The sequence below is a fragment of the Misgurnus anguillicaudatus genome, chromosome 21 (assembly GCF_027580225.2).
Source record: "Misgurnus anguillicaudatus chromosome 21, ASM2758022v2, whole genome shotgun sequence".
NCBI classification, from domain to species: domain Eukaryota; kingdom Metazoa; phylum Chordata; class Actinopteri; order Cypriniformes; family Cobitidae; genus Misgurnus; species Misgurnus anguillicaudatus.
Genome location: NC_073357.2, coordinates 62,117,192 through 62,258,905, shown reverse-complemented (window position 1 = coordinate 62,258,905; position 141,714 = coordinate 62,117,192). Strand labels below are relative to the sequence as shown.

The 141,714-nt window shown below is 37.0% G+C and overlaps 14 protein-coding genes across 15 annotated transcripts; 1 reads left to right on the top strand and 13 right to left on the bottom strand.

Moving 5' to 3' along the window:
• Positions 1–951: 951 nt before the first annotated feature.
• Positions 952–7,622, bottom strand: LOC129453523 (fucolectin-4). The gene is made up of 7 exons (XM_055217794.2): positions 6,292–7,622; positions 3,451–3,492; positions 3,115–3,379; positions 2,894–3,033; positions 2,685–2,776; positions 1,235–1,331; positions 952–1,118 (listed from the first exon to the last, which is right to left on the bottom strand). Exons 1-7 carry the CDS (start codon positions 6,326–6,328, stop codon positions 1,099–1,101), a joined length of 693 nt encoding a protein of 230 aa, XP_055073769.2. The 5' UTR covers positions 6,329–7,622; the 3' UTR covers positions 952–1,098.
• Positions 7,623–9,119: 1,497 nt separating this feature from the next.
• On the bottom strand, positions 9,120–13,576 carry slc35c1 (solute carrier family 35 member C1). 2 transcript variants are annotated; one of them, XM_055217764.2, is made up of 3 exons: positions 13,420–13,576; positions 12,093–12,598; positions 9,120–9,828 (listed from the first exon to the last, which is right to left on the bottom strand). In XM_055217764.2, the coding sequence occupies exons 2-3, from the start codon at positions 12,565–12,567 to the stop codon at positions 9,257–9,259; spliced, it is 1,047 nt and encodes a 348-aa protein (XP_055073739.2). In that variant the 5' UTR covers positions 12,568–12,598; positions 13,420–13,576; the 3' UTR covers positions 9,120–9,256. The 2 variants fall into 2 exon arrangements, with proteins under 2 accessions (XP_055073739.2, XP_055073735.2); XM_055217760.2 differs by lacking the exon at positions 13,420–13,576 and having other exon boundaries at positions 12,093–12,701.
• A 1,189-nt stretch (positions 13,577–14,765) lies between these two features.
• Positions 14,766–20,029, top strand: tollip (toll interacting protein). Its single transcript, XM_055217774.2, has 6 exons — positions 14,766–14,944; positions 16,713–16,862; positions 17,371–17,553; positions 17,743–17,895; positions 18,109–18,199; positions 19,483–20,029. Exons 1-6 carry the CDS (start codon positions 14,912–14,914, stop codon positions 19,701–19,703), a joined length of 831 nt encoding a protein of 276 aa, XP_055073749.2. The 5' UTR covers positions 14,766–14,911; the 3' UTR covers positions 19,704–20,029.
• A 21,442-nt stretch (positions 20,030–41,471) lies between these two features.
• On the bottom strand, positions 41,472–49,239 carry LOC129439014 (mucin-2). The gene is made up of 22 exons (XM_073859594.1): positions 49,045–49,239; positions 47,729–47,854; positions 47,527–47,644; positions 47,297–47,435; positions 47,038–47,148; positions 46,857–46,926; positions 46,534–46,674; positions 46,218–46,382; positions 45,963–46,057; positions 45,750–45,876; positions 45,172–45,427; positions 44,913–44,962; positions 44,336–44,436; positions 43,914–44,065; positions 43,693–43,831; positions 43,434–43,544; positions 43,174–43,353; positions 42,834–43,070; positions 42,541–42,697; positions 42,331–42,459; positions 41,818–41,965; positions 41,472–41,645 (listed from the first exon to the last, which is right to left on the bottom strand). Exons 1-22 carry the CDS (start codon positions 49,169–49,171, stop codon positions 41,552–41,554), a joined length of 2,973 nt encoding a protein of 990 aa, XP_073715695.1. The 5' UTR covers positions 49,172–49,239; the 3' UTR covers positions 41,472–41,551.
• Positions 49,215–53,250, bottom strand: LOC141352841 (mucin-2-like). The gene is made up of 7 exons (XM_073858854.1): positions 53,127–53,250; positions 52,188–52,241; positions 51,846–52,107; positions 50,181–50,295; positions 49,995–50,085; positions 49,601–49,707; positions 49,215–49,229 (listed from the first exon to the last, which is right to left on the bottom strand). The coding sequence occupies exons 1-7, from the start codon at positions 53,248–53,250 to the stop codon at positions 49,215–49,217; spliced, it is 768 nt and encodes a 255-aa protein (XP_073714955.1).
• Positions 53,251–57,562: 4,312 nt separating this feature from the next.
• LOC141353119 (intestinal mucin-like protein) lies at positions 57,563–60,639 on the bottom strand. The gene is made up of 8 exons (XM_073859598.1): positions 60,546–60,639; positions 60,403–60,443; positions 59,913–60,035; positions 59,101–59,199; positions 58,872–59,000; positions 58,737–58,776; positions 58,003–58,126; positions 57,563–57,889 (listed from the first exon to the last, which is right to left on the bottom strand). Exons 1-8 carry the CDS (start codon positions 60,613–60,615, stop codon positions 57,685–57,687), a joined length of 831 nt encoding a protein of 276 aa, XP_073715699.1. The 5' UTR covers positions 60,616–60,639; the 3' UTR covers positions 57,563–57,684.
• Positions 60,640–62,410: 1,771 nt separating this feature from the next.
• Positions 62,411–69,119, bottom strand: muc5f (mucin 5f). Its single transcript, XM_055197853.2, has 11 exons — positions 67,488–69,119; positions 67,204–67,382; positions 66,896–67,067; positions 66,556–66,803; positions 64,684–64,867; positions 64,405–64,588; positions 64,132–64,307; positions 63,986–64,055; positions 63,762–63,892; positions 62,702–62,736; positions 62,411–62,584 (listed from the first exon to the last, which is right to left on the bottom strand). The coding sequence occupies exons 1-11, from the start codon at positions 69,073–69,075 to the stop codon at positions 62,411–62,413; spliced, it is 3,141 nt and encodes a 1,046-aa protein (XP_055053828.2). The 5' UTR covers positions 69,076–69,119.
• A 6,198-nt stretch (positions 69,120–75,317) lies between these two features.
• On the bottom strand, positions 75,318–78,329 carry LOC141352840 (mucin-5AC-like). Its single transcript, XM_073858853.1, has 2 exons — positions 76,387–78,329; positions 75,318–75,389 (listed from the first exon to the last, which is right to left on the bottom strand). The coding sequence occupies exons 1-2, from the start codon at positions 77,887–77,889 to the stop codon at positions 75,318–75,320; spliced, it is 1,575 nt and encodes a 524-aa protein (XP_073714954.1). The 5' UTR covers positions 77,890–78,329.
• LOC141352839 (mucin-5AC-like) lies at positions 77,918–79,923 on the bottom strand. Its single transcript, XM_073858852.1, has one exon. The coding sequence runs from the start codon at positions 79,667–79,669 to the stop codon at positions 77,918–77,920; it is 1,752 nt and encodes a 583-aa protein (XP_073714953.1). The 5' UTR covers positions 79,670–79,923.
• A 6-nt stretch (positions 79,924–79,929) lies between these two features.
• Positions 79,930–83,697, bottom strand: LOC141352837 (mucin-5AC). The gene has a single exon (XM_073858851.1). The coding sequence runs from the start codon at positions 83,695–83,697 to the stop codon at positions 79,930–79,932; it is 3,768 nt and encodes a 1,255-aa protein (XP_073714952.1).
• Positions 83,698–88,065: 4,368 nt separating this feature from the next.
• On the bottom strand, positions 88,066–98,804 carry LOC129438757 (mucin-2-like). The gene is made up of 18 exons (XM_073859595.1): positions 98,678–98,804; positions 98,327–98,428; positions 97,070–97,139; positions 96,844–96,981; positions 96,501–96,665; positions 96,302–96,396; positions 96,071–96,197; positions 95,649–95,904; positions 95,464–95,516; positions 94,411–94,511; positions 94,152–94,303; positions 93,023–93,161; positions 92,821–92,931; positions 92,563–92,742; positions 92,199–92,438; positions 91,959–92,115; positions 88,688–88,816; positions 88,066–88,325 (listed from the first exon to the last, which is right to left on the bottom strand). The coding sequence occupies exons 1-18, from the start codon at positions 98,786–98,788 to the stop codon at positions 88,159–88,161; spliced, it is 2,493 nt and encodes an 830-aa protein (XP_073715696.1). The 5' UTR covers positions 98,789–98,804; the 3' UTR covers positions 88,066–88,158.
• A 1,033-nt stretch (positions 98,805–99,837) lies between these two features.
• LOC141352836 (mucin-2-like) lies at positions 99,838–102,952 on the bottom strand. Its single transcript, XM_073858850.1, has 4 exons — positions 102,851–102,952; positions 102,484–102,700; positions 101,960–102,088; positions 99,838–99,959 (listed from the first exon to the last, which is right to left on the bottom strand). The coding sequence occupies exons 1-4, from the start codon at positions 102,947–102,949 to the stop codon at positions 99,838–99,840; spliced, it is 567 nt and encodes a 188-aa protein (XP_073714951.1). The 5' UTR covers positions 102,950–102,952.
• Positions 102,953–103,652: 700 nt separating this feature from the next.
• On the bottom strand, positions 103,653–104,492 carry LOC141352835 (mucin-2-like). The gene is made up of 3 exons (XM_073858849.1): positions 104,070–104,492; positions 103,880–103,994; positions 103,653–103,796 (listed from the first exon to the last, which is right to left on the bottom strand). Exons 1-3 carry the CDS (start codon positions 104,339–104,341, stop codon positions 103,653–103,655), a joined length of 531 nt encoding a protein of 176 aa, XP_073714950.1. The 5' UTR covers positions 104,342–104,492.
• Positions 104,493–121,699: 17,207 nt separating this feature from the next.
• rph3ab (rabphilin 3A homolog (mouse), b) lies at positions 121,700–141,440 on the bottom strand. Its single transcript, XM_055217749.2, has 17 exons — positions 141,261–141,440; positions 135,421–135,582; positions 134,999–135,128; positions 132,964–133,047; positions 132,048–132,198; positions 131,730–131,774; positions 130,804–130,986; positions 129,340–129,495; positions 127,843–127,922; positions 127,489–127,563; positions 126,936–127,045; positions 125,410–125,536; positions 125,261–125,317; positions 124,216–124,370; positions 123,699–123,780; positions 123,505–123,601; positions 121,700–122,512 (listed from the first exon to the last, which is right to left on the bottom strand). The coding sequence occupies exons 2-17, from the start codon at positions 135,567–135,569 to the stop codon at positions 122,382–122,384; spliced, it is 1,812 nt and encodes a 603-aa protein (XP_055073724.1). The 5' UTR covers positions 135,570–135,582; positions 141,261–141,440; the 3' UTR covers positions 121,700–122,381.
• Between the last annotated feature and the right edge of the window lie 274 nt (positions 141,441–141,714).

The window sequence follows — 141,714 nt, the reverse complement described above, 5'->3', positions numbered from 1 at the left end:
GTATGACACTTACGGTGTATGTACAATTTGTAATTACAGAATTGTTTGTTATTATCATATATTGTTACTAAAATGTTCCTACACATATCTGTCTGTTAAGTTGCATAATATAAAAGAATATTAAATAAATAAACATTACGTATTTAAACATTTTGTATAAAAAGGGTTTGGGTTTAGGGTAATACAGCAATCTTTTTGGTAGAAGATTTGTAAATGTTTTACGTTTTGTAGCTGTAAAAACGTAATAATGCTATGGTGCAAATACGTCTACATTGTACGTTTCAGCATCTATTAAACGTACAAAAATATGTTTCGTGTTTTTGAAAGTTATGTGTAAATACTACGTATTAACAGTGAGTTTGGGCTGGTAACATTTATGAATGATGAATGATTTACACTTTTGATTAGGATATGCAGAAAGCTTTGTTAATGATTTATTCATGCGTTTTTCCATTATCCATAAGAGGTGTTGAATAAAGCTTATAAGGGTAAGAGCTGACTGGATGTTATAGACAGCTGCCTTCTCTGATTTACATGGAGTCTCTAACCGATGTGAGCTTTAGTGAAAGGTAAAACCAGTTCACATTATTGCTAGACCTCACACATTTCATGCATATAAGTCTGTGTTGGTGAGTCAAAAGACATAACATAACAAAATGAATGTTTTAATAACTTAATAAGAACTTGCAACTCACAAATAGTAATTATTATTTATAAACGTTTGTCATTTTACAAATGATTTGTTGATCATTAACTTATAACTTATGAATTACTTACAACTGCAATAACAAAACATTAATAAAATATTAGCATATAATTTATTAACCATTTATGAACAAGTACTCATGATTTCTAAATGATTAGTTCATTATTAACTATTCATCTATAAATGACTTAAACTTCATTAACAAAACGTTCATGAAATATTAACATATCACTTACTAATCATTTATGAATGTAATGTTTTATAAAAATTAATTAGTTCATTATTAACTAATAACTTATAAATGTTTTACAACAGAACATTATTATAAAGTGTTACCAATTACAATAAAATGTACATTGAGTTTCTCAGAGATGGTATTAAACGCCAGATTATTAATTTTCTCCACTGCAAGCTGCAAATAAAACATTTTTGTTAATGATATCAAACTGTTTTTATCCAAAAACAGACTCAAATAGAGATGATTAACTTGAGTATTTTCACAGAATACAGTTATGAGAACAGACTCACGTTTCACAGTTTTCACCGTGATCACTTCCTTTTTGGGTACTTGAGACCACAGCACCGTCACATTTTTCAATCCTTTGTTATCCAGAGCAGTTTCCAACTAAAATTATCATCATATTATTATAGCATAAAAATAATAACTAAAAATCATTCATTAATAAAATGTATTATTAATATTAATAGATACCATAACTCTATCTAAAACACATCTGAGATCTATGTACATTGAAATTTGAAATTTGTATTGTTATTATCTAGCAGCACTGCCCTACAAAGGCAAAAACATTTAACTTAGAAAAAATACTTTTTTTAGTTTAAACTTTTTAGTGTCTATTAGTTGTCAGTTATTTTCTTTCTCTCGAAAAACAACGAAATTGACTCCAGATACTTTTCCCCATGATAAATGAGGTCTTGAATGCCCCCAAAATATCAATAACGAATTTTCTGCCTTTGATACATTTTGTTTTTGTAGGTCAGAGCAGCCTCATATTATTTCAAGGTATACTGTGTTTTTCTTTTATCAATCTGTATTTGTATTCCCAATCAAACCAGTAACCTTTGTGCTACTAATCCAATACTTTACCAACTGAGCTACAGGAACACTACCAACCTGATCATCACACAGGAGAACATAACTATTTAAATGGGAAATTTCATGAAAAAATGTTCATGTTTAAGTGCTATAATTGGGTTCCCAGTGCTTCTATAAACCTTAAAAAATGTGAAAAAGATCAACCCAGTAACTTGAAATGTGATGTCAGAAGGGGATCTTATTATAATAATACCGCCCCTTAATCTGCACTATTCAACACAATTGACAGCACAATTGAGCTTTAATTTCAACAAACCACCATTATGGTGATCAGTGTTTGCATTTCATCAGCTCATTTGCATTTTAAAGGACACACCCAAAACACCAAATTTTTTTGCTCACACTAAGCGTGCCGCACAAGCCCTGAAAAGTGAAGCCAAAACGTCTCGATCGCCCCCCAGTGACCGGTCCCAGTATAGGTCATAAAGCCTGCCTCCCCATGTTATTCAATGGGAATTGAGACCAACTAAAAAATTTAATTACACTACAATTATCTTTTTTTCCGAAGCTGGTTTCTGTCTTTTACTGTAGTTTTAATCACGCTGATGTAAATTCAAATGTTTGTTTTTAAAATAAGTTTGTGTTTAGTTATTTAATGATATAAAAACGGTGGTGTCACATCATGATTGACAGCTGTGATATCGTGTGATATGCGCATTCTGCGAACATGTTATAATAAATTATCTGTGGGGTATTTTGAGCTAAAACTTCACATATGTAGTGTGGGGAGACCAAAGTTTTATTTGACATCTTATTGACAATAATATGACCCCTTTAACAAAGTGATTATCACATCCCATATAGTGGTATTCATTCTTATCTGTAGTTGACAGGTTTCATGATCAGATTTCTTTCTCTCACCTGTTTCAGTAGATTGTTTTTCACTGTAGTGTCAGTCAGATCAGCACTGGAGCTAAACTTCATCTGTACCATAGACCTTTTAACACAGACATCTAACATACATGCAAATACTAGAGTAAAACTCATTCACATACTTCTACTCGCTTTACTACATTTATACACTGTACAAATAAAGATAAATCAAATATTTGAGTTTTTAAAGTATTTACCTGCTTTATAAACCTCCAACTCACACAGAGTAAGAATCTGTTCAAATCCAGGAAGAAAGACATTCACATAACGCCCCTCCAGTCCATTACATGAGTAACTGTAGGACTCACCTGCTGGAATACTAGAAATAACAGCACATCTAGAGAGAGAGAGAGAGAGAGATGAATGAGATGCTTGAATGTGTGATGATCAAAACCAAACAAAAAAAAAAGCTTCTCACAGTGGATTGTTGTTGCCGTTGTTCTCTAAAGAGTTTCCAATGCGAATCTCTGCACCGTTTATGAAATCTGAACAGCAGATAAATCTGTTTGTGATGATAACTTTGCTGACACAGTAAACATCACGCAGATCCAATCTCCACCATGGGTCACTCCCAACAATGGTTTCTATGCACGTTGTATCTGGACTGCCATCGACGGCATTTTCAGCAATATGTTCCAGATATGTCGATGACTGAATGACATCTCCTCCTCTTGCCAGGTTTACTGGAAATGCATAGAAATAAACATAAGTGATTGGTTTATAAAGACACGAGGATGAAGTTAAAGATTCTCACCTTCATATCCATTCACTGTTTCTGGAGTTGATGACAAAAACTCTGCCAGAAAAAGCACAGAATTAAAATGAGTTATAGGGGTTTATATTTAACATTCATTTGAATTATGAATACCTTACATTGAGTGACATCACACTGCTTGCCAATATTTACCTCATGTTAGAGTTATCTTATTTTTCCTTTAAAATTTGGTATCTGCAACATGTTTAACTTTGTTGTATTATGGAGATATGCTATATATATGAATGCCCAGCACATCCATTTGTTTCATTACTGGGTGTGGCTATCAAACACATTATTGCATTTTATATGAGAAGGCAGAGTTACTGTCCTTGTATACCTGAAGAAGTTTTAATTGGTATTGCTTTAATAAAATTAAATTTTTAACCCACATTATTTGTCTCTAAACTTCTCAAATTTAAACTAAAACTACAAACTCCGCTGAAATAATTTGATGCATCTTAAAGTTCCTAGGGTTCGTACAGAAAGGTTTTATATAATGCTGCGTCCTCTTGGAATTACCTACAAGATACCCTAAAGCTTCCAACGTTACCGTCACTAAAGGAGTTTTAGATATTTTAACAAACTTCATGTTTTATTCTTTGGTAAATTGTTGTTGTGATTTATGAGTGTGTTTTGTTGTATATTATATAATTGTATACGTTTACTATTGTTGCTGCCTTCTTGGCCATGGCACTCCAAACTGAACTGAAAACTTTCTCAGATTAAAAAAAACAGCAAAAATTAAACATTTCCTAATAAATGAAACATCTGCATTATAAGAAGTTAAATGCTCTCTTATTTGTAAGCTGTTTTGGTTAAAAGTGTCTGCTCAATAAATAAATCTGACCCTGGATCACAAAGCCAACCATAAGTCACACGGGGGTATGTAGCAATAGCCACAATACAGGTCAAAATGATCAGGTTTTGAAATCATGAGGATATTAAAAGATGATGTTACATAAAGATATTTTGTAAATGTCCTAAATATATTTTAAAATATATTTATTAATAATAATCATAATGTCTAATTGCCTTAAATATTTAAGATTGAACATCTGACAATCAAAAAGTTTCATATAAAAGTATTTAGACATTTGGGAAATTAAGTTATATAATGTCTATAATTATGTTAGATTCACATAATTAAATTATGCACTGTAAAAAATCTGTAGAAATTACAGTATTACTGGCAAAAATTTGTTCAAAGTTAAATAAACTTGAAATATTTTCAGTTTTTATCTTCTACAGTAAGTTACTGGCAGCTGCATAATTACAGCTAATTTGTTACAGTGTTTTTTACAACTGACTTCACTTTTCTAAGCCGTTTTGAAGAACTCGAATGCCATCAATGTGATTTTTAGTGGATGAATGAGAGGATTTGTTTGTTTAAATGTGAGTAATCTGATATAACACTTCTCAGAAAACCTCATTCGAAGAGTCTTAAAATTTGAATTATAAGTAAAGAAAAGGAAAAAGTAGGACTTTTAAAGCTTGTTAAGATTCTGAGACAAATTCACTGTAAAAAGTGAAAAGTTGGATCAACTGAAAAAAAAGACTTCAATGGGGAACACTGCAAAAAAATTCAAGTTTATATAACTTATATTTTCACTTTAGTTTCACTTTAGGTGAACAATTTGAGTTAAATAAACTTAATTTTTTAGGTATTACCAACTCAAGTATTTTTTTAAGTTGATCCAACTTTTTTCTTTTTACAGTGTTTTCAAAGTCAGGCAATAGATTTTAATTTGAAGAACCTTTAATATTTTTTTCTATTTTGCTAAAAGCATAAAGTACACTAAGTGTAAACTAAATAATAAACCATGCAAAATTGAAAAAGTATTGTGAACAAAGTGAAATGTTAAGAAATGCATTTGGGTGATTCTCACAAAAACTTGGTTTTAAAAATGTCAAGCATGAAAATGTAAAAATTACTTAAATGTACTTTTTTTCCCAACCAGCCATTGAAAAACAAAGTCTGGAGTAAATGGGAACATTAATTTAAAAACTTTTACTTATCATTTAAAAGTTTTTGTAACATAATAAAAAAAAATAGTCCAAAAAATCTCATAACCGCAACAGTCAGAAAACATCAACACTGACATATTTTCAAAATGACATTACAAACCTGAAAGAACATAATTTGGAGATTCTGCACATGCATTTAAAATCAAAGTATTATGCTTCTATTAATTAAATTAACATTTAATAAGCATCTGTTGCGGTAATGATAATCAAAATGTCGTGTAAGCATTCTGACAAAACAATATTTCAAATTAACTGTAAAAAAATGATCTTACCTGGTAGCCATCTTGAAGTAACTGGTCCATGTGCTTGCTCACTCAAAATCAAACTTTATTAAAATTCTGTATGTGTGCTTAAACTGTTCTCAAAAAGTGTTGCGGAGGATGAGAACATCAGGCATGGACACATAATTTTCCTAATTTTTCTTCATTATTATTATACATGAATATTCAGTAAATATTTTTTCTGTCATCTAAAGTAGTCTAGCAAAACATCCATTTATTTTAAAAAAAATATTTTTATGTTAATTTGATTAAATTACAACATAACGCATGTTCAAACACAGCCGGACACATTGCGGTAATGAGAATTTCAGCAGAAAATGAGATAAAATTTACAATTATAAATTTGTATGTTGAAATCACACATTGTGCAAGGTAGAACACAGTATTGTGTTAATTCTGATGCTTTTTAATGTTACTATATTACACATTTTAAAGCTAAAATCATTAGTGACGTGGTGTTTCAATGGTTTCGTGAGAATCACCCATTTAAAGATTAAAGTAAAATACAAAAGATGCTGATGTTATACTTTACCCAGAAAAATCAGCAGACAGCTGTAAAACTTCTTCATGTTTGATTAAAACTGTGTGTCTGTCTGTCTTTTACAATAACTGAGACTTATATCAGTCTCTCTCTCTCTCCACAGGTCTGCCTCTCTTTCTTTATGATCAAATAGAAAATCAATCACAGTTAGCTGAAGGGAAATTATAACTAATCTTTATATTTGGATAGTTCTCCTATCAGTTAAAATGCATGAGTAAGTGTAAAAGCAGTGAGAAGTCATTTACATTGTAAAGCTGATTTTTTTCTCTTCAGGTCAATCCTCGTTCAGATGTGATGTGATGATCATTTACTCCTCTCTCGATGTAACCTGGTGGACTTGAAACAGTAATTTAACACAATTTTTATCAAAAATAGATCATTTAGGGATTTTTTCATGCATTGGGGTTTTAAATATTAGTGATAAACAGCTCTACTCATTATAAAATCTCTGAAACTCTGAAAAAAATCTTAGTTTTAGTTTAGCTTGAATGTGTTTGACCACACAGTAAAAGTAAACTTTAAAGACGTTTTACTGATATAGGCTACTTCTGTGGTTTTTAGGTCAAGGAGCTTTTTAACCTTAAGTCAACTCATTTCGTTTTTTAGAGTCCATCAATCTCCTGCCTGCTTTGCTTAGCTTCTCACGTACGTAATGCAAATCAGTGTTTGTCATTCAAAGAGAATGAATACTAAAAAAATATTCAACAGGGGATCACTTTTATAAGCCAATGACAGATATTATAACCTGCTGGAAATAGTAAACATTTATACTACACATCAAAGCTTGCAGTGTTAAATTCACACTCTAAGGGCCAGTTTCCCAAACAGGGATTAAGTCTAGTCCCAGATTAAAATGCATGTTTGAGCTGTCTTATTTGAAAACAATTATACATCTTAACATATATCAGAGCCATTGTTTAGTCTCAATATGCACATTAGTAATTTTTTTGTAAGGTAGGTTTGTAAAAACTACTTAAATGTCCTAATATAAGGCTTAGTCCTGGCTTAATCTAAACCCTGTCCAGGAAATCGCCCTATATTTCAAACCCAGATGGTGTGCATATACAATAAAGATTAGTGTTAAAAACGTAGCACTGATTCAGTGTTGAAGGTAATGAGATAATGAAGTGCTGTTAACAAATACAATTACTGAAGAAAAGATTAATAACAAGAAGTCATGTATACAGCTCAGTGGCAGCGCAAAACATCATGGGTTCGAGCCCAGGGAAACACGTTGGTAAAATGTATACTTTGTAATGCACTGTAAATTCCTTTAGATAAAAGTGTTTGCCAAATGCACACATATAAAATATACATTGATGCTAATATTAGTACCATGATGTAATCATTTTTCTGATCGTAGGTGTGTTTGGTCATTTTTAGACTTCATTTTGCACTCTTAGAACTATGTCATGATGGTTTGTGAAGAAAACAAATTCACTGATTCAGTGTTTATTTTTAACACTTTTATATCACAGAGTTGTTGAATGCTTCATCTGATTGGTTGAGAAATGTGTATGCATTATTTTTTTTTTTTTCGATAAACGCACACCTGACCTGTCAAATTCTGCTTCGCGTCATGCCACATTACAACCTTGGGTGTGCATTATTTTCCAACAATTCAATGTGTTAATGTGTAAAGGTGAAACGTTCACTATGTCAGAGGTTTAAATGAACTGTAACACAATATTTCACTGTCCATTATATGTAAACTTTTCTACTACATTTACAGCAGAAATACTACGTCAACAAAATGCCCTTTTAATGTATTATGACATTTTAAACTTATATACATTTAAATCAGAATAATTTCCCAATAAAAAATCTCCTTTTTTTAGGGGTCTGATAGCCCAGGACTTATGTCAGTCTTTGTACTGCTAGTTAATTGTTTATTACCCTCATAAACTATTGCTAAACAGCAGAGTCAGTCAAAGACCCAGTGAAATGTACATAAGTTAAATGTTTACTCGGTGATGTTTTATTGGCAATGAATAATCTGTGGATAATGTTCATTGTCATGTGAGTACTTCTTCTTCAAAAAGCTTTAAACTTTATATCATGTTACTCATCTTAAGAGGTTTGTCTTCCTCACAGGTCTGTTCAGATATAAACTTCAATGACAGGTCTGACCTCATTCTCATAAATACATGCAGCTAAATGCAGACATATAAAACTCAAAACCCAACCCAAAGAATGAGGAAGACACATGAGAAAGGTGTAGTTCATTTTGTTCTTTACACCCAGACACACCCCGTTCAATTTATTATGGTTCCTCTCTTAACCCTCGACTTTGATTTTCTGTATATATGTATATGTATATGTATATAAAACACTGGATTGTTTTGACTTAACTTTTAGTCATGATGTGTTAATTTTTTACACATTGTGTGTGTCATGCCATTTAAGGCATCATTTCATGTTAAAATAAATGAAAGGGACAACACAAGTTGTGTGAAAAACAGTGATGGGAGTAACGCGTTACAATTAATTCTGTTACTGTAATTTCATGACTTTTAGCGGTAATAAACATGTAAATAATTTTTTTATTTTTTTAAATCAAGTAACGTAGTTACAATTAATGAAATTTAAATTAGTTGGTTATTCACGTTACTATATTTTGTGATAAATGAACACTAAATTAAATGTGTTGTCCCTATACTAACACACCTTCTGTGTTATTATTCATTGTGCTAAGCTTCAAAAAACATCTATTATATTTTAATAATATGATGATGGTATGTTCAGTATGATATGACCTCTTTACCATGTCAGGTTAATTTATGCTGGTAAACAGGTAATAATAGATATTGTAAAACATGTTGCTTTAGCCATTTTTATTTATACTACAATGCCATTGACAATAAAATAAATACATCAAATGATCATATAAAACAGACCGATATGCAAAACAAATAGTCTCTCTAATTAAGGCATTTTTAGCACTTAAAAAAAATCTCTACACCCCCAAGTCTTCTTTACTTTTCTGAGGAGTGTCGTTTTGTGTCTCCACCGGCACCTGAACTTTTTTCATCTCAAGTCCTTTGACCCAGGTGTAAGCGAAAGATCCACCCAGAACCATTATGTTGCTCGTCCACCACAGTACACTTTTACTGGACGCCCAGTATGCAACGGCCAACACGGTCTGAGCGCAGGATTTGGCTGTGCCAGATACATTGTGTGTCAACGGGCTGGTGAACTTAATCTGAAGTCCCGTTACGTAACCGATGGCAAAGCCAAAGATTCCGCCCACGGTCATCATGCCCCAAAAATGTACATCTGTCAGTCGACTAAATCGAAACAAACTTCCCAATTCGCCGAATACGATGACGAGGGGTATAAAAAGTATAGTGGCATTGAGGTTGTTGTAGTAGGAGAGCTTCCATATATTTCCATCCACCACTGGCAACACTTTCTTTGTGTAGATGGCATTAAGAGAAACACAGAGACTGGCCAGGACGCCAAAAATGACACCCGTATAGGACAGAGAGCCGGCCACCCCTTCCTGATCCACACCAAGCCAGAAGCCACCTAAAGGAAGAGGAGCAAAGCAAAAGCATATCTCTCATTAGGTTCATTTCTGATATGTTTTGTTGACAAACTGGATCATCTTTATAACAACTCTTGGAACAAAGCGGGTTGAGCAATAAGGTGTTGTGCCAAATTGAGAGAGTATGACTCCCTTCATTATGGGGCCGTGCATACCAAAGCGTTAAATGCCAGGTGGACTTGGCAGCTTATTTCAGCTGAGCACTTTGGTTGCGATGATATTTCTGCTGAGTGCAAGCGTTCAGCGCGGACAAAACCCACCAGCTGCTGGCATTTTTAAAAAAGCACAATGTTTCCATTGAAAACATAAGCCGGCTACTGACATAAACGCAATGGTATTCACACTACCTAAGACTAAATCTTAAACTCAGCTACACTGGTGAATGAAAGCAGTCATACTTTGGCAGAAATCTTTTTTTGTTGGCATCACACTTGGATCTGGCTTGTTCTGACACAAACCAAGTCATGGATATGCTAGTTTCTATTTTACGTATTGGAATATAACCATTTTAGTATCTTAATTCGTTAAATTTAGAGTCAAATAAAGTGACACTAAAACTCACTGGAGTTGCTTCTGGAAAATGTAAACATGTTTAAATTGAAAAGTCTGCTTGATGTTTGTGTGAATAATATTCTGTGTAAATGCAAAGTTTTGTCAGTCAGTCTTCATGAAAAAACATCTATTATGAGGAGCCTTGTGTTCTACAAAGGCAGGATAAAACCAGCCTAAGGGGGTGTGCACACCAAAGCTATTACGGCCGCGGTCCAATAGAAACTCAGCGTTTTTCAAATAAGCCAGCGGCTAGCGTTTTTTTCCGTGCTGAAAACCGGCACTCTCTGTGGTTTTTCCGCGCTCGGTGCTGAGCGTCGAGAGTTGAAAGTAGTGCTGGGCGGAAAACCGGTTTTGTTTTTCGTTACGATTTAAATTTTTAATATACCGCCATACCAGTGTATTTAATTACATGACATTCGGAACTAACGTTACGCTCCGCAGCGCGACACTGTTTCAGATGGACCCTTTACAATGTTGCACTTCCTTAGCAGCGACGAGTGGACAAGCAGTGCTCTGGTGTTACGTTAAAGGGAAGATGGACGCTGAAGAATTAGTAGAACTTGATACAGAAGAACAAAAAAAGGAGCCGGGTCTGATGTTTGGAGGTTTTTTGGTTTCCGAAAATCCGACGTCAACCAAACAACCATTTTATGCAAATGCTGTCGGGCTAAAATTCAAGCCAAAGGCGGCAACACGAGCAATTTGCCCCAGCATCTTAGCATGGGGAAAGCAAAAGAAAAGTCGAGCCAAATGTCACTTAAAGACACGTTCGCTAGAGGGCCTTGCTACGACAGAAAAAGCAAACAGTGGATCGAAATTACAAACTCTATCACTAACCACATTACAGTTGAAAAAGACCGAAAACCGGCATAATTTTGAAAAAAAAGCCTTCATTTTCATTTTTGGTCAAACCCCCAACACTAGTTGAAAAAGATTCAACTTTGGGGGAAAAGTATCACAACAACCAACCGGCTCACAGCTCAAGTATCACAGCTACCAAAGCCCTCGGCTGAAGAAAGCTAGCACTCAGCTGAAAAAACAGCTGGCATTTGGCGTCCTCTAGCCGTTTTTTTAGCCGCGTTTAAAAGTTTTGGTGTGCACGTCCCCTTAAGCTGCCTGCCCAGCCTGGTTATAGCTGGTTAAGCAGGCTGGTTTTTAAAGAGGTTTTGGCCACATTTTTTTTGTTGGCCAGGCTGGTTTTAACTGGTCAGTCTGTAATACCAAGCTGGTCAGGCTGGTTTAAGATGTGTTTTTCAGCAAGGATTATTAGGCCAGACAAACATATATGTTGAGAAAAGCAATGTCTGGTCGTATGTGCATGTCCACGGACTACTGGTTGGTTGGCAAGTTGTTAGGGTCACTGTCAATGTTTTTCCACTTGTTCTTTCCTAAGATGGTGCGTGGGACTTCTAAGTCACCAATTAAAGAAGACTACATTTGAAACCCTGAACATGGCAACTGCTTATAGAAAGATTAACTACTTTCATGAATGTTTACAGATGATCTTTGGACACTTATTTCGCACAGACAAACTCGAGCTGCTGCCATTCGTGTTCACGTCAAAATTGTTATAATAAATCATGACAGAAATGTATTGCAGTAGATTATAATACAACATTGAAGGATTTTCTCAGAGTTTTAGCCCTCATTGTTTTTAAGAGAGAGATGTAGTATGATGGATTATGACACTTACCCAGAATAACTCCACAACACGCCAACGCGTAATATGACGTCGTTTGTTTTAGCATCAAGTACGACAAAATGACGTTAAATACGGTTGTAAGCGATCGGCCAACAGTGTAGAAGGCCACGCCCACGTGCTTTAGACACAGATTATTAAATGTGATCATGCCGATAAAAACAATGGACAGAGGCAACAACTCTCTGGACACCCGCAGATCCAGCTTCAGTGACGGGAAATCCACGTATCCCGGACAAAGCTTTGCCAGAAAGTTCATGAGCAAACACAATCCAACAGTGACAAAACACTGGAAAAAAGTGACGAATAGTGGCGCATCCAAGTCCTTGTTGTCTAACAGATAGTTATTGAGGAACACCATGGTAATGGAGATAAACCAGTAGAGAGTCACGACGATAAAGATCTTGAACGCCTTCACAATGAACGGCTCGTCTTTCTCCTCCGGGTGCATGGGGTCTGCGAGGGCCATTCTTAATATCCTGGATCGTTTCAGTTGAGTCCTGTTCATGATTCACAAAAAGAAAAAATGAATCGTGTGAAGTAGTATTGTTTCATCACAACATCATGTCGCGTCGACTTCCTGGTACATTGTGAGTGGACTGTAAGGGTTGCCAGATCATCGTGAAAAAGTCACTCCACAACAAAACCCTTTTTAGTGATTACATTTTTTTATTGTTTGTATATTTTATATATGTATGTTTATATTTGTATAGTATAATGTCGGCACAATTTAAAATCGCAAAAGAGACATATTGTATAACAACATACAATACATTTACTCAATCAGAAAATATGTATATATATGTATATATATATATGTATATATATATATATATATATATATATATATATATATATATATATATATATATATATATATATATATATATATATGGGGAAAAACACAGCTTTATCTAAAATTGACTGTTATTATTATATATAACCACAATATGCCTAGATCCTATTAAAATAGTGTTCATCTCATCGTAAGCTCAACACATGGACCTAAAAATCGCCCGCGTACCTGGCAACCCTGATAGTTTTCGACAACTTCCTGGTTTCACATTCTTAAAGTCATACAGCTTTATATTAACATTTCGCACTAAAAATGTGAAACAACGTTGACGTTTACAACAAACTCTGAGAGGTGATACATTTTAAAACATATGTAGCTGTAGGAGTAAACATAACATATCATATGTTATCTTCTGATCGAGATAAACGATAATACATGACCGAAAGATAAAATCTTGCGTCCAGGTGAACATATAAGTTATATATTTTTAACAAAATTGCATATACATTTGAGTTTGCGTCTTACCTTACTGTACATCAGAACATGTAAGCTCCTAAACATTTGTACTTTCAAACAGGAAGTGATTGGTGATTTTATTATTTAAACTCCTCCTTTGCTTTAAGAACACGTTTTAAAGAAAACAAACAGGTGAAACCACCTCATGAACAATGGTTTCAGTCAGTGCGAATAATCTAAAGTAGTCTGACCGCATCTCTAAACACAATATTTAAATTTGCCATAACATAAAACCTACCAAAGGCAATGCTATAGTTTACTGGCAAAAATCTGGAGTAAAAATTGCTTTCACAGTTAAGCACATATGGCATTGCGCTAATACATAGGTTTACTTGTTATTAGTTCATTTTTACATGTTAATACTTAATTATTTTATTATGTGGATGTTGACAAACTGTTAGTTATATATCACTACTTCATACCAATTTATTTAAGGCCTATACACAATTTTTATTAATACTATTTTTATTTAATATTTGTTTAATAATATTTATTTGAATTAAAAATCATGCAATGAAGAAAAACATTTTGTTTTAAAGATGCTCTCATTATATATTATTTATGTGGATGTTGACAATTTTTGTATTTCTACCCAAACCAATTCATTTAAGGCCTGTACACTTTGTTAAATAATATTTATTGTTATTTAAAAAAAAAAACACACACAGTCAGGGCAAGGTAATATTTAGATCTTGATCTTGGTGATTGAAGGGTTACATTTGAATAAAAATCCTGTTTGAGAGTAATGCATTTTGTGTGTGCTGGTCTATTTTTAACAGCAAACCAAAAATCAGAATATGAGTTTTTTGTCATTTTTAGTGTTTTCAAATAAGTCTAAATGTTTCTCCATGGCTTTTTTTAGCCTGAATCAGAATTGATTACTTCAGAAAAAATATGTAGGCCTATTACCTGTTTATTTCGATATGCTGATTACATATCTAAATTATTAAAAAAGCTAATAAAATAGCATTTCTCTTCGGAAATTATATATTGCATGAAAGAATTTATGTAATGAGACATGCATTAATGTCTAATTCATACTCACATTTTTACCAGTTTAATTATTTTAAATAACGATCTACATGTTTAGTCCTAGACTAAAATAAACGTAAGAGCTGGCCAAACTGATAAGCTTGCACTGACATATCTTAAAATACATCAGTGCCCATTTGTTTTGCCTCAAAATGCACACAAGTAATGTTTTTAGTAAGATATGTTTGTTAAAACTAATTATATTTCCTAATTAAACTAAGGTCAAGTCCTAATTTAAGATAATCCCTGTCCTGGAAACCACCCCTAAATGTGCCACAGACTCGACAAGCCAACAACAGAGACTTTTATTTTGAATTCCTGAATAGGACGGGGCGGAATTTGTTCGATCGTTTCCTCATTTCGTGCTTGTGACACACATCGCCAGACATCAACAGTGGATTGTGTTATAATTCTTTTAATTTGGCCTTTCTTTGAACAGTAACCCATCTACATCACATCTACGGTGAAAATGGCAACCACAATAACTACGCAAAGGGGACAGGTGAGACTTCTTTCTTAATACACACTGTGTTTGCGCGAGATGCGCATCATTTTCTCTTACATTTGCGCAGTATTCGCACATTATATAAACATATTCGTAATAATACAGAAGATAGACGCCAAAGTCGATTCAACTGGTGTTAAGATACCACACGGTCTCATCTCACACTATCAGCAACGCAAATATAAACACGATTGATTTGGAGTTTTGTCGCTCGTCACACATTTACGAACCGTTATTTGATGTCGTATTTTTGCGTATTATATATCGTAGTATAAAGTCGGTTGTTTTAATGATGTTTCCTGATGTAGTAAGTCACGTTTTTCTTCTTTAACTTCTTTAAAAAAGGGTGTGTACAGTTACAGGGGTGATGATGTCTTAGTCATACATTGAAACTCGTCTTAAAGATCATGACATGATAATCTGAAAAGCAGCTGTTTGAATCAAATAAATAGTTAAATTCAATATGTTGGGGTTGTTTATCGTAGTAACTGACAGCGCATTATGTGTCTCACTGAATTAATAAAAATGTCAAAATACTTTCAACATTACACATGCCACGTGACTCTATAGCTACAATACAGATGTAAACAGAGACTGCTCACCCAAAAGCGAAAATTCTGACTTCCATAGTAGGGCTTCTTATTGGTTTGGTTACAAACATTCCTTCCTTTTGTGTTCATCAGCACCAAGAAATTTATACGGGTTTGTAACCACATGAGAGTGAGTAATTGATGACAGAATTTTCATTTTGGTGTAAACTATCCCTTTAAGACCTTCGTAACTGCTTCTTTATAGATAAGTAGTAACTTTTGTGTTTTGCACTGTACAAAGGATCTGTTTTTCTTTTGCATCAATGAACATGATGAAGAAAATACGTTTGAATAGGTTGTATTTGTTTTAACCCATTAGTAGGTGGAGAATGTCATGCGTACTAAATGGCTTAGTTCACACCGCAGGTCTTATGCTGCGTTTACACCAGACGCGGTAGAGGTGGCAAACGTGAGTGATTTACATATTAAGTCAATGCAAAGACGCGATTAGGCATCCTGCGGCGCGGTACACACGGTAAGCGAACTTTGGCGATTTTCCACGCCACGTTATCCAATCAGGACCTTGCTGTAGTAGTGACGTGATTACAGGAAGCGAGCGGAGTGGCGGAGTCTTAGCGGAGTTGCAGAAGCCCCTCCCATGACGCGAATTTCCGTGTGAATGTCTCGAATGACTTGAATTTCATGCGTGGCTTTCACGCGCGAGTGAAGCATGTAACTCAAATGTTCAAGCGTCCAACTACACGCGATTAGTGCTTTTTTGCCGCCTCTACCGCGGCTGGTTGGAATGCACCATTAATGCTCAGTTCGTATTTTTTGCTGAAATACGTTTTTGCGCTGTTTGTCACGTTATCATAGAAATGCGACTACCGTCAGTCTTGTGTGAATCATATATGGCCCTAAAGTGACCCGCATGCACAGAAGAAAGCGTGACATCATTTTACCGCCGCCTTCAGTGCAGAATATGTCACATTTCATTAACGTAAAAGTCAGATAAAAATAAGGGCTGCAAAATGCGACAAAAGTCGCATTGCAATACATCCGATTTAGGACCACATATTAAAGTGGCCTGGGTCTGATTTTACATTTGGGCAAAAAAAATGTCAGATTTGGGCCACTTTTGCTTGCAGTGTGAACGTAGCCTTTGTCATAAAAACTCTATCTTTAGGTCTAGTTGTGAATAAGGAATCTCTGTGTGATTTCTGCGTTGTGTTTAGGTGTATGTCGGTGAATTGCCTCAGGATTTTTTGCGGATCACACCGACTCAACAGCAGCAGCAGGTACAGTTAGATGCTCAGGCTGCTCAACAGCTCCAGTATGGAGGATCTCTGGGAACAGGTGGACGTCTCAGTATCACAGTTGTACAGGTACAATCAAATCTACTGTCCTCATGAGTCATGACTGATTATAATACTTAACCAGCAGACTTCTTTATTTATTTAGCAAAACAGTTCCCGGAAAAGAGAGCGAGTTAAACTTCAACAGACTTTTTGACACAAGCACATGTCGGTCAGATAGAATGGAGAATTAAGTCATATTTATGTGAATAAATATATATTTTATTCATTTAGACATCAAATAAATGATATTAGGTGAAATGATACATACGAAGCAAGTAACTATATTGTATATAAAGAGTAACTATAATAGGATTAGTGTATAACAGAGTTGAGTTTTCCAGGAAACAATCAAATTAAGAAGTTCATTGTGTGACAACTAACCCTGCTGTGTAAAAAATTTTTCAATCCCAGCTATCAGTTATTATGATTTGCTGACATAAAGTGCATTTTGCATTATAGGAAAATAAAGCATTTGAAGAATGCTCTTGTATAGTGTTAGTTAGCCTTGTACATAATACAAATAATGTTTTCACAGGCAAAGCTTGCAAAGAACTATGGTATGACCCGCATGGACCCTTACTGCAGGGTTCGGCTGGGATACGCCGTCTATGAGACGCCCACTGCTCACAACGGAGCAAAGAACCCACGCTGGAATAAAGTGATTCAGTGCACTGTCCCACCTGGAGTGGATTCATTCTACCTGGAGATTTTTGATGAGGTCCGACTCAAATATACCTAACACCTATTCACATTTACATGACATCTGAGTTTCCCAGTTTACAGTAAACTTCCATGTGATGCACAACACATACAGAAATGTGTTTAATGACTGTACAGTAAACAAACACAAATCAATCATTTTAATTGTTAGCACTATTTGATAACTGTTTGATGGTGTAATTGACAGAGGGCTTTCTCCATGGATGATCGCATAGCCTGGACACACGTGACGATCCCAGAGAACCTGAGGGAAGGCAGCGTGGTGGATGAATGGTTCAGTTTGAGCGGCAGACAGGGAGATGATAAAGAAGGCATGATTAATCTTGTCATGTCTTTTGCTGTAAGTGCATACGTCATCATTACACAGCTCTCTGTTAAAAATCACATGATCACACTACATTTTTGTCAAGTCCCACATTGTTGCACTGCAGCTGGTAAAGAGACCAGCTTGTCCTGTTTACCAATTTGTCCTGTCCAGGTTTATGCGAATGCTACAGCAAACATATATATGTTTTTGCTGTTTGTAAACATTTTCTTTCCCTATTTGTTAAAGTCAATTCCAGCCGGAGTGATGATGCCAGCGCAGCCTGTGGTTCTGATGCCTACAGTATATCAGCAGGGCGTTGGCTATGTACCCATAGCAGGTTTGTATGTTACACAGTAAAACCCTTAAGGGGGTCGCACACCGACAGCTGGCACCTGTCCGCACCGTCCAGCTACGACTCAGGAAGTTGCTCAAATCCCTGTTGCGCCACTCATATAGTTTAACATTAAAGGAACAGTATGTAAGAATTGTATATTAATTAATCATAAAATGGCCCTGATATGTAACTAGACATTACGAAATCATTTTCATTCCAAATACTTATATTACTGACAACAGTGTTATGGCCAGGATATTGTCATTTAAAAAGTGGAGTTGCGGCCCCCAACTGATGTTGATGTTGTCATGTTGTGTATTGGCCACCAGTTGTGAGATTGCAGTACCAGTTTTAGCCACAAGTTTTGTGATTGCAGTACCAGTTTTGACCATCATCCTACATACTGTTCCTTTAAATAACATCATATTTGTCCCAAATCAATAACAATTAACAATGGCTGCTAACGTATATTTAGCATTTTGAAGTTGACGCTATCTGACGAAGCTCGCGCTATTTAATGTGCGCTTCCGGTTTACGATACCTCCGAGTTGTCCTAGATGCGACTGGACGCAACGCTGAGCTGAGATGTACGCCCCAACATTAAATTAAGTACAATGTTGTTACAATGCTAAAAACAAAGTTGTGACTGCTGATTTAGCGTTATATGCTATTATTAGCGCTAGTTAATGCTATATGCTAACGTTTAGTCTGAAGTTCTACTATTGATGTTACAGTGACGTTTTGCACACAAACTTACCACTCAGAAAGGTCCATTAAAAATCTCCAAATAATTGATTATTCCTCAAAATCTGTACTTTCATCTGATTCAGACTCAAACATAAGATCTGTTTACACACACACAGAGCTACTGAAGGAGAAACAGTTAATCAGAGCAGAGCTCAACATTATTATTCATGACCCTTTCAAATAAGATGATAATAGACAATTCCAAATCCTAGGGTTATAAATGATCATGCAAAACTGTTTCTGGATCATTTTTGCACTTAATAGAGCCACAAACCTTCTATGTAGATATCAGAGAACCATTTAACAGATTATTTACATACAGTCTTTGGCACCTTTAAATGTATTAAGATGCTGTCCCATAAACTTTAAGGCCATTTTTAAGAAAGGGTTCAGTGACCTGTGAATTTCCAGTTGCTTTATAGGAAATGGAAGAGATGGGTGGATGAATCATTATGACACTTATCAATGGAGCTTAACTTATTTACAAAGTGAACAACAATACAAAAGTCACCTTTTTCTAATTCTTAAATATCCATTAGGTGTCCCTGGTATTTACAACCAAGGTGTGGTACCCATGGGAATGCCAGCCGTGCCACCCGTTGCACCACAGAGCACACCTTGTAGTGAGGAGGACCTCAAAGCCCTTCAGGATATGTTCCCCAATCTGGATAAGGAGGTGATTCGCACCGTCCTGGAGGCCCAACAGGGAAACAAGGACACTGCCATAAACTACTTGCTTCAGATGGCAGAGGAGCTTTAACTGAAGAAACTCTTATTCTCTGATCTGTACCACATTATACCAAAAAACAATCCTCTCTTGTAAATATGCCCATTTATGTCTGTCGGCCCTTAATCGTAGCAAGTAAATGAAACACGTTTTATTGTCTTTGTCATTTAAAATCAAGAGTGTTTTAAAGTTCTAAAGGGTGTAAGATAATTTTGTAATGTGTCCTGTAAGAGCAGTATATTATATCTTTACTCTGGTGATCTTATAGATGTTATAAAGAGATATACTCTGTATGAATTTAGTACTATAAGTCTATGAATATAATTTATTTTAAAGATTATTAAAGAGCTCTGGGTATGTCTGGTTGTAGAAAGTTTGATATCTAAAAAACAATTCACCGTTTTTTTTCTTGATTCAAGATGATTCTGTGTGAGTCATGTGACATGATTTTGTACATAAACATTTATGCATGTGGCAAACCCTTTTATCCAAAGAAATTAAGTGTATTCAATCCATGCATGGTTTTATAAGCATGTTTGTTCCCTAGGATTCAACCAACAACCATTGTGTGGCTAAAACGAGATTTCTGTTGGAGAACTACACACAGACATTGCTGTTACTGTAGAAAAAGATGCAGCAAACCACCTTGCCCATAAATCTAAAAAATAATCTTCCATTTATATTATTACTCATAAAAGTGTAGAGGGGCACTGCAAAAACATGGATAATGCACAATGAACTAATATGAACAAACAATGAGCAATTAAACTAATATGGAAGCACAACGTGTAAAAAATTAGGAAGAAAAAAGAAGTTTTTCCATCCTGAGATTAAGGCCCCAAAATTTTTTTCTTTTAAAAATGTTTTTTTTTTCAAAATAACTTTTTCTCTTTCAAATTTTTCTGTCAATGTACTTTTTTCTCTTTCTCTATATATATTTTGTTCGTTTAAACAAATGAAGAGAAAAAATATTTGAAAGAGAAAAATATCTATTTATCTATCTATCAATATATTTTGTTCTTTAAAAGATTTTTTTCTCTTTCAAACAATAGTTTTTTCTTTTAAAGTAACATTTTCTCTTTCAAAACTTTCTGTCAATATAATTTTTTTCTCTTTCAAAAAATGTTTCTCTTTAAAAAAAAAAAAAATATATATATATATATATATATATATTACTTTTTTCTCTTTGTTTTTTTTTTAAAAAGAGAAAAAATGTAAAAGAGAAAAACATTTTTTTAAGAGAGATTATTTTCTCTTTCAAAGAATTGTTTGTCTTAAAAAAAATTATCTTCAATATAATTTTTTCTCTTTTAAATTTTTTCTTTCAATTTTTTCTCTTTCAAAAAAGTTACCTATTGTCTTTTAACAGTTTTGTCTCCTTCAATATAATACTTTTCTTTTTCAACAGTTTTTTTTTTTGTATTTTTTAATATATTTCTTACAAAAAATTCTCTTTCAAAAATAAAACTTTTGTCTTTCAAAAATGTTTTTTTTTCGCTCAATATTTATATATATATATATATATATATATAGTTTTGTTTTTTTGAAAGAAGGACAAAAAAATTATATTGAAAGAAGAAAATTTGAAAGAGAAAAAATATACTTTTTTAAAAGAGAAAAATATCTTAGGACTTAGTCTTAGGATGGAAGAATTTTAGCATTTTTTTCTCATGTTTTTATGTTGTGCTGTAGGCCTTCCTGACACTGAAATTACCTTATGTTAACCAAAATTAGTAAAAGCTCAAAAAAATATATTGTTCATTGTTAGTTCATAAGAGCTAGTGCATTAACTAATGTTTTTTGTTAGGCAAGCAATTTGTGTGTCTTCTTTTTTTGCTGAGGAAAAGTGTCAGGTTTATCAGCATGAGAAAACGCTGTACATAAGTTGCATCCAACATTTCTGAAAGTTACAGTTGTACAAAAGAATCTCTACCACCACAAAAAAAAACACCTGCAAATTTCATTGTGCAATAGTTTTATTAAGAACTAGTAGACTACAACCAAAAGAGTTTCGTTGTCATGATGCCATCGAGATAATAGTCACAGAAATGTTAAAGCTTTAAATGTACAGATTCACAATAACACAAACAGATAGAAATCCATTCAAAGGCATACATGATGTTTACATTGCAGTTCAAACTTGTGACATTAACTTTGGGATATCAAAGGGAGGTGAAATGGCTGTTGAACGAAGAATACAGAAGAGTGTTCATTATAGGTGAAAAGCATGTGTACTACAAAGGGTTAAAGACGAGATTTCACATTCATTTCCTCCGGCGTCTCCTCATTGATGTAGATTGAGAAGGGCAATCGGAAGCTTTACAGCCACATGACTCAATGTAAATATACGAGTGGATGATGTTTGATCCATCGGCACAGGTCAGAGTCGTTTCTCTTTTACTGGTCGTCATTTCTTGACAGCACGAGCAAGAATGAACGAGAGAGTTGGCCGCTGCCGAGTATCTGTTTCAATACAAGAGAAGAAAGAGGACTTTAGTGTGTGGAGTGTTTTTAAAAACCTTATGAGGACGTTAACAGGTACTCGCAAGTAAAGTAACTCTCATATTTACTCTCACTTCTTACAGAACAGCATTTTTGTGAAAATAAAGATAAAAGTGAGAAGCATTTATACTTGGATCAATTTGCATGCATTTCTTTATGATGTCATACTTTATGAATAATTAATAATGCATATTTTTTTTCATTGTTGTAGTTTATTCATATTTTAGTTCATTTATTTTGTCCTGGTTGAGTTATTTTAGTGAAGGGCAAAGATTCATCACGATTAATCGCATACAAAATAAAAGTGAGTTTTTGCATAATTTATGTGTGTTTTGTGTGTAATTATGAATATTTAAACACAAACATGTATACATTCATTTCTTATTAATTCCTTTATGTACAAGAAGTATTAAAGCAGCTATATTTGGAAATAATGCCGAGATCTGATCTGACTCACATTGATGATGTGCCACACAATCCTGCACAGGAGGTTACTTCCACAGGTGAGCTGCTCACACAACCATTGCTCTCCAGGATGGTGCTGTTCTTCTGGACGTTACATTTATTCTCCAGTGTACCTGAGAAAAAAATAAAATATGATCTTACAGACAAAGGAAATGTAACAAAACGCAACAATTAAACGGTGCTATTTGAATTGACTTTGTGTTTAGAAAATTTATACATTCTTGCATTACTTTATCAATTACAAACTGTGAGTTAATAATCGTCACATGAAGACAGTGAGGGCACTGATAACACTTAAAATGTTCAAATAAATACATACACTGATTGTCTCACTGTCATAAATTATCAACGACATTTTGTTGCAATCGCAATTTTGTACCAGTCAAAGTATTTGTTACACCAAACAATGGCAAGGAGATTTGGAGTTGTGAGTTATAAACTAAATATTCAACGATTGTTATCATTTCAGTTTCATTTCTGCAACTGCTGAATGATTTTCCTAAACATCTCAACTGAGACTCTTATCAGTATTTTTCTTACAGGTTAGACAACATCCTTCTTCATCCAATGTCTCTGTTCCCTATGGAAAAAAGAAACCATTATCAACCATATTGATGTTTAACATAAATATTCAAGTCAAATTCAAAACAACCCTTACAGGAACACAGTCTTCAGGATTAAACACAGGGCAGGTGATCTTAGATTCGACCGCCAATGACTGACCATCGACACGTTCACATGTGTATATTACACACTTATCATCAGCTGGTTGCCATATCTGGTTAACCTGTTAGTGGGAGATATATTTGTGAAATCTTTAATGTTAAAATGATCATTAATTATACTGACGATCACATTATAATGGTAAAATCATTACAAATGAAACAAATAGATACATATAGCAAAATTATTTAAAAAATATATATATATAAATCACTCACTGGGATGGTTTGTGTGGTGTTATCATGGACAACCACACAATCAGTACTAACACAAACTCCACAGCACTGCCCAGGAATATTTTGGTACTCTTGATTCTAAAGAATGAGAGAGAGAGAGAGAGAGAGAGAGAGAGAGAGAGAGAGAGAGAGAGAGAGAGAACAGAAACTGAATTTGTAATTTCGGAATTTTAAAACAACGGCCGTTGACCATGTGCTTTCCACAACAAAATTCATAATAAAAATAACAAACAAACATCACAAATAACAAAAATACAAGTTTGGACTTAAAAATGAGAAGAGATGGAGCTTGTCTTATATCAAAGCATGCTATGTAAAAAGCTCGATCTCCCCTCGTTTTAGTGATACACAATTATTTCATGACCAAAGAGATCTTGAAGGTTGAGTGTTTATCTCCTCCATTTTGATTTATGACATCAAATTTTATTTCAAGGTAAATACTGCATTGTTTAAAAGTCATAGGGCACCACCAGCTTGTGTTAAAATTACAAAAAAGTAGGCTACAGCGTTTGTACAAACTTATAATCTCACATTAATTAAAACAAGAAAAGAAATACTAAGAAAAAAACTGAAAGAAAGTCAAAAGTATTTGTAATTTGTGAATTACCTCAGAACCGCTGAGTAAGCCACGCCCATTTATCTACATTTCGCGGCACTTTCGCGATATTTTCATGTGTCGTCACGCGCTTATGTGAACTCACTTGAGGGCACGAGCGCGCAATCTCCGTTGCTCACAAGTTAAAAAGTCGGTGATTTCTTAGTTTATCCTAAATACTGAATAGTTCCTGTGCAATAAAATGCACAAACCGACGAGGAAATAATCCTGGGCTATGCTTCTACAGAATACCGCTAGAGACGAAAACCCAGAAAAGAGGAGTTTGTATATTTTGTGACAAAAGTATGCGCCTCTGTCTGTCTCCAGTGAGTGAAAACAATTGCAGCCATCACTCGTATTTAACGTACAGTGACCACTTCATCAAAGGTAACATCACATAAACACTGGATATATTACCCTTAGGAAAATTAACCATGGTTCCACAAAATAACCATGTTTAAAAAAACATAGTTAAATCATGGACAAAACACTGGTTTTGCTGATAGTAATCAATACACAAAAAACTTGGTTACTACACTTTTACCACAATAAAGCCATGGTTAATTTTTAGTAAGGTAAACATTGTATTGTTAGCCATAAATCATATCTTTGCGTAATATTCTTATCTTTGGGTTGTTGTAACGTACTGAAGCAACCAACTACAGTGATTCATTTCAATAACTGTTAAAGTTAGCTAAAGAGTTGTTGTAATGCAACCCTTACGAAACTTTAACCATGTTTTTTTTTGTGATAATAGTATTTTTTGGTGTACTATTAGCAAAAACATGGTTTTACTACACTGACCACGGTGTTTTGGTTTTCACTGTAGTAAAACCATGGTTAATTTTCGTAATGGAAGTGATGTGAAAGAATGAAAATTCAAAGTTGGCTAGGCTATTTGCACCTTTATTAGATCATTTCTTGTACTAAGAGTAATAAATGTGTGCTCTCAGACTGAACTTTGTTTTTTCATTAATATGATTTTAAGATATTATAATACAATACAATATGATATAATATTAATATAGTGCTGGGGGAGTATAAGGTGAGGAATTTTCAACGAAATACATATTTAAGTGGATGTCTGGCAGGAATCTAGCGGTTTTTATTGTGACTTTAAAATATGGAATTGGATGCGGTGTATAATCATAAGCACTCAAAACTGGTATTTTTTGTTCATATCTTAATTTGTCTTCTGTTAAAGGGGTAATTTAAATAACTGTGACTTGAAAAATTGACCAGCCGGTGCTGCCTCTCTATGGAGAGCCCATTGTGAACTGTTGCTTTCATGCCCGCCAGCCCCCTGTGACTGAAACCTATCAATACACAGCATAGAAAAATATGTTATGGTGGACATTTTATTCTGCAGGTGCGCTATATACGTCATTTCGACCAATCCTGTACTGAACAAACTTTAGGCAGACCTGCTGTCTGTATTTCAGGACAAATCTTTTTTTGTTGTTAGATTTGGTCTTTACCTCTGGACAGTCGAAGTTGCAGTCAGCTATTATACACTCAGAAGTAAGAAGTTTTGTTTCAGGATCAACGCTCTGACCACAGTAACAAAGCCTACAAGGGTCATCACTTGGCATAGGTGAGCCAGGCTGGAGAGAGACAGGCAAGTGTCATTTTAGATATCTTTTAAAGCATGTATACCTGCATTTAAATGTGGAATCAATATCTCATCTAACCTGGTACACTGTGGTATTATAGACACAGACTTCCATGGGTCCTGTGTAGATTAAGATGTTAATGAGGTTAGATGTTTGCTTTGTATACAGTACACCAGTAAATACTGAGAATGATGGGTCAATACTCACTGCAGTCATACTGTGGACAGCAGCTGTCAGGATTAACACTATAGGACATCATATAGCCCAACGGGCAGAGGATCATAGGCATAGGACACATGCTCAAATCGCAACCTGTAGGAACATTTTAAACAATTTCAGTTGTTTATGCATTAAACTATGTAAGTCCACATGTATTTCTACAATCTGTGTTTGGACAGTAAGAGACTTCTTTCATCGTAAAAAAAGCACTTTTACAGTTTACAGTAACTGTTAAAGAAAAATAAAACAGGTATTTGCATAAACTATATACATATTTAAACGTCAGGAAAATATCAGCCATAAACATAACTGTTTCTTTTTGGTTTTGGAGGTCTGTTTCTGTATATGTGTTTCCATAATACTTATCAAGATCACTTACTGCATGTATAACTCTCACAGCATTCGCCTGATGTATTGACAAGCACCTGTCCAGGTCCATCACAAGCAACAGGTGGTAAAGTATGACAAATCACAGGCTGGCATCGGACGCTCAGTGTCTCGCTCTCACATATACACATTTGACATTCACTCAGCCAAGTTTCATTGGGCTGTAAAACCAGTAAAGAAACATAATAATGACTACTGCCATTTTAATCAGCCAATGTTAAAATGCATATCTACATCACAGGATGTGACTTCACTTTCACAAACAAAATTATAACAAAGTTGAGGATCAGATTATCATTTTTAAGGTTTTATCATTTACAGGTTTACCTGTCTGGGTGGGTCAAGAGCTGAACAATTAGGCCCAAAGGTCGTAGTTGGTATTTCCATAGTTGGATTGGTGGAAATGATTGTGACAGGCTGTGTTGGTTGGCTGATTTTTGTCGAACTAGAAAGGGTTGTTGTTTCAAAGGGGGTGGAGGGTGATGGAGTGGATCCACAAGATGTTGAAGTCTTTACAATATTACAAGTTGCATTGCAGTATGCCGTAAAGCACCAACCAAGGCCATCAGTAACATTATATATTATATCACCTGTAAAAGACAAATAATGTTTTTTTATTATGTTAAATACTATTTATTACATATAACTACTTTCCCAAAGGTCAATTATGTAAAGGAAACTGTACCTGATTGAAAATCTGTTCCATTGACATAGCAGCAAACACTTGAAGTAGATGAATATACAGGAGATTGTGTAGAAACTGGCAGGATTCCAGTAAAATATGGTATTGTTTGTGTAATGGGTGCAATTGAGGTCTCCAGAGTTGTAAGAGGGGATGAGTGGAAAGCTGTTGGAGTGGTACTGGTAATGGTGTATTCTGTGATTGGTGAGATAGATGTTCTTAAACCCGTTGAAGTTTTCTCAGAGGTAAAAGTAGTGTTGAGAAGTATAGTTGTACTTCCCTCTGTGACCACAAATGTAGTGGATGGGATGCTTGGTGTGGTGATTGCAAGAGTTGTTTCAGTTTTGATTGGTCTTGTAGTTGAAGAAGCCCCTTCAGGGGTTGTCTCAAGTTCAGTGGATGATTCAGATGTAGTTGTTGACAAAACTGTAGTGCCTGGCACAGCAGTTGTCTCTGTTGATGTTGTTGGTTGTGTGGATGTTACAACTGGCACTGAAGTTTGTTTTGTTGGAACAGATGAGCTTGGAGATGTTGACATTTCAGAGGGAATAGATGTTGACTCTTCAAAAGCTGTTGTAGCTGTGGTTGTTGACTGGCTTGTCATTTCAGCTGTAGTCACCACCTTTGGCAGCCTGGTGGTGGACACAGGTGTCTGAGATGCGGTTGATTCGTTTTCTGTTACAGTCTCTGTGGTTCTTTGTTCTCCAGTTGTTTGAGTGGTGGTTGATGATGCAGAAGTTGTGACTTTGCTTGGAGCTGTTGGTGGGACAGTGGTGCTTTCCGCCACAACAAACATTGTAGTGGATGGGATGCTTGGTGTGGTGATTGCAAGAGTTGTTTCAGTTTTGATTGGTCTTGTAGTTGAAGAAGCCCCTTCAGTGGTTGTCTCAATTTCAGTGGATGATTCAGATGTAGTTGTTGTTGACACAACAGTAGTCACTGGCACAGCAGTTGTCTCTGTTGATGTTGTTGGTTGTGTGGATGTAACAACTGGTACTGAAGTTTGTTTTGTTGGAACAGATGAGCTTGGAGATGTTGACATTTCAGAGGGAATAGACGTTGACTCTTCCAAAGCTGTTGTAGCTGTGGTTGTTGATTGGCTTGTCATTCCAGCTGTAGTCACCACCTTTGGCGGCCTGGTGGTGGACACAGGTGACTGAGATGTGGTTGTTTCATTTTCTGTTACAGTCTCTGTGGTTCTTTGTTCTCCAGTTGTTTGCGTTGTGGTTGATGCTGCAGATGTGGTGAATTTGCTTGGAGTTGTTGTCCCTGTAGATGGAGAGAGAGTGGTGCTTTCTTCAACAAGGACTGTAGTGGATGGGATGCTTGGTGTGGTGATTGCAAGAGTTGTTTCAACTTTGATTGGTCTTGTAGTTGAAGAAGCCCCTTTAGTGGTTGTCTCAAGTTCAGTGGATGATTCAGATGTAGTTGTTGACACAACTGTAGTGACTGGCACAGCAGTTGTCTCTGTTGATGTTGTTGGTTGTGTGGATGTTACAACTGGTACTGAAGTTTGTTTTGTTGGAACAGATGAGCTTGGAGATGTTGACATTTCAGAGGGAATAGATGTTGACTCTTCAAAAGCTGTTGTAGCTGTGGTTGTTGATTGGCTTGTCATTCCAGGTGTAGTCACCACCTTTGGCGACCTGGTGGTGGACACAGGTGACTGAGATGTGGTTGTTTCATTTTCTGTTACAGTCTCTGTGGTTCTTTGTTCTCCAGTTGTTTGCGTTGTGGTTGATGCTGCAGATGTGGTGAATTTGCTTGGAGTTGTTGTCCCTGTAGATGGAGAGAGAGTGGTGCTTTCTTCAACAAGGACTGTAGTGGATGGAATGCTTGGTGTGGTGATTGCAAGAGTTGTTTCAACTTTGATTGGTCTTGTAGTTGAAGAAGCCCCTTTAGTGGTTGTCTCAAGTTCAGTGGATGATTCAGATGTAGTTGTTGACACAACTGTAGTGACTGGCACAGCAGTTGTCTCTGTTGATGTTGTTGGTTGTGTGGATGTTACAACTGGTACTGAAGTTTGTTTTGTTGGAACAGATGAGCTTGGAGATGTTGACATTTCAGAGGGAATAGATCTTGACTATTCAAAAGCTGTTGTAGCTGTGGTTGTTGATTGGCTTGTCATTCCAGCTGTAGTCACCACCTTTGGCAACCTGGTGGTGGACACAGGTGACTGAGATGTGGTTGTTTCATTTTCTGTTACAGTCTCTGTGGTTCTTTGTTCTCCAGTTGTTTGCGTTGTGGTTGATGCTGCAGATGTGGTGAATTTGCTTGGAGTTGTTGTCCCTGTAGATGGGGAGAGAGTGGTGCTTTCTTCAACAAGAACTGTAGTGGATGGAATGCTTGGTGTGGTGATTGCAAGAGTTGTTTCAACTTTGATTGGTCTTGTAGTTGAAGAAGCCCCTTTAGTGGTTGTCTCAAGTTCAGTGGATGATTCAGATGTAGTTGTTGACACAACTGTAGTGACTGGCACAGCAGTTGTCTCTGTTGATGTTGTTGGTTGTGTGGATGTTACAACTGGTACTGAAGTTTGTTTTGTTGGAACAGATGAGCTTGGAGATGTTGACATTTCAGAGGGAATAGATGTTGACTGTTCAAAAGCGGTGGTAGCTGTGGTTGTTGATTGGCTTGTCATTCCAGCTGTAGTCACCACCTTTGGCGACCTGGTGGTGGACACAGGTGACTGAGATGTGGTTGTTTCTTTTTCTGTTACAGTCTCTGTGGTTCTTTGTTCTCCAGTTGTTTGCGTTGTGGTTGATGCTGCAGATGTGGTGAATTTGCTTGGAGTTGTTGTCCCTGTAGATGGAGAGAGAGTGGTGCTTTCTTCAACAAGAACTGTAGTGGATGGGATGCTTGGTGTGGTGATTGCAAGAGTTGTTTCAACTTTGATTGGTCTTGTAGTTGAAGAAGCCCCTTCAGTGGTTGTCTCAAGTTCAGTGGATGATTCAGATGTAGTTGTTGACACAACTGTAGTGACTGGCACAGCAGTTGTCTCTGTTGATGTTGTTGGTTGTGTGGATGTTACAACTGGTACTGAAGTTTGTTTTGTTGGAACAGATGAGCTTGGAGATGTTGACATTTCAGAGGGAATAGATGTTGACTGTTCAAAAGTGGTGGTAGCTGTGGTTGTTGATTGGCTTGTCATTCCAGCTGTAGTCACCACCTTTGGCAACCTGGTGGTGGACACAGGTGACTGAGATGTGGTTGTTTCATTTTCTGTTACAGTCTCTGTGGTTCTTTGTTCTCCAGTTGTTTGTGTTGTGGTTGATGCTGCAGATGTGGTGAATTTGCTTGGAGTTGTTGTCCCTGTAGATGGAGAGAGAGTGGTGCTTTCTTCAACAAGGACTGTAGTGGATGGGATGCTTGGTGTGGTGATTGCAAGAGTTGTTTCAACTTTGATTGGTCTTGTAGTTGAAGAAGCCCCTTCAGTGGTTGTCTCAAGTTCAGTGGATGATTCAAATGTAGTTGTTGACACAACTGTAGTGACTGGCACAGCAGTTGTCTCTGTTGATGTTGTTGGTTGTGTGGATGTTACAACTGGTACTGAAGTTTGTTTTGTTGGAACAGATGAGCTTGGAGATGTTGACATTTCAGAGGGAATAGATGTTGACTCTTCAAAAGCTGTTGTAGCTGTGGTTGTTGATTGGCTTGTCATTCCAGCTGTAGTCACCACCTTTGGCGACCTGGTGGTGGACACAGGTGACTGAGATGTGGTTGTTTCATTTTCTGTTACAGTCTCTGTGGTTCTTTGTTCTCCAGTTGTTTGCGTTGTGGTTGATGCTGCAGATGTGGTGAATTTGCTTGGAGTTGTTGTCCCTGTAGATGGGGAGAGTGTTGTGCTTTCTACAACAAGGGCTGTAGTGGATGGAATGCTTGGTGTGGTGATTGCAAGAGTTGTTTCAACTTTGATTGGTCTTGTAGTTGAAGAAGCCCCTTTAGTGGTTGTCTCAAGTTCAGTGGATGATTCAGATGTAGTTGTTGACACAACTGTAGTGACTGGCACAGCAGTTGTCTCTGTTGATGTTGTTGGTTGTGTGGATGTTACAACTGGTACTGAAGTTTGTTTTGTTGGAACAGATGAGCTTGGAGATGTTGACATTTCAGAGGGAATAGATGTTGACTCTTCAAAAGCTGTTGTAGCTGTGGTTGTTGATTGGCTTGTCATTCCAGGTGTAGTCACCACCTTTGGCGACCTGGTGGTGGACACAGGTGACTGAGATGTGGTTGTTTCATTTTCTGTTACAGTCTCTGTGGTTCTTTGTTCTCCAGTTGTTTGCGTTGTGGTTGATGCTGCAGATGTGGTGAATTTGCTTGGAGTTGTTGTCCCTGTAGATGGAGAGAGAGTGGTGCTTTCTTCAACAAGGACTGTAGTGGATGGGATGCTTGGTGTGGTGATTGCAAGAGTTGTTTCAACTTTGATTGGTCTTGTAGTTGAAGAAGCCCCTTCAGTGGTTGTCTCAAGTTCAGTGGATGATTCAAATGTAGTTGTTGACACAACTGTAGTGACTGGCACAGCAGTTGTCTCTGTTGATGTTGTTGGTTGTGTGGATGTTACAACTGGTACTGAAGTTTGTTTTGTTGGAACAGATGAGCTTGGAGATGTTGACATTTCAGAGGGAATAGATGTTGACTCTTCAAAAGCTGTTGTAGCTGTGGTTGTTGATTGGCTTGTCATTCCAGCTGTAGTCACCACCTTTGGCGACCTGGTGGTGGACACAGGTGACTCAGATGTGGTTGTTTCATTTTCTGTTACAGTCTCTGTGGTTCTTTGTTCTCCAGTTGTTTGCGTTGTGGTTGATGCTGCAGATGTGGTGAATTTGCTTGGAGTTGTTGTCCCTGTAGATGGAGAGAGAGTGGTGCTTTCTTCAACAAGGACTGTAGTGGATGGAATGCTTGGTGTGGTGATTGCAAGAGTTGTTTCAACTTTGATTGGTCTTGTAGTTGAAGAAGCCCCTTTAGTGGTTGTCTCAAGTTCAGTGGATGATTCAGATGTAGTTGTTGACACAACTGTAGTGACTGGCACAGCAGTTGTCTCTGTTGATGTTGTTGGTTGTGTGGATGTTACAACTGGTACTGAAGTTTGTTTTGTTGGAACAGATGAGCTTGGAGATGTTGACATTTCAGAGGGAATAGATGTTGACTCTTCAAAAGCTGTTGTAGCTGTAGTTGTTGATTGGCTTGTCATTCCAGCTGTAGTCACCACCTTTGGCAACCTGGTGGTGGACACAGGTGACTGAGATGTGGTTGTTTCATTTTCTGTTACAGTCTCTGTGGTTCTTTGTTCTCCAGTTGTTTGCGTTGTGGTTGATGCTGCAGATGTGGTGAATTTGTTTGGAGTTGTTGTCCCTGTAGATGGGGAGAGAGTGGTGCTTTCTTCAACAAGAACTGTAGTGGATGGAATGCTTGGTGTGGTGATTGCAAGAGTTGTTTCAACTTTGATTGGTCTTGTAGTTGAAGAAGCCCCTTTAGTGGTTGTCTCAAGTTCAGTGGATGATTCAGATGTAGTTGTTGACACAACTGTAGTGACTGGCACAGCAGTTGTCTCTGTTGATGTTGTTGGTTGTGTGGATGTTACAACTGGTACTGAAGTTTGTTTTGTTGGAACAGATGAGCTTGGAGATGTTGACATTTCAGATGGAATAGATGTTGACTCTTCAAAAGCTGTTGTAGCTGTGGTTGTTGATTGGCTTGTCATTCCAGCTGTAGTCACCACCTTTGGCGACCTGGTGGTGGACACAGGTGACTGAGATGTGGTTGTTTCATTTTCTGTTACAGTCTCTGTGGTTCTTTGTTCTCCAGTTGTTTGCGTTGTGGTTGATGCTGCAGATGTGGTGAATTTGCTTGGAGTTGTTGTCCCTGTAGATGGGGAGAGAGTGGTGCTTTCTTCAACAAGAACTGTAGTGGATGGAATGCTTGGTGTGGTGATTGCAAGAGTTGTTTCAACTTTGATTGGTCTTGTAGTTGAAGAAGCCCCTTTAGTGGTTGTCTCAAGTTCAGTGGATGATTCAGATGTAGTTGTTGACACAACTGTAGTGACTGGCACAGCAGTTGTCTCTGTTGATGTTGTTGGTTGTGTGGATGTTACAACTGGTACTGAAGTTTGTTTTGTTGGAACAGATGAGCTTGGAGATGTTGACATTTCAGAGGGAATAGATGTTGACTGTTCAAAAGTGGTGGTAGCTGTGGTTGTTGATTGGCTTGTCATTCCAGCTGTAGTCACCACCTTTTGAGACCTGGTGGTGGACACAGGTGACTGAGATGTGGTTGTTTCATTTTCTGTTACAGTCTCTGTGGTTCTTTGTTCTCCAGTTGTTGCGTTGTGGTTGATGCTGCAGATGTGGTGAATTTGCTTGGAGTTGTTGTTCCTGTAGATGGGGAGAGAGTGGTGCTTTCTTCAACAAGGACTGTAGTGGATTGAATGCTTGGTGTGGTGATTGCAAGAGTTGTTTCAACTTTGATTGGTCTTGTAGTTGAAGAAGCCCCTTCAGTGGTTGTCTCAAGTTCAGTGGATGATTCAGATGTAGTTGTTGACACAACTGTAGTGACTGGCACAGCAGTTGTCTCTGTTGATGTTGTTGGTTGTGTGGATGTTACAACTGGTACTGAAGTTTGTTTTGTTGGAACAGATGAGCTTGGAGATGTTGACATTTCAGAGGGAATAGATGTTGACTGTTCAAAAGTGGTGGTAGCTGTGGTTGTTGATTGGCTTGCCATTCCAGATGTAGTCACCACCTTTGGCGGCCTGGTGGTGGACAGAGGTGACTGAGATGTGGTTGTTTCATTTTCTGTTACAGTCTCTGTGGTTCTTTGTTCTCCAGTTGTTTGTGTTGTGGTTGATGCTGCAGATGTGGTGAATTTGCTTGGAGTTGTTGTTCCTGTAGATGGAGAGAGAGTGGTGCTTTCTTCAACAAGGACTGTGGTGGATGGGATGCTTGGTGTGGTGATTGCAATAGTTGTTTCAACTTTGATTGGTCTTGTAGTTGAAGAAGCCCCTTTAGTGGTTGTCTCAAGTTCAGTGGATGATTCAGATGTAGTTGTTGACGCAACTGTAGTTACTGGCACAGCAGTTGTCTCTGTTGATGTTGTTGGTTGTGTGGATGTAACAACTGGTACTGAAGTTTGTTTTGTTGGAACAGATGAGCTTGGAGATGTTGACATTTCAGAGGGAATAGACGTTGACTCTTCCAAAGCTGTTGTAGCTGTGGTTGTTGATTGGCTTGTCATTCCAGCTGTAGTCACCACCTTTGGCGGCCTGGTGGTGGACACAGGTGACTGAGATGTGGTTGTTTCATTTTCTGTTACAGTCTCTGTGGTTCTTTGTTCTCCAGTTGTTTGTGTTGTGGTTGATGCTGCAGATGTGGTGAATTTGCTTGGAGTTGTTGTCCCTGTAGATGGAGAGAGAGTGGTGCTTTCTTCAACAAGGACTGTAGTGGATGGGATGCTTGGTGTGGTGATTGCAAGAGTTGTTTCAACGGTGATTGGTCTTGTAGTTGAAGAAGCCCCTTTAGTGGTTGTCTCATGTTCAGTGGATGATTCAGATGTAGTTGTTGACACAACTGTAGTGACTGGCACAGCAGTTGTCTCTGTTGATGTTGTTGGTTGTGTGGATGTTACAACTGGTACTGAAGTTTGTTTTGTTGGAACAGATGAGCTTGGAGATGTTGACATTTCAGAGGGAATAGATGTTGACTGTTCAAAAGTGGTGGTAGCTGTGGTTGTTGATTGGCTTGCCATTCCAGATGTAGTCACCACCTTTGGCGGCCTGGTGGTGGACAGAGGTGACTGAGATGTGGTTGTTTCATTTTCTGTTACAGTCTCTGTGGTTCTTTGTTCTCCAGTTGTTTGCGTTGTGGTTGATGCTGCAGATGTGGTGAATTTGCTTGGAGTTGTTGTTCCTGTAGATGGGGAGAGAGTGGTGCTTTCTTCAACAAGGACTGTAGTGGATGGGATGCTTGGTGTGGTGATTGCAATAGTTGTTTCAACTTTGATTGGTCTTGTAGTTGAAGAAGCTCCTTCAGTGGTTGTCTCATGTTCAGTGGATGATTCAGATGTAGTTGTTGACACAACTGTAGTGACTGGCACAGCAGTTGTCTCTGTTGATGTTGTTGGTTGTGTGGATGTTACAACTGGTACTGAAGTTTGTTTTGTTGGAACAGATGAGCTTGGAGATGTTGACATTTCAGAGGGAATAGATGTTGACTGTTCAAAAGTGGTGGTAGCTGTGGTTGTTGATTGGCTTGTCATTCCAGCTGTAGTCACCACCTTTGGCAACCTGGTGGTGGACACAGGTGACTGAGATGTGGTTGTTTCATTTTCTGTTACAGTCTCTGTGGTTCTTTGTTCTCCAGTTGTTTGTGTTGTGGTTGATGCTGTAGATGTGGTGAATTTGGTTGGAGTTGTTGTCCCTGTAGATGGAGAGAGAGTGGTGCTTTCTTCAACAAGGACTGTAGTGGATGGGATGCTTGGTGTGGTGATTGCAAGAGTTGTTTCAACTCTGATTGGTCTTGTAGTTGAAGAAGCCCCTTTAGTGGTTGTCTCAAGTTCAGTGGATGATTCAGATGTAGTTGTTGACACAACTGTAGTGACTGGCACAGCAGTTGTCTCTGTTGATGTTGTTGGTTGTGTGGATGTTACAACTGGTACTGAAGTTTGTTTTGTTGGAACAGATGAGCTTGGAGATGTTGACATTTCAGAGGGAATAGATGTTGACTCTTCAAAAGCTGTTGTAGCTGTGGTTGTTGATTGGCTTGTCATTCCAGCTGTAGTCACCACCTTTGGCGACCTGGTGGTGGACACAGGTGACTGAGATGTGGTTGTTTCATTTTCTGTTACAGTCTCTGTGGTTCTTTGTTCTCCAGTTGTTTGTGTTGTGGTTGATGCTGCAGATGTGGTGAATTTGCTTGGAGTTGTTGTCCCTGTAGATGGAGAGAGAGTGGTGCTTTCTTCAACAAGGACTGTAGTGGATGGGATGCTTGGTGTGGTGATTGCAAGAGTTGTTTCAACTTTGATTGGTCTTGTAGTTGAAGAAGCCCCTTTAGTGGTTGTCTCAAGTTCAGTGGATGATTCAGATGTAGTTGTTGACACAACTGTAGTGACTGGCACAGCAGTTGTCTCTGTTGATGTTGTTGGTTGTGTGGATGTTACAACTGGTACTGAAGTTTGTTTTGTTGGAACAGATGAGCTTGGAGATGTTGACATTTCAGAGGGAATAGATGTTGACTCTTCAAAAGTGGTGGTAGCTGTGGTTGTTGATTGGCTTGCCATTCCAGCTGTAGTCACCACCTTTGGCGGCCTGGTGGTGGACAGAGGTGACTGAGATGTGGTTGTTTCATTTTCTGTTACAGTCTCTGTGGTTCTTTGTTCTCCAGTTGTTTGCGTTGTGGTTGATGCTGCAGATGTGGTGAATTTGCTTGGAGTTGTTGTTCCTGTAGATGGGGAGAGAGTGGTGCTTTCTTCAACAAGGACTGTAGTGGATGGGATGCTTGGTGTGGTGATTGCAATAGTTGTTTCAACTTTGATTGGTCTTGTAGTTGAAGAAGCTCCTTCAGTGGTTGTCTCATGTTCAGTGGATGATTTAGATGTAGTTGTTGACACAACTGTAGTGACTGGCACAGCAGTTGTCTCTGTTGATGTTGTTGGTTGTGTGGATGTTACAACTGGTACTGAAGTTTGTTTTGTTGGAACAGATGAGCTTGGAGATGTTGACATTTCAGAGGGAATAGATGTTGACTGTTCAAAAGTGGTGGTAGCTGTGGTTGTTGATTGGCTTGTCATTCCAGCTGTAGTCACCACCTTTGGCAACCTGGTGGTGGACACAGGTGACTGAGATGTGGTTGTTTCATTTTCTGTTACAGTCTCTGTGGTTCTTTGTTCTCCAGTTGTTTGTGTTGTGGTTGATGCTGCAGATGTGGTGAATTTGCTTGGAGTTGTTGTCCCTGTAGATGGAGAGAGAGTGGTGCTTTCTTCAACAAGGACTGTAGTGGATGGAATGCTTGGTGTGGTGATTGCAAGAGTTGTTTCAACTTTGATTGGTCTTGTAGTTGAAGAAGCCCCTTTAGTGGTTGTCTCAAGTTCAGTGGATGATTCAGATGTAGTTGTTGTTGACACAACTGTAGTGACTGGCACAGCAGTTGTCTCTGTTGATGTTGTTGGTTGTGTGGATGTTACAACTGGTACTGAAGTTTGTTTTGTTGGAACAGATGAGCTTGGAGATGTTGACATTTCAGAGGGAATAGATGTTGACTCTTCAAAAGCTGTTGTAGCTGTGGTTGTTGATTGGCTTGTCATTCCAGCTGTAGTCACCACCTTTGGCGACCTGGTGGTGGACACAGGTGACTGAGATGTGGTTGTTTCATTTTCTGTTACAGTCTCTGTGGTTCTTTGTTCTCCAGTTGTTTGCGTTGTGGTTGATGCTGCAGATGTGGTGAATTTGCTTGGAGTTGTTGTCCCTGTAGATGGAGAGAGAGTGGTGCTTTCTTCAACAAGGACTGTAGTGGATGGGATGCTTGGTGTGGTGATTGCAAGAGTTGTTTCAACTTTGATTGGCCTTGTAGTTGAAGAAGCCCCTTCAGTGGTTGTCTCAAGTTCAGTTGATGATTCAGATGTAGTTGTTGTTGACACAACTGTAGTTACTGGCACAGCAGTTGTCTCTGTTGATGTTGTTGGTTGTGTGGATGTTACAACTGGTACTGAAGTTTGTTTTGTTGGAACAGATGAGCTTGGAGATGTTGACATTTCAGAGGGAATAGATGTTGACTCTTCAAAAGCTGTTGTAGCTGTGGTTGTTGATTGGCTTGTCATTCCAGCTGTAGTCACCACCTTTGGCGACCTGGTGGTGGACACAGGTGACTGAGATGTGGTTGTTTCATTTTCTGTTACAGTCTCTGTGGTTCTTTGTTCTCCAGTTGTTTGTGTTGTGGTTGATGCTGCAGATGTGGTGAATCTGCTTGGAGTTGTTGTTCCTGTAGATGGTGAGAGAGTGGTGCTTTCTTCAACAAGGACTGTAGTGGATGGGATGCTTGGTGTGGTGATTGCAATAGTTGTTTCAACTTTGATTGGTCTTGTAGTTGAAGATGCTCCTTCAGTGGTTGTCTCATGTTCAGTGGATGATTCAGATGTAGTTGTTGACACAACTGTAGTGACTGGCACAGCAGTTGTCTCTGTTGATGTTGTTGGTTGTGTGGATGTTACAACTGGTACTGAAGTTTGTTTTGTTGGAACAGATGAGCTTGGAGATGTTGACATTTCAGAGGGAATAGATGTTGACTGTTCAAAAGTGGTGGTAGCTGTGGTTGTTGATTGGCTTGTCATTCCAGCTGTAGTCACCACCTTTGGCAACCTGGTGGTGGACACAGGTGACTGAGATGTGGTTGTTTCATTTTCTGTTACAGTCTCTGTGGTTCTTTGTTCTCCAGTTGTTTGTGTTGTGGTTGATGCTGTAGATGTGGTGAATTTGCTTGGAGTTGTTGTCCCTGTAGATGGAGAGAGAGTGGTGCTTTCTTCAACAAGGACTGTAGTGGATGGGATGCTTGGTGTGGTGATTGCAAGAGTTGTTTCAACTTTGATTGGTCTTGTAGTTGAAGAAGCCCCTTTAGTGGTTGTCTCAAGTTCAGTGGATGATTCAGATGTAGTTGTTGACACAACTGTAGTGACTGGCACAGCAGTTGTCTCTGTTGATGTTGTTGGTTGTGTGGATGTTACAACTGGTACTGAAGTTTGTTTTGTTGGAACAGATGAGCTTGGAGATGTTGACATTTCAGAGGGAATAGATGTTGACTCTTCAAAAGTGGTGGTAGCTGTGGTTGTTGATTGGCTTGTCATTCCAGCTGTAGTCACCACCTTTGGCAACCTGGTGGTGGACACAGGTGACTGAGATGTGGTTGTTTCATTTTCTGTTACAGTCTCTGTGGTTCTTTGTTCTCCAGTTGTTTGTGTTGTGGTTGATGCTGCAGATGTGGTGAATCTGCTTGGAGTTGTTGTTCCTGTAGATGGGGAGAGAGTGGTGCTTTCTTCAACAAGGACTGTAGTGGATGGGATGCTTGGTGTGGTGATTGCAAGAGTTGTTTCAACTTTGATTGGTCTTGTAGTTGAAGAAGCCCCTTTAGTGGTTGTCTCAAGTTCAGTGGATGATTCAGATGTAGTTGTTGACACAACTGTAGTGACTGGCACAGCAGTTGTCTCTGTTGATGTTGTTGGTTGTGTGGATGTTACAACTGGTACTGAAGTTTGTTTTGTTGGAACAGATGAGCTTGGAGATGTTGACATTTCAGAGGGAATAGATGTTGACTCTTCAAAAGCTGTTGTAGCTGTGGTTGTTGATTGGCTTGTCATTCCAGCTGTAGTCACCACCTTTGGCGACCTGGTGGTGGACACAGGTGACTGAGATGTGGTTGTTTCATTTTCTGTTACAGTCTCTGTGGTTCTTTGTTCTCCAGTTGTTTGCGTTGTGGTTGATGCTGCAGATGTGGTGAATTTGCTTGGAGTTGTTGTCCCTGTAGATGGAGAGAGAGTGGTGCTTTCTTCAACAAGGACTGTAGTGGATGGGATGCTTGGTGTGGTGATTGCAAGAGTTGTTTCAACTTTGATTGGTCTTGTAGTTGAAGAAGCCCCTTCAGTGGTTGTCTCAAGTTCAGTGGATGATTCAGATGTAGTTGTTGACACAACTGTAGTGACTGGCACAGCAGTTGTCTCTGTTGATGTTGTTGGTTGTGTGGATGTTACAACTGGTACTGAAGTTTGTTTTGTTGGAACAGATGAGCTTGGAGATGTTGACATTTCAGAGGGAATAGATGTTGACTCTTCAAAAGTGGTGGTAGCTGTGGTTGTTGATTGGCTTGTCATTCCAGCTGTAGTCACCACCTTTGGCGACCTGGTGGTGGACACAGGTGACTGAGATGTGGTTGTTTCATTTTCTGTTACAGTCTCTGTGGTTCTTTGTTCTCCAGTTGTTTGCGTTGTGGTTGATGCTGCAGATGTGGTGAATTTGCTTGGAGTTGTTGTCCCTGTAGATGGGGAGAGAGTGGTGCTTTCTTCAACAAGGACTGTAGTGGATGGAATGCTTGGTGTGGTGATTGCAAGAGTTGTTTCAACTTTGATTGGTCTTGTAGTTGAAGAAGCCCCTTTAGTGGTTGTCTCAAGTTCAGTGGATGATTCAGATGTAGTTGTTGACACAACTGTAGTGACTGGCACAGCAGTTGTCTCTGTTGATGTTGTTGGTTGTGTGGATGTTACAACTGGTACTGAAGTTTGTTTTGTTGGAACAGATGAGCTTGGAGATGTTGACATTTCAGAGGGAATAGATGTTGACTCTTCAAAAGTTGTTGTAGCTGTGGTTGTTGACTGGCTTGTCATTCCAGCTGTAGTTACCTCCTTTGGCGACCTGGTGGTGGACACAGGTGACTGAGATGTGGTTGTTTCATTTTCTGTTACAGTCGCTGTGGTTCTTTGTTCTCCAGTTGTTTGCGTTGGGGTTGATGATGCAGGTGTTGTGACTTTGCTTGGAGCCGTTGGTGGGACAGTGGTGCTTTCCACCACAACAAACACTGTAGTGGATGGGATGCCTGTGGTCATTGCAAGAGTTGTTTCAGTTTTGATTGGTATTGTTGATGCAGAAACCTCTTCAGTGGTTGTCTCAAATTCAGTGGATGATTCAGCTGTAGTTGTTGTAGTGACTGGCACAGCAGTTGTCTCTGTTGATGTTGTTGGTTGTGTGGATAATACTTTCTCTGTGGTTCTTTGCTCTTCTGTTGTCTCCAGTGTCGATACAGATGTTTCAGAACTTGTTGTGACGACTCTACCAGTAATGGTTGCAAGTGTTTTTGTAATTGGTGCAATTGAAGTTTTTGATGTTGTTATTGTAATGCTTGCACTTTGCATCATTGTGGAACTTTCAGTTGATGTCACCACTATATCTGGTGGGCTGGTTGTGGAAAAGACACCTTGTGTTGTGCTTGTTTCTTCCCCAGTTACAGATGAAGTATATTCTGTGGTAATCAAATCAAATATTTAATTTAGGCATAGAATAGACAAGTAATGCAGTAAAATAACATTAAAATGTGCATTTATCATTTTAAATATGTTAAATACATGTTTAGTATCCGACTTTTGATAATGTTTTTATTTAAAAGTCAAAAGAAAAGTTGTCATGTTATTCATCTTTGAGTAACAATATTAAAATATCCCAGAAAAATCACCTGGTGTGCTGAAGACAAAAACAGTTGTTGGAATTGGTGTTGTTGTCTGTGCAGTGGTTGGGGGGGATGACGTTGTTGGAACAGCAGTGGTTTCACAAGGCATGAAGGTCCTCTCTATAGTTCCATTGATTGAACATACAGCAGTGATACAACTTCCCAGGCCATCCGTTGTGTGATAAATGATGTCATTATAGTTGTACTCTACATCATTGTATCTGCATGTACATGCTGTGAAATAAAAATGCGTCTAAGCAAGATGACTTCTTATTTAGCATTTGTCATTATAATGAAACTAGAAATCGACAGAATCTCACCATTTACATCAAAGACACATATAATGCTGGGTGATGAACAATAACTGCATTGGGAAGAGAAAGAATAAACAGGAACGTCTTAAATGTATTTTGAAACATTGATATAGGAAACAAAAATGATAGGAAATGTATTAGCATGTACTGACAAAAACCCAAATATTCATGATCGTTATAAAACATGGAAACATTAATAAAAGCATATCAATATAGACATACCATGACTGACAGTTCACTTCGGTCGGCACCTGGTCGCCAGTCTGATAATGTACCAATCCGTCATAGCAGCCACAATCTTCCTGCATGACACATTTCATGTTGTCCTCATCAAACACAGGCTGCTCCGGTGGACATTTAGGGTAGCAACCTAGAAAAAAGAGAAAATCAATTAACAATCAATCCCATCTTCTGGGAATGAAAAATCATGGCCTACTTTCACAGACAAGTCTTAACTAAAGCCAGGATTAAGCCTTAGTTAAATCAAAGATGTTCAGGCATCTTTTAGGAAAAGACAATACTGGTCAGAGCAAGTTATTTTCAGTTGAGACTGCTTAATAATGTCTTATAGGGGAATAAACACCAAACGCGAATTCAACATTTTACGCAAGAAGCTTACATACAAAGTCAATGCAAAGATGCAAATTAATGTAAACTCGCGCATTATAAAAACACTAAACATCACATGAATACTTAATTTGAAAGAGCATTGCATAACTGTAAATGAGGTCTCACCTTCAAGTGCTGGCATTTGACTCGAACATACTGCCGATGGGTTTCTGCAGGTCTCCATACAAGGAGCTCCGCAAGGTTTATAGTGCCACTCGCATTCACCGGGAGGGTTGTAATAATCACAGAACAATGCTTTAAAATAAAAAGTTTGAGTTTTAAATCATTGCTTTACACAACATCTTATTACAATGAAACAGTATACGGATCACTCACGGCATATTTTTGGAGATCTCCAGACAACACAGGCTCCGGCTTCATTACAGGCTTGTGCATAAGCTGCTACAGTCGTACAGAAACATTCATAATCTCCACCGTTATCACAAGCGCACGAGTCTCGCACACAAGCATTGTAGAAAGGAGACGGATCCACCTTTAAAGAAAGATAAATATATAAAGTCCTATTGCTTTAAATGGAAACAAGCTGTGTTATAACAAAAATCTATCTGAATTAAGGAACAATCAAATTAATTCAAAACTATACTTCATAAATGGGAGTTTATAAGCACCTGGGAATGGCAGCTTAAGAAGACATCACTAGTGATGATACTGCACTGTCTTTGTGCCCAAGCCTCTCTGTAGGGATTATGGTTACATGGATCCGGAATGAGGGTTGCATCTGGACCACCAGAAACCTTCCAACTGTTTCCAAAATCCAGTGCATCAACAGCAACCACTTGACTGCGAGTAGTGAAGTCATTGTTTGCGCTCCCGTCATAGTTTCCACACAAACCGCACACGCGTCCCTGTCGATAGAAATAAACCTCTCCTACTACACGGCATAATATTCATCTTACATTTGGCATGTATCAGTTGTCAAAGATGTTCTCAGATATGTCGTTGACTTACACTAAACTCTGGAGTCAGTTTGATGTGTATAGTTGTTTTTCTGTCCCATACAAGCATCAGGCCATTATCTCCTTCGATCACCAAGTAAAGTCCCATGCTGCGGATCTGGTAGGGAATCTCCTCTCCTGCATCTCTCTGGACAACTTGATAGGTCCCATCTGTCAATCTAAGCTCGTTTCTCTGAAATATAATGGATATAATCAGTGCTTATTCTTAATTAATTAAACGCTCTAATAAACACCAATGGCATGTCGACTTACTCCGAGAAAAAGCTTGATGGCTTTGGAGCAGGTGGTTCCTGTGGTCCCGCAGGGAATGTTTTCAGTGACAACTCTAAATGAGCCATTGATGTTATTGTTGTTGCAGTAATCCTGGACATGGGATAAAGACACCAGTTCATTTGTGTTTTCCTCATTTATGAGCAATTTAGCATTACCACCTTGGTGTTTCGGCCAAATATCTTCAAAAAGAATATTGATCTGTTACTCTACATGCCAAACCGAAGAACAAGTTTAATACCTGAACGAGGCTGTATTCGCTGCTCCCACTAAAGATAAATCTTTTCTCATCAAATGTTCGATAATGGCCGTCTCCGTAAACGCTGCATGTCCCACTGCACTGGTTTGTGGTGCACTGCCATTTTCTTTCACTACAAGTGCTATAAAAATAATTCAAGTATATTATGAATGAACATTATACACAGTGTAAAAGAATTTTAAATCCCACGCAGTCAGACGTACCATGTGTTACAGTCAGCTGTAATGGTTTCCCCAGGTTGGTAGGCAACTCCATTGTGAATGCAAGGACACAGATCTTCAGATATACAGTCACCATTGCCATCCGACACCAGTCCAGATGGACACACGCACCCAGATACACACTCTGTACTGATCTGAAATTATTACATGTAACACTACATGTTCAACAAACCATCAGAGTCTGTATTTCATTTCTGTCTCCTAACCCCCTTCAAACATGAATGTAGTGATTCCTCTGAGGAAAACTGCTTAATGAAGTTGATGTGAGTGTGTGTTTAAAAGGAAACATAACAGCTCATATAGACATGAAGAAAATTCAACCAAAAGGAACATATAAAGCAATAACTAAAAACCAATATCGACATCCATTGGGTCCGTAAGTGTGTAAAGCAGTGGAGACTCACACAGGCCATGTATAATGTGTTACAGCTCTTCTGACACTCTGATCCCATCGAACCTGAGCTCGCGCTGGAGCAGTTGAAAAACGTCATAGGTGCTACGCATTCTGGAAGAAAGAACAACAAAAACATGATCTACTGTACTGGAAGATTCAAGTGTAGAAATTTGCATAGGCAGAGTTTGTACATGCCCCCCCAGACCAGAGCCAATTGTGTTATTAATAGAGCTATTAATAAAATAGAAATATAAGAATTCATATTTTATTTGTCTACTCTTAATACTTTAATAGGTAGCTTAAGGATAAAATAGCTTTAAATCATTTAAACTATATTTAAAAACCATGAAGCCGCACTCTCTCGCTAATCTCGAAGTACTGCAGTACCCTTGTTTGGTGATAGGTGCCCCCAAGCACAAATGCACAAAAAGTATATACTGTATGATATTCAATCCCCCTCCCCTATCCCTAACCTAATACCTAACCCTCACGGGACACTTTAGCCATTTTTTATTTGAAGAAATTATGTTTTCGTATTACGAGGACACAGGATTTGAAACCATATATAGCAAAACACAAACACACACCTTCCCCAGTTGATCCTCCAGAGCAGATCAGTTTTCCTTCTTCACAAACACTGAAATGTAAACATTAGTTTGTGACCTTCATGTAGTCAGGTTAAACATTGACTCGTATAAGATATTTAATATAAAGTGACCTTGTGCAAACTCATACAAGCAGATAATATTCACTATAACAAATGTAATCCCAAATGTTTCTAGGTTACAGGGAACTTTTGTAACAGATATTTTATTTAAAAGAAATGTGACTACTTCATCAGTTTACCATGATCGTCCATCTTTAGAGATGACATCTCCAGGAGCTATTACTTTGCCTGAATCGTAGCACGAACAGTTGACGGATGCAACACAATCTCCGTTCTCATTCATGTATGTGCCGACTGCGCAGCCGCAGCCATCTACCGGTACAAAATCAATAGCACAAGTGCTGTCTGCTTGGCCGAGAGATCGACAAGTGCGGTCACAGCTGGTCATATGATGAGAGTAAACGGTGCTGATTGGACAAGAAAGTGTGTACTTTTCTAAAGAGAGAAACAGATAACGTTCAGATGTAGTTAAAATATATTTACGATTAAATATACAATTTAGTTCAAATGTATACTACAAATGTATACAATCACTGAGGCTTTAAGCATCCACTTTGAATCACATTGACACCTTTAGTTGTTTACACAGGGGTGAAAATAGCTCAGAAAAGTAAAGTTAGTTATATGTAATTTTGTATATTGTTTTTTGCCTTAATACTTTTTAAAGACCATTGAGCTCCTTACACAACGAGTCACTCTTCTAATTAAATTGTTGAGGTAATAAAACTGCTGCTTTTCAGAGAAGAAATAAACTCACGACAGGCGACATCTCTCCAGCCGTCTAGAAAAATCCCTCTGGCGGCACATGCGTGTACATATGATGACAGCGCCGAACACATGCAGTCTTCAGTCCTTTCACAGTTACAGCTGTCATATATACAGTTCTACAAGATATGAGAAGATTTAATAATAAAAAAACTATAATAATAAAAATATATATATTAAAGAGATGAGAAACTCTTCCACTTACTGCTTGGTAAACATCAGGGCTGATTTCAGAATGACACGGAGCAAAAACCCCAGAAGTGTCTGACAGTAGTGAACACCAATGCTGGGCATATTTCTCTGTCAAAACATCAGCACATCTTACTGATATATCCCAGGGTTTGGTAACATAAACATCGAATGCAGCAATATAATCTTAAAGAACTTGTAAAAGTACAGCAAAGTAAATAGATGTTTTGTGAAACAGCATCCTAGTCAAACGACGCAAATAAATTCACACCATTTTCAATGCTCAGACTGCAAGGATTCTCAAATGTCCTTTTAACGTCCGGACAGCTTGCTCGTGTTTTCCAGGTATTGGCAAAGTCCACGGCCGTTCCTTCTCTCAATCCACCGATGGTTGTAAAGTCATCAGCCTCGATGTTGTTGAAATTGCCACAAAGACCTGTGAAGCGATTTATTTGTGAATCGGACTACAAGTACAAGTAAATGAAATCATGTCAAGAAATAAAGATAAGAAGCATGAAACACTTCTTTATTTTTATGCTGGTTTCATTCTAAATATTTCATAAGTGGATAAAAAGTAAAATAAATACCACATGTTTCTCCTTGATATGTTGAATTGGTTGTGATGTAGAGTTGCATTAATGGTACCAACTGGATCTCCAGGCGAAGCCCGATGAAATGAGCCTGAATGACGATGTAGAACGATGAGGGCTTGAAAACGCTCACGTCAGCTGAAAACACAATCGACATCGATGTAAAATGTACAGTCGGTGTATATTAATATGAAGATTTCCAAAATCTTTTCAAATCTAGAAGTTCTCAAGTACATTCGGCTGTAATAATAATATGCATATTTAGCCACATTTGTGTTCTTGCTTTCAAAACTTTTTTTATGGCTCATCGATTTGTCTACCTGTAAATAAAGGCATCTGAGTGATTACTCGGTTGACCTCAAAATTTCCACTTGAATCCACTTTGATCAGCTGCATAAACAAAAGAAAGTTTTTAAAGTAATGACCAGTGATTAAGTTTGTAAATGTTACAGTGATGTGAGATGAAGTTATACAGTATGAGTTAACAGTATGAGAACTCACAGTCATCCCATCTGACAGCGCTAAAGTTACAGCCTTCAAACAGCTCTCGGTTTCTGTCACACCACACTTCACCAGGTCACCTTGAACTGTAAAATCTGTGCCTGTGCATTGCTGTTAAACCAAAGAGATAACAGCTGACAAACTCGAATGTATTTAAACAACTACAAATAATTATCTTGCAATCATTTACAGAAGATAAAACATAAATAATAGAAATAATAGCTACGTGTCAGCTATGAGAAGCGTCTGGTTGACATACCTGGGATAGGACATAAGTACAGTCTCCGTGAAAAGTGTATGCTTTTCCATCATAAGTTGTAATATGAGATCCACCCTCCACAGAACAATAATGAGGACAATCCTTCTGCCTACAGTCCCACTGACCCTCTGCACACGTGCTATAAGAAAAATAATCACGCATGCCATTTAAACACTGTAATGACTTCAGCTTTTCATATCAAAACATCTTTAATATGATGTCAAGATTACCATTCTCTGCAGTTGCTCGTGTAATTCTCTCCAGAGGCAAATGGTTTACCTCCGAGCACACAGGGGCATTCGTTGAGGGGTATACAGCCGGATTGATTTATATCATCAAAAACAGTGCCTTAAACAGATCAAACACAGACATAAAGTTTTACAGTTTAGGGGATGGGCTGAAGCGATGACACATTCTGGAGGTTTGCTGTACCTGGAGGACAGAAGCATCCATCAATGCAGTGCTGTTCACACAGTTGTCCTCTCTCAGGATTCGAGCAGGTGTCCGTACAGGGATTTCCACACTCCTGATAGATCAAGCCGTCTGGGCATGATTGTGCTAAACATACAAAGCAAAGGACGTTCAGAGCCACCAATCATCACAGTTTAAAACTGCATTGAGTGCCTCAACACAATCAAAACAATACAAAAATAACTAACTAAACAGAACAGAATATTACCAAATATAAACGATTATATGCGTTTCCATTACAGTTTTGCTCGAGTTATTAAAAAACGATTGCAAAATGACTGAGTTTCCATTAACTGAGGATGTGCGACTAAAACCTATTTTTTTGCGATAAGTCATTACAAACATCACGTCGACTGATGTTGGTAGGCCCTAGGCATTATTTTTAACTGAAGGAGACGTAAGAGTATTATCCAAACAATAATAATAAGGAAAGCCCCTTATACTTACGACCGGCAATGTTAGGTAGAGGGAATAGTACAATTATTTTAAAATCAAAAGATATGTGGGAGTGTTATCCAAACATTATTGGCAAGGAAAGCCTTGTATTGCACTGTAAAAAAAATATGTAGAAATTACTGTGTTATTGCAGCTGGGTTGCCGGTAACTTACCGTAAATTTAAATTTATGTTATTTACTGGCAACATTTTGTTAAATTAACATTTTACAGAGTAAAACTAAAAAACAGCATCAAGCAAAACATTCTGAAAAACAAAATCTGAAGCAAAAAAAAAAACAGAAAAAGGTTGATGATGATTTCTGGTTCACAGAATGCTTTGCATGAGGCTGTTATTGTATAGTTTTATGCAATAAACTTTTACCCGCCAGCGTTTTTTTAAGTTGCCAGCCAGTGCCAGCATTTTTCATGATTTTCACAAAAGTTACCAGAAAATAAAAAACAAAAACAAAATTTTAAGCAAAAAGCTGATATAATTAAATTTTTGTGAAGGACTTTTGTCTGAGATCAAATTCAGAGCGATGATAAGTTGGGTAAGAGTGCCACCTAGTGGGTCATAGCGGAAATACAGATTGCCATAAAAACTCGTCATTGGCAGGGAAGCGTTTTCTCTTCATTGATGAGATAACTCCTCAATGGAGGGAAAAGAGTTAAAGTAAGCCTCTACTACATGACACCAGAGTTAGGCCATCTTCAGGTTTAGTATTTCCTGCGTCTCACACCAAATCCCGCAGAATTTCGGAAGTGCTCGCGGCATTCTTCTCTCTGAGATGCGCATTTTTAAAGGCCACATCTGTCCTCTACTGTACTTCACTATACTCACCGCAAAAATTTTCTGATCTCCATTCTGAAGGTTTGCCACCTGCGTGTACACACTGTCTGGAGTATTCAGCGATAGTTCTGCACAGGCAGAAGTTATCCGAAGTGTTGCAATGACACAAATCCTTCATACAGACGTCAACAAAAGAATCAATGGCCACCAAATCCCTGCATTCACTGAACACTGGACTGGTGAAGACAAAACGACAAAAGGCCTGTAGAGAAAGCATATTTACACAAGATATTACATCAGAAAGCCACAAATAATCTGTCAAAAAACATTATATAATGCATCAATATGATTTGTCCACTTAAACCTGCTTTGAAACAATGCAACAGTGTAAATACTGCTATATAAATACATTTCAATTGAATTGTTAGTACAGCAGTATACAGATGACATCAAAGCTTGAACTGAATTTTCTTTAATGAATTTATCTACATTGTAAAATGTAAAAAGTTAACACCTAAAAAATGTGACTAGTTGATCCAACTTTTAACTTTTTCCAGTGTATCACCCAGATGCTAAACATCTTTTGTGCTTTCTGTTTATTTCTTACCTCATCTCCACAGTTTTCTACAAGAGACATATTATCTTCCTCGCAGACTTCTGTGGGATCATCTAACTTCCAGAGGTTTCCATAGCTAGAAGCAGGCAGTTGAGCTCCTGGAACAACAGGTGCGTGTGTGCGTTTAACAAACTGGAATGATTTCACTTTTGTTTATAATAGAGTTAAGTAACATTTACATTTATTTATTCAGCCGAAACTTCTATCCAAAGCAACTTACATATGACAAACACTTAACGTTTGGCTAATGAGCTAACAATAATTGCAGTATACAAAGTCATGTTTACAAGTAGAACGAGAGAGAGAGAGAGAGAGAGAGAGAGAGTGAGAGAGAGAGAGAGAGAAAGAGAGAGAGAAAGAGAGAGAGAGAGTACTGTTAATATACCATTACTGATGAATTCATTGTAAAGCTGGATTCCATTAAAGTCACCACAGAGTCCACATGTTTGGTTTTTGTATTTCTCATCTAACTGGACCTGAAAACCCAAAATATATGAATGCATTAGTGATGGAGTACTGAAGGGCGTGATGTTTATTTCCTGATGTTTGTGTTATTAAGAGGTTTGCTTACCATAAAAGCATCGTCTTCATTCCACATGGCTACCAATCCAAAAACAGCTTTCACCATAATGTAATGCGTCCACTTCTCTATTGTAATTCCAGAGGTGCTGAATGGCAGCGTCACTCTACACAAAGAAACCAAAAGTGTTAGATGTTTTAAACCGGTCTAAGTTAGTCTTCCAGTCTGGTGTTCTGGTTTATGAAGAGATTTGGACACCAGACCAGCAAACTAAATCAGTTTAGATTCTTTAACCCCTTAGGTGGTGCAAATACCCTTTGAGCGGGGGGGGGGGGGGTGATATACATCTTCAAATTAATATAAATCTGGCATTTTTTGGTCTAGAAGCCTAATCTTGGTCTTGTTGTTAAAGAAGACACTTTGGGGGTTTTCACAGAAGGAGGTAAAAATATTAAATAAAGAAATTGTTATAGCAGTTTACATTTATTTTCATAAATAAAAATAATTCCATAACATATGAGTTTTATAAATAAAATTATAAAAATGTAAATGTTTCACAAAAGTAATAATGCAAACATGAAGCCATAAGTCTCAAGTAGTTCTGATCCAAATTTCAAGTTAAAATCACAAAAAATGAGGTTTGTGTCATACTTTTAGTGGTTTTACCAACAACGGCCACTAGATGTCCACGGTTTGCAGCATACTCTTGTCACAAATTATTAAATTACTGTCAGTGCATTATTATTACTGCTAAAAGGTTTTGAAATATGGAAACTACATTCTTAGAGCTTTTCAACAATATATTGTTTGTCAACATTTTTGAAGATGTATAATAGGATATAATTTTATGAACATATAATAATTAATGTGCATTCCTACGAAAAAAAAAACTGTCACTACATTATTTCTATCATCAGATGACCTTGAAATATGAAAACTACATTTGAGAGCTTTCCAGTGATATATAGTTTGTCATGATTGTTAAGGTTTGGAACAGGGTATTAGTGTTACAAATATAAAACAACAACGTGGGCCCACCTGTATACCCGTGGCATTTTAGAAAATGGCTCTCACTATGTCATTCCTTTACCAAAATGGAGATAATAAATGAAATCTACACTCTTAGAGCTTTCAAATGATATATAGTTTGTCATGATTGGATAAGAAGTCACATGCAAAACACTGAAGTAAACGTAGGTGTCCAGCTGGCGGGACAGTGACATTTATCAGGATATAAATGTTTTGAGGCACACTCTCTCTATAAATTAATCAATTACTCTCCCTACATAATTTATTTTATAAAACACTGTTGAAATATCTATTCTAGAGGCTTAGACCTTTCCAACAATATATAGTTTGTTGTGATATACATAAAATTTATATGGAAAATATTTAGGTGTCCCGCTCACGGGACAGCGCCACTTAAGGGTTAAAGATGTTCATCAGCAGGGTGTCTATATCCCAAATCACACAAATATAACATAAAAAATCTGTTCACAGAAACACTTTACTATAAGGTTGCATTCATCCAATATTTGATTTAATTTTGTAATAGTAAAGGTTGAAGATAACATGAACTAAGATTAATAAATGCTATATGTTGATTGTTAAGTAATGTAGATCACTAATGTTAACCCTGATGTAAAATAGTAGCAAACCAACAAATCATACATTTAATGACTGAATTTTCCAGTCTAGATGTAATAAAAGACTTACGTTTGACCATCAACACTGACGGAGTCTTTGTTCAGCTGAACTACGGTTCCCTCCAGTTTCATGATGATTCTGCTGATGGTGGGTTCATTGTTGAGCACCTGATGTCTCAGTTGAATATTAAAATCTTCATAACTATTCTGACAGCTGGAGGTCAGTATGTAGTTACAGGTGGTCGGGAGTTGGAAGTAATCTCCATCAAAAGTCTTGTAATGATAGTTACCCCACGTGCTACAAACCAGCTCATTGTGTTGTGAACTCAGTCCTGAGGAAATAAAAATAAGTACACGTTAATGTCATAATATTGCCGAAAGCGTCACATTTAAATGATTGATGGATATTTACCTGAAATCAGTTGTGCTGTGGTCACTGGATTGATGTTGAGTGTCGTGAAAAACGCTGGAAAATGCCCAGAAACATTCAATAATTTTGAAGAATTTACAGAAAAGCAAAGTATCACTGAATTCAAAACTATTAAAGTAACTTCATTGTAAAAATAATGCTGGATTTATACAGATGTTTTCCTGTAACTTACTGTAAACTCCAATTTATGTTATTTACTGGCAAAAGTTTGTTCAAAGTTAACATTAAACATTAACAAGGTTCCCAGAATGCTTTGCATGAGGCTGTTATTTTATAGTTTTATTCTGTAAAGATAAAAACTTTTTAATGTTTAATATTCATTTAACTTTGAACAAACTGTTAACAGTAAATAACATCAATTTCAATCTAAGTTACTGACAAACAGCTGCCAGTAATACTGTCATTTAGACATTTGGGTAGTTAAAGCATTTGGATTATTTTACTATAATTATTATTATTTTTTTATTATTTTTAGATATGAATTTACCTTAAATACATTGTTCATAGACTTTGTAACATAAAATGTTAATGGTGATCAACGAAGCAGATTGACATTTCAATGTATTCATTTAGCTAACATTTTCTTTATAAATGTCCATTACCTAAACCGAACCCAATTTGAAAGAAAATTATCTAGTATCTTCATGATTTAAATTGATTTCCTCCTAAATAATAATAATTCCAGCTATAAACACGTATTATATGCAAAAATTTGCTGTAATTATGCAGCGGGTTGCCAGTAACTTACTGTAAAAGATAAAGACTAACAAACTGTTGCCAGAAAAAAACATAAATGTAAAATCTATAATTTCTACAGAATTTTTTTACAGTGTACAAGCAACATGAATGTAAAATCTATCATTTCTACAGTGTACAAGAATAAAATGCAATTCTTAATGGTTTGTTAAAAGTTCAGCTTACTTATCTGTGTTGTAAGTTCAATAGACAGTGTGATCCACAGGAGCACTGTACTAGATATGGTCTTTAACAAACCCATGATGGTTTGTGGAGCGTGCAGGTTCTCCACAGGATCAATGAGAAACATTCAGTTCTTTACGAAGTGTTTTATAGAGACTTAAGAGTCAGATGAAGGTGGGGCCAAAACTCTGTTTATCTTTAATGACGGCATAATCTGACTGATCGATTGATGAAATTCAATAATAAATTCAGTGCATTTTAGAAAACAAACATAAAAAAAACTAAATATGCAATTTAATATTTTCTAACAGATTTCCATATAGTTCCTCTATATACTGTAAGCATGTTATGGTTAATGTGCTGGATCACATAAACATCACATTCACTATATTTATTAGTATTTATTGCTATGATGGGATATGATGATTTTTTTTTATTTATGTATTATAATAGAAATTATGTGATACAGAAGAACACAATGAAAACGAATGTATATCTGAACTCATTTCTGGGACTTTAAGCCTTGTTTGTGTGAGAATAATGCGTGCAATAAATACATCAATGGAAATAAATCAAATAAAGACTTGAACTAGTGCTTTAAGTTGTTTAAGATAAGGTCTTTTGGCGTGTCTATTCGGTAATGTGAGCGAGTGAACAAAGTGATTGAGCAAGAGTTTTTGTGGGGTTGGGTCCTTTGACTCTATAATCAAGTAATGATGTATAAATATTGATCTCAGAGCTAAACAGAAACTACAATAATACATTAATCCACAACAGTGACTCAGGGTTGAAAACGCTCCTTTACTAAACTTTTTACTGGAGTTTTGTCTAAAGAAAGACAAGCATTTCCCTGTAATAGCATTTACAGCTTAAGTCCAGTAGGGTTTGTCATAAGCTGTTCCAGGATCTGCATCCTGATCAAAACAATCAACATCTTTCTCTCTTCTGTAAAGTGTTATTTTCATATAGAAAACAATTCTTATGTGACAAAATGATTAATAAAAGTTCCTCTGTTTCACCTAAAGGACTATAAAAGCTGAGAAAGAAATTGAAAAAAAGTTTTTTGTGGTATCAACCTAAAACTTAACAACACTCTTAACTTTTAAGAGTGTTGTTAAGTTTAATCAAAAATACAAAATGCTTTCAGATTGAACTTCAGACTTTTATTAAAAAACCCTTTCAGGCTCGTGTATATTTTGTAAAGACGTGAACCTTTGTAAACCGTGTTTGTTAAAAGCAGGAGCTCCGGTCTCACGTTTCGTCACGGTTTCCGTCATATTTGATCGCATGTGGACTATAGGTATTATTTCATAAGTACAAAGTAAACAGATGGAGCTTAATATCATCTTTAGAATAAAACCTAATTCAGGATGCTGAAGTCAATGTCGTAATATAAACACACATTGTGATGACTGATGTCCTTCTGTGACATGTTCAAATTAAGGTGACAGGGTTTAAATAACGTTTAAGTAAAGGTCACTTTCGCAATACATATATACACATTTAATGTAATACACAAGGGAGGGTAAAATGATCCATTAATATTTGCCACTTTGACATATTATAAGATACTAGGAGGATTTATTGTGTGAACAATCAGGGTAAACAAAATATCAAATGCTCACCATATGAAACATGCAAAAACATCTATTGATTTTATTCAACTTTATTTGAATTAAACTTTACTCAATTTTATTAATCCTTCTCAGTGTTTCATTTCTAGCATTTCCATTTAATGTTCTAATGGAATGTAGTTTTTTTTTGGTCATAAAGTCATGTCTAATATAACACAATATCTGTCATCTATCATATTTATTGTCATACGGGTGGTTTCCCGGACAGGGTGTATCTTATAATACCAGAATAAAATGCATGTTTGAGCTTCCTTCATTTAAAAACAACTTCCATGGACATAAAATATATATATAAGTGCATTTGTTTTTTTTCTTAAGAAGCACACCAGTATTGTTTTTTTTTTTTTAAGTTAAAGTCCTAATATAACTAAGGCCTAGTCCTGGATTTATCTAAACCCTGTCCAGAAATGTCTAAGGGCCGGTTTGCCAGACAGGTCTTATCCTAATCCCAGAATAAGATCCATGTTTGAGCTGCTTTAATTTAGAAACACCTTGTCGTATATCAGTGAAATTGTCTTAAGATGCACACATGTTGTGTTTTTTGTAAGATTTGTTTGTAAAAACTTTTTAAGGATAATAATGACAAGGCCTAAACCTAAACCCTGTCCAGGAAACATCCCCTTTATATTCTACAATCTCATTCTTAGTATTAACAATTTGTATTACTAATATACAATTTTATGAGGAAAAATAGCATCTTATATTGTATTCATGCATTGAATATACACAACACTGTTCAGTTGTTTTTAGAGCTCTTGCTCATTATTTATATTTTCTTCCACATTAAAGAATAACACTAAACTCATCAAAATATTCAAAATAAATTAAAACTATGTTGTGGACATTGTATTTTGTCTTATATTTAAGTATTATTGTGTTTGAATATTGTTATATTATTTATGTTTTGTTTTAATTTAATGAGCTTATTATGAAAGTCAGATTGTAATTGTCATATACACTCACCTAAAGGATTATTAGGAACACCATACTAATACTGTCTTTGACCCCCTTTTGCCTTCAGAACTGCTTTAGTTCTACGTGGCATTAATTCAACAAGGTGCTGAAAGCATTCTTTAGAAATGTTGGCTCATATTGATAGGATAGCATCTTGCAGTTGATGGAGATTTGTGGGATGCACATCCAGGGCACGAAGCTCCCATTCCACCACATCACAAAAATGCTCTATTGGGTTGAGATCTGGTGACTGTGGGGGCTATTTTAGTACAGTGAACTCATTGTCATGTTCAAGAAACCAATTTGAAATGATTCGAGCTTTGTGACATGGTGCATTATCTTGCTGGAAGTAGCCATCAGGGGATGAGTACATGGTGGTCATAAAGGGATAGACATGGTCAGAAACAATGCTCAGGTAGGCCGTGGCATTTAAACGATGCCCAATTGGTACTAAGGGGCCTAAAGTGTGCCAGGAAAACACCCCCCACACCATTACACCACCACCACCAGCCTGCACAGTGGTAACAAGGCATGATGGATCCATGTTCTCATTCTGTTTATGCCAAATTCTGACTCTACCATCTTAATGTCCCAACAGAAATTGAGACTCATCAGACCAGGCAACATTTTTCCAGTCATCAACTGTCCAATTTTGGGGGGCTTATGCAAACTGTAGCCTCTTTTTTTATTTGTAGTGGAGGAGTGGTACCCGGTGGGGTCTTCTGCTGTTCAGCCCATCCGCCTCAAGGTTGTGCATGTTGTGGCTTCACAAATACTTTGCTGCATACCTCGGTTGTAACGAGTGGTTATTTCAGTCAAAGTTGCTCTTCTATCAGCTTGAATCAGTCGGCCCATTCACCTCTGACTTCTAGCATCAACTAGACATTTTCTCCCACAGGACTGCTGCATACTGGATGTTTTTCTCTTTTCACACCATTCTTTGTAAAACCTAAAAATGATTATGTGTGAAAATCCCAGTAACTGAGCAGATTGTGAAATACTCAGACCGGCCCGTCTGGCACCAACAACCATGCCACACCCAAAATTGCTTAAATCACCTTTCTTTCCCATTCTGTCATTCAGTTTGGAATTCAGGAGATTGTCTTGACCAGGACCACACCCCTAAATGTATTGAAGCAACTGCCATGTGATTGGTTGATTAGATAATTGCATTAATGAGAAATTGAACAGGTGTTCCTAATAATCCTTTAGGTGAGTGTATAGGGCGTGGTAACAGAGTGGGTCAGACATCATTTTTGACCACTTCATAAGTTTTGTTTCCTTCTTTAGTGCCAATTTTCGTTTCATATAATTTGCTTCATAATTTTAAGAAATGTTTTGTAAATACAAATAAATAAAGGCATCATGTGGATTGAATACAACCCTACCCCAATGCTTCTGCAGTCTTTAGACAAGGCCAAATCAACACTATATTTAATATGTTTATATTATCTTCTGTGAAGTCACCGTTTACAGATGTGAACTCTTGCTGTTTTATCACTTTAGATGTTTTAAAATGCTAATAAAGTTTGCATCTATAATGGGCTCTTATGGACTGCTTTGTCTTCAGAATTCAGTTATTCAATTATATTTACGTGTCTACAAACATTCAAGCATTTAAACAACATGCTCAGATTTTATTTTAGTTATATAAGTTTTCGATCTTTTTTAAAACTTTAGTGTTTCTCACGCAACAATCATATAAATACATTTGAATTGAATATACCGACATGTTTAGCTGGAGATGGAAAAAGCAATTTATTTTCATTCTTTATCTTACAGAAACATTATCAAATATATTTCATTTAAATAGACACTTTCTCCACATTCACAAGACTAAGATCACTGTGCAATTATTTATTGAGTTTATTGAGTTGTGAAAGGAAATAATAACAGAGATGAAGAGATATATAATGAAGTTAAGTCATAAATACAGAGTGTAACAGAGTGATTTTAGTATTATGAGCTCTACATCATCCACGTTTGCGTCGTTGTTTTATCATTGACTTCTGCTGAACAGCACAGTCGGTCTCCACACAGCCACATTTCTCTATGTAGATATACGTTTGTGTGATCGTGGATCCGTCTGGACACACAAGATCTGCTTTCTTCTCTGATGTCGCCATTTCTCGACAACAAGAACATGAATGTTGTACGGCTTTGTCTTTCATGGAGTACCTGAATGTGTGAAGAGATGAGAGATACTTTTTTAGAAACAACAAACTTTTAACATTTTTAAAAATCATCATAAATATATGTATCATATTTATATTTGTGTTGTTAAAACGTACATAGAGTATGTGTTACAGGAGCCGTCACATGTGCCCATCTCCACCGGCATTGCGGTCTTGCAACCGTCGCTCTCCAGATACGTTGACATCTTACTGACATTGCAATTGCTTTGTACGGTTACACCTGTAAAGATGAGACATCTGAATTCAGTGACTTTACTGAAAAAAAACTCACACTACAGTTTTCACTACCGTAGCATATTAACTAAGTTGTGTATTTTAAGCTAAGAACATTTGATTCAATTTGGTAGTTATTTTTAAGACCTTAAATGGTTTTGCTCCACCTCTTTTTAAGGATTATATAAATCAGATTACAGGACTGTGCACACTTCGTGCCCGTTTCAGAGGTGATTGTAACGTGTCATTAAGAAAAAGCACTTTTGGCCGATTATCATTTTCTTTTAGAGGAACACATAGTGAAATCAATTCCCAGTAAATGTTTCTCGAAAAGGTTGAAAACATGGTTATTGACCCATCAAAATTGTGATCATTTTAAGTGATTTGTGGATGTTATTTTTTCATAGTTTAAGTTAATTTTTTCTTCTGCTTTATTTTCTTCCTACCTGTAACATCAACCTGCCAAAAGGGAATATGAAGGCACATTTTAAATATCTATGTACTGTATTATTAATGTGCATTGCCCCTGATTAAAAAAATGAATGAATAAATAAACATCAGAAAGAAAACATACATTTAGTGCACCTTCATCTGCTAGTGTAAATGTAAACACTTACATGAATGACAACATCCATCAGGAGCAATGAACTCTGTTCCCTGCGCGAGAGAGAGAGACAATCATGCAAAAATTATACAGAATAAAAACTTTTTTTTATATATAAAAACGTGTTTATGTATAGTTGCCAACTCACAGGTACACATTCATCTGGATTGAAGTATGGACAAACAGTCTTTGCCTCCATTGTAATAAACTGCGTTTCAATCTTCACACATTCAAATTTCACACACTTGTCACCAGGTGGAGACCAAACCTTACCAGGCTGAAACACAACATATCTCACATCAATCTTGTTCATTCTTCACATACTGTATAGGTTTGAAATAGAGTCATGACATTAGATGAAGATGTATGAAACTGACTTCTATGGTTTGTGTGATGTTTCCTGCATACACAGTAACACAGCTAGTCTGCACACACTGTCCACAACATTGACCAGAAACCGGCTGATACTCGAATCCCTTAGAAAACAAGACACACATTTAGATAACAGTGTTGAATTTCATGTAAAGTTGCTTTGATACAATGCAACATAGTAATGTGCTTTATAAATAATACTCAAAGTTAAAATCAAGTAAGGAATACGGGCAACGAACTATAATTGAACTATAAGAAAATAATGCACACCCAAGTGGTAATGCGGTACGACTCGAAGCAGACTGTGCATTATTTTTATAGAATTCAAATATTATTCCTCTTATACACAAGACATTTGAAAAGTTAGGTGTGCGGTTATCGAAAAATAATGCATACCCGTGGAACCAATCAGAAAACAGCATTCAACAGACTCGTGGTATAAACTTGAATTAATGAACTATTTTGTATCTGTCTGTATCTGATTCTCATGTATAAAAAGTTTCTCTGGACAGAGGACAAACAGAGTGTTGTAATATTTCTATAATGCATTTGTATTTGTTTACTTCAAAATAAAAAAAAACAATCATAACAATCAGTTTTCAAAAAGAAAACCTAATTTTAAACCTTCGGCCAAGATAAAGCAAAGAAATCTGAATGCACAATGCATAACATTTAACATATTATTACTGCAGATGATGACAACAAGTTGTGACAGATATTGAGCGAATATTTAAGAACTGGTTAAGCCTTCTGCACATCTTGAATTTGTAATAATCAGTAATCTGTTGAAGTAAACAGGAAGTTTCTTTTCTCTTACCACTTGACAATATGTGTCACACTGAGCCGCTTGACATTTAATTGAATGTAGTCGAGTCTCGGGATCCACATTATCACTACATAGACAATTCTCACACTGACTGACAGGCACAAGTGCTCCAGGCTAAAATAAAACAGGACATGATATCATAAGAATCATAACCATCTCAAATACATTTGACATTGTCTGTGAAAACCCAAATGAAGTCATTTACTGTCCATAAAATCATCCAGAACATTCTGTGAAAATATCATCTTGATATCTTTAACATTGACTGAGTAAGATGGATGGATGGATGGATGAACATACTTGATTGATTCTCAGTATAGGTCATGTCAAATACTAAACTCAATGTGAAATCAAACTTTGATTCTCCAAATCTCATCATCACATTATGAGACTTTAGTCTGGATTTCACAGACAGGATCACAAATCACAAAACATATTATTTGTTGAAGAGTGCAGTTTAGCAGTAATAACATGAAGTTACCTTATATTCAGTATGATTGAACACACAAACAGGTTTTGGCACTGTGCAGTAAAGAAAAAGAGGATTAAAAGGAGTATTCCGCATTTATAGTGTAAGTCTTTTGTATCTTATTAAATGAGAGGATTATTATAAACCTAACTCACAGCAGTGATAGATCGGACAGCAGACTCCCATTGTTATCTCCACACTGAATCCAACAGGACAAGTGAACATCTTACTGGGACAAAGACCAACATCACACACTGTAAAAAAAAACAAAATAAGCATACAATTCAGAGGTAACGACTAAAAAAATGGTTGGTTCAACTTTAAAAAGTTACATGGTGGCCTTAAAATTGAGTTAATTCATCTTAAAAATATTAGGTGACGCAATATTATCACGCAACCTTTTTTATTTTGTTTTTTATTTTTAAGTTGAATTAACTCAAAATGTTAAGGCAACCAGATAACTTATCTTTTTTAAGTTTTTTAAGTTGACCCTTTCTTCTACAACAAATGTTTTTATTTTTTTTAAATGAACATTTTAAAGACAAATAAAAAATTAAAGCCGCAAGAGCAATGGATTGGCCCTCACACGCATGGGCACCACCACCTGATGGCTAGGAAAGCAGTGAACAGTGGGGATATGAATTTAAGTGGGTAAATATACATAATTTTGCAAGATGTAAAAAACACTGATCCAGAAACACTTCCTGATGTTTTTTTATTTCAAATTTACTTTACATTTTGATTCAGTTCTAAATTTTCTGTTGGTTGTACTTTGTTTTAATATGAATTAATATTAATATTTGTTTAGTGTAAACTGAAACAGAAAGTGCTTCTGGACCAGTGTTGTTTACATCTTGCAAAATGGTCTATAGGTGGATATTCAAAGGAATATTGGTGTCACATCTCCTGCTAGCAGCAGGTGGCGCTATGACTGTAGCTGAATATTGGCAAATGTGTTCAGGCAGGACTCTTATCAAACATGTGAAGCGTGGATCAGATTTGGCATTTTAAGCCCGAGTAAGAGCAACTTCCTGTTTCATGGCGAAATTTGGCAAAATGAAAAATCAAGATTTCTGCAATTTAGCATTGCAAAGGCCTTTAAATTAGACTGACCAAATATGATGATGATCTGATTAAATCTCTAGGAGGAGTTTGTTAAAATATGAATCCTGAAATTGGCAAAATTTGCACTAAAATTAATTCCTGACTTTCTGTGAGGTTTAGAGCTTGGCTCCAAGAGACTTTTTGTAGGTCTTGGGGTGATCCTGCCGAATTTCGTACCTGTACGTTTAAAGTAGCGGGGGGCTGCTGTCTTGAATTTTTGTAGGTGGCGCTTATAGAGCCATTTTACATGCCCAATTCTGAAACCTATACCACATGCACATTTTCGTCACTTCTGATGCGTGTGCAACGTTACATAAGTTTTCGAGCATGTTTAGGCCCTCAAAAATGCGATTTTGAAGAAGAACAAGAAGAAACAGAGCAAAAACAATAGGGCTCGCCTGCTCCTCAGTGCTCAGGCCCGAATAAATGAACAAATAAATAAATCCTACACTGTAAAAAATACTTTGCTGCCTTAAACATTTTTGTTGAATCAACTCAGATTTCAACTTACTATTATTTATCTTGACTAGAGATGAGTTGTTATAACCACAGGTGAGTTGTTATAACTTATAAAATTAAGTTGACTTTTCTCAACTATATTTTATAAGTTTTGACAACTCATCTCTGTTGACATGACTTGTAAATCTGAGTTGATTTAACAAAAGAATTTAAGGAAGCAAAGTATTTTTACAGTGTACATTTTTCAAGACTAGCAATTAAATTAAATTGTTATGTGATTAAAGATGAATGATTTGACTTTGTAATAAACAATGACAGGCAGCTTTATTCTTATTCTTTGCTCTTTATCAAACAGTCTATGAAGTGATATTCAAGGTTTATCCTTTAGAAAGAGTTATGAGAAACATTGATACTACTGCATTATAGTATACTGGGAGTATAGTTGTATGTTTGTAACTCACGCACATTTGTTTATCTCACAGCAGTCCACGGTTTCTGTAACCTTAACCTGTCCAATCTCATGACAGATATCTGGATCTTGTGTAGGACATGAAAGAGCTTCACAGTGTACGGTCAGGGATTCTTCCTCACATCTGCACATCTCACATCCCATCATCCATGTGTCATTAGCCTTACAAATACATCAAGAGTTTAAATGACTTCAATAAGATATTCACTGGCAGCGAGTGTATTATATATCAAAGCTCTTCAACGTCTGTTTATTTACTCAATTATTTAATCTTCCTACCTTCTTCCATCCTCCATTTGGTAACATACAAATCTCTGGAAAGTCAAGAAGTGTGCGTGTTTAAAGAATATCAATAACCGCATAACACATTTAATGTGATGATGTCCACTCGTGTGCACTTGAGGAAAAATTACTTAACATCTATTTTATAACTGATCGATAACTCTTTCACAGTTTAAATATACCTGTAAGTGTTTTTGAATACACGTGAGCTCAAAATAAAGCCTGCATGAAATATACTTCTAAAAGATGGTGTAAAGACCTTATTTAAAAACAATTTTAGATAGAGTTTAGCAAGTTATGTTAGAGGACATGTCAAAAAAATCTGAAAATTGATCTTTGACTGTCTGCATGTTTTTGTTGATTAAAAAAAAGGTAATTCTGAATAATAAATGATGAAATGAAACCATTTTAAAAACTGAAGCAGTATTTGTAAGGAATAATTGACAACAAAAACACCCCCCCCCACCCCACATTTTCAAACGATAAAACACTAAACTTATGTTCCGAATAATATGCACATACAGATTTAACTCTTTCCCCGCCATTGACGAGTTATATCATCAATTAAGTGAAAACATTTGCATAAAAATTTTATGTTAATATGCAATTCCGCGATTATACACTAGATGGCCACTCACCCAATTTATGAAAAAATGGAAACCAAAACGTAATTTATTAATTTTAAACTCTGTGTGTGTTTTGATATTCGTTCTGAATCTGATCTCTAACAAAATTCCTTCACAGAAATTATTTCAGCTTTTTGCAAAAAAAAAAAAAACATATATATATGTGTGTAAAAGAAAAATACTCATATTTAAGAGTTTATAAGCAGATGAAAAATATAGAATGAAAAGTTTTCTTCCAGTTTTGTTTGTTTGTTTGAAAGCAGAGGGTCTGTTGTTTCATTTGAGATATTTGTATGTTCATATAACTTTAGAAAAAATATTTCTGGAAGGCATTTTGTGAAACTTTTGTGAAAATCACAAAAAATGCTGACGGAAATGAGTTAATCTGCTCAAAACCTTTATTATATTCATAAATATTAAACAGCACTTACCACGGGTGGTGACACAGATATTGGAATTAGGACTCAAAAGTGTGGTACCATTCGGGCAATGACAACCTTCCCATATCATGGATTCCAAAGCCCGGAAGGCATCATTCTGATGTATGTATTTGAGGTTAAATCTAATATAATACACATAAACAATAATCTCACTGTAAATTTCATTCGCCACAGTTGTATACTAAATAGAAACTTTTCGATTTGATATACTGTACCTCTCATCACACGTTGGTTCCACCTGAGGTCCACATGCTTTATATACCTGTGGCTCTTTGCATTTCAAATCTGAAAGGGTAAAATAGTCAGATGCTGACTAAAAACAGTGATTATTCTTATGCGATTGTGATGTTTAGATACTAACCACACGCTCCGTCTGTAGCCGGTCTCCAGTCCACACAGATTCCTGCCATAGCACATTCATCTGCATACGCCTGCAGGCTGGAACAGCCGATGGTCTCACTCATATGACAAACATCAAGGTTGCATGCTTTCACATACGGCTCGTGAGGGACCAACTTGCGACATTTCTCAAAGAGCCTGCGCAGAAGGTCAAAGATACAAAGGTTTATGACAGTGTTGTTCTCATTTTAAGTAAACTGTGTGTTCGATGAATGGGTTCAAATGGACTGCTCACTCGCTCTCAATGATTTTACAGATGGCTGGAGGTGGACAGGGTATCGGTGTGGGCTCAGGCTTTGGTGGAGGACAAACACTGTTGCGGTTTTTAACCTGCCAATGTGAAGCCATATCTTGGCAAGATGACGCAATGGTGCCATTAGGCAAGCGACAGTCATCTGATTGGTTATTGTCACATGTACCTGAAAACCCAATGTATAATTAAAAACAACAGAAATATAACTGTCAAACTATTATAATCTAAAACGTGACATTCAGAAGACAAGCAATAACTCACCACAATGTCCCTCTGTGTTTCCATAAAAGTCTCGATATGGAAGGTGAATGGAAAACATCATGCCGGTAAAATAGATCTGCGCACTGATTTCAGGTATGACCAGAAGAGACTCGATTCCATTCTCTGTGACACGAAACTCTTCACTCTGAAATGGCAGACTGACTTTCTTTTGGTTCACATAAATCTTAAAGAGAAAATGAAAAGCAGAAATGTGTGTTTATATTTCTTTACAATTCTGAAAGAGGTAGTTCACTCAAAAATAAAAAAACGTGCTGTTTATTTACTAACCCTCAGGCCATCCGATATATTTTGGTGACATTTAATTTTTTTTCAATATTTTGCAACTTTGCGAAGTCTAAAAGCAGATATATCCAATACCAAAGTAATCCCCACGACTTCTTGTAACATATTGAGGATGCTTACACCTGGTATTAAGATGCGTCTTGGTCGATTGGTTCACAAGTGGACGAGAGAGACACATTAACCTGTACACCTGGTATTTTAATTAGTCTCTTTTGGCCACTTTTAACTGCTTCTGTCTTGATTACTTTGAGGAAATGGTCTGTGGGCGAATCATTAAAACACGAGCGAGATAAATGACCAGTGGCGGCCGGGGGACCAATAGGGGACACTGGGGCGCCGCCCCCTTAAAATTAGCCAGAGAAGAAAGCGACTTAAACACTTTAACAATGAGTTAAATATATAGTGCAAAATTGTACAAAATAAAATCATTTAGTCATACTATTTCACTGTTAGTTATATTATCATTTATTAAAAAAAATTAAACTATTTTGTTTTTAATAGCATGTGACTTGAGGCTGAGCTCTAATTGGCTTCTTTCAGATAATTTTTGGGGCACTGCACTCTGCGCCCCCAAACCCAACCACTTTTGTTGTTAGTGAATCAATATTGTTTTTTATGTTTTTGACCTTAAGTGATTAGACTGAGTCTCATACCGCTCTGTCATTTAACTGAAACCACCCTTTTACAAGGCATTCAGTTGAAGAATAATTAAAGGATTTAGCAGCTTGGTCCAGATCGGCCCAACTTGCATGTTCAGCAGGAGTCAAGTGATTGCGTTTGATCATACACTGGGTGCTTTTTTAGCACTTCTTATAGCAAATGGAGTTGGCTAGCTGGATGTGCAAGTAATGCCTTTTATTGTTTTCCCTGTTTGCTGTTTCAAAGTCCTGGCACCAGGGCTTCTTGAACTGTTAACACCACAGAAGCAACCCAGTCGAATGCATTTTCTAAAAAGTGCACTTTACCCTCCTGCTCTATAGGTGGCAGTGAGTGGCAGCCATCAAACACCACAAGAAGAAGATTGTGGTCATGTTTGGCAAAGGCTCTGCCCTAATGCTAATAATGATGTAAATAAAGTTCAATTTCTTGCTAAAACTGATTAATCAGCTTCACAAGATGTCAATATGTCAGCAGGAGTCATGGGTATTACTTTTGTCTTGGGTACATCTGCTTTCTAAATTCTCAACATGGTGGAAACTTGCATTATATGAATCACAGAGCTAAGAAGTCTTTCAAAACTGGAAATCAAAATCATCTTGCCATCTCAACCATTGGATTGACCTAATCACAGAACTCATTTTGAGAGAAGAAACCATAGCGCATAAAAATAATAATATATCTGCCTTTAAAGAAACCTGGAAACCCCTCATAACCTTTCTACAAATTCAACAGTTAATGTAAACCAAGTACTTTCCCCTGCCTCATTCCCCCAAGGGTTTTGAGGCAGGGCAGTATTTAACATAATAAAAGTTATAAACAAGGCACTATAAAGCAGTTTCAATAACATTTTTTTTTAATTCATTGATAAATTACCTTCTTTAAAATACCCCTGCTATTTATATTACTTACCAAATTTGTAACAACTCCTGCAGAAATCTCCTGAGCCATAAAGATCTCAAAAGATTTGTAGTAAACCGTCAGGGATTTAGGGCAGGAAAGCCCATCTTCAGAGTCACAGAAGACATTGTCAATAATAACACTAAAATTGTACTTCAAATTGATTTCTTTGACAAGAACGTAAGAGCAGTTTCCTTGAAAAGGGTAATATGTTCCATCAAATGTTATGTAATGTGGATCTCCAAAGCCACTGCAGATACCTGAAACAATATAGAGTTCATTTTATAGTCAAAGCTTGAACCAAAAAAACAAACGTATTAATTAAGAACATAAGCTAGTCGTGTTAACTCACATTGACACTGATATTTGTAACAGCATCCAGATTCATCAGGTATTTTCAGTGGTGGATATCCATTCATACACACTGGATACTCAACAGGTTCACACTCCACCGCTGAATGTTTGATTGTACTGTTCATGCAAGTGTCAATATGACAATTTCCCCAATTTACAGATTCGCCATTCTAAAATAACATCATAAGAAATGTTGCTTGTTGGTGTAGTATCGTTAAAATCAAACCAGGGACTTTCTATATTTGACAAAAAAAGTCTGAGGCACTACAAAAGTATTACATAAACCTGAATTATTTAAGAACTTACTGCAAGAGGAGGAACATGATTATAACAGTTGCCTGTAAATGGTGTGGATGTTGAGGGTGAGACTGTTGTTAAACAGGGTACTGATAATTTTATTACATCACATTTCATCTCTTCTGTTTTGGCGCATTTTGCTATATAGCACCATCCGTCACCATCAGTTGTATTATAAATTACATATCCTGTAGAAAAAGAAGAGAAACTGAAACATACATACATAAAACACTGACACAAATCAGCAGGAGTATATTTAAATATTCTAAAATATTAAAGAACATTAAAAATACCTTCAGCAAATGTATCACCATTTATTTCACAGAAACAATCTTGATGTTCTGTGCTTGGCCTCTTTGTTGATTCTGATAGAACTGGAAAAGTTGTGGTTGAAATTGTACTAGAGGAAAAATATGAACTTTGCGATGTAGATGGTGTCACTTCACACAATCCTTGACAACAAAGCAATTTAATCTCATAATCAAAACATTGCTGTGTAACACCCTGGTTCTTGTTTAAGCAAACAAGTCCATCCTTAGTATTACATGTCACCACCTGGCCCAGTTGTGATAGTTTGAGTTCAGGGTAAAGTTTTGCACGGCATTTAATTTCAATTGGAGCAGAAGTATTAGGATATACACTTATAATTTCGTTAATGGGTATCATTTCCCCACCCTCAGATCCTGTTGTTGGGCTTCCAAAATCAAACCATTCTGACCAATTACAAATGCATTCAGGAGTAAGTGTGCTTAAATGTGGAGTTGCTGAAGGTGCCAAATCAGGAGTGGTAATTGGTGCCTGTGTTGAGCTGTAACAATTTCCGTTACAGCATGACACTCTGATCTCATAGTCAAAGCATTGCTGTGTCATATCTTGGTCTTTGTTCAGACAAATCAGTCCATCATTTGCATTACACTTCACCACTTGTCCAAGTTCTGAAAGAAGCAGTGTAGGATACATTTTCGCACGACATTCCACTTGCACTGGTACTTTGCAGAAGGAAGGATAGATGTCAAATATTCCTTTAATAAGTATTAGTTCACCACCATCAGGACCTGTTGTTGGGGCCCCGAAGTCCAGCCAATCTGACCAACTGCAAGCACACCCAGCAGAAGGACTGTATGTGGTTGATTCTGGTTTTGTGAAAATTAGAGAACTTGTTGAAGGAGTTGTAGTAGATGTTGCAAGTGTGGGAGTTGTAGAACTGGAGAAACTCTGGACTGTTGGTGTGGACATGCTTGTTGATGACGGTGCATATGTTGGGAGGATGCCACAGTTTCCTTTACAACAGAGAACTCTGATCTCATAGTCAAAACACCGCTGTGTGAGGCCTTGGTTTTTATTTAAGCAAACAAGTCCATCTTTTGCATTACATTTTACTGTCTGGCCAAGCTGTGAAAGAGGAAGTCCAGGATAAAGTTTTCCCCGACATTCCACTTGCATTGGTACTTTGCAGAGAGAAGGATATGTGTAAGCTATTTTTTCAATTGGTATTACTTCACCACCTTCAGGACCTGTTGTTGGGCCTCCGAAGTCCAGCCAATCTGACCAACTACAAACACATCCAGGGGGAGAGCTATATGTTGTTGATTTTGAGGAACTTGGAGAAGAACTCTGGACTGTTGGTGTGGATGTGTTTGCTGATGTGGACGTTCTTGTTGATGACACCCTAGTGGTGACTGGAAGTGGTGTGTGGGTTGGGAGGCTGTCACAGTTTCCAACACAACAGAGCACTTTGATCTCATAGTCAAAGCATCGCTGTATGAGGCCTTGGTTTTTATTTAAGCAAACAAGTCCATCATTGGTATTACATTTTACTGTCTGGCCAAGCTGTGAAAGAGGAAGTCCAGGATAAAGTTTTCCCCGACACTCCACTTGCATTGGTACTTTGCAGAGAGAAGGATATGTGTTAGCTATTTTTTCAATTGGTATTACTTCACCACCTTCAGGACCTGTTGTTGGGCCACCAAAGTCCAGCCAATCTGACCAACTGCAAATGCATCCAGGAGGAGGAATAAATGTGGTTGTTTTTGGTGTTGTGGAAGTTGGAGAACTTGTTAAATGATTTGTAGTGGACAGTATGGTTGTAGAAACACTTGTACTAGTGGATGGAAGTGGTGAATGTGTTGGGAGGCTGCCACAGTTTCCATTACAACAGAGAACCCTGATCTCATAGTCAAAACACTGCTTTTTGAGGCCTTGGTATTTATTTAAGCAAACAAGTCCATCTTTGGAATTACATTTCACTGTCTGACCAAGCTGTGAAAGAGGAAGTCCAGGATAAAGTTTTGCCCGACATTCCACTTGCATTGGTACTTTACAGAGAGAATGATAGCTGTCAGTTATTTTTTTAATTGGTATTAATTCACCACCGTTAGGACCTGTTGTTGGGCCTCCAAAGTCCAGCCAATCTGACCAACTGCAAGCACATCCAGGAGGAGGACTAAATGTGGTTGTTTTTGGTGTTGTGGAAGTTGAAGAACTTATTGAAGTAGTTGCAGTGGACATTACAGTTGTAGAAATGTTTGTACTAGTGGAGGAAGCCTGGGCTATTGGTGTTGATGTACTTGCTGATGTGGACGTTCTTGTTGATGACACCCTAGTGGTGGCTGGAAGTGGTGCATGTGTTGGGAGGCTACTACAGTTTCCATCACAACAGAGCACTCTGATCTCATAGTCAAAGCACAGCTGTGTGAGGCCTTGGTTTTTATTCAAGCAAACTAATCCATCTTTTGTATTACATTTCACTGTCTGCCCAAGCTGTGAAAGAGGAAGTCCTGGAAAATGTTTTGCATGACATTCCACTTGTACTGGTACTTTGCAGATGAAAGGATAGGTGCCAGTTATTTTTACAATAGGAATTAATTCACCACCGTTAGGACCTGTTGTTGGGCCACCGAAGTCCAGCCAATCTGACCAACTGCAAGCACATCCAGTGTGAGGACTAAATGTGGTTTTTGGTGTTGTGGAATTTGGGGAACTTCTTGTACTAGTGGAGGAAGCCTGGATTGCTGGTGTTGATGTACTTGCTGATGTGGACGTTCTTGTTGATGACACCCTAGTGGTGGTTGAAAGTGGTGCATGTGTTGGGAGGCTGCCACAGTTTCCATCACAACAGAGCACTCTGATCTCATAATCAAAGCACCGCTGTGTGAGGCCTTGGTTTTTATTCAAGCAAACTAATCCATCTTTTGTATTACATTTCACTGTCTGACCAAGCTGTGAAAGAGGAAGTCCTGGAAAATCTTTTGCATGACATTCCACTTGTGTTGGTACTTTGCAGATGGAAGGATAGGTGCCAGTTATTTTTTCAATTGGAATTAATTCACCACCGTTAGGACCTGTTGTTGGGCCTTCAAAATCTAGCCAATCTGACCAACTGCAAACGCATCCAGGAGGAGGAATAAATGTAGTTGTTTTTGGTGTTGTGGAAGTTGGAGAACTTGTTAAAGGAGTTGTAGTGGACAGCATGGTTGTAGAAAAGCTTGAACTAGTGGCTGGAAGTGGTGCGTGGGTTGGAAGGCTGTCACATTTTCCAAAACAACAGAGAACTCTAATCTCATAATCAAAGCACCGCTGTATGAGGCCTTGGTTTTTATTTAAGCAAACAAGTCCATCTTTGGAATTACATTCCACTGTCTGACCAAGCTGTGATAAAGGGAGTCCAGGGAAAAGTTTTGCCCGACATTCCACTTGCATTGGTAATTTGCAGAGAGAATGATAGCTGTCAGTTATTTTTTTAATTGGTATTAATTCACCACCGTTAGGACCTGTTGTTGGGCCACCGAAGTCCAGCCAATCTGACCAACTGCAAGCACATCCAGGGGGAGGACTAAATGTGGTTTTTGGTGTTGTGGAATTTGGGGAACTTCTTGTACTAGTGGAGGAAGTCTGGATTGCTGGTGTTGATGTACTTGCTGATGTGGACGTTCTTGTTGATGACACCCTAGTGGTGGTTGAAAGTGGTGCATGTGTTGGGATGCTGCCACAGTTTCCATCACAACAGAGCACTCTGATCTCATAATCAAAGCACCGCTGTGTGAGGCCTTGGTTTTTATTCAAGCAAACTAATCCATCTTTTGTATTGCATTTCACTGTCTGACCAAGCTGTGAAAGAGGAAGTCCTGGGAAATGTTTTGCATGACATTCCACTTGCATTGGTACTTTGCAGATGGATGAATAGGTGTCAGTTATTTTTTCAATTGGAATTAATTCACCACCGTTAGGACCTGTTGTTGGGCCTCCGAAGTCCAGCCAGTCTGACCAACTGCAAACACATCCAAGAGGGGGATTAAAAGTGGTTGATTTTGGTTTTGTGGAAATTGGAGAACTTGTTGATGAAGTTTTAGTAGATGCTGCAATTGTGGGAGTTGTAGAAGTGCTTGTACTAGTAGAGGAGCTCTGCGCTGTTGGTGTTGATGTGCTAATTGATGTGTTCATGATTGTTGATGACACTATAGTGGTTGCTGGAAGTGGTGCATGTGTTGGGAGGCTGCTACAGTTTCCATCACAACAGAACACTCTGATCTCATAGTCAAAGCACCGTTGTGTGAGGGCTTGGTTTTTATTTAAGCAAACTAATCCATCTTTTGCATCACATTTCACCACCTGGCCAAGCTCTGAAAGAGAGAGTCCTGGGAAACGTTTTGCCCGACATTCCACTTGCATTGGTACTTTACAGAGGGAAGGATAAGTGTCAGTTATCTTTTCAATTGGAATTAATTCACCACTGTTAGGACCTGTTGTTGGGGCACCGAAGTCCAGCCAATCTGACCAACTACAAACACACCCAGCAGGATGACTAAATGTGGTTGATTTTGGTGTCGTGGAAGTTGGAGTACTAAAAAATGTTGCAGTGGATGTTACTGTTGAAGAAGATGAAATGTTTGTACTAGTGGAGGAAGTCTGGACTGTTGGTGTTGATGTGCTTGCTGATGTGGACATGCTACTTGATGACACCCTAGTGGTGCTTGGAAGTGGTGCATGTGTTGGGAGGCTGCTACAGTTTCCATCACAACAGAGCACTCTGATCTCATAGTCAAAGCACCGTTGTGTGAGGCCTTGGTTTCTATTTAAGCAAATCAATCCATCTTTTGCATTACATTTCACTGTCTGACCAAGCTGTGATAAAGGGAGTCCAGGGAAAAGTTTTGCCTGACATTCCATTTGTACTGGTACTTTGCAGAGGGATGGATAGGTGTCTGTAATTTTTTCAATTGGTATTACTTCACCACCTTCAGGACCTGTTGTTGGGCCACCAAAGTCCAGCCAATCTGACCAACTGCAAGCACATCCAGGAGGAGGACTAAATGTGGTTGTTTTTGGTGTTGTGGAAGTTGAAGAACTTATTGAAGTAGTTGCAGTGGACGTTACAGTTGTAGAAATGTTTGTACTAGTGGAGGAAGCCTGGGCTATTGGTGTTGATGTACTTGCTGATGTGGATGTGCTTGTTGATGACACCCTAGTGGTGGCTGGAAGTGGTGCATGTGTTGGGAGGCTACTACAGTTTCCATCACAACAGAGCACTCTGATCTCATAGTCAAAGCACCGCTGTGTGAGGCCTTGGTTTTTATTCAAGCAAACTAATCCATCTTTTGCATTACATTTCACTGTCTGACCAAGCTGTGATAAAGGGAGTCCAGGGAAAAGTTTTGCCCGACATTCCATTTGTACTGGTACTTTGCAGAGGGATGGATTGGTGTCAGTTATTTTTTCAATTGGTATTAATTCACCACCATTAGGACCTGTTGTTGGGCCTCCGAAGTCCAGCCAATCTGACCAACTGCAAACACATCCAGGATGAGGACTTAACGTTGTTGATTTTGTTGTGGAAGTGGGAGAACTTTTTGAAGGAGTTGCAGTGAACGTTACCATTGAAGAAGTTGTGGAAATGCTTGTATGAGGGGAAGAAGTCTGGACTGTTGGTGTTGACGTGCTTGATGATGTTGACATGCTTGTTGATGAGATACTAGTGGTGGTTGAAAGTGGTGCATGTGTTGGGAGGCTGCTACAGTTTCCATCACAACAGAGCACTCTGATCTCATAGTCAAAGCACCGCTGTGTGAGGCCTTGGTTTCTATTTAAGCAAATCAATCCATTTTTTGCATTACATTTCACTGTCTGACCAAGCTGTGAAAGAGGAAGTCCTGGAAAACGTTTTGCCCGACATTCCATTTGTACTGGTACTTTGCATAGGGATGGATAGGTGTCAGTAATTTTTTCAATTGGAATAAATTCACCACCGTTAGGACCTTTTGTTGGGCCTCCAAAGTCCAGCCAATCTGACCAACTACAAACACATCCAGGAGGAGGACTAAACGTGGTTGATTTTGGTGTTGTGGAAGTTGGAGAACTTGTTGACGAAGTTTTAGTAGATTTTGCAGATGTGGGAGTTGTAGAAGTGCTTGTACTATTAGAGGAGCTCTGCACTGTTGGTGTTGATGTGCTAACTGATTTGGTCATGATTGTTGATGACACTATAGTGGTTGCTGGAAGTGGTGTATGTGTTGGGAGGCTGCCACAGTTTCCATCACAACAGAGGACTCTGATCTCATAATCAAAGCACCGCTGTGTGAGGCCTTGGTTTTTATTTAAGCAAACTAATCCATCTTTTGCATTACATTTCACCACTTGGCCAAGCTCTGAAAGAGGGAGTCCTGGGAAACTTTTTGCCCGACATTCCACCTGCATTGGTACTTTGCAGAGGGAAGGATAAGTGTCAGTTATCTTTTCAATTGGAATAAATTCACCACCGTTAGGACCTGTTGTTGGGCCTCCGAAGTCCAGCCAATCCGACCAACTGCAAACACATCCAGGAGAAGGATTAAAAGTGGTCGATTTTGGTGTTGTGGAAGTTGAATAACTTGTTGGAGGAGTTGGAGTGGATGTTACAGTGGAAGAAATGTTTGTGCTAGTGCTGGAACTATGGATGGTTGGTGTTGATGTACTTGCTGATGTGGATGTGCTTGTTGATGACACCCTAGTGGTGGTTGGAAGTGGTGCATGTGTTGGGAGGATGCCACAGTTTCCATCACAACAGAGCACTCTGATCTCATAGTCAAAGCACCGCTGTGTGAGGCCTTGGTCTTTATTCAAGCAAACTAATCCATCTTTTGGATTACATTTCACTGTCTGGCCAAGCTCTGAAAGAGGGAGTCCGGGAAAACGTTTTGCCCGACATTTCACTTGCATTGGTACTTTGCAGAGGGATGGATAGGTATCAGATATTTTTTTAATTGGTATTAATTCACCACCATTATGACCTGGATTTGGGCCTCCAAAGTCCAGACAATCTGACCAACTGCAAACACATCCAGGAGGAGGACTAAATGTGGTTGATTTTATTGTGGGAGTTGGAGAACTTTTTGAAGGAGTTGCAGTGAATGTTACAATAGAAGAAATGCTTGTACTAATGGAGGAACTCTGTACTGTTACTGTTGATGTGCTTGCTGATGTGGATGTGCTTGTTGATGACACCCTAGTGGTGGTTGGAAGTGGTGCATGTGTTGGGAGGCTGCCACAATTTCCATCACAACAGAGCACTTTGATCTCATAGTCAAAGCACCGCTGTGTGAGGCCTTGGTTTCTATTCAAGCAAATCAATCCATCTTTTGCATTACATTTCACTGTCTGGCCAAGCTGTGATAAAGGAAGTCCAGGGAAAAGTTTTGCCCGACATTCCATTTGTACCGGTACTTTGCAGAGGGAAGGGTAGGTATCAGTTATTTTTTCAATTGGTATTACTGCCCCACTATCAGGACCAGTGGTTGCGCCACCAAAGTCCAGCCAATCTGACCAACTGCAAACACATCCAGGTGGAGGACTAAATGTGGTTGATATTGTTGTTGTGGAAGTTGAAGAACTTGTTGAAGGTGTTGGAGTCGATTTTACAGTAGAAGAAAAGCTTGTGCTAGTGGAGGAACTCTGGACTGTTGGTGTGGATGTTCTTGCTGATGTGGTCATGCTTGTTGATGACACCCTACTGGTGGTTGGAAGTGGTGCATGTGTTGGGAGGCTGCTACAGTTTCCATCACAACAGAGCACTCTGATCTCATAATCAAAGCAACGCTGTGCAAGGCCTTGGTTTCTATTCAAGCAAACTAATCCATCTTTTGTATCACATTTCACTGTCTGGCCAAGCTCTGAAAGAGGGAGTCCAGGAAAACGTCTAGCGTGGCATTCCACTTGTGTTGGTACTTTGCAGAGGGAAGGATAGGTGTCAGTTATTTTTTTTATTGGAATTGATTCACCACCGTTTTGACCTGTTGTTGGGCCTCCGAAGTCCAGCCAATCTGACCAACTGCAAACACATCCAGGAGGAGGATTAACAGTGGTTGATTTTGGTGTTGTGGAAGTTGAAGAACTTGTTGAATGAGTTGGAGTGGATGTTACAGGAGAAGAAATGCTTGTGCTAGTGCTGGAACTATGGATGGTTGGTGTTGATGTACTTGCTGATGTGGATGTGCTTGTTGATGACACCCTAGTGGTGGTTGGAAGTGGTGCATGTGTTGGGAGGATGCCACAGTTTCCATCACAACAGAGCACTCGGATCTCATAGTCAAAGCACCGCTGTGTGAGGCCTTGGTCTTTATTCAAGCAAACTAATCCATCTTTTGGATTACATTTCACTGTCTGACCAAGCTGTGATAAAGGAAGTCCAGGGAAAAGTTTTGCCCGACATTCCATTTGTACTGGTACTTTGCAGAGGGAAGGGTAGGTATCAGTTATTTTTTTAATTGGTATTAATTCACCACCATTATGACTTGTTGTTGGGCCACCAAAGTCCAGCCAATCTGACCAACTGCAAACACATCCAGGTGGAGGACTAAATGTGGTTAATATTGTTGTTGTGGGAGTTGGAGAACTTTTTGAAGGAGTTGCAGTGAACGTTACAATAGAAGAAATGCTTGTACTAATGGAGGAACTCTGTACTGTTAGTGTTGATGTGCTTGCTGATGTGGTCATGCTTGTTGGTGACACCCTAGTGGTGGTTGGAAGTGGTGCATGTGTTGGGAGGCTGCTACAGTTTCCATCACAACAGAGCACTCTGATCTCATAATCAAAGCACCGCTGTGCAAGGCCTTGGTTTCTATTCAAGCAAACTAATCTATCTTTTGTATCACATTTCACTGTCTGGCCAAGCTGTGATAAAGGAAGTCCAGGGAAAAGTTTTGCCCGACATTCCATTTGTACCGGTACTTTGCAGAGGGAAGGGTAGGTATCAGTTATTTTTTCAATTGGTATTACTGCCCCACTATCAGGACCAGTGGTTGGGCCACCAAAGTCCAGCCAATCTGACCAACTGCAAACACATCCAGGTGGAGGACTAAATGTGGTTGATATTGTTGTTGTGGAAGTTGAAGAACTTGTTGAAGGTGTTGGAGTCGATTTTACAGTAGAAGAAAAGCTTGTGCTAGTGGAGGAACTCTGGACTGTTGGTGTGGATGTGCTTGCTGATGTGGTCATGCTTGTTGGTGACACCCTAGTGGTGGTTGGAAGTGGTGCATGTGTTGGGAGGCTGCTACAGTTTCCATCACAACAGAGCACTCTGATCTCATAATCAAAGCACCGCTGTGCAAGGCCTTGGTTTCTATTCAAGCAAACTAATCCATCTTTTGTATCACATTTCACTGTCTGGCCAAGCTCTGAAAGAGGGAGTCCAGGAAAACGTCTAGCGTGACATTCCACTTGTGTTGGTACTTTGCAGAGGGAAGGATAGGTGTCAGTTATTTTTTTTATTGGAATTGATTCACCACCGTTTTGACCTGTTGTTGGGCCTCCAAAGTCCAGCCAATCTGACCAACTGCAAACACATCCAGGAGGAGGATTAACAGTGGTTGATTTTGGTGTTGTGGAAGTTGAAGAACTTGTTGAATGAGTTGGAGTGGATGTTACAGGAGAAGAAGTGCTTGTGCTAGTGGTGAAACTCTGGACTGTTGGTGTTGATGTACTTGCTGATGTGGATGTGCTTGTTGATGACACTTTAGTCGTGGCTGAAAGTGGTTCATGTGTTGGGAAGCTGCCACAGTTTCCATCACAACAGAGCACTCTGATCTCATAGTCAAAGCACCGTTGTACGAGGCCTTGGTTTCTATTTAAGCAAATCAATCCATCTTTTGCATTACATTTCACTGTCTGGCCAAGCTGTGATAAAGGGAGTCCAGGGAAAAGTTTTGCCCGACATTCCATTTGTACTGGTACTTTGCAGAGGGATGGATAGGTGTCTGTAATGTTTTCAATTGGAATAAATTCACCACCGTTAGGACCTGTTGTTGGGCCTCCGAAGTTCAGCCAATCTGACCAACTGCAAACACATCCAGGAGAAGGATTAAAAGTGGTCGATTTTGGTGTTGTGGAAGTTGAATAACTTGTTGGAGGAGTTGGAGTGGATGTTACAGTGGAAGAAATGCTTGTGCTAGTGCTGGAACTATGGATGGTTGGTGTTGATGTACTTGCTGATGTGGATGTGCTTGTTGATGACACCCTAGTGGTGGTTGGAAGTGGTGCATGTGTTGGGAGGATGCCACAGTTTCCATCACAACAGAGCACTCTGATCTCATAGTCAAAGCACCGCTGTGTGAGGCCTTGGTCTTTATTCAAGCAAACAAATCCATCTTTTGGATTACATTTCACTGTCTGGCCAAGCTCTGAAAGAGGGAGTCCGGGAAAACGTTTTGCCCGACATTTCACTTGCATTGGTACTTTGCAGAGGGATGGATAGGTATCAGATATTTTTTTTTGTTGGTATTAATTCACCACCATTATGACCTGTTGTTGGGCCTCCAAAGTCCAGCCAATCTGACCAACTGCAAACACATCCAGGAGGAGGACTAAATGTGGTTGATTTTATTGTGGGAGTTGGAGAACTTTTTGAAGGAGTTGCAGTGAACGTTACAATAGAAGAAATGCTTGTACTAATGGAGGAACTCTGTACTGTTAGTGTTGATGTGCTTGCTGATGTGGATGTGCTTGTTGGTGACACCCTAGTGGTGGTTGGAAGTGGTGTAAGTGTTGGGAGGCTGCCACAGTTTCCATCACAACAGAGCACTCTGATCTCATAGTCAAAGCACCGCTGTTCGAGGCCTTGGTTTCTATTTAAGCAAATCAATCCATCTTTTGCATTACATTTCACTGTCTGGCCAAGCTGTGATAAAGGGAGTCCAGGGAAAAGTTTTGCCCGACATTCTATTTGTACTGGTACTTTGCAGAGGGATGGATAGGTGTCTGTAATTTTTTCAATTGGAATAAATTCACCACCGTTAGGACCTGTTGTTGGGCCACCAAAGTCCAGCCAATCTGACCAATTGCAAACACACCCAGGAGGAGGACTAAACATGGTTGATTTTGGTGTGGTGGAAGTTGGAGAACTTGTTGAAGGAGTTGTAGTGGATGTTACCATTGAAGACGTTTTGGAAATGCTTGTACTAGAAGAACTCTGGACTGTTGTTGTAAATGTGCTTGCTGATGTGGATGTGCTTGTTGATGACACTCTAGTTGTGGTTGGAAGTGGTGTATGTGTTGGGATGCTGCTACAGTTTCCATCACAACAGAGCACTCTGATCTCATAATCAAAGCACCGCTGTGAGAGGCCTTGGTTTTTATTCAAGCAAACTAATCCATCTTTTGTATCACATTTCACTGTCTGGCCAAGTGCTGAAAGAGGGAATCCAGGAAAACGTCTTGTGTGACATTCCACTTGTGTTGGTACTTTGCAGAGGGAAGGGTAGGTATCAGTTATTTTTTTAATTGGAATTGATTCACCACCGTTTTGACCTGTTGTTGGGCCTCCGAAGTCCAACCAATCTGACCAACTGCAAACACATCCAGGAGAAGGATTAAAAGTGGTTGATTTTGGTGTTGTGGAAGTGGAAGAACTTGTTGAATGAGTTGGAGTGGATGTTACAGTGAAAGAAATGCTTGTGCTAGTGGTGGAACTCTGGACTGTTGGTGTGGATGTGCTTGCTGATGTGGATGTGCTTGTTGATGACACCCTAGTGGTGGTTGGAAGTGGTGCATGTGTTGGGAGGCTGCCACAATTTCCATCACAACAGAGCACTCTGATCTCATAGTCAAAGCACCGCTGTACGAGGCCTTGGTTTTTATTCAAGCAAATCAATCCATCTTTTGCATTACATTTCACTGTCTGGCCAAGCTGTGATAAAGGAAGTCCAGGGAAAAGTTTTGCCCGACATTCCATTTGTACTGGTACTTTGCAGAGGGAAGGGTAGGTATCAGTTATTTTTTCAATTGGTATTACTGCCCCACTATCAGGACCAGTGGTTGGGCCACCAAAGTCCAGCCAATCTGACCAACTGCAAACACATCCAGGTGGAGGACTAAATGTGGTTGATATTGTTGTTGTGGAAGTTGAAGAACTTGTTGAAGGAGTTGGAGTCGATGTTACAGTAGAAGAAAAGCTTGTGCTAGTGGAGGAACTCTGGACTGTTGGTGTGGATGTGCTTGCTGATGTGGTCATGCTTGTTGATGACACCCTAGTGGTGGTTGGAAGTGGTGCATGTGTTGGGAGGCTGCTACAGTTTCCATCACAACAGAGCACTCTGATCTCATAATCAAAACACCGCTGTGCAAGGCCTTGGTTTCTATTCAAGCAAACTAATCCATCTTTTGTATCACATTTCACTGTCTGGCCAAGCTCTGAAAGAGGGAGTCCAGGAAAACGTCTAGCGTGACATTCCACTTGTGTTGGTACTTTGCAGAGGGAAGGATAGGTGTCAGTTATTTTTTAATTGGAATTGATTCACCACCGTTTTGACCTGTTATTGGGCCTCCGAAGTCCAGCCAATCTGACCAACTGCAAACACATCCAGGAGGAGGATTAACAGTGGTTGATTTTGGTGTTGTGGAAGTTGAAGAACTTGTTGAATGAGTTGGAGTGGATGTTACAGGAGAAGAAGTGCTTGTGCTAGTGGTGGAACTCTGGACTGTTGGTGTTGATGTACTTGCTGATGTGGATGTGCTTGTTGATGACACTTTAGTGGTGGCTGAAAGTGGTTCATGTGTTGGGAGGCTGCCACAGTTTCCATCACAACAGAGCACTCTGATCTCATAGTCAAAGCACCGCTGTATGAGGCCTTGGTTTCTGTTTAAGCAAATCAATCCATCTTTTGCATTACATTTCACTGTCTGGCCAAGCTGTGATAAAGGGAGTCCAGGGAAAAGTTTTGCCCGACATTCCACTTGTATTGGTATTTTGCATAGGGAAGAATGGGTATCAGTTATTTTTTCAATCGGTATTACTGCACCACCGTTAGGACCTGTTGTTGGGCCACCAAAGTCCAGCCAATCTGACCAACTGCAAACACACCCAGGAGGAGGACTAAACATGGTTGATTTTGGTGTGGTGGAAGTTGGAGAACTTGTTGAAGGAGTTGTAGTGGATGTTACCATTGAAGACGTTTTGGAAATGCTTGTACTAGAAGAACTCAGGACTGTTGGTGTAAATGTGCTTGCTGATGTGGTCATGCTTGTTGATGACACTCTAGTGGTGGTTGGAAGTGGTGTATGTGTTGGGATGCTGCTACAGTTTCCATCACAACAGAGCACTCTGATCTCATAGTCAAAGCACCGCTGTGTGAGGCCTTGGTCTTTATTCAAGCAAACTAATCCATCTTTTGCATCACATTTCACTGTCTGGCCAAGTGCTGAAAGAGGGAGTCCAGGAAAACGTCTTGTGCGACATTCCACTTTTGTTGGTACTTTGCAGAGGGAAGGATAGGTATCAGTTATTTTTTTAATTGGAATTGTTTCACCACCGTTTTGACCTGTTGTTGGGCCTCCGAAGTCCAACCAATCTGACCAACTGCAAACACATCCAGGAGAAGGATTAAAAGTGGTTGATTTTGGTGTTGTGGAAGTTGAAGAACTTATTGAAGTAGTTGGAGTGGATGTTACAGGAGAAGAAGTGCTTGTGCTAGTGGTGAAACTCTGGACTGTTGGTGTTGATGAACTTGCTGATGTGGATGTGCTTGTTGATGACACTTTAGTGGTGGCTGAAAGTGGTGCATGTGTTGAGAGGCTGCCACAATTTCCATCACAACAGAGCACTCTGATCTCAAAGTCAACGCACTGCTGTGTGAGGCCTTGGTTTTTATTCAAGCAAACTAATCCATCTTTTGCGTCACATTTCACTGTCTGGCCAAGTTGTGAAAGAGGGAGTCCTGGGAAATGTTTTGCCCGACATTCCACTTGTATTGGTATTTTGCATAGGGAAGAATGGGTATCAGTTATTTTTTCAATCGGTATTACTGCACCACCGTTAGGACCTGTTGTTGGGCCACCAAAGTCCAGCCAATCTGACCAACTGCAAACACATCCAGGAGGAGGACTAAACACGGTTGATTTTGGTGTTGTGGAAGTTGGAGAACTTGTTGAAGGAGTTGGAGTGGATGTTAAAGTAGAAGAAATGCTTATGCTAGTGGTGGAACTCTGGACTGTTGGTGTTGATGTAATTGCTGATGTGGATGTGCTTGTTGATGACACTTTAGTGGTGGCTGAAAGTGGTGCGTGTGTTGAGAGGCTGACACAATTTCCATCACAACAGAGCACTCTGATCTCATAATCAAAGCACCGCTGTGTGAGGCCTTGGTTTCTATTTAAGCAGATCAATCCGTCTTTTGGATTACATTTCACTGTTTGGCCAAGCTGTGATAAAGGGAGTCCAGGAAAAAGCTTTGCCCTACATTCCATTTGTACTGGTACTTTGCAGATAGAAGGATAGGTGTCAGTAATTTTTTCAATTGGTATTACTGCACCACCGTTAGGACCTGTTGTTGGGCCACCAAAGTCCAGCCAATCTGACCAACTGCAAACACATCCAGGTGGAGGACTAAACGTGGTTGATGTTGTTTTGGATGTTGGAGAACTTGTTGAAGGAGTTGCAGTGAATGTTACCATTGAAGAAGTTTTGGAAATGCTTGTACTAGTGGAGGAACTCTGGACTGTTGGTGTAAATGTGCTTGCTGATGTGGTCATGCTTGATGATGACACCCTAGAGGTCGTTGGAAGTTGTGCATGGGTTGGGAGGCTGCTACAGTTTCCATCACAACAGAGCACTCTGATTTCATAGTCAAAGCACCGCTGTGCCAGGCCTTGGTTTCTATTCAAGCAAACAAATCCATCTTTTGTATCACATTTCACTGTCTGGCCAAGCTCTGAAAGAGGGAGTCCAGGAAAACGTTTTGCACGACATTCCACTTGTGTTGGTACTTTGCAGAGGGAAGGATAGGTGTCAGTTATTTTTTTAATTGGAATGGATTCACCACTGTTTGGACCTGTTGTTGGGCCTCCGAAGTCCAGCCAATCTGACCAACTGCAAACACATCCAGGAGGAGGATTAACAGTGGTTGATTTTGGTGTTGTGGAAGTTGAAGAACTTGTTGAAGGAGTTGGAGCGGATGTTACAGGAGAAGAAGTGCTTGTGCTAGTGGTGGAACTCTGGACTGTTGGTGTTGATGTACTTGCTGATGTGGCCATGCTTGTTGATGACACTCTAGTGGTGGCTGAAATTGGTGCATGTGTTGAGAGGCTGCCACAATTTCCATCACAACAGAGCACTCTGATCTCAAAGTCAACGCACTGCTGTGTGAGGCCTTGGTTTTTATTCAAGCAAACTAATCCATCTTTTGCATTACATTTCACTGTCTGGCCAAGCTGTGAAAGAGGAAGTCCTGGGAAACGTTTTGCCCGACATTCCACTTGCATAGGTACTTTGCATAGGGAAGAATAGGTATCAGTTATTTTTTCAATCGTTATTACTGCACCACCATTAGGACCTGTTGTTGGGCCACCAAAGTCCAGCCAATCTGACCAACTGCAAACACATCCAGGAGGAGGACTAAACACGGTTGATTTTGGTGGTATGGAAGTTGGAGAACTTCTTGAAGGAGTTGGAGTGGATGTTACAGTAGAAAAAATGCTTATGCTACTGGAGGATCTCTGGACTGTTGGTGTGTATGTGCTTGCTGATGTTGTCATACTAGTTGATGAGACACTAGTGGTGGTTGGAAGTGGTGCATGTGTTGAGAGGCTGCCACAGTTTCCATCACAACAGAGCACTCTGATCTCATAGTCAAAGCACCGCTGTGCAAAGCCTTGGTTTCTATTTAAGCAAACCAATCCATCGTTTGCACTACATTTCACTGTCTGGCCAAGCTGTGAAAGAGGAAGTCCAGGGAAACGTTTTGCTCGACATTCCACTTTCACTGGTACTTTGCAGATAGAAGGATAGGTGTCAGTAATTTTTTTAATTGGTATTACTGCACCACCGTTAGGACCTGTTGTTGGGCCTCCAAAGTCCAGCCAATCTGACCAACTGCAAACACATCCAGAGGAGGGGCTGAACATGGTTGGTTTTAGTGTTGTTGAAGTTGGAGAACTTGTTGATGAAGTTTTAGTATATGTTGCATTTGTGGGAGTTGTTGAAATGTTTATACTAGTGGAGGAACTCTGGACTGTTGATGTGGATGTGCTTGATGAAGTGGACATGCTTGTTGATGACACCCTAGTGGTGGCTGGAAGTGGTGTATGTGTTGGGACGCTGCCACAGTTCTCATCACAACAGAGCACTTTTATCTCATAGTCAATGCACCGCTGTGCAAAGCCTTGGTTTCTATTAAGGCAAATCAATCCGTCTTTTGCATTACATTTCACTGTCTGGCCAAGCTGTGAAAGAGGGAGTCCAGGAAAATGTTTTGCTCGACATTCCACTTTCACTGGTACTTTGCAGATAGAAGGATAGGTGTCAGTTATTTTTTTAATTGGTATTACTGCACCACCGCTAGGACCTGTTGTTGGGCCTCCAAAGTCCAGCCAATCTGACCAACTGCAAACACATCCAGAGGAGGGGCTAAACATGGTTGGTTTTGGTGTTGAAGTTGGAGAACTTGTTGATGAAGTTTTAGTATATGTTGCATTTGTGGGAGTTGTAGAAATGCTTGTACTAGTAGAACTTTGGACTGTTGGTGTGGATGTGCTTGATGAAGTGGACATGCTTGTTGATGACACCCTAGTGGTGTCTGGAACTGTTGTGTGTGTTGGGATGCTGCCACAGGTTTCATCACAACAGAGCACTCTGATTTCATAGTCAAAGCACCGCTGTGCAAGGCCTTGGTTTCTATTTAAGCAAACCAGTCCGTCTCTTGCATTACATTTTATCGCTTGGCCAAGCTGTGAAAGAGGGAGTCCTGGAAATTGTTTTGCACGGCATTCCACTTGTACTGGTACTTTGCAGAGAGAAGGATAGGTATCAGTGATTTTTTCAATTGGTATTACTTCCCCATCAGATCCTGCTGTTTGTCTACCAAAGTCCAGCCAATCTGACCAACTGCAAACACATGAATGGGTAGAAAGGAACGTTGTGGTTTTTGCAGTGGATATGAGTGTTTGAGTGGAGGAACTTTGGACTGTTGGTGGTAAGGACGTAACAGTTGACGACAGTCTAGTAGAGGTTTGAGGTGGCTGTTGTGTGATTATAACAGTTGTTGATGTGCTTGAGCTCACTGACGGTTGTGAACATTCAACTTTTTCACAACATTTCGCTTTTATCTCAAAATCTAAACATTTTGGTTGTGTTTGTTCTTTATTTTCACAAATTAATCCTGAATTATTGCAGAATACGACTTGGTGTAAAAGTGATAAAGGTACACCTGGATATCTCACAGCTTGACAGATGACTTCTATCGGGTTTGAACATACTTTATACCGTCCAGAATTTATTACGTTTTTTATTGTTTCATTGTCACCTCCCTGTGGTCCGAATTTTGGATAATCAACATTCATCCATGGTGTCCAGTAGCAAACTGTACATTTGGATTCATCTGTTGTTACTTTTGCTGATGTGCTGAATGATGGTGTTGTCTTTGTTAAAACAGATTCTGAGGTGTACTTGGCTGAAGTTATTGGCACATCTGTACCTGAAACAAAATAAAATTTAAATTTAAAATAGTCAGATTCACTTCCCATTTAAATTTTTAAACCGATTATTTTAGCTCTCATATTAGCATCTTCAGAGATAAGGTTTTGAAACATATATTTGTGGTAAGTTTATTAATATATTGCTTTAACTAATTGGTCATGTAAGCAGGGTTCTAAATTAACAATTGGCGGGTGTAAATAAAAACTTACTAGCCAGTTTGGCCGGTGATGCATGAGGCATTACATGTATGATACATAAAGCTCTGTTCTCGGTCATTTATCCCTCTGGCAGTACTTCCTACATTTCCCACGAACACTGTGCCATAATGCTACGTGATGATGTTTCATACGCCAATTGGCTGCGCGCAGTTTGCAGCGAAACCAGCGCAAGAAACCATGGAAACGAACTGAGCGCGTCAACCAGAAAAGGAAGAAGGAGAACGAACGGGCAGAGCAGGGAGGATAGACTAAAAACAGGGATGTCTCCAGACCCCTTTACTGAGGCACGTGCCCCAGTGTAAATCTTTTGTGCCCAGGTGTAAATCTCAAGTTTAAATTTTAGCAGTTAACTGGTGTATTCATTTACAAAGATAATAGCGGCAAAAACATATCTATATGCAATGTAGTTACCCAATTTACGCTTGTAAAAGCGACGAAGCAGTCGCACTGACGCGTGCACGCATGTATCCATGTCCACGCGTGTCTTTGCGTTCATCTGCACGCACAACTGCATCCAAAAGGGGACGTGAGTAATTATGAAAACATGACGAGAAGTAAGTTTCTAAATAATAATGATAATCTTATTTTGACTCGATCATTATTGGCTTCTGTAGATGGACATCAGAAATGTTTTGTGCAAAGCAGGGATAGGGAAGCAGAAAGGCGAGATGATGAGTTTAAGACAAACTACATCCTCACCCTGTCAGGTCTCAAACATTAGAGGAAAAATCTCAGGAAAACCTTTTGTCAAGTCTATAGAATTGCATTGTTGCTGAGAAAATCCACAGATGTATGTCTTATACTGTTCTGTATTTTCAGATATGAAATTAATATTTAGTTTACTAATATTTAACTCTAGGACACTACATAAACAATTAGCAGTAACTGTGACTGAGATTATTTAGTATAGCCATCATAAAAAGCCTGGTTTCTTAAAATATTCTTGTAAAAATAAGTTATTAATCATTGCTGTATAATGTAGTAAATATTTCTCTGCTGTCATTATTACCAAACATTTTAGGCCAACATTTATGCCTCCAAACATGTTAATAATGTTAGGTATGATGAAGATTATACTTAAATATTTTTAAATACATATTTATCTTTCGCAGTACCTGTTGCACTGTAGAATAGTGGGTTAAGTAAAGGACATTGTATAGAAGTGTTGCACACTTCTTGCACACAGCAGGCTTTCAAAAAATGGGGGGCCTGTGCCCCAGTAAAGCTTTATGTCTATCGACAGAGAAACGAAGAAAGCTTATGTTTGATCACAAAAATGTTGTCATGTTTTGTCAGTACTGTCGCGTGTACGCGAAAGAAAAAACAAATTGTTGCATTCAGTGGCACTCATAATTTCTCTTATTTTCAACTGAAAAATTTTGGCTAGTGGAAATGCTGATTGGCTGGTAACTTTAGAAAGTTACCAGCCACATTGGCTGGTGGTCAAAAAAGTTAATTTAGAACCCTGCATGTAAGGTACCCTAACCAGAAGACTCAAACAAATAGGTAAAAGGCTTTAGAAGTAATAACCTGCTGAATTATCTCCTTATACACAGCAAATCAGTGAAACGTAGATTAACCGGTAGCACTTTATTTTACAGAACGTGTACTTACCTTTTACATATATGGTAAATAAGTTGTACTTACCGACAAATGTGTGGTACTTACTTTTAGGAATCTACCTGGTAATTAATTGGTATCATTACTGTACTTACCAGTGGTACATACTTGGTAGTTATTATGTAACTCTATATAAGTACTGTACACTTATACACAGTAATCACATAGGACCTACCACCTAAGATATAGCATCATATACATGTCACTGTGAGGCAAACCCAACCATTGACTATCATATGCATTAACTACTGGGTACATTCACTAGTACACACTTATTGTGTATATACAATTTGTAAGTACAGTAGTGTTTGACATTAGTTATCATATATGTACACTATAAATACATGTCATTTACCCTAACTTGCCTGTAAATACTAAATACTCGTTAGTTACAGTATACCTACACTATAAGTATGTATCTGTTATTATCCAGTACTTATCAAGTATGTATGACTGGTAAGTACAGTAATGATACCAGTTAATTACCATGTAGATACCTAAAAGTAAGTACCACACATTTGTCTGTAAGTACAACTTATACGTACTGTAAAATAAAGTGCTACCGATTAACCTTAGTAACTGTCACATTTCAATGCATTAATATCTCATTATTCTATTTGAGGACTTGTTTAACATGAGAGTTTTACAGAAATTGTTTCATTGTTTCTATTATTTATTTATTCATTTTATTTATTAGTGCCATTTCAGCATCTATGGCTATATTCATGGCGTGAAATTGTTAATCTATATCTATATGAAACGTACAGATGATGTTAAAGAGAGTAGTAAAACATTCATGTACTTGAGAAGTTGAAGACAGTTGTTGGAGAGTAGGTTGTTGTTGGCTGTGATGCTGAACATGGGTATGAATCCTTTTTAATCATTCCATCTTTTTCACAGACAGCTGTTATGCAGTGTCCAAGCCCATCTGTTGTGTTATATATAGTTTCTCCATACTGATACTTGTTTCCTTTAAATATGCAGGTGCATGCTGCAAACATGGGAATAAAATAATTTACTCTATCAAATTACTACATTGATAATATAAAATAAAAATTCATAAGAGTAAACATCTTTCATTACCAGTGACGTCGTATTTGCAGCTGATTTCCATGGCTTTGCAATAGCTTCAAGTACAAACATTTTTAGAATTAAAATGTGCTTTCATCACAGTTTGTTGTATTTGAGTGGATATTAAATGGTAGCATACCATATTTGACAGTTTTCTTCTGAAGGAACTCTCTCATCGTTGAGATAATGATTCCCCTGCTCGTCAAAGCAGCCACACTGCTCCTCTTTTACACATTTCATTGTGTCTTCATCAAAGAAAGACTGTCCAGGGGGACATTTCGGGTAACAACCTAAAAAAATCAAATTAAAAAGAAGTCTTGGTCATGAGGTTCATGAATTTCTGATTTTGACAGATTTTGTCAAATTCATGTCCAGTGTGGCATGTCTGACCTAGAAAACATGTTTATTGTTCTAACATATATGAGCTAATCATTTGGAGTATTGAATAGCTGATCTATATTTACTAGACCGGGACTCCAGAACCATTTGATAAAAATAAAAAAACTCACATTTCTGTCCTCATCAACTTAAATATTCCACCTTTGGCATCACTGAATTTACACTTCTGCCACTGGCTCAACTGAAGGACATATTATTAATAAAAAGTTTTACCACTTTTAGATTTTTTTGTTTATTAATCATGTGATTTTACCTTCAAGTGCTGGTATTTGACTTGAGCAATTTCCTGATGGGTTTCTGCAAGTCTGCATACAAGGAGCTCCACAAGGTTTATAGTGCCACTCGCATTCCTCAGGAGGGTTATAATAATCGCAGAACAATGCTGCAAGAAAAGCAAAACTCTAAATGCTTGCGCTATGACCAGTGTTGGGTAATTACTCAAAAAATGACAAATTACTTGTTCCAAAAAGTATTTAATTACTTTTACTAAATAGGATTTAGAAAATGTTTAGTAAATGATACAAAGATAGGCTTGAAATGGCTTCAATAAATCTTATAAAAGTACATAAATTATTCTGGTCACATTTTTTAACTCTTTCCCCACCATTGATGAGTTAACTCGTCAATTAAGAGAAAACACTTCCCTGCCAATGACGAGTATTTCCATTTTCCACAATACCGCTATTATCCACCAGGTGGTGCTCTTCCGCAACTTATAAAACCTGGAAGTATTGCCCTATCAACATGATCTCACAAATTTCCGTGGGATAGTCACGGAATTTTGTGCTCATTTTTCCGTGGCATTCTCGCGGATCTCCGCATTTTTCCGTGGCCCTGCTACGGACTGTCTTTTTCCGTGGCATTCTCACGGATTGGTTACTCAACTGCTTTTTCCTATTTTCAAACCATTTTCGCTTCGATCTAGGGCCAGATTTGGTGTTTGCGTTAGTATGTTACTTTAACTATTGGTTTATACTATTTTTTCTGATTTATTCTTTTATATTTTCGAAACTTTAAACAATTGTCGCCTGGCGTTGGGGTTAGAGTTGGGTTTGGGTAGGGATGCCATTTCATGTAAATCTAACCCTAAACCGAAGCAGAAATGGTAAGAAAATAGGACAAAACAGTTGAGTAACCAATCCGTGAGAATGCCACGGAAAAATGAGCACAAAATTCCGTGACTATGCCACGGAAATTCGTGAGATCAGGTTGGCCCTGTGGCAAACAGCTGTATGTCCGTGTAAGTTTTGAGGATCGCTCTGAATCTGATCTCTATCAAAAGTCCTTCACAAAAAATGCAATTATCTCTATTAGGTGTTTTTTGAAGAAACCTACCCATATTTGAGAGGTGATAAAAAGAGAACTAATGAAGGTTGGATGTTTTTGTTTGAAAGCAGAGGCTCTGTTCTTTCATTTAAAATTTGTATGTTAATAAATTTTAAGAAGAAAATTTTCTGGAAGGCATTTAACTTTGTGAAAATCATGAAAAATGCTGGCTGGCAACTTAAAAAATAATGCTGGTGGTGGGGAAAGAGTTCGAGTTATTTTGAGGTTATTTTACCTCAAAATGCACACAGGTAATGTTAAAAACATTACACAGGTAATGTTTTTAGTAAGGCATGTTTGTTAAAACTAGTTATATTTATTAATTAAACTAAGGCCTAGTCCTGGACTAAGCTAATCCTGGTCCGGGAAACCGCCCCTTAATGTTGATGTTAAACCCACTATTGTATTATATATCATTGATCTACAGTCCATACCAGAGATGTTCACGAGTCTCTCATCTGAAGTCTGAGTCGAGTCTGAAGTCTTTCAGCTGGAGTCCGAGTCAAGTCTGGAGTCTTTATCACTGAAGTCCGAGTCGAGTCTGGAGTCTTTTGTCACGAGTCCGAGTCGAGTCTCGAGTCATTTCATGCATTGCCGAGGGGAAAAAAGGTCCATTTAAAAATTCTGTAAATACCCTTTTTTATTTAGACAAAACAGTTATCAGTAATGACAGTAGTTGTTATAAAGAGCTTAAATAATACATTTTTAATAACTCCACAAAACATACATGACATATTTGTATAAAAACTAAATAAAACTGGCCTCAGAAATTTGAAGTAAACATAATTGAATTAATACTCCAAATATGCACACTTTGACATGAATTAAAACCCCTGATGGACGTTGTTTTGTCGAGTGCTTTCGTGACGACCATAGTATTTTTCTCAATGACTGCGATGAGAGTCTTATTTCAGATTATGGGTATGTACTCTGTTTTACATTTTTATAACTCCTGACAAGAATGAAGACATTATTTTCACTATAGGATTTTCATAATAAAATAATGGTCAAAACTAAATCTCTTGACCCCATTTAATGATGAATAGTTGTTTGAGGTAAATACATTTTAAACTAACAGTAACTGAATTAATGTAAATAAAGAATGCTTTAGGACGCCTACATCCTCGTGCGGGTTGTAATCTCTCTCTCTCTCTCTCTCTCTCTCTCTCTGTCTCTCTCTCTCTCTCTCTCTCTCTCGAATGATGGTGGTATTGGCAACAAGGATATTACGACGACGCCAAGACCCATATATGGTAAAGACAACTCCAGCGGAAACAGCTAGATGGTCAGTCACATTTAATGTTCGCTACATCAGAGTTAATTCAACAAATGCGTTTCCATCTCCCTTTACTCGCATTTACTCTTTTTGTCATAAATCAAAAACCACCTCAAGCGAGCGTATAAACTTTTTTGCGCATTAAGGGATTTTTATTCGAAATTTGGCATTTCCATCAATCGTTTTTGATGCAATACTTCAAAATGAGCATAAAATTATGGTGATGGAAACCAAATGGGGCGAGCAGAGTTAACGTGACTAACCTTTGTGGGTGTGTTCTCAGGTGTCTAATAAAGTTCGAAGTTGTTGTCCCAGTATCCTTTATGGTTTTTCCACATTCTTTGCATGTGCCTGTCCTTCCAGAAATGCCGTCTAAAACATTTAAAAAACCGAACGATAGAACATATGGCACTGCCAGTCCCGCCATCTTTATGAGACTCTTATCACATTTCAGATTTTACGCGCCGCACGTCATTGAATTCTATAATAAGGGTCCGGTCCGATCCCGTTTACTGCAGTACAGCATACACAAAAAAACACACATAATCCTTTTAATGAAATCAGTAGTTAAGGATAAAAGACTCGAGTTGATTTTAAAATATTCACGAGTCTTTTATGTCGAGTCGAGTCAAGTCTGAAGTCATTTCAGTTCGAGTCTGAAGTCGAGTCTGAAGTCCTTAAAAATGCGACTCGAGTGCGACTCGAGTCCGAGTCACTGACTCGAGTGCCCATCTCTGGTCCATACACAGTATTTACTTCAATTAAATCAGAAGTAGCTAACATTAAATTACTGAGTTATCCTTTACTTTACTTTTTTAAGGAAAAAGTAATTAAATTACAGTAACTAATTACTTAGTAACTACTAATTTAATAACTTAGTAATTCAGTTATTCAAATCAGCAGAAACGTAGGGATCGCTCACGGCATATTTTTGGTGTTCTCCAGTCAACACAGGCTCCGGCTTCATTACAGGCTTGTGCATAAGCTGCTACAGTCGTACAATAACATTCACAATCTCCACCGTTATCACAAGCACATGAGTCTCGCACGCATGCGTCATAGAAAGGAGACGGATCCACCTTAAGAGGAAATAGCAATTATCTACACAAGAAAAACAAGAACAGGGTATCGTCCATGCCCCGTCGATCACAAATCAACTTACTTGAGCGTGACACGAAATAAAAATTTCACTTTTGATGATGCTACATTGTATCTGAGCCCACGATTGCCTGTTAGGGTTATCCGAGCAGGGATCTTTGATTTCAACAGCATCCGGACAGCTGGAGGATTTTTTCCAACTATTTCCAAATTCCAAGGGTTTGATTACCACCTCCTGATTTCTCAACATGAAGTCGTTGTTTGCATTGCCATCATAATTTCCACAAAGACCACAAACGGCACCCTGTTATAAGACAAAAAATTAATGAATTAACAAAAAAAATATGTTACACATAACATTACCACAACATATTCAAATCTAGCAATTTCTGAGACTTTTTAAAATTAACAATATATTTTTTTCTCACCTTAAAATTTGGACTGAGTTTGATGAACATGCTTGTCTTCTGGTCCCACATAACAACAAGACCATTATTTGCTTCAATGACCAGGTACATTCCCATTACTCGAATCCGATAAGGAATATCCTCACCCGACTCTCTCTGAAGAACCTCAAAACCTCCATCCGTCAGTTTGAGCTCTTTGTTCTAAAAGAATCGAGAGGTTAATTTATCAAGCACTTTATCTATAAAAACGTCAGATCTAACTGAACTAAAAGTCCTCACCCCGAGGAAGATCTTGACAGCTTTTGAGCACGTGGTGCCGGTCGTTCCACACGGTACGTTCTCTGTGAGAACCCTGAAGGTTCCGGTGGCATTTGTAGGACCGCAAAAATCCTGCACGAATCACAGATCATTCATTTTACTGACATTGGTACTTCATTGATTTTTAGTATGAGAGTATTATACTGATGTATTGCTTACTCACTCTTATTAATGTGTATTCACAATTTCCATCAAAAGTGTATCTTTTGCCATCAAATGTAATGTAATGACCATCACCATAAATTTTGCACGTCCCATAGCACTGGTTTTTGGTACACTTCCATTTTCTGCCCTTACAAGTGCTGTAAACACAAATCAATAAACATCTATAGGTTTGGATAAATGAAATCCATTAATTTGTGGTACGCTACACAACTCCCACGTTTGGTCAATAATCAATTTAATAACTTTCATGTTAAAAATGAAGTTTGCTATTGGTGATAAAATCCTCCCCATTTTCTTTTTTTTAGAAAACAGAGGCCAATCTCAGATAAACACTATGTTGAATGAAACCACAATTTAGTGAATAAAGCAAAGTATATAGGCTTTATTTCATTTGATGGTGGTACTGCACTAATTTACCCTACATAAGATGTTACTAATTGTTGGAACCAATCAGATGAGAAACTTTTTTAGAAAATATTTTAGTATGGTTTTTATATTTATCATATCCAGACAAAATGAGAACATTTTATGCTTAAAGTACGTGTTTGTGTTTAACTTCCCCGCCAGCGTTTTTTTAAAAATGTGCCAGTCAGCGCCAGCATTTTTTATGATTTTTAATGCCTTCTAGAAAATGTTCTTCTTTAAATATATAAACATACATATATCAAAAAATTAACCGTCTGCTTTAAAAAAACAACAACAATAAAACGTTTCATCCTATCTTAATTTGTTCTCTTTTAATCACTCGTTTACTCGTCAATGGCAGGGAAAGAGTTAACATTATTACCTAAATATAAAATATTAGGGATGCACCGATACCACTTTTTTGCATTTCACTTTTATTTCAGTACAGTACAGCTTTAGTTATATAATTTAACAAAAAAACAAGGGACTAGTTTTCCAGGTTGTTGTAAACTCTGCCTCTTTGGACAACACAAGAGGCATTAACCCCTTACACGCCACTCAAACATAGACATTTCTCAGACCGTGGTATCGATCCCCGGTTTCGGGGGACTTTTAACGAGTACTTTACAAAATGTGGTATCGAGGCCAATACCTGTATCGGTATCAGTGCATCCCTATAAAATATATCTTATATCAAGACCCTGATGGTGTAACATTTTTACCATGTATTGCACTCCACGTTGATTGTTTCTCCAGGTTGGTGTGCATTGCCATTGTGAACACATGGACAAAGATCTTCACTGATGCAACCACCACTCCCATCTGACAGCAGTCCAGGTGGACACATGCAGCCGGAAATGCACTCTGTGCTAATCTGTTTTAGTGATATGAGACAATATTTTTTGAATCTGCATTTGAATAGTGAAGTATGTTTGCAAAAATCTACCTGTAGTTATTTAGGAAGCGATCACAAACACTCACACATGTCATTTCAACAGTGTTGCAACTTTTCTGGCACTCCAAGCCTGTAGATCCAGGAGCAGCACTTGTGCAGTTGAAGTACCTCATTGGATTTGGGCAAGCTGATGGCAAAGACAAACATGTTAGTGCTAAGCACAGGGAGCGTTTACACAACAACAATTTCAACCGGAAACAGGAAAGATTTTCGTGCGGTTTGGCTGTTCGTTTACATGCGGACAGCGTTTTGGGCCTTGAAAACACAAACTTTAAAGATGAGTTTCAAAGTGCATGTTTTTAATAACGATGCATTGTCGTCTCCATGTAAATTACATAAACGCAAATCTGTGATAACGGTGATGTGATAATTCAGTCATGTATGCGCAGGTATAACCAACACAACAATGGCAGCCTACAGGACTGTGTTGGTGCTGCTCAAGATACTGAGTTTATTAAAGTTTTGGTGTTTACAAAAGTTTATCAAATGTTGGCCCTTTATAGTTCAGGATCGCTTTTAGTAATAAACCTGTCCATCTAAACAAAACTGCTTGATGCTTTCACCATCTTGATCATTTGTATTTATCTCTTATTAGACGAATGCGTATGTGTGCAGAAATGTAGTGTTTCTTTACAAAGTAACATCGCCATCTACTGGCCCGGCACATCTTTTGCATACACTTTTTTGTTTTTTACTACATTAGAGCTGTTCCCCATCCTGTGGATTGGTTCTACGGATGCAGCAAATGTGGGCAACACTTTAATAAGCGCAGGAATATAGACTGACTTTTGTTTTGCATTGAAAGAAGGCATGTTACACTGACAAAGCAAATCATGTAGGCTGGATCGCAAGTGAACAAGATGCATGATTATGTATGCTAAAGTGTCACAACCTCTCTTGCACCTCACGTGCAAGAGAGGGGGTGTACCGTGTACGGCACAGTGTTCCTTATCAGGTTAAACAAAAAAATAATCATTTTCAAGTATCATGAAGGTGATCACATCATAACTTTGATTTCCAAATTACAAATCATTTCATAATTAAAATGAAAAAGATTATAGACATTTTCGATTACTCACATAGCTGTTTCATTTTCTGCCCAACACAACTGAGTTTTCCCTCCTTGCAAGTGCTGAAATAAAAACATTTTCATGCAACAGTTTGTCTTTTGTGCATTACTCCGATTTCAGGAACAAGCTATGTTAGAAAAATGTATTTAGGCTTTAATTAACTGGACCTGTTTTATTGAGATTTGAACACATACCACTTGCTGCCATCTTTGATGATAACTTCACCCGGAGGAATCACGGTGCCTTTATTAAAACAGGAACAGTTGTTTGGAGGAACACACTTTCCTTCTTCATTCAGAAACGTTCCCTCAGGACAGACACAACCGTCTACTGGATCAAATTCAGCGGCACACGTGAAGTCTGGCTCACTATGGCAATGGCAGGAGCGACTGTTGTTTTGAACTCCGTATGAATAAATCATAGTACTGGGGCAGCTGGCAGAAAACGTCCCTGAGGAAAAGAATTAACTATTTAATAAAAACAAACTTGGAACTGGAAACACAAAGTGCACCAGCATACAGATGACCCAGAGCAGACACAAAGTTAAAGCCGTTCATTCAAATTCAAGTTGCATAAAAGCAGCAAAACAAACTGCAGGTGTTTTATATTCACGTACCACATACAGCGTTTCTCCAGTCATGTAGAAAAATCCCTTTAGCAGCACATGCATGTACATATGAAGAGAGAGCAGCACACATGCACTCCTCACTATTCTCACAATTGCAGGCGTCATAAATGCAGGTCTGTTGGATTAAAACCATAGTGAGATTGAGCCGTTTTGAAAAAGTGGACAACTGGAAAATACATCATCGGGATCAACGTTTGGGTCTCTGGAGGTTAAACTCACTTTTTGATAGACATCAGGGCTGATCTCTTTGTGGCATGGAGCAAAAACCCCATTTGGGTCTGACAGCAGAGAGCACCATTTCTGAGCGTATCTCTCTGAAAACAGGTGGATGAAGAGGTGTAACCTAACAATACAGACGCCATCCATCCATAACAACGGCTAAAATGTAAAGTACTGTAAGCAAAAGAAGATTGCCTACCATTTCTCAAACTGAGTCTGCAAGGATCCTCAAAGTTGCTCTGAACGTCAGGACAGTTTGCTCGTATTTTCCAGCCGTTGGCGAAACCTGCACCCGTGCCCTCCAGAGAGCCGCTAACAGTGATGAAGTCATCCGACTGGACGCTGTTATAATTACCACATAAACCTGATGCAAAAAGAAAAAAATATTATAAATAGATCAGTGCTTCTTTGAAAGAAAAAGTGAATATGTTTGGCAATTTTAAATGTGTTGCTGTTACAAATCCCACAAAACATATTCTGCCAAATCTATCCAAACCTGTATATCTGATGTGTTTTTAGGAGGTCAGAGGGATTTTTCTTACCGTTAGTTTTCTGTTTGTGACTCACATCAGCTTTAATGTAGAGCTGCATTATTGGTACGAGTTGAATCTCCAGCTGAAGCCCAAAAGATGTTTGAACGATGATGAAGAATGAGGTGGGCTTGAAAATCATCACACCCGCTGCAGAGGACACATTCAATATTTATTTATTTTAAATAACTCATCTGTTTATTCATGTCATTACACTTCTGTATATTCACTAACTCACCTGTGGAGAGAGGAAGCGACGTGAATATTCGGTTAACAAACAGCTTTCCGTCAGACTGAATACTGAAGATCTGTTTAAAACATTTAAAGGGGGGGTTAATGACGTTTCATGCATTTTGACTTATTTATACAGTTAAAGAAAAATTGCACAGTTAGTAATCCTCATGCTAAACAAAGGCAAAGGTGTCAAAAAAAGTTGAGCGTGTGATGGAGTATTTCTGGGCCAAACTCACGCCTCCTCTTTCATACAAGTTTCGGAAAGTTTTTGGGTACCCATTACAGGGCAGTGACCCCATATTCCTTTTATGGGCACTTCCCTCGGAAAAGCACGCCCACAAGTCAATCAGAGTAATGCTGCGTGCACACAAAACGCGGGGCATCGCATTACTCGCTCTAGATGTGAATTTTTCACTCGAGTTGAATATTTGGGCGAAGACGCGTTTGAGGCGAATAGTGCGTGTTTTCGCAGCAAACCCGCCACCCATATCGCATCATTTGCATCGCCCCATGTAAGGACGGGTCTGATCGCATCTTTGCATTAACTTTGTTTGTAATCACGGTAAAAGCGAGAATGCGCATTAGAATTGATCCGTCGAGTAGAAGTCACAAGCATCACTGCATGCGACAACTTTATTATACATCAAGAATCAACAATAGCATGAAAGAAGAAATGTGTTTTTAGAGGTAAGGACAAGAAAACTTTATTCAGCTTTCCAAGTAACCCTGTCATAAGACAATAGTGGATGCAGTTTGTTTTTTTCTGAACAGCAAGGTAATTGGGAATGGGTTTATGTTTGTTACCTGCATTTCAGAGCAATTGCTTTACAAACAAGACCCAGTTTGACAGCGGATTTGGGGGTTGTTTACAAATAAGTGATGGAGCGGTCACAATGTTAAAAGACCCCGCTCAGGAGTTGCAACTACTATATAGACAGTAAGTAAATCAAAATCTAATCTCAAGTGTTTTGTTTGCAATCAGTGCAAACCGTCGGTGTATGAATGAGTGAGTAAATAGGTGAATGTGAGGCAACTTGTAAAGCGCTTTGGATGGCCATAGGTCTGTTAAATGCAGTCCATTTACCATTCAGTGCATAAGTGCATATGATGTAAACAACACTAACAAATAGCTCATTCCAAGAGTTCGGCCTTTTTCAGAAAAAGCCTTTTGGAAAAGGTTGTTCTGTCTTTTATAAATTTGACAACATGAAAGACTTCAAAACAAAGGCAGTCAATTCATTTCAAATGTACAGTTACTTACTGTGTTTCCCTGTGACAGGAACAGAGTTACCGTCTTCAAACATGTTTCAGTCTCAGTGGTGCCACATTTCATTAAATCTCCCAAAACAGCAAACTCTGCGTGCTGAAACATACAGTCATGCAATGATGCTTATATAATGACATAACAGTAGCACAAACATGCTAATTCACGCATATTTCAAATAAATTGATAAGCACATTGCATATTAACTCATGAATTAACTTACTTATGAGATGAAACATTATGGATATAGTTCAGTTCAAGTACTAAATAAAGCAAAGTTTTGTAAAGAAAAGCCAACTATAGTGTACGGTGATGTTTACTACTACAAAACTGTCAGAAATGACAAACCTTCATAAGTACATAAGTACAGTCTCCATGAAAACTGTACGTTCGGCCATCGTATGTGGTTATATGTGAGCCGCTCTTTACCAAACAAATCCCTGGACAATCTTTCTCCATACAGCTCCACTTATCATTGACACAAGTGCTGTATGAAAAACAAAATGTTTTAAAGTCCCTGTAAAGTCAATCTTGAAAATTGTGTCACATTATAAATGTTAGAAATGCATTGCTAAAACACCTTACAAAGACTGTGAACTGTGTAGTACTCAATTGCAGATTGTTAAACAGTTTTTCAACATTTCTGTGTTCAGGATTATTTGGGTGGGGTTAAAATAAGAGGTTCAATGATGCACTTGAGCCACCAAGCATGGCTCCGCCCCTAACACAATCGCAAGCATCCATTCAGCTTGCTCAATTTTTAAATATTGAGAAACTGCTTGAGAGCAAAGAATGCAACCTATTTTTCCAAGATTTTGATATCATTTTATTTCTTGTTTCATAATCTTTGTAAGCCGCTTTGGATAAAAGCATCTGCTAAATGCCTAAATGTGAATGTACTTGCCATTTTTTCCATCATTCAAATTTGGTTGGGTGGTTAATAACACATTTGCCAAAATATTTTCTCCAATCCCAGTTTAATAGGTTGATGCAACAACATACATAATTCATAGGTAAATTTTCCCAGATAGTGTAAACCAGTGGTCTCTAACGTGGTGCCCGCACAAAGTCTGTGAGTTGCCCACCAAAGCACATTCTACTAATGGCCTCAATTTTAATATTTATTTATTACATATTTGTTACATTAGCTTGGCTTCTTTTGTGTATGTTAACGTGTTAAACAATGATAAAACATCAACAAGTAAAATACAATAAAATCAACAACAAAACAAAAAGGTTTTAAGTAGACTATATCAAAAAAGTAGCCTTCCAGAATGTTTTATCCATTGTGGTAGCCCTCGCTCACATAAAGGTTGGAGACCCCTGCTGTAAACACTACGACTACTGAACATGATTATCAGTTTACTACTTGAGCATCTCGACCTGACCAACATCGGCTCAAGCTATGAAAATACAACCGCACCATTCATGATTTAACTGTGATGTCTTCACTTTTGGGAACCAGTAAATAAATTCAGAGAGTGATAGTGAAAGGATGAAAAACATGTTCACCATTCTTTACAGTTGCTTTTGTATGTCTGTCCAGGTTGGTATATTTTTCCATTGTGTACGCAGGGACACTGATGTTTGGCGATACAACCTTTATCAGTGATGTCATCAAACACATAACCTATAACACATCATATAACAGACACATTTCATTAATGTGTGCATAATCATTTCCTTAATAATCATGCGCTTGCATTTCAAGTCTTTATATGGTAAGCCACACCTCTCTTAAGATGTATTTGAAGTTTTGAAAAGTTACAAAAATATACCTTATATACATCATTATTATGTGCCCCAGTAACGTTGTACCATATTTTTTGATTAATTACTTATATTCTTAAAACTATAAACTTTTGAAAACTTCAGCTAGATTTTTTAAAAAGTTTAAACCTTTAAAACCTTTGGAAAAAAATTAAGGGGTGGTTTCCTGTGGCCGGTTGCATAAACATAGCCGTGACTTTAAGACTGCGTCTTAAGAATGATTCTGACTAAATAGCAATTAGTTAGGGCTAATCAGTCTTATTATTTGGATTTAATTAGACTGATCTACCTTTCTATGTAACATACTTAAAAGAGTTATGATCAGTCTTGAAGAAAAAATTCATGACTAACTTTTAAGACTAGTCTTAAAGTACATTAAAGTTTTATGCAACCGGCCACCGGACAGGGATTAGCTTAAGCCAGGACTTGGCCTTAGTTTAATCAGAGGCGGACACTACATAACAAGTATTTTTACTTTCTACATCAGTCGTTCTCAAACTGGGGTCCGGGGCCCCCAGGGGGGCCGCGAGATGGTGCCAGGGGGGCCCCAGTTTTATGACATTTTATAAAATACATTCATTTATCATGAATTCTGTGTAAATAAACCTAAAAAAAATAAAGCTACTTACCAACAGCTCTAATTTGTATAACTTTATTTTTTGTTTAATTAAAATGTTACATTTTAGAACATTTTTTGTCATAAATTTTCTTTGGGGGGCCGCGAAGTAATGCACCTTACACAAGGGGGGCCGCACGTGGAAAAAGTTTGAGAACCACTGTTCTACATAAAAGTAAATTTTTAAGTATTTGTATTTTATCAGTGTTTTCTTTGGAAAACATACATTCCAAAGCATATTATCATAATTTTTACTCTACTATATTTCATAATTTCAAGTTTTTAGTTTATATTTAATATTTCAGTACATTAAACATATAGTAATTTTTTACGTTTACTTAAGTAAAAAGTACTATCGTACTTTTACTCAAGAAAAGTAAAAGTACAAAATTTTATGTAATTAGCTCTTAAATCAATTGTAATATGCAATATAAAAGGAATACGTAAGGAATAATTGACAACGGGCCATTGAATTATAAGAAAATAATGCACACCCAAGGTGGTTATGCATTATTTTCAAATAAAGTCAATTATTCCTTTTATACCACGGTTACCACAAACATTGCTCTGTTGCCTAATTTTAAGACATTTGAGAAGTTAGGTGTGCGGTTATCAGAAATAATGCATACCCACGAAACATTTCTCAGCCAATCAGAATTCAGCATTCAACAGACCCGTGGTATAAACAGTATGATTTAATGCTTTAGAATGTACTGAAATTTTTTTTATAAAGTTAAGTAAATTTTTTCCCAAGACAAACACTCTGATAAAGCATAGATGCTTGGAAAATGTAACTAAAATACTTAAGTAGTGTCCACCTCTGAGTTAATTATGAAACTAATTATGAACTAGTTTTACATTACTGGCATGCATTTTGAGGCAAAACAAAGGGAACTTGTGTATTTTAAGATATGTCAGTGCAAGTTGCTTTCAGTGTGGACAGCAGCTTACATTTTGTTAGTCTAGAAATAGTCTAATCCCGGGAAACCGCCCCTAAAAGTTTAAAATTATAAAACATTGGATAATCTTTTTTTTATTAAGTTTAAAACTATAAACTGGAACAAGGAAAATATATTTTTTGTTTTTTTATTACTAAAGTTGTGTAATAAAATAGTAACAATTACAAAAATTTTAATATATCTGACCATTACTAATTATTTTATTCTCATGCATACAAAAAAAGAAATGTAAAAGCTGTACATTTATAACATTTGACATTTGGAGATTTGAATTTGATCATGTACCTTCAGGGCAGAAACAGCCATCGATACAATGTTCCTCACAAATAAGACCTCGGTCAGGGTTTGAACAAGTGTTGACACAAGGATTCCCACATTCCTGGTACACCATATTGTGATATGGACATGATTTACCTAAACAAATAAACATGATATAAACAAGGCATCTTAACATCTCAAGTTTACTTTTCCACAGCATTACATCTCCAAGCTCTACAGTGCTAGAAATTATACATTATGTTTCATTATTAAAACATACAGTACTACAGTACTATTATCAAACACAAAACTACCTGTTGTACTTAAAACCTGTCATGTTCATTAATACATTACATTTTTAAATAGTATTCTTCATGTAAATGGCGATTTTGGCCTCTCTCACTTTTGACTTTCACGACTGAATTAAACGATTCAAATCATAAAGCAATAATATGATGAAAGAAACACTCGGTTTATTCTACAAAAAAAAATGAAAATATATTTATGAGGTTTATAACATCTGCTTTCATTCAGAAGTTTGACAGATTTACCACAGAATTGTTCAGTCCTCCACGTGTCGGGCTTTCCACCGGCGTGAACACACTGTCGTGAATATTCAGAGATGATACTGCAGATACAGAATGATTCACTGCTGTTTGTACACTGACACATATCTGATTCACAGGCCTTGATAAAAGAGTCGAGAGCTACGAGATCCGTACAGCCGATGAAAGACGGACCAGAGAGTAACTGCTCACATACTGATGTCTAGAAACAAAGTAAACATTTATTATCTCCTATTATTTCTGACGTCTGAGTTGCTTTAAATAAAAGCATTTTCCAGACGAATAAAACTGTAAAATTGTAATCCACATTTTCTGAGTTTATCAAACAGTGATGATCCAAACACATTCTCACCGGGTTCTCACAGGACTCATCTGTTGAAGGGATTTTGTCTGTACAGATTTCTGTTGGGCCATCCATTTTTGCCGAGTGTGCGTAGTCATCTAGAGACATCTTAACACCTTAGTAAAGATAGATTTAACGTTAAAAGAAAATATTTTTATTCACATCTATTAGCATTACTGCTCCCAAATCATTTTACACTAATACATTTGTACAAACTGTAATATAATTAGGGCTGTCAAAAGATGAATCGCGATTAATCGTATACAAAATAAAAGCATAATATATTAGTATGTATTTACAATATATTTATTCATTTAGGCTTTTTATATATTTTATATTATATATAAATAAAATATATTTTTTTCTTAAATGTATACGTGCAAACACAAACTTTTATTTTGTGTGTGATTAATTGTGATTAATCTTTTGTAGTGCTGCGAAAAGATTAATCGCGATTAATAGTATTCAAAATAAAATATATTTTTTGCATAATATGTGTGTGTGTACTGAGTGTAATTATAATGTTTATTTAACCACACACACATACATAAAGTCATTTCAGATTTTTCATTTATATATACTTTTTAAAAATGTATATAGAATATATAAAAATATAAATAAATATATATACACACTGTATAAAAATGTAAATGTTTCTTAAATACATACATGAATGTGTGTGTATTTATATATACATAATAATTACACACAGCACACATATATTATGCAAAAAAAAAAAAATACTTTCATTTTGAATGCGATTAATTGTGATTAATCTTTTGACAGCACCAATCTTTTGATAGCCCTAAACTTAATAAAGGTTCATATTTTGAGTGAGCGATCCATATAAATGATCTATCATACCGTTATCCATGAACTCATTGTACATCTGGATGCCATTAAAGTCTCCACATAAACCACAGGTCTTATGTTGGTATTTCTTGTCCAATTCCACCTAGAGAGAAATATAAAGAAAGTGCAATTAAAGCGTTTTATTTTTTCTTGTGTTGATGATGCACAGATTGATCCTTTACCCACCATAAAAGAGTCGTGTCCATTCCACATGGCCACCAGTCCGAACTTAGCTGTGATTTTGATGTAGGTGAAACTTTTATCGATCAGTACTCCTGACTGACTGAAGGGTAAAGTGACCCTAACAGAAAACACACATTACTGTAAATCCTGTCTTTAAAAACATTGCTGTAACTTTGATTGACAGGAGACTTACAGCTGTCCATCTACACTAATGGAGCTGTTAGTGAAATCCACCACGGTGCCGTCCAACATCATGGTAATGCTAGTGATGGTTGGTTGATGTTGTACCACATGTCGGCGTATCTGAATGTTAAAGTCCTCGTAGGTGCTTCCACACATTGCAGTGAGGATATAATTACACGTGGATGGCAGCTGGAAAAAGTCTCCATCGAAAGTCTTGAAGTGAAAGTTACCCCATGTGCTACAGACCTGTTCATTATGAGCGGGGATCACTGTCATGGACATGAGATTCAGAAACAAAATGAGAGGTTATGAAAATAAATTAGCTGTTTATATTTCAGTTCCATTGACAACTACATTTACATTTAAAGCGATGTATCTAATGTTGGTTGATGTGCTTAAAGGGATAGTTGACCCAAAAATACAAATTCTGTCATCATTTACTCACCCTTTTGTTTCAATAAACCCGTATGAGTTTCTTTATTCTGCTGAATACAAAATAAGATATTTTGAAAATGATGGTAAGCACACAGTTGGGCGGTACCCATTGACTTCCATAGTAGGAATAACAAATACTATGGAAGTAAATGGGTATTGTCAACTGTGTGCTTACAATCATTTATCAAAATATCTTATTTTGTGTTAAAGAGAATAAAGAAACTCATACCGGCTTTGAAAAACAAAGAATCGACTATCTCTTTAATATGTTTTGAATGACTCTAAATACATTTATAATGACTCTGTTCGTTAAATTCAAAAAGTCATGACAAGATGAAAAGTCTGAATTTTGATCTTTATAATAAAAAAACAACACTGTAAAAGTTCGCCTAAGTACGCCTAAAAAGTTACACTTTTTCAACTTACATTTTCTCACTTTAAATGAAAATTTTAAGTTGAAAATGTTTAAAATATTTTAAATGTTACCAATTAAAGCAAGCAATTGTAATTTTTAGTTGTTACCAATTGAAGTAAGTTTTTTAAGTATTAAGGTAGAGCAGTTTTCATTTTTTACAGTGTACTCTAAATGCATGTATTTAATACATTTTTATATTTCTATATTATTGTCAAATGTAAATTTGAGAACGTTTTAAAGAGCATAATGTGGGCTTTAATCGACAAAGAGTTCATTTCAAATATTCACCTACTGAGCAAAAAAATCTGGATTTTTTTTCTTTTAAAATCAAAATCTTTAAATGTAAAAATTAAGTTTAATTTTGTATTTCCATGCGGCCTCAAATTTACATCTAAGCTGATTTAATTTTTAATCACAGAAGTGAAAGTGGTGAAGAAACACAGTTTAGTTATACTACATTAGTTATTCTTTTGTAACTGTTATTGTTCTCATTTGATGAATAATATTGACTGTGGTCTCACGTAAGGGTGACCTTTAATGACAAATGTAAAACTAAGATTATATAACAATGACTTGTTGAACACATAGCTGAAGAAAATCCTAATGTCATTCTGGGATTGGTCAATTTTGAATAATATCCGAGGCTTATGGCGTCACAATAGAAGAAGTTAAACAGGAAGAGCAAGGCAGGAAATTTTATAAGATCTCATTCTAATCAAACAATTGAGTTCACATAAAACACTATAGACCTAAAAATCTTTATAATTGATAATAATAATAATGATATAATAGGGATTTGAGTTACCTGTTTGCGTGACGCTCGTTCCAATATGCAAGAAAATCCACTGTATAAACCATAACACTATTAAGGAGAATTTCTCCATGCTTGTCCTGTGGATTGATGGTTCGTCCACAGGCGTTTGAGAACACAGTTTACCTAAGCTTTATGTTTTATACCTCCTTCTATTGTGTGAAGGCCCAGGAGGGGTTGAGCTTGGCTTTGTTCCACAATTATACTCGCTTTTATTACCAAAATACTTAGTCTAATTTACGCAATTACATTTGATCAAAAATTCTCAAAATTTTCACTGTTAAAGCAAATATTTTATTAATATGAAAACTGAATATATATATATATATATATATATATATATATATATATATATATGCTTGTTTCATCAGCTGTGTGTATTACCAATTCAGTTCAAATTGGGCAAAAATAATTTTGTGTGTTTATGTAAGAATATTATAATTTCTATTATTTTTAAGTGCCAATATTAAGGCTATCAAAGTGTGTGTACCTGGTTACAAGTGAAACAGAGAAAGGCATGTTTAATAAAAATAGAGCTTACATAATATATTAATATATATAATATAAATAAATAAGGATTTTTTTTTAAACCAGGAAGGTCCCATTGAGATCTCGTCTACCAGGGAGTACAAATTTATATGAATTTGTACACTCTCATTCATACGTTTTTGTACAATTTCCATTCGGCCATATTACGTTGGTTTAGGGGCGGGATTAGGGGTGGGGTTTTGGGTTGCATTTCATTAACGCTTTTATGTCATTATCAGACATTTAAGTACAATTCACTTCATACAAATTCATACAAAATAACCACCTCATAAATACATAAGATTTCCCATGATGGTTGGATTTGTAGATGTAGATTTGAAGATGTAGACTATCTTTAATTTTGAAGATATATTATATACAAAAAAAATTATAAAATTAAGTGCATTAAAATAAATCAACAGAGACAGAATCCTTCAGTGATGCATTGGACACTATTCAGTATGAAAAAAGTGCCATAGATAAAAAGCAGCCAATCAACTGAACACAAATGTCTGAATTTGTGTAGTTATAACCAAACTGACATATATCTAAAATATTCAGAAATTTAAAAGCAGATAAATGTACTAAGGCAAGTAAGCTTGGCAGGTGCAGACCAATTAAACTATAGAGTTAGATAGTTAGATATAAATTATAAATTAATTTCTATGGTTGTAAGGCAGCATTTATGTTCTTTAAACAATCTGGTTAAGGTTTGTTCTAATCACATAATCCTACAATACAACTTTAATATCAAACATAGTTGAGATTTGACCTTGATCACACCTGTCAACAGACATTAAAAACACACTTGAGAAGATTAATGACAAAGTTCAGAGCTACAGAAAAAAACTATACAGATAATATGTGTGTACAAATGGGAAAAATTTTATTTGTATAATAAACAACAAGCAGAACAACGTTAAGATTGCACAAACTTTATAAAGCCACATTAAAAATATACACCACATACAAACTGCCAAACAAAGAAATTATGTACTCATAATATATAATAATGTATATAATAATGTATAATAATGTACAGTAAAGAAACATCAGAGCTGTAGTCATCATGAGCAGGTCACATAATGTTTAAAATATAATGTCATATATGGTTTCAACATCATATGCAGACGTTTGACATTCATCAAACTCAAAGGCCCTGTCCCAAAACACTCATGGTCTTTCTACAAGTCCGCACTTTTGTGACGTAACGCATTTACTGTCAGGAAGAAGTCTGAAACCTAAAATGACGAATGGCTCACCCTACGGTTTTGAGGACTTGCACTGTAAGTCCACAAGACCACAAGTCCGCGTGAATTTGAGACACTGACTGCATCACACAGTAAAAGTAAAACAGATTCAGAAATGAAGAGAAAGATCTCAACTGCTGGTTTAACCAAATGCTTCAAACCTCATCAGCCATGGCTTCATCCTACAGCAAGGCAATATCCAAAACATACTGCTGAAACTGAAATCTTACACATTCTTGACCGCAAAGTCACCTGATTGAAATACATGGAGCAAGATTTAAAATAAATAAACAGCTACTAAAACAAGCCAGCAGGACCTGAAGATATGACACCTTATAGACCATAAGCAAAACTGGTCCAGAAACACTTCCTGTTTCAGTTTCTGACTGTTTTTTTTTTTTAATTTCACATATATCATCATCTTTAAGATGTTTGTTTAACTTTTTGATTCAGTTCTATATGTTCTGTTGGTTGTAATCTAGTGTTAAAAAACTGAAACAGGAAGTGCTTCTGGACCAGTGTTGTTTACATCTTTTGAAATGGTCTAGAGGAGAACCACCAGAGACTATCATCTGACTTTCACTTAGACTGTAACCAAGACTTTTACATCAATAATTTCCACATCAAACATCATAAACAATAAAAGCAATAAAGGGGTTTTTTTGGACTAAGGAGACATTTTTTAGTTCTGAAACTTACAGGATGCTTTAAGTCAATAAGTCCCAGACTGGATGGCTGGTTTTAGTTAGTCTTCCAGGCTGGTTTTAGTTGGTTAACCTGGTGTAGAAGGATGGATTTAGAGGGACTTTGGTCACCTTTTTAGCTGGTTAAGCTGGTCTTAGCTGGGAGACTCACCAGCTTGACCGTTCTAGAAGACCAGCTAAAAAGTGGCGAAACCCCTATAAAACCAGCCTACACCAGCTAAAACTAGTCTAGTTGTAGGTATGCTGTCAGAACATTAAATAAAATTTGAAAAAACATGTCTGAAACACTTCTTCACCCACATTAGAGAAATTAGTTTTAAGAGATTCAAATTATAATTGTATGAAATTGTTGAAGCCCAAATAAATTATATTATTATTTTAAATAGAATAGACTGGATGCATAAAAGGAATGTTATGACTGATAGATAGTGAAGTTTACCCATATAATAAAAGAAAAGGGCTTTTCAACACGCGTAACCCCTCGGATATCTCCGTTCTACAATGCTTTTATCCCTAGGTTAAGGACCATTTCACTTTTGTAATTTAGAAACAGGGTTATCCCTAAAATTAACCTATAGGGGTATGAAACCCTGCTTGAGACAAGCAGTTATTTAAAACGACCGCACGTTATTCAGTTTGACATGACTTTTATTGAATCATGACTGTTGACACCACAAATATGCAAATGAAAACGTTAACATAGGGTTTGGGAATGCACAGTGTGAAACATCAGATTATTAATACTCAGGGTTATCTCTTAACGACTGGTTAAGTATTAACAGTGGGTGTACAGTATTTACATACAACCAAATATTCCATTTGAAATCACATTGAAAAGCCTTCATGTAAACACTTTAATCAATAAGTCTTTTAATTAGAATACAATCACAACTGCAGGACATCTGTATGCAGTATTAAAAATCAACTTTTTTGTTGATCTTCTCTTACTTTGCTAAAAACTTTAAGTATATTGCTTATACTTGTACAATCGTTTGTTAAATAAATAAATGAATAAATGTCATGATGATGCATTTTATATGTAATGCGCTTTTCTCCAACCCAAAGCGCTACACATTATAATAATAATTTTTATAAAAAAGTATATTATAAAAAATAGTTAAAACAATTAAAACAGAAAAAATCAAACAGGAATATAAATAAATACAACAGTACATAATATACATACTTCAAAGACAATAAGCATTTTTAAAAAGATGGGTCTTTAAAGACCTCTTAAAGCAGTCCAGAGTTGGGGAAATTTTAATTACAAGAGGAAGTTTATTCCCCAACCGTGGGGCGGTACGCGGTAGCTGTAAAGGAGTGACCACCCAATCAACTTTAATTTGAATGTGGGCAGAAGAGTCAGACAAGCGGAGAGAACGAGTTGGAATGTATGGAGCAACAAGATCACAGAGGTATTCCAGTGCTATCCCATGAATGGCTTTATATTTTAAAATCAAGATGGTGGTACTGGAAGCTAATGAAGTATAAAGAACAGGGGAAATATGCTACTGAATAGTTGTGTGTGTTAATACACGTGCAGCCCGAGTTTTGTATATACTGTAACTTCTTAATAGATTTATCAGGGAGACCAGAGTATAGTGCATTACAGTTATCAAGTCTCAACGTGATAAATGCATGGATAAGCTTTTCCGCATCTGGCAGAACTCTGGCAATATTTTTGAAAAATGGAAGAAAGCAGATTTTGAAACCATTTTGATGTGGGCATCAAAAGACAAATGTGAATCAAAAATAACACCTAAATTTCGCTGGGGCTGCTGGAGTTAGTGAACAGATTCTGACAGGTATATTTAAGCAAAGCTGTCGGCATACCAACAAGTAGAAGTTCTGTTTTTGATTCATTAAGTTTAAGATAGTTGGCATGCATCCATAACTTTATTTCTTCCAGACATGCGCTCAGAGCTGAGATTATAAGCTTAGGAACCGGGAGTGGTCTCACATAAATATGTGTGTTGTCTACTGTAGCCTACGTAATAATGAAACCCCAGACCATATTTTCTAATAATGTCAATTAGTGGGAGCATATAAATGCAGAAAAAAGTCGGCCCAAGTACTGACCCCTGCGGGACACCCTGCTGAACTAATGTGGCCTTGGATTTATTTTTCCCCATGCAAACATACTGAAAAAGATTTGCTAAATAGGACTCAAACCATTTGAACACAACACCAGAGATGCCTAACAACACACGCAGGCTGTCTAGAAGGATGATATGACCTATAGTGTCAAAAGCTTGTCAAAACAACTTGTTCCGGAACCTTTGCCACAAAGGGCAGGTTCGCAACAGGCCTGTAGTTAGCAAAATTTTGAAAATCACAACCTGTTTTTTTAAACAGGTGTGATGGCGGCCACCATAAGGGGCGGAGACACCTGACCAGAGGCTAGGGAATTGTTATGGAAGGGCAGACCTGTGGTAAACAATTTTTTAGGACCTCAGTAGGCAAGGGGTCAAACATGTGGATGAACTCATATTCATGATCAGTTTAAAAACATTGTCTACATTGACAGTAACAAAGTTCGAATTTTTTTTTTAGTAAGACCCACTAGTCAGCAAAGGAGAGTCAGAGGAGATGGAGCTATAAATACTCTGAAGTTTCTCTGTAAAATATTTTTTACAATTATTGCACATCTCATCAGAAGGACAGACAGTTTTCTTTGGAGATTTAGGAAGACAATTGTCATAAAAACGTCCTAGGATTAGCAGCACCTTGATTGATAACATGAGAATAAAATGCCTCTCTGCTAGTCTTCAAAACAAGATTATAGTGCAGCTGATGTTGTTCAAACATTAGTTTATGAATGGTGAGGACTGATTTTTTATACAGCCTCTCAATCTTCCTTCCCTCAGTGTTAACTGCACACAGATCATTTGTACTGTATACCAGGGAGCATGGCCGTAGCTACCATTGAGGACACCGAGGTCATGTCCTCGGTAGTTTTTTCTTGAAGTTTCGTTTCATTTTGATGTGAAAATAGCCGACGAGACAATCCTTGCATCTACGGACCATCACGTGCAGTGATGGAAATAACGGCGTTATATATAAACGTCGTTTCCTTACAGCGTTACTGACATTTAAAAGCTGCGCATTAGTATAATTAATCTCACTGAAGCGAGTAAACTCTCATCATTAGACAGGCAATGTTTTTCTCTTGCGTGTGTTGAGGGGTGGGAAACACATAACTGATTGGCCTGTGTATGTTAAAGGGGGTGGAACAACCACATAATCAATGATGATTGGCTGAATTTCCATCGTTAGCCAACCAGAAGCAGGATTAGCTCATACACATAGGGGCGGCAGTGGCTCAGTGGTTCATGTAGGTTGTCTACAAATCGGAAGGTTGGTGGTTCAATCCCCGGCTCCACCGGACCAAGTGTCGAGGTGTCCTTGAGCAAGACACCTAACCCCAGCTGCTCCTGACGAGCTGGATGGCGCCTTGCATGGCTGACACCGCCGTTGGTGTATGAATGGGTGAATGTGAGGTAAACTTGTAAAGCGCTTTGGATGGCCATAGGTCTGTTAAAAGTGCTATATTAATGCAGTCCATTTACCATTTCCATTTACCATACACTATATACATGCACAGTCCGAGCAGTGTCGTGTTGATGACTTTGTCGCTAGATTAAGCAACTTAAAAAAAGCGAAAAAGGACAAATCTAGCGATCTTTTCTGTCGTGGTTGGAGACGGACGCGAGAGCATGTATCATTCTCTACACTCAACGAGCAGCAGGTGCTGCTAGACAATCACAAGCAGCCCGGTCCTCACGTGCAGTCCGCCCGAGTCCCTCACACCCGCAACGACAGAGCGATGGAAGTACAACAAGCTCAAAGGTAGCGGTCGCAAACACAAATAAGCACTGCTTTTATACAAGAATAGTATGCAAGAAAGGCAAGAATGTTTGTGTAACATGCAACGTAAGAAAGAGTCTGTCCACGTCTGTAATTCTAATCTAATAAAGCAAATGAAAATGAAAAGGCTGTAACAAACTTAACTATCATTTGGAAAGCCAGCAAAAGATCAGCAGAGAAGAAGGGAAGATGAGAAAGTTAAAGGTTATGCAGCAAATAGCCTACAATATGGGATGCAATACGGCTATCAATGAGATTAAAACCTACACTACTGCTCAAAAGTTTAAGGTCACTTAACTAAAATGTTAACTATGGTCTTAAAATCATTAAATCTGAAGGCTTATGGTTAAATGCTTGAAATTACTTTTGTAGACAAGATATAGCTGTTCCAAACAGATTAATTTTTGTTATTAGAAACCAAAAAAATATATTTTTTGAAATAGATGACTTACACTGAATATTGAAGAAAAAACAGCCACTAAGAGCCCGTATTATATATAAACTCCTTCTATACTCTTAAAAATTCATCCTAAATTGAAAATTTAAGAAGCTTCTTGAAAAAATGACACAGTTTTGCAGTTTCTTTCTAGGCAAAGGGTGACTTGCACTTCAGATGATGAAATGTAACCATTGATTTATTTTGGATGCTTTTAGTCACCAACAAAATTCTCACAGACACAGTTACATTTGTGCTATGTCGTAGTTTGGACATGTTTATTATTATTATTCTGTAATATGGAAAAAATGTAAATAATAAAAAAAATGTCCTCGGTATTTGAAAAATCCTGGCTACGGCCTTGCCAGGGAGATGACTTGGAAAATGAGACAACTCGTTCTTTCACTGGTCATATAGAAATATATTCATATGAAACATATAAAGTCTGTAACTTTTAGATTTTGCCTTGATTTCAAGTTTATAGTTGAGAATAGTTTCTAGTATAGTTTTAGTTTCTTACATCTCATTTATTAAGAAACCATTTAGCTTTATTTGTGTGACATTGTGTCTCAAACATCTCTGACATTCTGGCACTCAATGTTAATAAAATTATTATGCATAATTAGAAAATATTATAGCAAAGTTTCTCTTTTCACTCATTGGCAAGTACGGCTGCATTATATTACTATGATATTAATTAATAAGAAAAATAAATAATACAAATGTATTTAAATTATAATATATCATTTTATTTATAATTTAAATTCATTTTTAATATGCAAATTACATTAATATAACCAACATACATGTTTTTATATTCTGGAAAAAAACATCACTTTTTCTGTATCACCAGTCTCTCTTCTATTTGCATCAACTACATATTAACTTAAATCATTCAGTTATTGGAAACCATTACAATGTGCATATTTGCGATTTTTCGATACATCTTGATCTTGGATCCTGGGCTCCAACATCTGTTTGTTCATTAATGACAGATCTCTACAGCAAACCTTTCATTACTGACAGTGTAGCATGTTTTATTTCTTGAACTCTTTGTGAAAAGTTTAAAGTTACTGCTCATCTTCTGTATTTAGATGTTTAAAGATATAAAACAAAACAAATCAAAAACATTCAGACCGACTAAACATCCATCTATTCTCTGAACTTGTTTATCTTCTTCAGGGTTACAGGACAGTCGTGTGTCTTTCTCAGAATCTTGGACTAAACACATAAACCTCAATAATACTCAAAACATGAAAAACTATCTTATGCACTGAAAGTAAGTTACAACAAATAACGAATAAAGTCTTGTAAAACTATAAAACAATATATATCTTTTCAGTGCTTATTACACAAATGTATTATGACAGTGGAGCTCAAGAATGTCCTGAAGAGAGACATCAGTCAATCTGTCAGTATAACATGCATGTCTACTTTGATTTACTGAATGCATTATATAGATATGAACAAACATGTGGTATTATACAGATAAGACAGCTCTGGGAAAATGAATCAATCATTTCTGTTCTTCTTCATCTTCTTTTCTTTTTTGTAAATCCTGCACTTAAACTCTTCATTGAGTAACAGTCGGGTCATTTGACTGAATCTGGGCCATTTGCATGTTGTAACTCATCTAAATTTAAGTTCACTTTTTTCTTTTTAACACACTCTCTAGTAACACACATATTTTGCTTTTCAAAATGAGTATTTGTCATCCTCAGGTAACTATTTTTAACATGGTTTCTTAATTAAGGATGGAGTGTTTTGGTAACAGGACTGAAAGTAACAGGACTGAGTTTTTAGCATAAATTGAGCAAATACATGAAATGTAGCTGCATTAAATATCTGCTAATAGCAGGAAGACATTTAACAATTGTTTTACTGTAAAATTTCTTTAACATCAAAGAAAATTAAATAGGTAACAGGACTGAACATTAAGATATTCCTAGATCTTTAGAGGGGGGACGCGATGGGTAGCAGGACTGAGTGAAATCCTGGGGACATGACTAAAATGTGCATTTTATTTTCAATGGTAAAAAATATTCAAACCAAAGATGGGATGTGGACCCACACAAAAATGCAAAAAAAAGATTTTTTGCTCTATTTTTAAATGTAAAGTATAGAGATAGAGAACAGGGATAGATAAAAAATGCTGTTTTCAGTGTTTTTATGAATGTTTTAAATTTTTAAGTTAAACTTTGGTGTTAGATCAACATGCAGGACACTTTGCTTAATAATAAAATGTATTTTAGACGTAGTTTTCTTGCATAATCATGATGAAACTGATGGCGATCTTGATCTACAGTCATCTGCTTTATACTCCTCACATGTGATCTGTGTTTATTTCTCTTTTAAGATCAATCTACATCCATCAATGCTGATTCAGAATCACTAAGAGAAGCGTTTGGTTCAGGAACAGCTTCTGATTCTTCTAACCAAATAAGGCAAGTGACTAAGTGTAGGATGTCCTGTAATTGGTCTGGATAATGTGGGCGTTAACAAGAAGCTGTTTTCGAATTTGATTGGCTGCAGAATGTGTAGTGAAAACACAGATGTGTGGATGTGTGTGCATGTGTACCTTGTCAACGTGAAACATGACAAATGATATAATTTAATACAGGCAAAGAGCTTTATTAGTATTGTACCAGAGCCAATGACCTCTATTATCATTACTGTTTCTGTCTGATTTCCTTATTGTGTTTTAAAGTGTTGTGTTTCAGTCATGTTTTTATTAAGACAAAACTGAATGTCATAACATGTTGCTTCTATTTACAATAAAAAAATACAACATTATCAATGAATTTTCAGTAAAGATAAAAAATAAAATATTGAAAACATTGGGTCAAAATGTGTATTTAGTTAATATTTATTTATTTATTGTATGTCTATTGCCTGCCATAGAGAATAATAAGACTTAAACATTTTTGACTCAAACTTCCCCAGTCCACAGATCTGAGCATGAATAATCTCACATGTATTATGAAACACTTGAATTAAAGAGCTGAACCACAGCCAGACGTCAGTACAGTACGTCAATATTTATGTAGCCATTTCTTTAGCAAATATTTGAAATGAACGCACTACTAAAGCTAAAAAAAAGAGCAACAGGACACAAAATAGAAACTTCTGGATTCTCACGCGATAATGAGTCTTAAACATGCAAGAAGACAATAGCCATGAGTTATTTTTAGTATTGAAGGAGGAACTATTATAACCTATCACCTTAGATAAATCCTTCCCTTAAAAAACAACAAGTCATCTTTCATCACCCCTGAACAATGTCTTTGCTGTTTTTATGTGGGCATAACTGAGTCAAAACTCACAACATTTACGCATTTGGCAGACACTTTTGTCTATAGTGACTTACATTATCAGTATGTGTTTGTTTGACTTCTTGTCAACGCACTGCTCTAAGATATACTGTGAAATATAATATGAAAATCATCACTTGAAAGATAATAAAACTGTTATGAGCAAAATGGTTTACAGTTTTTTAGGCCAAGTCATTTTGCATTTTTTGTTGAAAAAAAAATAATTTGTTCTGAAATAGATTTTTGAAATTAATGCATTTTGAAACTTTGGCCTACATTGCATGTTATGTAAATATTTCATTTGTACAATAAAAACGTATAACAAATATTTCTGAAGACTTTCTAACACGGGTAAAGTCTCACATTTTCTTGTGAATTGATTACTTATTGAACATCTAAATTAATTTATCACACATCTATATACCTGTTTCTAGTTACTGAACAAACATTGGGTCTCATTCACTAAACATGCATATGCACAAATTTGTTCGTGAATTGTGCGTACGGATGTTTTAACCTACAAATCATGATTCAACAAAAACTTTCATACTAAAATGTATTTTAAATGTATACAAAAACACTTAGACCACATATACACATTAATCTTGAACAAGGAAAAAATGTATAAAATATATAACACAGATATATATTATAGGGTTCTTTTTCCTTGTTCATGTCATGATTGTTGCGCACGTGTTGTCTAAGTTTTTCTTACCTTTTCGCAAACATTTAGAAGAAATTTTAGTATGAAACTTTTTGTTAAATCATGATTTGTAAGTTAAAACGTCTGTAGTATGCACATTTTACGAACAAATTTGTGCCTACGCATGCTTAGTGAATGAGACCCATTATATCCCCTAACCCGACCCCTAAATCTAACCATCACAGAAAACTTTCTGCCTTACTACATTTTCAAATAAATGTCATCATCATCACGCACGCACTGACATGCACACACACACACACACACACACACACACACACACACACACACACACACAGACACACACACACACACACACACACACAAACTGTGTGACACTTGCATTACATGTGAATGGCCCCTGCGCTAATAAGATTTTGTTTCTCTCTCCCTGTCTCGTACTCGACCCCGAGGACAATGAGACAAACAGACCCAGTTTCGGTACATGTGAAAGTCAGCACACCTCTGCTCTACTGGCCGTCCTTCAATGTGATACCCAGCTGATGCCTGACCAACGCTCACCGGCAGGACCCGCTTAATCTCCGCTTAATCTCTTTATCCGTTTATATGTGTGTATATACATATATATCTCCCAAGGGTTTTTCCCTCCTAGGACTTTTTTTATTTCCTCGGCTAAACAGCCCGGGTTTTTTTTCTCCTGGGGTTTTTTTTACCCCGGGGAGGCAGCCTTCTTGGGCTTAACTTAGCTTCCTCTTCTAGACGTTACATTAGTAATACGCTCGCTTATAATGTCGAGTCATAGCCGCAGCAAATTTGACTGCTTATGCAATCGTGTATTATGTTGTGCTTTTGTAGTTTTTCTGTGCTTTTACTGCTTCTATTAATGTAAAGCTGCTTTGAAACAATTAAGTATTGTGAAAAGCGCTGTATAAATAAAATTGAATTGAATTGAAACAAATCATGTTAATTTAATTAATTACATTTGCACTCAACAGTATTTTTAAATAATCTTAAAAGCTTTCATAAACTTAGCAGTAGCGAGACTGACATGGTCCTTAGAGGGTCCCTATATGTAAATACCCCTTCTTAATAATGGAACACAATTATATAATTTATATCGAATTATTTCATGGACCCTATATGGCTAAGTAAGGGATAATGTAGAGGCAGCCGGTAGTTATTGGGAAATAAGCCCCGACAGTGTGATCAGGACCCGACGCGAAGCGGAGGGTCTTGTATCACACTGAAGGGGCTTATTTCCCAATAACTACCGGCTGCCTCTATGTTATCCCGCTTATTACACGGCTACTTGCCACATAAGAAAAAAAACTGGACATGAATATGAATTTTAAACATTTTATTGGCATATTTGTTTTTAATTAACATTTTTATCCTTCCGCGAAACTTTGCACAGATGCATAAAATGATCGTAATACCTTATTAAGATCCTCTGCTTCATACTTGTCTGTCTCCATTTTTTCTCTTTTAGCCAGTCTTTGAGAAGTTTTAATGCCCATTCTGTATTTTTGTGTGTGTTGGCTTCGTAGCTGTCATGCTCTATTTTGTCAAGTTCAGTCTCAGTAAGCTGTCTGTGTCTTGTCGTGTTTGTCGAGTGTTTGTCACAAGATGGCGCCAAACAGACAGTAATCTTTATTGATCTTTATTGGCGCGGAGCGATTTTACTCGTGCAAGTAGTTCGGCTATGCGTTATTAATTTGGAGTGGTTATTATTTGAAAAGAACGAACCTGCAAATGTCTCAACTGACCAATCAGAATCAAGCATTCCAGAGAGCCGTGTAATAAGCATTGAGAACCACCAAGGGTACCGGAACTGTCCAACAGTACAACTAAAAGAAATCAGGTTTGAGTCTAGAAAACACTCTTGTGTATTAGTCCAGGTTTATCGAGGACTTTTAACAGAAGGGGACGGTCAACGCAAACAGCAGAGCCGTCATTCAACTCTAAAGTTTAGCGGCCAAAGCACTGAACAAGATATCAGATTTGTTTTTTATATTTCTCATCCTACAAATCCCACAATGCACCACAGCAAACTGAGAACGTTGGCCACTTTGACAACAGCGCCACCATACTGGGGAGGTCAAGACATTTTAAGTGTCATAAGAAAACAATCTCTGTACAAAATACTTTTTTAAGATGTGAAATATATAAACCTTTAAACTGAAAACTTCATATATATAGTTTATCATAACATGTTAAAAATGTCGATTTATAGGTGTGAGCAAAAATTTGCTGTTTTTGGGTGAGTCCTTTAAAATGCAAATGAGCTGATGAAATGCAAACACTGATTGCCATAATGGTGGTTTGTTGAAATTGAAACTCAATTGTGCGGTCAATTATTTTCTCTATGCACTAAATGACGTTGCCGTGGTTGGATAGTGCAGATTAAGGGGCGGTATTATTATAATAAAATCCCCTTCTGACATCACAAGGGGAGCCAAATTTCAATGACCTTTTTCTTCAGATGCTTGCAGAGAATGATTTACCAAAACTAAGTTACTAGGTTGATCTTTATCACATTTTCTATGTTTATAGAAGCACTGGGGACTCAATTATAGCACTTAAACATGAAAAAAGATCATGATATGTCCCCTTTAAAACTACTTAGAATTTTAATTAAACATTGTACTGTAGAGCTCAGTGGTAGAGCATTGCGTTAGCAGTGCAAAAGGTCATGGGTTTAAACTCAGGGAACACACGTATACCTTGTATAAAAGTATCTGCCAAATGCATAATGCAATGTCAATGTTGTTTATATGAAGTTTGACTATACAGAATTTAAGATATTTTATCAAATATCAAAACTGTGACCCCCAGTGCCATCTGGTGAGCTGATTGAGACCCACTGAAGAGAGATGTTGTTATCCACAGCTGCCCTCTAGTGATCTGAAAACAGGTTTTGGTTGATGTGCATTTAAGGCAGGCCTAAAGTGACACGTGCACGCATACGTTAAAGTTTCTCATATACACATCAATATAAAATAACTCATCTTGCACCCCTGCATCTCATGTATCCAGATTTTTACCAACGGCATCCATTTCAGAAACTATGGCTATATTCATGCTATGTATAGACATAAATCTGTAAACTGCTTTACTGTCAAAGATTGATGATTTTGATATGATGAAAGATCTTACAGTGCACAAAAGTGACAAACAGATGAGTAAATATGCAGCTTATATTGGCTTTTATTGGCCTGTGGTTTGAACTCCAGGTAAAATCTTTACATGCAAAGTTCAAACAGAAACATTTCCCTGCTGTGCCAAATACATGCACTATATATATATACAAATACAGAAGAATGAGAGAACATCATCGTATATCAATCTTATTTATACCAATATACATTCACAAACTAACCTGACAAATCCTTAAAAAATATTACACTGGTGTGCTATATTATTCTTTTTTCTTGAAAATGAATATAGTTGAGTAAAGTAATACTTATGCATGTGAAATGTCAAAATGCATTCTTCAGAGGAACTAACTGACCTACAATAAGAAGAAAATACTATAAAGGAAATGAGATCTATACAGTAAGAAGAGGTTCACATGCATAAGAGTTGGCAATGATAACGGCAAAGAGCACTAAAAACATCGAGGTCCTTTCATTTTTCATGTGCTTTGCTGTATTGGGCTGTAGGTTCAGGTCTTTCTCTCTCTCTCTCTTCCTCCTTATCTCTCTAATCATCATCATCCTCTCATTTCCTCTCACTATTTTAATGATGTAAACATGATGGTCACTTAAACCTTTTGCAGATGTGCCAGAATAGTGAACCACCTTTAATGTAAACATATAAGTCAATAGACTTGATGAATGAAGACACATTTCTGTATGTGAGAGGTTTGTGGTGCTTATAAGACACAAAGAAGAAAAAAACAACTTCAGATCAGACGAATCAAGCATGCAAGCAAACAAGATGTGTCACAAAACGTTGTCTTCATGAGAAGATCTACCTAAACGTATCTAAACAGCAGATTAGATCACTCGAATCGAGTCATTTCTAAGAAGTTCTAAACTATAAGACTCTTAACCGTTCTACAGCACTTGATTGGTTTTTGTTTTTTGTCCTTTATCACAATCGTACAATAGTAGAATATGTAAACATTTGTAGAGCACAGCGTTTATCTGTTAGTCATGATCGGTCAGTCTTGTAAAAGTGACTTTTGGCTTTGTTACGGGAACAGGAAAGTGCAGGTGTTCGGATAAGCGACATTCCACGTTGACCTGTAAACCTGGGCTTTAAAACGAAGGCTTGTAATAAATCCTATATCTGCCTTGTTTCAGATGGTCAAGTGCTTTTAAGGAGAAAGACCTTCATGTATATTTTTTTTAAGAATTAAGAAATGTGTTTAAGGCATGCCCACAACAAGGTCAATATAGTTGCTATTTACTGCAAAAATGACTTTCTTAATTAGTATTTTTGTCTTTTTTTGTACAAATATCTAAAAATTCTTAAATCCAGATGCATTTTCTTGATGAGCAAAATGACCTAAGAAAATAATTCTAGTTTTTGGACAAAAAATATACAATTTAAGTGAATTTGTGCTTAAAACATAAAGTAAAGTTTTAATGAGAGATTTAACTAGTAGTTTTCGAGAAAAAGTCTAAATTAATAAAATTACAAGATTAAAGTCTTTATATTTCAAGAATAAAGTCAATATAGTGAGAATAAATTCATAATATTTCAAGAATAAAGTCATAATATTTGTATATAATTTGATATTTGCTTCGCAGATCTGCTTGTTTACATCACTTAAAACACATTAATGTAAAAATATGATATTATTCTCAAAATATATTCGACGTTATTCCCGAAACCTCATGACTTTATTCTCGTTATATTGACTTTATTCTCGCAATATTATGACTTTATATTTGCAATTTTACTTAGATTTTTTCTCGAAAAACTACTAGCTTAAATCTTGCATTATAATGACTTTAATCTCTACACTGCAAAAAATGATTTTCAAGAAAAAATTTCTTAATATTTTTGTCTTGTTTTCAGTAAAAATACATAAAAACTATTAAATTATGATGTTTTTTCCTGATGAGCAAAACGACCCAAGAAAATAAGTCAATAATTATCAAATGTAAGTGACTCTGTGCACAAAACAAGCAAAAATCTGCCAATGGGGTAAGATTTTTAAGCAAAAAAATTTTTCTTAAACACTAAATTTTTTCTTAAACAGAAAAATTAGCTTACCCCATTGGCAGATCTGTCTGCCTGCCTCATGCACAAAATCACCCAAATTTGATATTTTTGTTCTAAAAACTAGACTTGTTTTCTTGGGTCATTATAATTTAAGAGTTTTTAGATATTTTTTACTGAAAACAAGACAAAAAACAAAGACATTTTTTCTTGAAAATCATTTTTGGCAGTGTTATTATTTTTTATTTTAGCTTGGTCCTAATCCTCCTTGGTATATTTCTTTAAGCACAAATTTACTTGTAATATTGTAATATTTGTATTGTAATAAATGTAATATTTATTGTCTAAAAACTATACTTATTTTCTTACTTAATTTTGCTCATCAAGAAAATACATCCTGATTTAAGAATTTGTAGTTATTTGCACTGAAAACAAGATTAAACAACATGTTATTTTTTTGCAGTGTTTCTATTGCAATTCTACTGTGGCCAGATCTTTAAAGTAGATGATTGTGCAGCGCTTCTTTTGCACACAAGCGCTAAGCTTTGCTTGCTTGAATTTGAGTCACAGTGGACGAAGCTCCAGATATCATCGGTTTCTTGAAAGCACGTCGGATGACAACATACAAGAAGAGTGACGCTGGAGATAAGCAGTTATTGAAGGATAACGTCAGGTGACCGGAGGGAGAATATAGCGATATAGTCTAAGGCATGCACGAGCGTCGAGACTTTAATCGCTGGAGACGTGATTCTCATTGACGAGAGCGTGCCAACGCTCAATCTTCTTGTCCTTGTTCTTCAGACATTCATACCAGTGTTTCAAACGCTCACCCTTGGCAGTGATACCCAGCTGGCATCCACCTGAAAGATTAGCAATATGAAAAAATGCTTGTTTTCTTAAACAAATATTAAATATGAAGAATTGAGGAGTTTAGATGCAAAAGCCTCTAAGTGCATCTGTTATGCTTTCTTGTAAATGAGCTTTTTTTATCAGGCTCTTCTGTTTAGTTTCAGTCATTTCACTTTATTAAAAGTTGTTAGTCAGTAATTAAAATGCCTTATTTAGGCAGTGGCTCAGTGGTTCATGTAGGTTGTCTACAAACCGGAAGATTGGTGGTTTAATCCCCAACTCCACCTGACCAGGTGTCAAGGTGTCTTTGAGCAAGACATCTAACCCCAGCTGCTCCCGATGAGCTGGCAAGGCTGACACCGCCGTCGGTGTATGAATGAGTGTGTGAATGGGTGAATGTGAGGCTAATTGTAAAGCGCTTTGGATGGCCATAGGTCTGTTAAAAGCGCTATATAAATGCAGTCCATTTACCATTTACCATTTATTTATACAAATGTCAGTTTAGTCATTTTGTTGTTAAGTAACAAATTTGATTGTCTTTCGCTGCAAAACCCTCTAACTGCACAAACGTTTGTGGCAAAAACTTCTACAAAAATCCACCTCTTTGGACAAGACATAAAAGTAAACAATTGCAAAATCACCAAATATACATCTAGAAACATTGCAATTAAAGAAAGTCAGAATGTAAAAATGAAGCACACATTAGGTGTCAATGCGGTCCATGTGACTGCCACATACGGGTTGTATTCAGGTCCAAGTTTCGGACACAAGTGATTGTTCATTGTTCATCTAATTCATCTTTTGTGCACTAAGAGGACAAGTGTACAAAGTCAACATGGCGTTTAGCAGATTCTTACATCAACACTGCATTTCTGAATGGCCTGAGGCTGGGATTAAATAGATTGAACATACATTTGATCAATATCATTATCTGATTTTTGACAGATGTGGCATTTAGCGGCTTTTGCATCTGAGCTCCTCAATGACATTATGACAGTCCTACCTATGTAATCGTTGCTTTTGCCGATGTCGTAGTCCCAGACAGAGATATCAAGAGTCTTTTTGGCCAGTTCTGCATGTTTAATCTCATAGCTGAATTCCTGCAGAAGAACAAAAGCACATGAAGTTCAGAAACATACAAGCCAATGTTTATACAGTATATGTGAAATGTGTACGAGGTGGTGGTTTCATTCATACCTCATTAAACTCTGGGTTAAGGGTCTTCTTTTTGATCTGCGTCTTGTTTTTTGCTTTCTTCCCCATGTCGGGTTTCAGACATCTGCATCCAACAAAATATTTGAAACAAATCCACACAATCAAACGTGACCCTGGACCACAAAACCAGTCGCAGGTATATTTGTAGCAATAGCCAACAATATGTTTCATGAAGATATTTAGTAAATTTCCTACCGTAAATATATAAAAAGTGCATGTTTCACAGCAAAACCCGCTCAATTGCTCAAAAACAGCAACATTTTTTTTTTAAGTCAAAGCACATTCAATTTATCTGTTGTTGTGTAGAGATTAAAAAGGTGCTCATCTGAGGTAAGGTTATAAAATATTTAATATCATAATAACAAATGATTTGAATGTAAAGGCATTAATGATGCAAGTAAAAGACATTTGTGCATTAAACAGAAAAATCTGAAATCTACTTTTGGAAACGTTCTACATTTCTGAAAGTGATAAAAGTATTCAGTAGGAAAAGACTTACATTTTAACAAAAGGATCTGAGTAACCATTAGCATCCATGGCTGCCAGGTGAACACAGCGTATGACTCCCACAATGAGACGACTCTGTTGACTGTTATACATGAGGGATATCAAAATACGACCTCTCTCCTCCAACTCGACTCCATCCTTCCCGGGCTAAAACAACAAACACATGGAGAGGATCAAACGCTATATGTGAGCAATAATGCACTAAAAAAACAGTTAAATGTGTCCTTAATCCGCAAAGTTAATATATGAATATTTTTTGTTTAACTGCTTTTACCACTTAACTTGCGCAGCACTTAAATAAAAAATTGTTATAGCAGTTTACATTTATTGTAATAAATAAAAAATAATGCAATAAAGTATATACTACATAAAATCTACGGATGCACTGATAGAATTTTTCTGGGCCGATACCGATTTAAACAGACAACTTCTGGCCGATACCGATATTAAACACTTGTATACAATACTATACAGTTGGCCTATTAGCTAGTTTATTTCTGCATCAAATTATTTTTACTGAGCATGGATTGGATCTATTTAACATTCAACTGAACAACATAATAAGAGAGGCACAAATTAAGCTAAAACAAATATAATAAGACAGCATGACAACCTTCAAAGGTGGTTTTAGCTATTCAGCATTTCTTTTATTAACAACATTAACTCATTTTTTACATATAATGGATTTCTTTATGCAGTTAATTAATAAACAATCGGTATCGGCCTTTCTCGTGCTATTGCCGATATGCAGATGGTTTTAAATTCATCAAATATCGGCCGATTAATATCGGCGGCCGATACATCGGTGCATCACTAATAAAATCATCACAAAAAATATGGCTTGTGTCACACTTTTAGTGGTTTTATCAACAACGGCCACTAGGTGTCAATGGTTTGGTGCATACTCTTGTCACAAATTAATAAATTACAGTCACTGCCTTATTATTACTGCTAAAAGGTTTTGAAATATGAGCTTTTTAACAAAATATCATGTGTCGTGATAGGGTAAATATGAATTTATAAATATGAAGATTGACCTCATCCTCATAGAGAGCGATTCCTCGTGCACCTCCAGCAGCGCTCGATCTCTTTGTCTATAGACAGACAGACAGACAGAAGCGTCTCACACATGATTCAAATGTTTAGCTCATTCACTGATGTTTGTTTGTGTAAAGGAGGGACTCACCTGAACAACTCGCTCCAAACAAACATTAAAATTCTTCCTCTGATTAAACTTCAGCTTTTTCAGAGCAAACCTGGTTTCTCCAATAAACTCATTGTGGCCAAACTTGTCCTCATCACAGACAGATATTCTGCACCAAAAGAAATAAAAAAAAAACAAGATTTATTGTGTATCTACAAACCCTGAATGTTACATCAAATTGATCACCTTATCATTTATCTAACAGCAATGAACACTTGTGTGAGAAAAAACTAGGAAACATATTAGGGTACAAAATATATGACTGGAAATCAAATTTTAATTTGAAAGTTCGTAGTATCTTTTAGGATTTAAGATGTTGTTATTCATCTTTCAATTGAAATGAATAAGAATACATTTAAAATCAATACAATTCTTACAATAAGCAAATAAGCAAATTACTAAACTTGATTATGTTAACTTCAGGACAGACTGGAAATCAATATCTTGTTAGTAAAGCTATATAATATTATATTTTACCATTAAGATACCTAAAAGTATTGTAATATATAAAACTTTACCTACCCGGGTGATTCTCACGAAACTATTAAAACACCACGGCACTAATGATTTTAGCTTTAAAATGTGTAATATAGTAACATTACAAAGCATCAGAATTAACACAATACTGTGTTCTATCTTGCAAAATGTGTGATTTCAACATAAGAATTTATAATTGTAAATTTTATCTCATTTTCTGCTGAAATTCTCATTACCGCAATGTGTCCGGCTGTGTTTGAACATGCGTTATGTTATAATTTAATCAAATTAACACAAAAATATTAAGAAAAAAAAATGGATGTTTTGCTAGACTACTTTAGATGACAGAAAAAATATTTAGTGAATATGTATAATAATAATGAAGAAAAATTAGGAAAATTATGTGTCCATGCCTGATGTTCTCATCCTCCGCAACACTTTTTGAGAACAATTTAAGCACACATACAGAATTTTAATAAAGTTTGATTTTGAGTGACCAAGCACATGGACCAGTTACTTCAAGATGGCTACCAGGTAAGATCATTTTTTGCAGTTAATTTGAAATATTGTCTTGTCAGAATGCTTACACGACATTTTGATTATCATTACCGCAACAGATGCTTATTAAATGTTAATTTAATTAATAGAAGCATAATACTTTGATTTTAAATTCATGTGCAGAATCTCCAAATTATGTTCTTTCAGGTTTGTCATGTCACTTTGAAAATATGTCAGTGTTGATGTTTTCTGACTGTTGCGGTAATGAGATTTTTTAGGACTAATTTTTTAAATTATGTTACAAAAAGTGTTAAATGATAAGTAAAAGTTTTTAAATTAATGTTCCCATTTACTCCAGACTTTGTTTTTCAATGTCTGTTGGGAAAAAAAAGTAAATTTAAGCAATTTTTACATTTTCATGCTTGACATTTTTAAAACCAAGTTCTCGTGAGAATCACCCACCCCATCTATAACCAATGAGACTTTCTTCTTTATGTCATCAGAGATAAGTGTGTGTTAAAGTAGACTCAAACCTGAGGGTTTTGCGCTGCATATCTTCATCTGTTAGCCCATGATACACCAGCGTCTCGTTCCAGGCCGGGTTTCGAGTGTTCCTCAGCGTCTTGGTGCGCAATTTATTTGACTGCATTGACAGCAAAGATGCTCTGTTTAACTATCAACGCTTAGACAGAGTAAATAAACTGTGATGTACAGTAAACTTACATTATTTCACATGTATTATAATGTTTGACTGTAAAAAGCAGTAGTTTAAAACAATTAAAGTAACGGATATGAGTTGACATCACTGCGACAAGCTATATTATACTCTATCTACAACTACACATTACTTTATCATTTAAAGTATCATTTAAAATGCATACAAAACTCCTGATTCATGATGAAATACAGGTACAGTAAAACCTCTGATGTTACAAACAGCATCATCTTACAGATAGCGAGTATAATGAATTAATCTATTCATGTGCATATATTTCTGTCAATGTCATAAATCAATGATAAATAATATTACAAACTTTAAAATGATTATTATTATACACATGTGGAAATGGCAGCACTATCTCTCACCTTACTCGCACCAGGTAACAGATGAAGCTTCACATACGGATCTGCCAGTCCATTAGAATCCATTGGCTTTAAACCCTGAAAAACAACACAGAGATGTGTGATATTATCAAATAACATTTAAAACACTGCAATTTTTAAGGCACATGCTGTATAAAACACTTTTGTTTGACTCTCAGCTTTAGATGTGCAGACGTATGCAGAGAGGACAAAATAAATTACAAACATACATAGACATATATATATATATATATGTGTCAGAAAGATGACCAATCAGAATACAGTTATTAGTGTGACATTAAGTTTAATATTTTAGATGTAAGACTTCAGACGTAAGTGAATAAGTTGTGGCCTTGCCTTTGCTTTGATGATGTTACAATGAAGACTGTTGTTCTGTTGATCATACAATAAAGTGAACTCCAAAGCTCCAAGAGTCGCTGAAACAAACACAATATAATCTGCATTAAAGACATCATACATAATATACTTACACATAAAGTGTGACATATAGGGTATATCATCTAACATGACATACATTCATGTTATTTGATGTATTACTGGATGGCTGTCCTGCATTTTTTCTTTAGTCAAATGAGATATTGATGATAAGACTCTTAAGCCTGGTTTCACAGACAAGGCTTAGCTAAAGCCAGGACTAGGCGTTAGTTAAATTAACATGTTTAAGTTTTTTTATAAACACGCCTTAAAAAAAGATGTTACTGGTGTGTGCCTTAAGACAAATCAATGTCTCTGGCACATTATAAGATCTGTCAGTGCAAGTTATTTTGAGTTTAAGTCTAGCCTTAAGCCTTGTCAGTGAACGCGGGGGGTTAAATCTCATCCATTTATGCCTGCAGTGCTTAACCATAATCACTTTAAGAGATTTACTTTCCATAGACAGCATTGAAAGAGCTGAAGTTTCTATCAATCAAAGTCAATGTTTGGATTTGGCAACAGTTTCACAGCGTAATGAAGTTTTTCTGCAGAGTCTTAACTGTGGGAGGAAAATAAAGTGCTGGAGATTTATTATCACGAGACTCATATATCAGTCCTGAAGAGGTTTGCTGCAGTGCTAAAACATAACATGAATCTTCATTTTTCAAAAGTTTTATTTTATTATGTTTTTTTTTTATTTACTGTAGCAGGTGCTTTTATAACCAGTGACGTAAAAAACAGGATTGAATCTCATGACTGATCTCTGAGGATTTATGAACACTAAGCATCGTGCTGAACACTGTTCCTCTCAATTGAAATGTTAGACTTTTATTTAAAAAAAAAGCCTCCAGTTACCTTGTGTACTCCTGGGGCATAAAAATCTTTAATGAAATACAGGAGTCATTTATGCTGGTTGAAATAATAAAAAACTTTATGTAATGTGATGCATCTCGCTGCTCGAAATCAAATCCATGAATTTGTTTAATGTAATGATTTTGTGAAATAGATGTAATAGAAAAATAGAAAAATAAGTTGTTGAATGAAGTTGTTGGGTATAAAAAGTGAGTCTGCATTAAAGCACTTCATGATGCTGGATGATCTTTAAGACAAATAGTGAGGTGCTCTAATAAATCTGTTCATTCATTTGGACTGTATGATATAATATAACAACAAATGTTGTGCTTGCCAGAAAATATTATGAGAATGATATTATGAAAGCAATGTTATTGTACAGACTGAAAGCCAGGAACTAGCTGATCTAAACTCAATGCTGATCTTAAAATCAACAAACATACAGAAGATAGCAGGTGTCGTACTGGAAAATCTGAAATAATACTTTTTGGGAACATATTTAGAAACCACTAAATGTGTATGTATTATTTGAAACCCACATTGAAGCAGAGTAACGTTGAGTCTTACTTGCTTCATCAGAGTCATAGCTGTTTGTCTCCTCTTCATCATCCACAGGTGGAGCGCTTTGATGTTGGTTATATGCAGCGCTCCTCCTCTCCTCCAGCTCAACAGGTGGCGCTCTGTCCTGCACAACATTGGATTGATAGTTTCCTCTCTCGGTCTCTGCACACCACAAACACAACATCATTTTATTATAAAAGATTATATTCACATTGAGTCATTCATCTTTAATAACTCCAGCACACTCTTATGACTTATTCTGCATTATTGTCTATACATGTGCTATACCATACGGCAAAAAATACACTTCTCTGGCCAATTTAAAAAAAAATGTTAAATACATTTTTTAGAAAGTAAAGCTTAATTAAATATATTTTTGAATTTGTAAATATATTTAGTTTTAATCTAACATATATTTCAAAAAAAAAAATTTAGGGGCAACAAATACATTTTTTATTTTACAACCCATACGGCAAAAAATATATTTTTCCTGACCAAAATATAAAAGTTTTATTTAAAAAAAGTATAAAATTATAAGTATATATATATTTAGAAAATATATTTAATTTGAATCTTTCAAACCTGTTATGTTTACAGGTTTGTAAAATAGTTACAAGTTTTTCTTTCAATAAGATATACATGTAATATAAATGCTTTAAATATATTTAATTAATATACTAAATATATAATAAAATCTATTTCAAAATATACAAATATGGCCCAAAAAATATATTGGTGAAAAATACATTTTTGTAAAGATATTTTGGCACATTTATATTTTGGCCATTTTTTATATTTTTAAATATACTTTAAATTATGAGAAATAGCAGAGCGTGCTACACAGGTCTTCTTTGTGACAATCACTGGTGCTCTTTGGATGATAAGAGGTAATAATTATACTGAATACGCAAAAATCCAAGGCACTCAAGTGAGAAAAATATTAAAAAGCCTTTATTTACTGGGCTACATACAAACGTAAAAGGTAGATCTATGCGTTTTGGCTTACGCCTTCGTCAGGATACCAGGCGTAAGCCAAAACGTGTAGATCTACCTTTTAATTTTGTATGTATCCCAGTAAATAAAGGCTTTTTAATATTTTTCTCACTTGAGTGCCTTGGATTTTTGCATATTCAGTATAGTTAAAATTATATTTGAAAATATATATTTTTGCCATATAGGTATTTACGTTTGCCCTTCGGATTTCCAGATATTTGTGTGCTTTTCAATTAAATATCAATAGTAATACTAAACATGATTTCCAAAAATAAAATGCTATACTAATATTCTTGACCAGCGTTTTGTTTCTCTTATTAGTTGCAAACTGTAATGTCAACAAACTTCACAGTAAAACTACAAGTTGAAATGTCAATCAATCAATCAATCAATCAATCAATCAATCAATCATGCTGTAACGTGAGATATTTGACAGGAAACCAGATAAATGCAGACTTGTGTAATGTTTGTTTTGACCTGACTGTGTCGTTCCTGATGCGAGGGGTCTTGCTGCGTTCACATTCATTGTTTTCTTCATCACTACAGGACTGTTCGGACTCGATCCATCTGATTCAGAGTAACCACGAGACTGAAGACCAGACGGTTTTGGAGCCACAGGCGGTTTTGGAGCAATCGGTGGATCCCTTGTGGGCTCTAAATCTATATGACAAATATACATTACATTAAAATAAATAACAAGATCCTAATAACCTATCAGCATAATTGATCATAATTATCAGTTATGATAGGATATTACACTGCAAAAAATACTTTCTTACTTAGTATTTTAGTCTTGATTTCAGTAGAAAAAATTCATAAATCAAGATAGATTTTCTTGATGAGCAAAATAACCTAAAAATGTGTCTAGTTTTTAGACAAAAAAAAATGTAAAATGTAAGTAAATTAGTAGGCTACTTAAAACAAGCAAAAAAAAAATCATGATTTGTGTTAAAGGAAAAAAAGAAACTTATTTTAGGATTTTTTTCTTACTGTATTGGCAGATTTTTTTAGCTTGTTTTAAGCACAAATTCCTTTAAAAAATATATTTTGGTCTAAAAACTAGACTAATTTTCTTAAGACATTTTGATTTATGAATTTTGAGATATTTCTACTGAAAACAAGACAAAAATACTAAGTAAGAAAGTCATGTTTTGCAGTGATAAGCTGTATATATGTAGTACCATGTAATTTAGCAATGGGAAAGTCCAGGGTGAAAAAGACGGTAAATTCTGTCTTTGCCTCTGAGGTTTAGTTTTTAAAGAAAGGCTATGGTGGGAATATGCTTGCAGGACTTGATGTAAAATAAGGCTGTCCGGTGTAAATAAAAGTAAATTATATTGCACATAAACATTATAATGTTTCTGCTGTGAAGAAGTAATAGAAACCTTCAGGCAGTTTCTTACTTGCAGCCGGTGATTGTTGAGCAGATGAACGACTCTCCATTGGACCTGAAAAACATCATGAAAGTGAAGGAGAACCTGTGACTCGACTAGTCCTTATAGGTTATTATAAAAGTGCTCCATATGACTCAATGTTGCTCTCTATTTCCAGGTTATTAGTTACTGAAGATTTTAACATCACCCTAACTGTGCTCTGTGTGTTTATGAGAGAAATAGCAATGATTTTAAAGTGTGGTATGAATTAGCCAACTCATAAAACTTGTACAAAACCCTTTTTGTGGAATCTTAGCATCAGTTTTGTATGAATAACTGCATTCTGACCTGTGACCTGTGTTTGAGACTGCTCAACCGCTGGACGTACAGCAGGGTTCTGCTGAGGCCTCGGCTCTTTGGCTTTAGAAATGGGCATAGGTGAAGGCAAGAACTGTTTAGGGAGACCTTTGAAGAACCAAGCTCCAGATCGTTTCCACACCTTTCATTGAAAAAGATTTGCACAGTATCAGACGAGTCTTAAAGTATGGAGTGAAAACAGTATCAAAACCTTCCACAAATGCACACAAAAGTACACAAATGTGCACTGTAGTTCACAAATGCACACAATAAATCCAGATGAGCGCACAGTAATTCACAAATGCACACAGGAGATTCACACTGAAAATCCACAAATGCACACAAAATAATTCACACAGTGAAATCCAAAAATACACACACAAAAATCACACACTCGGTTAAATACTCAAGGAGGATTGATTTTAAATTTTTCATGTTAACGTTAGTGTGAATCTTCTACGTGGATTTCAGTGTGTGAATTTTTTGTGTGCATTTGTAGATTTTAGTGGGTGAATTTTTTGTGTGCATTTGTAGATTTTAGTGTGTGAATTTTTTGTGTGCATTTGTAGATTTTAGTGTGTGAATTTTTTGTGTGCATTTGTAGATTTTAGTGTGTGAATTTTTTTGTGTGCATTTGTGGATTTCAGTGTGTGAATTTTTGTGTGCATTTGTGGATTTCAGTGTGTGAATTCTGTGTGCATTTGTGAATTCTCATGAGTGCGCATGGATCTCCTGCACGCATTTGTGAATTACTGTGCGTGCATCTGGATTTATTGTGTGCATTTGTGAACTATGGTGCACGTGTGTACTTTTGTGTGCATTTGTGAGAGGTTTTGATACTGTTTTCACTCCATATTAAAGTCAAAACAACTATGGTTTATATGGGTAATATTTTGAGTTTGCCCACCTCCCTCTGTTCACCGCAGATCTTGCAGAGCCAGACAGAGCGCGGTCGAGTGTTAGTCTGTACTCCACACTTAGTGCACATGTTCTGAAGGGAATAACAGCAGTAAATGTCATATAATATACACTATACATATAAATAAAAATAAACATCTCACAGCTGACAGATTTACTCCTGAAGTGCTATTCAGTGTTTCACAACACTTTTTGTAAGATGTCAAATAAATCTTTAGTGTCCCCAGAGTACATATGTGAAGTTTTAGCTTAACATATCATATAGATAAATTATTATAAAATGTTAAATTACCACTTTGTAGGTGTGAGTAAAAATGCCGTTTTTGGGTGTGTCCTTTAAAATGCAAATTTCTTCTGATATCACAAGGTTTTAGAGCCAGATTTTAATGAGCTATTTTTTCACATGCTTGCAGAGAATGATTTACTGTGTTGTTCTTTTTCACATTTTCTAGGTTGATAGAAGCACCAGGCACACAATTATAGCACAAGTCAGATTTTCGTGATATGTCCCCTTTAAAGTCCCAGTAAACCAAAGTCACGAATGACTTCCATGATGTGACGTATTTCCGAGTGAATATTATCAAGCGAGGAAAATAGTGGGCATGGCGAGTGTTTTCCATTGTGCTTTGATTGGATAGAAAAGTAGGCGTTTTATTTAGACCTGGTAGCAGACTACTGAAGGTACATTCACATGGAGTATCAGTGTTAATGCTTGGTGGAGGCATGTCTGAAGCGCGGCCCTGACGCGATCATCATAGCGGCAACAGCCAATGACAGTGGACCGCAATAAATGCTCCTCTGTTCTCCAGTCTTGCATAAATGTAATTGGCTAGCATCTGCACTAGGTTATCTGCATAAGGCGATCAGATTGGCAGACGGATCCACTTTTCAGTTCGGCGCCCCATGATGTTACCCATTTAAAGTAAATAGGTGTTTAAGTTCATGCGGCGCTGCGCAGACTGATCGACGAGGTTTGCCGCTTGCAGTCGAGGGAGGAGCTGAAGACGGAGTTGTAAAGCCGGACACCTACTGCTTGCCGTAGTGACGTGTGCACCGCGTTTCCTTTTTTTATCGCAAATGAAGTGAATTTTTTTCTTTTGCAACCAGAAACATTTTATATCTAATATTTTAATTCCTGTTTATACTGTAAGCCCGAAAATAAGGGGAAACAATCCTACATTATTACAATACCATTAGAGTTTGGGATTTTCATTTATATTTTATTACACGACACAATATAACATATGTATGCATATTTACATGTTTTACCCATTAGAAAAGTATGAATTTATAATGTTTACTAGTGGACCTAAAGGTTAGATTAAACTTGAAACGCACGTGATCATTGTCATCAGTGAGGCGACCAATCACGAAGAGCTGTGTCGATCATCAGCTAGCCGGCTACTCTCGAAACGCTCTCGCGTTACTTTAAAACCATATGACACAGTCACGTGCCTTCAGCACCAGCTCAAGTTGGACAAAATTACTAACTGGCATGCACTGCTTCAAGTCAGCCGCCGATCGGTCTCCGCAGCGCCGCATGAAGTCGAACACACCTAATGAGAAGCGTTAACGCTGATGCCCTGGTACAATTGGAGGGGCGGAGTTAACAGATAGTCCCGCCCAAGCCGTCTAGCTGACGTCATCAGAGAATGATTGCCATCAAAAGTACATTTTCAGATTTTGAATGAAGTTGATGAGGTCTCATGAATTAAAAAAAATAATGACCCACACAAATACATTGTTTATAATTAACACTGCAATATTACATAAAAAAATAAGAATTGTCAGTTTTGATTTCATCTGGACTTTAAGATGAATGTAATGATGCGAAGAGACTTTTTAAAACCCTATGATGCCTCAAAAGTCAGCATTCGTACATCATCTATAAATGTAGTGTCATTTATATTTTTACAGTTATGCATTCAGTAGAAAATTTAATCCAAAGAGCTTTGCAGTGCATTTAAGCTGTATAGATGTAGTGCTTAGGATGCATTAGGATTTGGATATGTAAAGTTTGTTACCTTCTTACAGTCCTCACACACCACTGCATTCACACCCATAGCTCCCAGCTGCTCTCCACACAACAGACAGCGTGAAACTCCATCTCCACACACCGTTTTCTTCATGTTGTCCAGACGATTCACCAGACGTCTGTCGTAAATTAAAAAGGCGGTCATCACATATGCTATTAAAAAGATATTATAGGCTTTGTTCCTGACCTAACTTTGATTAAACCTAAATGAAATGTACTGTAGATGGTCCGTTTAAGCATTCTTCCCAACATTTTCATGATCATGGATGGCTTTATTGCATGGGTCAGTGATGATGAGAAAGGAATTGACTGTATATGGAAGAGAAATCGACCGCCCGAATGGCTACTGGCTCCGTAAAAAGCAAATGTCTGTACTTTAGTTTAGTGTGTTTTTATGGTCTCTCATCTCACCCGATCCTCTCCTGCTCCATCACCTCCATTTTCTCAGCCCGGGCGATGACGCTGTTGATGATCTCCTTCTCCTCATCCGTCAGCTCAGCTCCAACACACGGTCCAGATGATGTATGGACACCTTTAGTGGCCATCACGGTGTCTGTCATTGTGAGCCAATCACTGTGAAAATAAAGACAATGATGAAGATACTGTAACTACTTATGTGAATTATTCAGAAAGCAAAAATTGCATTTCAAAGTTCCATTTAAACATGTTCAATTTAAAAAAAAAAATCACTGGTAACATATGGGACCCTCCTGGACCACAAAACCAATCATAAGTTGCACAGGTACATTTGTACTGTAGTAATAGCCAAAAATACATTGTAAGGGTCAAAATCATTGCATTTTTTATGCCAAATCATTAGGATATTAAGTAAAGATCATAAAGTTATTTTGTAACTTTTCTACCATAAATATATCAACAATGTATATATCATTAGTAATATGTTTTGCTAAAGACTTTATATGAACAACTTTAAAGGTGATTTTCTCAATATTTCGATTTTTTGCACCCTCAGATTCCAGATTTTCAAATAGTTGTATTTGTACCTCAGCCAAATATTGTAATCTAATCCTAACAAACCATACATCAATGGAAAGCTTTTTTTATTTATTTTATAATAAATTTCTTGTGACATATTACAGTTGAAAGAAAAAGTATGTGAACCCTTTGGGCTTACTTGGATTTCTTCATAAATTGGTCATAAAATGTGTTCTGATCTTCATCTAAGTCACAACAATAGAGAAACACAGTCTGCTTAAACTAATACCGCACAAACATTATACGTTTTCATGTTTTTATTGAACACAACATGTAAACATTCATAGTGCAGGGTGGAAAAAGTATGTGAACCTTTGGGTTTAATAACTGGTTGACACTCCTTTGGCAGCAATAACGTCAACCAAACGTTTCCTATAGTTGCAGATCAGACCTGCACAATGGTCAGGAGAAATTTTGGACCATTCCTCTTTACAAAAGTGTTTCAGTTCAGCAATATTCTTGGGATGTCTGGTGTGAATCGCTCTCTCACGTATTTTCTTCTGTTGAAGCCATTCTGTTGTTGATTTACTTCTATGCTTTGGGTCGTTGTCCTGTTGCATCGTCCATCCTCTGTTAAGCTTCAGTTGGCGGACAGATGGTCTTAAGTTTTCCTGCAAAATGTCTTGATAAACTTTGGAATTCATTTTTCCATCGATGACAGTAATCCGTCCTTGGCCTGAGGCAGCAAAGCAGCCCCAAACAATGATGCCCCCTCCACCATATATCACAGTTGGGATGAGGTTTTGATGTTGGTGTGCTGTGCCTTTTGTTCTCCACACATAGCGTTGTGTGTTCTATTCAAACAACTCAATTTTGGTTTCATCTGTCCACAGAATGTTTTGCCAGTAGTGCTGTGGAACATCCAGGTGCTCTTTTGCAAACTTCAAACGTGCTGCAATGTTTTTTTTTTGACAGCAGTGGCTTCCTCCGTGGTGTCCTCCCATAAAGTCCATTCTTGTTTAATGTTTTCCTTATTGTAGATTTGTCAACAAAAATGTTAGCATGTGCCAGAGATTTCTGTAAGTCTTTAGCTGACACTTTAGGATTCTTCTTCACCTCATTGAGCATTCTGCGCTGTGCTCTTGCAGTCATCTTTACAGGACGACCACGTCTAGGGAGTGTAGCACCAGTGCTGAACTTTCTCCATTTGTAGACAATCTGTCTTACCGTGGACACATGGACATCAAGGCTTTTAGATATACTTTTGTAGCCCTTTCCAGCTTTATGTAAGTCAACAGTTCTTGATCGTAGGTCTTCTGAGAGCTCTTTTGTGCAAGGCGTGGTTCACATCAGACAATGCTTCTTCAGAACAGCAAACTCAAAACTGGTGTGTGTTTTTTATTGGACAGGGCAGCTTTAATCAACACATCCTATCTCATCACATTGATTGGACCCCAGGTTGGCTGACTCCTGGCTCCAATTAGCTTTTAGAGAAGTCATTAGCCTAGGGTTTCACATACTTTTTCCACCCTGCACTATGAATGTTCACATGTTGTGTTCAATAAAAACATAAAAAAGTATAATGTTTGTACGGTATTAGTTTAAGCAGACTGTGTTTCTCTATTGTTGTGACTTAGATGAAGATCAGAACACATTTTATGACCAATTTATGAAGAAATCCAAGTAAGCCCAAAGGGTTCACATACTTTTTCTTTCAACTGTATATTACCGTTTTGTGTGTGTATATAAAAATATTTCAATATTTCATGAGGTAACTGCTGTGCCTTCTGCTTGACAGTACTGAAGCTAAATCTGTGTTTTCAACATTTTTTAGCATTTAATCTCAAATTCAAAAGGATTTCTATATCAGAAAAAGCCAGCAGATACTAAAAGATAAAACACATGGACAAATAAATGGACATTTTATTATTTGTTGGCTTATGACAAGAATCTTGTTGTTCAACTGTGATTAATCTTCACATTAATCTTAATATGACATTAGACATAAATAATGTTTACAAATGCTGAACATCTAAGTGATATTTAATGACTGTAAATGGCTTTACATTTATCATCTGGATTGAAAATCTTTTAGATGTCACGTTTGGCTCATCAGGCTGTTTATACAGCACCATTCTCAAATAAATTCACAAATAAACATGTTAAAACAGTATGGATTTTGAAAACTGACCTAATAAGGAAGGGGCCTGCTTGGACACATTACTTTTTTTAAAAAGTGCCCGAACATTTTCCAGCCACTTTCTCTTTACACCTAAGATTGACAGCCACAGCTGAATATCTGAAAGAAAACTAAAATGATTTGCTCAGCAATTTTGTGAAAGTGATTTAATGTTCGTCACTTTCCTGAAGTCTTGGGTTTCATGTTCACCTCTTACTGTACTCCCCGAGTGAAACGCATATGACTGAAATCCTGCTCTCAATCTACTAACTGTCTGAAAGCTCTCACTCCGTCACAGGATTCATGAAATCAAAGACTTCAGTCTAACAAACAAACAGATTCAGAGCAGTTTCAACTCAACATCTCAAGAGCTGTCAGGGTTTTAAACAGTGACTGCAAATTTTACATGTTCAGTAAATACAAACATTTAAAAATGTATTTCTATAATGCTTGTCTAGAGTTGCAAAATTATAGGAATTTTCTAAGCTAAAACTTTCAATGGGAATTAATGGGAATATATGGGAATTAATGGGAATAAACTGGGAATTTGAAAAATTGCAGAGTTACCTATAACAAGGAACTTAAATGTTGTTAAAAAAATTGTGCAGCATACTTTGGTTTAAAACAACAAGATTTTATGCAATTTCAGTTGAATTTCTAGTCAGTAAATCAAATATCTAAATGTATTTCATTGAATATTTATGATGCTAGCTATCATGTATCTATAGCTCAAGCTGTGATGTACTTTCTTCTACATTCTGCAAGCAAGTTATCTGTTATTTTACAGAGTTATTGTACCACCTTAAAGTTTGGACACATTACTGTTTTGAATTTTTTTGAAATCCTAAGTATTTCTGAAGGATTTTTGATCAAATAAATCCACGGCTTCATGAGCTTAAGTATAAGGATTTTTCAAAAATTGTATTACTTTGCATGCATGTCTGCTTATGACCAAACTAAATGTTTATTTATGTTTGTATATGATATTTATATACATTTCAAAAGAATTCCCATAAATTCCTGTTAAGTTTCCAATCTGGAATATTTCCAAAATGTGATTAAGAGTACCCATGGAAACTTTTCGCCCCATTGCAACCCTATGCTTGTCACAGATGTCTGAGATGACTCCGTAGATACACCATTCATAGAGGAGCTGTTGTTGGAAAGGTAATGTTCAGGTACAGAAATGATGACAGTTTGCGTGACAATTGATCATCTTAGATATTTGCATTTAGATGAGAAGATTTGCATTCTACAGCATCAGTAAGATCAAACTCTGTTGCATGCTTTATTTCTTGTCTTCTCTAGACTGATTTACAGGCAAATCACCCAGAATGCTTTCATTGAGCCAATGGGAACACTCCAAATATCAGCACAAACTAAATAACACAAGATTTGTGAAACTATATTACTATAAAAAGAAATCTAACTTAGGATGAACGGTACCCAGTGTGCAATCACCACTTTAAAGGTCTATTATAACAAATCTGTATTTGCTAAAAATGATTTGGACACATTAATGTTCCCTCTGAAGTTTTAATTCGACAGTGAGGAGGACACAGAATGAGGATTCAGTCCTGAGGTTAACCACTGAGATGAACTAATGGGTCCTGGACTTGAATACATTAGGGCTTCTACATGTTTCTCTCATCTATTGCTTTGTCAACATGCCGTTATTTCCATACTGCACGCTTTTCACTACAAGATTTGTTCATACACCTCTTAATCAATGTTAGTTGCATACAGGTATAATACCTGAAGAGATCTGTTTGTTAGCATCCTCATTCATCTCGAGGGCAGTAGTTCATGGCCAAAAACAAATTCAGTTCCAGAAAGATTGTTTTTTATTATTTGACTAACACAATGAAAACTGTCCGTAATCTTAATATTTTCACTGTCTCAATGTTTTTCTGAAACGCTGCCTGCATTGGCACATAGCCTAATGCATTTTAAGTCAAATCTGAAGCAGTTTGCAAAGTATATTTCATATGAGTAAAACATAAAAATGCTTGGTTTTGCAAGTCAATTTAACCCACTAAGTTTTGGCTTGTGATCACTAAGTTGACATAACTTAAGTCGAAATTGTGTAACATAGTAACAAGTAACATATAAATATATGTTGATATGACAAAAATTGTGCATCTTTTTTACTGCAGCCTATACTTTTAAGATACTATAATGCAAATTCTTACAAATGAAAAGACACCCAACATCTTATAATTCCCTTATGAAAAAAACCCATGGGTTTTATTATAATCAAAGCCCAAATAAACCATGGTTACTGTAGTAAAACCATGATAATCAAGCACACAAAAAACATGGTTAATTTTTGTAAGGGTGAAAGCAGCTACATGATGGATACTAAATATAAACACAACCAACAATATTTAAACCTTTGTTGTCCAAACTGCCAACAGCAAATCAAATAGAAGCAGAATGAGAAATTATTTTTAAACACATATGCACTATATAAAATATAAAAAGCAGCTATGACCCATTTCATATCCCAGGTTTATGGATACCATTGGTCCAACTGTTCATTCATGCGCACTCCATGACAAAGAAACTACCCTATAGTTCAGTATTATTGCCTGCAAGGATGCTGCGCAATAATAGTCCATCCCAACCGGGCGCGCGCGCAGTCTCTGTACGGCTCGAGGATTGAAGTGAACGCGCTCTGCCTCTCAAACCCGCATTGACATGACACACCTTACCCGTCACATCCACACAAAAACACAAACATGCTGCTTTCTGACATAACAGAATAATTTCGTCATGTGCTGTTATCAGAAAGTGTTGCCCATCTAAAGCAATGGATGCACAGCAGATCAGCATTCATTCATTCGTTCATTCATTCATTCATGTTCATTTTATTTCACATGCGTTTACAGTGGGCTGAGTAGATTTATACCGATTTCACACTATAACTATAATATTCATCAATGAGCGTCTCGTCTTATGCAAAATCGTACACCACAATCTGTATTCCATACAGCTTTTCGTTGCAGTTACGAGATAAATCGCCAGTAAATCGTTTCACGATCTGAGACGCAGAATACATCATGTTGGAAACCTGTTTGTGGTGCTGTATACGAGGATGAAAATATAATTAAAAAATATGTATTTATATCCTTACCTGCTGCCAACAGCTCACTGTTGAATGAAGGCGATTGCAAACGATGCGGAGTGGATCGATGCGGTCAGTGCGCGACTGCGCATACAGAAGAGGGCGACTGCGCATGCAGAGGAGCGCGGATCGGGTGCTCGCCTTTTTTATGGTTGTTCACGTCAAACTCATATAATCTCTCTCGCGATTTTGCGTGGGGCTCTCTTTACATAATTCACGCCCAAGCCCATCACTGAATGTCGTGAACGATGAGCTGTCGTCCAGATGTCTTCAGTCAGAGTCTTTAAGTAAATCAATAATGTGTGATCTGGTGAAGCCATGGAAACTGCTAGACTTCATTATGCCATTCACAAACTCAGTTTAATGTATAGTAGGCTCTATAGGTTAATACTGTGTATAAAACAGTTATAGGTTTCATAAGACACTTCTGAATGAAATGTGTTTGTGTATTTAATTGTTCTGA

What these genes read in the sequence shown, in the direction of transcription:
- LOC129453523 (XM_055217794.2), bottom strand. Translation starts at nt 6,328, where the DNA reads ATGAAGAAGTTTTACAGCTGTCTGCTGATTTTTCTGG. An exon ending in CTGTCTGCTGATTTTTCTGG is followed by an intron (nt 3,493 to 6,291) that starts GTAAAGTATAAC and finishes TTTTTCTGGCAG; the next exon opens with AGTTTTTGTCATCAACTCCA. An exon ending in CACGGTGAAAACTGTGAAAC is followed by an intron (nt 1,119 to 1,234) that starts GTGAGTCTGTTC and finishes TTTTATTTGCAG; the next exon opens with CTTGCAGTGGAGAAAATTAA.
- slc35c1 (XM_055217760.2), bottom strand. Translation starts at nt 12,606, where the DNA reads ATGAACAGGACTCAACTGAAACGATCCAGGATATTAAGAATGGCCCTC. An exon ending in GTGTTGTGGAGTTATTCTGG is followed by an intron (nt 9,829 to 12,092) that starts GTAAGTGTCATA and finishes CTCTTCCTTTAG; the next exon opens with GTGGCTTCTGGCTTGGTGTG.
- tollip (XM_055217774.2), top strand. Translation starts at nt 14,912, where the DNA reads ATGGCAACCACAATAACTACGCAAAGGGGACAG. An exon ending in ACCTGGAGATTTTTGATGAG is followed by an intron (nt 17,554 to 17,742) that starts GTCCGACTCAAA and finishes TGTAATTGACAG; the next exon opens with AGGGCTTTCTCCATGGATGA. An exon ending in ATCTTGTCATGTCTTTTGCT is followed by an intron (nt 17,896 to 18,108) that starts GTAAGTGCATAC and finishes TATTTGTTAAAG; the next exon opens with TCAATTCCAGCCGGAGTGAT.
- LOC129439014 (XM_073859594.1), bottom strand. Translation starts at nt 49,171, where the DNA reads ATGAAGGATTTGTGTCATTGCAACACTTCGGATAACTTCTGCCTGTGC. An exon ending in GTACTTATGTCCTATCCCAG is followed by an intron (nt 47,149 to 47,296) that starts GTATGTCAACCA and finishes TTGGTTTAACAG; the next exon opens with CAATGCACAGGCACAGATTT. An exon ending in GCGAATACAGCCTCGTTCAG is followed by an intron (nt 43,545 to 43,692) that starts GTATTAAACTTG and finishes TCCCATGTCCAG; the next exon opens with GATTACTGCAACAACAATAA.
- LOC141352841 (XM_073858854.1), bottom strand. Translation starts at nt 53,250, where the DNA reads ATGTTTCTCATTGATCCTGTGGAGAACCTGCACGCTCCACAAACCATC. An exon ending in CACAGCACAACTGATTTCAG is followed by an intron (nt 52,108 to 52,187) that starts GTAAATATCCAT and finishes TTATTTCCTCAG; the next exon opens with GACTGAGTTCACAACACAAT. An exon ending in ATGAAGACGATGCTTTTATG is followed by an intron (nt 50,086 to 50,180) that starts GTAAGCAAACCT and finishes TTGGGTTTTCAG; the next exon opens with GTCCAGTTAGATGAGAAATA.
- LOC141353119 (XM_073859598.1), bottom strand. Translation starts at nt 60,615, where the DNA reads ATGTTCACTTGTCCTGTTGGATTCAGTGTGGAGATAACAATGGGAGTC. An exon ending in TCAATCATACTGAATATAAG is followed by an intron (nt 60,036 to 60,402) that starts GTAACTTCATGT and finishes GTTTTATTTTAG; the next exon opens with CCTGGAGCACTTGTGCCTGT. An exon ending in ATCCAGATGAATGTGTACCT is followed by an intron (nt 58,777 to 58,871) that starts GTGAGTTGGCAA and finishes TCTCTCGCGCAG; the next exon opens with GGAACAGAGTTCATTGCTCC.
- muc5f (XM_055197853.2), bottom strand. Translation starts at nt 69,075, where the DNA reads ATGCAAGTGGAGTGTCGGGGAAAACTTTATCCTGGACTTCCTCTTTCA. An exon ending in TGGTGATACATTTGCTGAAG is followed by an intron (nt 67,383 to 67,487) that starts GTATTTTTAATG and finishes CTTTTTCTACAG; the next exon opens with GATATGTAATTTATAATACA. An exon ending in AAACACAGAGGGACATTGTG is followed by an intron (nt 64,589 to 64,683) that starts GTGAGTTATTGC and finishes TTGGGTTTTCAG; the next exon opens with GTACATGTGACAATAACCAA.
- LOC141352840 (XM_073858853.1), bottom strand. Translation starts at nt 77,889, where the DNA reads ATGCAAGTGAAATGTCGGGCAAAACGTTTTCCCGGACTCCCTCTTTCA. An exon ending in CTTCCCTCTGCAAAGTACCG is followed by an intron (nt 75,390 to 76,386) that starts GTACAAATGGAA and finishes CCCTCTGCAAAG; the next exon opens with TACCAACACAAGTGGAATGC.
- LOC141352839 (XM_073858852.1), bottom strand. Translation starts at nt 79,669, where the DNA reads ATGACCACATCAGCAAGCACATCCACACCAACAGTCCAGAGTTCCTCC.
- LOC141352837 (XM_073858851.1), bottom strand. Translation starts at nt 83,697, where the DNA reads ATGTCCACTTCATCAAGCACATCCACATCAACAGTCCAGAGTTCCTCC.
- LOC129438757 (XM_073859595.1), bottom strand. Translation starts at nt 98,788, where the DNA reads ATGGAGAAAGATTGTCCAGGGATTTGTTTGGTAAAGAGCGGCTCACAT. An exon ending in GCCCTGATGTCTATCAAAAA is followed by an intron (nt 96,198 to 96,301) that starts GTGAGTTTAACC and finishes TTAATCCAACAG; the next exon opens with ACCTGCATTTATGACGCCTG. An exon ending in TCAAATACCAGCACTTGAAG is followed by an intron (nt 88,326 to 88,687) that starts GTAAAATCACAT and finishes TGATTTTTTTAG; the next exon opens with GTTGTTACCCGAAATGTCCC.
- LOC141352836 (XM_073858850.1), bottom strand. Translation starts at nt 102,949, where the DNA reads ATGTCTCTAGATGACTACGCACACTCGGCAAAAATGGATGGCCCAACA. An exon ending in GAGGACTGAACAATTCTGTG is followed by an intron (nt 102,089 to 102,483) that starts GTAAATCTGTCA and finishes TTATTTGTTTAG; the next exon opens with GTAAATCATGTCCATATCAC. An exon ending in TGGCTGTTTCTGCCCTGAAG is followed by an intron (nt 99,960 to 101,959) that starts GTACATGATCAA and finishes GATGTGTTATAG; the next exon opens with GTTATGTGTTTGATGACATC.
- LOC141352835 (XM_073858849.1), bottom strand. Translation starts at nt 104,341, where the DNA reads ATGTCCATGACAGTGATCCCCGCTCATAATGAACAGGTCTGTAGCACA. An exon ending in ATTAGTGTAGATGGACAGCT is followed by an intron (nt 103,995 to 104,069) that starts GTAAGTCTCCTG and finishes GTTTTCTGTTAG; the next exon opens with GGTCACTTTACCCTTCAGTC. An exon ending in ATGGACACGACTCTTTTATG is followed by an intron (nt 103,797 to 103,879) that starts GTGGGTAAAGGA and finishes ATTTCTCTCTAG; the next exon opens with GTGGAATTGGACAAGAAATA.
- rph3ab (XM_055217749.2), bottom strand. Translation starts at nt 135,569, where the DNA reads ATGACAGACACCGTGATGGCCACTAAAGGTGTCCATACATCATCTGGA. An exon ending in TCTGCGGTGAACAGAGGGAG is followed by an intron (nt 132,199 to 132,963) that starts GTGGGCAAACTC and finishes TTTCAATGAAAG; the next exon opens with GTGTGGAAACGATCTGGAGC. An exon ending in ATCAGGAACGACACAGTCAG is followed by an intron (nt 129,496 to 130,803) that starts GTCAAAACAAAC and finishes TGTGGTGTGCAG; the next exon opens with AGACCGAGAGAGGAAACTAT.